Source organism: Marmota monax, unplaced genomic scaffold (assembly GCF_021218885.2).
Source record: "Marmota monax isolate L192 unplaced genomic scaffold, Marmota_monax_Labrador192_F-V1.1 WCK01_AAM20220418_F8-fsc00212, whole genome shotgun sequence".
Taxonomy (NCBI): Eukaryota; Metazoa; Chordata; class Mammalia; order Rodentia; family Sciuridae; genus Marmota; species Marmota monax.
In genome coordinates, this window is record NW_026692413.1 from 1,308,234 (window position 1) to 1,452,412 (window position 144,179).

At 34.2% G+C, this 144,179-nt stretch overlaps 1 pseudogene; it reads left to right on the top strand.

Moving 5' to 3' along the window:
* The first annotated feature begins 25,626 nt into the window (after positions 1-25,626).
* On the top strand, positions 25,627-116,933 carry LOC124091541 (ATM interactor-like; annotated as a pseudogene).
* The last annotated feature ends 27,246 nt before the right edge of the window (positions 116,934-144,179 follow it).

The window sequence follows — 144,179 nt, forward strand, 5'->3', positions numbered from 1 at the left end:
TAAATGTAAAACAAAAAAATTAAGAATAGTTTTAACATGGATTCAAAATGTATTTCTTCCTGAGTTCCATGTAAAATATATCAGCAAAGTAGAAGCCTATCTTAGTTTTATTTTTATTGCATTATAATAAGTCAGTTCTTCAGGAGAGTTAGAATCTTTAGAGAGTCAAACACAAAATCTTGAAAACTGTAATTTATTTTTATTTGCTTACAAATATCTAGAAATTTTTTTAAATAGAGAGAGATAGAGTTTTTTAATATTTATTTTTTAGTTTTTCAGTGGACACAACATCTTTGTTTGTATGTGGTGCTGATCCAGGCCGCACGCATGCCAAGTGAGCGTGCTACCACTTGAGCCACATCCCCAGCCCAAGAAAATTTTTAAATAACAGATTGTTTTTTTTTTTTTTTTTTGTACAGTTAAGGGTAGATATGTAGCCAACATTTAAAGCAAATATATTTTCACTCATTTTTCAAAATTGTGCTTATGCTGGTAAATAAAATATTTTCCTTGTCCTACTAAAGAACCAACATAACAAGTAAATACTTTGTTTCACACTTATTGCTTAGCAGTTTGCATTGATCTATGTTTTTGTTCCATGATAAAATTTGAAGCCATTGATAATTTTTTGACTAAGCTAATAGGATATTAAGATACATCAAAACAGATATTAAGTTTAATTTTATTTAAGCTGATTTCTTCCATACAGTAATAGAATAGGAAATAAACATTTATTTATTTATTTATTTATTTATTTTTTAAATTTTTTATTGTTGGCTGTTCAAAACATTACATAGTTCTTGATATATCATATTTCACAATTTGATTCAAGTGGGTTATGAGCTCCCATTTTTACCCCATTTACAATTTATCTTTTAATTTTAGGTGGGCACAATATCTTTATTTTTTGTTTTTATGTGGTGCTAAGGATTGAACCCAGTGCCTTATGCATGCTAGGCGAGCACTCTACCACTAAAAAACTTACTTTCTAGGATTTAATGTTTCCCAACTAAGATGGTTTTATAGATGTAAGCCATAGGGATAAGGTCATATAATGAAAATGACATTTGTTTGAAAGAGAGAGTGTTATAACATTGATTTTATTAGTCTCCATTTCTGTGAAGGTGAACACATTTATAGTCTGGTTAATTGTGTTATCATATTGGAAACTCTATACCCAAATGAACTTATTAAATTCATGTAAATAGCCTCAATCTTTGTCAATTAATTGTAACCAGAAACAATCAGAAAATATCATCATGATCATGGAAGAAACCAGTCCAAGAAGCCCAAATTTCCTAAAACATTCCTCTAAAATCCTTGTTCTGAAAATTTCTCTTGTTGGATCACGGATCTCGTATATCACTTTTATATCTTCTGATATTTTTTTCACCATGCAGTTTTTGTCAGTTCACTATAGCTATACATAATATTGGGATGCATTCTGATACAACTTTACAAACATGAAATATAAATTGCTCCAACTGAGTCTCTAGAACTTCCCCTTTCCCTCCCCTCTGCCCTCCTCCTTTGCCATTCTTCTACTCTATGGACCTTGCTTCTATTTATTTATAATTTTAAAAATATTAGTGCATTGTGGATATTGTGGATGAAATTGAAATTCATTATGGTATATTCATATATGTATCTAAGAATGGTTAGATTCATTCAACTGTTTCTACCTTTTCCATCCCACCTCCCCCCCTCCATACCATTTATCTCCTTGACTGATCTCTCTTCTATTTTCATGAGATTCCCCCAACATTTTCATCATTATTTTGGTCTAGCTTCCACATATGAGAGAAAGCATTTGACTAGACTTTTCTGGGTAAGGCTTTTATCACTTAGCATTATCTCCATTTTTATCTATTTACCTGCAAATGCCATACTGTCATTCTTCTTTAAGTCTCAGTAATACTCCATTGTGTATATATACCACATTTTCTTTATCCATTTTTCTGTTGAAGGGCATCTAGGTGGGTTTCTTAGCTTGGTTATTGAGAATTGTGCATCTATAAACATTGATGTGGATGCATCCTAATAGAATGCTGAGTTTATAATTTTGGATATATACTAAGGAGGGTGTGGGATAACTGGGTCATATGGGGATTCCACTCCTAATTTTTTCTCCACTTATTGCTTAGCAGTTTTCATTGAGATTGTAATGATTTGCACAGAGATTGTAATGATTCGCAATCACACAGTGTATTAATATACCTTTTTTCCTACATTCTCTCCAACATTTATTAACATTGTGTTTTCAATAATTGTCATGAAATCTTAATGTAGTTTTGATTTTTATTTCCCTGATTACTAGATATGTTATTTTTCATATATTTATTGGGAATTTTTATCTCATCTTTTGAGAAGTGTTCCTTTAGATCTTTTGCCCATTTATTAATTAGATTTTTATGTGTTAAGTTTTTTGAGTTCTTAGTATATTTTATACTAAGCCCATATATGTAGAGCAAGTAGCAAAGACTTTTCTCCCATATTGTAGGCTTTCTTTTCATGTTCTTGTTTCCTTTGCCATACAGAAGATTTTTAATTTGATGTTATTCTATTTATTGATTCTTGCTTTTATTTTTTGTGCATTTATGAGTCTTGATAAGGAAGCTGATGCCTGTGCCAATATGTTGTAGTGGTCATCTCATATTACTTTTTAGTAGTTATAGTGTTTCTGCTGTGTTTCCTAGGTCTTTGATCCACATTGAGTTGACTTGAGTAAGGCGAGAAATAGGAATCAAGTTTGATTCCTCAACATATAGATATACAGTTTTCCCAGCACAGTTTGTTAAAAAGTATATCTTTTCTCCAAGGTAAATTTATGGCAAATATGTTGAGTGTCAAATGTATCTTTGTTGATTTCTGTCTTTGTCTTCTATTCTATTATAGTCATATTTTTGTCTGTTTTGATTCCAGTACCATGCTGTTTCACTTATATACTTCTGCAGTGTAATTTGAGATCAGGTATTTTGATGTCTACTGTATCACTCTTCTTGTTCAGGATTGCTTTGGTTATTTCGGGTCTCTTATTTTTCCCAGTGAATGTCACTGGTATTTTGATAGGGATTTCATGGAATTTGTATAGCATTTTGTATAATATGGCCAATTTGACAATATTAATTCTGCCTATCCAAGAACAGACCAAGGAGTTATTTTGTCTCCTAAGGACTTCTTAAAATTTTTCTTCAGTATTTTTTTTTATCACCCAGGGATTGAACCCAGGGATGCTTAACCACTGAGCAACATCCTCAGCCCATTTTATATTTTGTTGTAAACAGGGTCTCACTAAGTTGCTTAGGGCCTCACTAAGTTGGTGAGGCTGGGACTTTGAACTTGTGATCCTCCTGCCTCAGCCTCACCAGTCACAGGTATTACAGATGTGTGCCACCATGCCTAGCTTTTTTTTCAGTATTCTACAGTTTTGAAGGTAGAAGTTTTTAACTTAAGTATTTTTGTGGCTATTGTGAATGGGATAGTTTGCTTAGTTTTTTTTTTTTTTCAGTAAATTCATTATTGCAGTAGAGGAAAGTGATTGATATATGTAGGTTGATCTTGTATCCTGCTAGTTTTAAAAATTTGTTTATCAGATATAGAAGTCTTTTAGTGAAGTTTTTCAAGTCTTCTAAATATAGGATTATGGCAACAGCAGGGAGAATTTGACTTCTTATCTTCTTGTTTGTATTTCCTCAATTTCTTTCTCTTGCCTAATTGTCTTAGCTAGAGTTTCAAGGACAATGTTGAATAAGAGTGGTGAGAGTGTACATTGTTATTATGTTCCTGTATTTAAAGGAAATTCATTTAGTTTTCTCTGTTTACTATGATGTTCTCCTTCAGTTTGTCTCTAATTTCTGTAGTTTTAACCATTAATGGATGCTGGACTTTATGAGATTTTTTTTCAACATCTATTGAAATAATCATGTGATTCTTGTCCTAATTTCTATTTATATGGTGAATTACATTTATTGTTTGCACATATTGGACCAACCTTTCATCAAGGGATGAAACCCACTTGATGATGGTGTACTAATTTCCTAATGTCTTTTTGATTTTGGTTTGCCATATTTTAGTAAAAACAAATTGTATCTATGTTCATCAGGGATATTGGTCTCAAGTTTTCTTTTCTTGATATGTCTTACTGTGCTTTTCAGCATGATAACTCTAGTTATCATGGTGGTGATAGATTTATATTATGAATTTCACAGTGTTCTCTCCTTTTGTCTTATTGGATGATTTGAGGATGATTGGCAGTAGTTCTTCTTTAGATGTCTGGTAGAACTTTACTGAGATACCATTTGACTTTGTTCTTATTGGAAGACTTTTGATAGTTGCTTCAATTTTATTACTTGATTTATTACTTGATTTATTACTTGATTTTATTACTTGATTTATTACTTGATATTATCATGTTGAAGTTCATACGGTTATGATTCAATTTGGGTAGGTCATGAGAATCTAGAAATGTGTTCACATATGAAGATTTCCTAACTTACTAGAGTTGAATTTTCAAAATACTATATAATGATCCTCTGGATTTTAATAGTGTTTGTGGTGGTATCTCCTTTTTCATCTCTAATTTTATAAAATTGGGTCTTCTCTTTATTCTAGTAAATTTGTCTAAATGTTTATTGACCTTCTTTATCTTTTCAAAGAATCAAATATTCCCTTGTTTTTTATTCTCAATTTTATTAATTTTGAGATGCAAACATTAGATTATTTATTTGATGTATTTCTACTTGTTTAATGTAAAAATTCAGTGCTGTAAACATTCCTCTTAGAACTGCCTTCAACTTTTCTTAGAGATTTTGATGTGTTTTATTCTATTCTCATTCTTTCTAAACATTGTTTTTATTTCTCCCCTAATTTCTTTTGTGATTCACTCCTCATTAAAAATATTACTTAATCACCAGTGTTAGAATGGTTTCTGCTTTTTATCTTATAGAATTCTAACTTTATTCCATCATGCTCTGATAGAATGCAGGGAATTCTCTTGGTTTTTTGTACTTGTAAAGATTTCTTTGTACCCATTTCAGAGAAAGTTCCATATGACACTGAGAAGAATGTGAATTCACTTGTTGATGGATAAACTATTATATAGATGCCTCTTAGGTTCATTTAATATTTATTTATATATATTTTTTACTTCTGCACAGTGTTTCCTTAGTTTGAGTCTAGATTTTCTATCTAATGGAGTGAGAGTTTTGTTGAAATCTCCAAATATTATTTTACTGTGTTTTATTTGATTTTTGTGAGCTTGCTGTGTGTGTGTGAAAGCATAATGGCTTGGTTCATAAATGTTAATCATTATATTTTCTTCTTGGAGGATTCCTTAACAGGTATGTAATAACCGTCTTTGTTTCTTCTGATTACTTTGGACTTGGTCTACATTGCCTGAAATAAAATTGCTCTTCATATACATTTGCATGATGTATCTTTTCCTGCCCTTTATCCTTCAGTGTGTGTGGATGTCTTTGAATGTCTCTTGTAAAGAACATATGTTTTGGGCATTGTTTTTAAATCCTGTTTGACATTCTATATCTTTAAATGGTAAAGTTTACACCAGTTACATTCAATGTTATTATCCACAGATATCTGATTTTTATTCCTTGCCATTTTATAAGTAATTGGACTTAATTCAGACTTGTTACTCTTTTAATTAATTATTCTTCTAGTTCAATTTATCTATATACTGTATTTCATTTTTATGTTTAATTGCTTCTACATAAAATATTTCATTGAATATGTTTTGTAGTGCAGGGTTAGTATTTATGAATGATTTTACTTTCTGTTTATAATGGAAGGGTTTTATTTCATCTTCAATTCTAAAGGATAGTTTTGCTGGATATAATCATCTTGGGTCGCACACATTTTTCTCTCAGGGACTTGTGTACATTATCCAAAACACATTATTTCAAATCCTAATAGCTTTTAAGATCTGTGTTCAGAAATCATTTAAAAATCCAAATTTTTCCTTAAAGAAATTTTTGTAGATGGACAAAATGCCTTTATTTAATTAATTTATTTATTTTTATGTGATGCTGAGGATCAAACACAGTGCCTCACACATACTAGGCTAGTGCTTCACCACTGAGACACAACCCCAGCACCCCTCCCCCCAAAATTGTTTTTTCTTCTGAGTATGACCTGCCAATTTTCTCTGTGGCTTTAAAAATCAATTCTTGTTCTGTATTTTAGGCATTTTTATTATAATGTGTCTTAGAGAGGATTTCTTTTTTTATGTTTCTTATTTGGAATTCTATATACTTCTTGTATTTGTATTTCTATCTTATAAGTAAACTTGGAAAAATTTCTAACTATATTTCATTGGATTTATCATACATTCCTTTAGATTTTATTTCAGAGTATTTTTCTACTCCAATGATTCTTAAATTTGATATATTGCTGTTATCCCAGATTTCTTAAATATTTTGGTCATGATAATGTAACATTTACTTAACTATTAATATTATTTTCAAGGTTATATATTTTGTCTTCAAGACTTAAGAAGCTATCTTCAAAATGATCTAACATATTGGTAATGGTTTTCATTGAAATTTGGATTTATTGAGTCTTTCATTTCTAGGGTTTTTTTAGAAACTGTATCTCTTTATTTAAATGATCTTTCACTTCCTGCAATTTCTCTCTATGCTCATTTCCTTATGCCTTTTAGGTAACTGAACATTTTAACTTTTTGACTATGAACTTTGCAAATTGTTTCTCCAACATTTCCTTCACCATGGTGTCAATGGGGTTCATTGTTGAATTATTGTGGACTCTTTGGTGTCATTTATTACCTTGTTTATTTATACTGCTTGTATATGTACCCATATATGGATATAATCTTTGCATCATCTTCTTTTTGATGATTATTTGTTTTCAAGAGACCACTTAGTATAAATACATACATATATACATGTATATTTATATGTACTTATACATTTATATATACATATATATAGTATATTGTGCATATGTATATGCATACACTATATACTATATCATTATATATATACACATTCACTCAGTGTGTATACGCTGCTGTTCCCACTCTGAGCACCACTTTGATTTAAGACACTGAATCTTATTTACTACAATCATTTCAGAGACAACATTTCAACCTTAGGAATAGCCAAACTCTTGTTTATTGTGTTGTCCACAGTTCCCGTAAATCATATATAAACTTGTAGTAAAGTTCTGGAATCAATTAAAAAAATTGGTTGTTAAATAGAGTGAACTTGTTATAACTTTGTATAAAGGCTGAGAAAGGGAGGAGAGAATATTTGGAGAAAGGAAGAACAGAAGAAAAAAGAAAGATTAGAAAAGATGAAAAAGAATGTTACACACCAAGGTGGATGGAAAGAAGATGGATGTGGGGAAATTAAAGGAAGTAGCAGGTAACCTAAAGGGTAAAAAAAGTGGTAAGAGAATGAAGTATACACTTAAGTTAGGAAAACAACAAAAAAGAATGATGCTTGTGCTGGGGCACAGGAGCCACTCTGCTAGTTTCAATGGACCTTTTATCAATATATATTCATTTATAGCCCAGAACTGAGTATAGATACTCAGAGAGTGAGGTCCTGTATCTGTTAGGTGTTTTTTATGGGTGTAGGAATTCAGGATGCAGGGTTCTGGGCAATTGCTCTGATTTCATGGTACACCATGCAACTCCTCCTCTTCATAGTGTCCTCTTCAAAGTGGAATGGAGGCTAGTGGCTGTCTACAAGTATAGAATCACTATTTGTATGTCCTCTGTGGATGGTATGTGGTGCAGAAGCATACCACCTGACCAGCACAGACCACCTGCACACTGTCTCTACTACAAGGAAAGAGACTCAGCTCATTTATGGAGTTCTAGTTTCCACTGCCCAAGATTATATATTGCAGGTGCAGCTCTCCTCCACTAACTGGAACAGAGAAAGTATCCTGACCATGTATAAGCTATAGCCACTTACAGCTGTAAAACGTGGGTATCATCAACCATTACTGCCTGTAACAGAGATTTCCTACCCAAATGTTTCAGAATTCTCATTTTTCATTAATTTGAATTGCAGGCAACCAATCTGAGTCTGACCAGGCTCCTGAAGACTCTGTGAAGCATGCTGGTTTAGGCTAGCACTTCTGGAATGTGTCCTGCTATTGGGTCTGCTCCACCACACTACCCTTGCTTGCGGTGAAGGGGAGGAAATTTCAGCAACTTTTTTCTAGTTGATGAAAGAACATCTATAAGTTCCTTCTAGACAGATTATTGAGACATCTCACTGCAAGGGTACTTCATTTAGTTGTATTTATTGCTATTCAAAGGTGAGGAGATGTTGTGTTCATTTAATTACTTCTAGGGTGGCTGACAAGTTATGGGCTCCACAAAATTACTTCCATTCATTACATGGCTCTCTGTCCACAATTTTGGTTCAAATGCTTACCTTCTTTAGTGACACCTCTGCTCTTATTGTGTTTTAATCTGACCTCTGAATCTAAACCAGCTGTTTCTGAGGAAGTGAGTGAGTATAGATTTGCAAAATAATTTTGGGGTTTTGTCTTTAATTGAATAGTGTCTGTGGTGATATTTCCATTTTCATCACAAATTTTAGTAATTTGTTGCCTCTCTGCTTTTTTTATTAGCTTGGCTAAGGGGTTATCAATTTAATTTATTTTTTTTCCAAAAAAATTATTTCATTGATTTTTTGAATAATCTTAATTTACTCAATATTTAGAATGTTTTTGAGTTAGTTATAATGTGCAATCAACTTTCTTCACATTATTATTTTTCCTGTATTCCATAGGTTTTTTTATGTTGAGATTAAATTTTCATTTATCTAAAAATATTAAATTTCCTTCACAATTTTCTCTTGATCTATTACTTGTTCCAGAGAGTTATTTGATTTCAATACATTTGTATGGTTTCTAAATATTTTCTTGTTTATTCCTATTTTTATTGCATTGTGGTCAGAAAATACAGTGATTAGAATTTTGAAAATATTTGTTGAGATTTGCTTTATGTCCTAGTACATCATCTGTTTTTAAGAATGTTTCATGTTCTGATAGAAAAATTAGTATTCAGCAACTTTTGAATGAAATGTTCTGTAGACTTATGCAATTTCCACGTACTCTAGGATGTAATTTAATTCAGGTATTTCTTTGTTGATTTTCTCTCAAGATGTTCTGTCCATTGTTGAGAGTGGGTTGCTGAAATATCCTATTTTTACTGCATTAAAATATATTTTTCTGCTTGGTTCTATTTATTCTATTAATATGTGTCTTACATATTAGATATATATTAGAGTGAATTTATTTTTTGTAGCAGGATTGAACCTAGGGGTGCTTAAACACTGAGTTTAATCCCCTTCCCTTCTTAAACATTTTTTTTTTTAATTTGAGACACGGTTTTGCAAAGTTGCATAGGACTTTGCTTAGTTGTTGAGACTGGACTTGGACTTGCCATATTCCTGCCTGGGCCTCCCTCCTATGGTCACTCTTATTACAGGCATGTGCCACTGTACCCACATTATATTTGACTGCTCAGATATTGGATGTATATTTTCAGTCCTTGAAGACATGATATATAATATGGCAACCACAGGAATAAGGAAAAGACAATAAGAGATCATGACCAGAACATTCAAGAAATATGGAATATGAAGATGCCAAATGTAAGTAAGTGAGTATCATTAATATTGAAGAAGGCACTAAGGAACAAACTAAGGGAATGAACAACATTTTAAGTAAAATAATTTCAGAAAAAATATCCAAACATGGGGAATGAGAAGCTATTTCAGATTGCAAAAATAAAAGATCAAAATAGGTTATCTCCAGGATACATTATGATTAGACTATCTAATAGAGAGGAAAAAACAATAAATTTTAAAAGCCTAAAGAAAATATTAGACAGGTCTCATTTAGAGTTAAGCCAATCAGAATTATGATTGAAGTCTGAGCACAGATTCTAAAAGTCATAAAGTCTTGGAATAAATTATTCCTGAGAGAAAATAATTTAAATCAAAGAATTCTATACACAGCAAACCTATTCTACAGTATTTAAGATAAAATGAAAATTTTCCAAGATAGGTGAAAACTAAGTCATGACTAAGAAGCCTATACTACAGCATATATATATATATATATATATATATATATATATATATATATATATATATATATATATACATATATTATAATCAGAAGAAATTAAAAATAAGTCTCAAATTCATTGAATGGATGAATACATCAGAAATGTAGCCAATAACTAAGAATCAGGACTGAATTAAATTTTATAAATAAATCAATAAGTCTATAATAATAATCATGTCTCTGTAATTATATTGTAAATGATATGAACATTCAATTAAAAGATGTACACTGCAAAGATAGATTAAAAAACAAGACATAAGTATGTGTTGTCTACAAGAAACTCACATTTCAAGTTATGATGTCCACAGGCTGAAGGTGAAAGTCTGGGAAAAGGTAAGCCATGCAAAAGCATACAAAATAAAAATATTAGTAGCTACTCTTACATACCACAAAGTAGACTTCAAGGTAAAATCAATCTGAAGAGTGTCAGAAGGTCATTTCAAAATAGCAAAGGGAAAAATTCAAAAGGAAGACATAATAATGGTAAATATTTTGCTCAAAACATTGAGACATCTAATTATGTTAAACAAAAAGATTCAGATAGTTCTAAAAATAATGACAATAGATAAGTTCAATACACCTTTTTCATAAATAGATAGGCCATTCAGATATAAAGTAACTCTGCAGACCTAAAAAATACTATCAAATGGACCTAATAGATATCTGGAGAATATTTCATCCATCAACCACCAAATTCACTTTTTTCTCAGATCCACTTGGAAACTTATCCAAAGTAAATTATATTTTCAGACCAAAAAATTTACAAAAGTATTAAAATTTATAAAAGTTGACATATCTCATTATAGCTTATCATATAATAATGGAATGAAATCAAATAACAATAGCAAAAAAGTAGCAAAAAAGACAAAAATCATTACAACATATGGAGAATTCATAATACATTTTTGAATAAAGAATGAATTATAAAAGAAATCAGGAGAGAAATGAAACTTTCCTCAGAAACAAATGAGAAGGGAAAGGAGAATATCAAAATCTCTTGGACATTGTGATGACATATCTAAGAAGAAATTTTATTACAATGAACACCTATATTTAAAAAACATAAAGATACCAAATAAAAAAATCTAATGTCACATCCTGAGGCTCTAGAAATGCAGGAGCAAACTAACACAAAAATTGTATTAGTTTAGATATTAAGTGTCCCCCAAAAGCTCGGTTGAAATAATGTAAGAAAGCTTCAAGGTGAAATAATTGGGTTAAAGGAGTTTTACCATAATAAGTGCATTAATCGCCTGATAACGATTAACTGGGTAATAATTGTAGGCAGGTAGGGTATGGTTAGAGGAATTAGGTTTTGTGGGTATGCCTTGGGATACATATTTTATCATTTGTGAGAGGGGAAGGTTTTTTTTTTCTTCTTTACAGCCATATCCCAAGCCACATTCTTCGGCACAGTCTTCTGTCATGATATTCTACTACACCTCAGACACACAGAAATAGACTCAGCTATCTATGGACTGAGACCTCTGAATCTCTAAGTCCCAAATAAACTTTTCCTCCTCCAAAATTGTTCTTGTCATGTCATGTGGTCATAGTGGTGATAAAGCTGACCAAAACAGAAATCATCAGAAGATAGGAAATAATTAAGATAAAGACTAAAATCAGTACCATGGCAAATTATAGAAAAAATCAATATAACAAAAATTATTTCTTTTAAAAAATAAAAAAGATTTATAAAACTGTAGCCAAACTAACCAAAAAAAGAGAAGATACAAATCAACAAAATAAGAGATGAAAAAGTAGATATTACTTTGGACATTTCTGAAGTTCAGGTGATCATTAAGAACTATTTCAAAAATTATATTCCATAAAGTGTAAAATCCAAAACTAGTCACAGGTTGTATCCCTGCAGAAAATATTGGAACCCCAGCCTCTTCTCTTTCCTTGCTCCATTTCCACAATGATGTGTGCAACTTTGATTCACTGTGTGCTCACAACCTTTATCTTTTGACTAGTTACAGGCAAAATGTGACTGGGTCTAGTTATCATAAAGTGAAACTTCAGAAACCATGTCCCAAATAATCTTTTACTCCCTTAAATTGATTTTTTTCTCAGATATTTTGTCACAGTGACAGAAAGCTGACTAAAACACTATGATTTATATTAGAAATAGAATTACACATAAACGTGGAAGAATGAGAACAGGAAACAAGATTAGCAGAAAAATATTTTTAACAGTGGATCAATAAATATCCTTCAGGAAAGATAGTAGAGAGAGCATCTAGGACCTCAGAAACCTTAAGGAGAAACAAAGTGCTTAGCTACCAGATTGATTCATCCAAGTCTGTATCAATTATTTCAAAAAACTAGAAGATAATAATTTGAATGTTAAAAGTAAAGTAACTAGGGGCTAAAGTTGTGGTTCAGTGGTAGAGTGCTTGCCTAGCTTGTGGAAGGCACTGGATTTGATTCTAAGCACCACACGAAAGAAAGAAAAGAAAGAAAGAAAGAAAGAAAGAAAGAAAGAAAGAAAGAAAGAAAGAAAGAAAGAAAGAAAGAAAGAAAGGAAGGAAGAAAATGCTGCGCCCCTCCCCTGACTCAGGCAATGGCAAGGCCCTACTGAGGTGGATGGCACAAGGCATCCATCCTCTGGAGGAGTGTAGTATGTTTCTGGGAATGGGCTGGTTTGTTTTTGTATGCCTTTAATAAGTATAGTTGCGACTTCTCATATGACCATTAAGTATGAAGGAAAAAACATGACTTTCCAAATTAATGCAACTACTTCTAAAGAATAGATCTGTTTGCTTTAAATGCAATGATTCAGCTGTGGAGTGTAAATTGATAATGTCTAATGAAAAACTCCCTGTATTCCTGTCAAGGAAGTTTTTGAGAAATTAAATTAAAATCTAGAGAAGAAAAATTAATGTTAAGAAGACAGATTAGTGCTTAGTACTGGGCAACTTGTTCTTGTTTCTGTGCACAATGGTTTGTGCTCTTACTCTTGTTTGATTAAAATTAATAACAAGTCAACCACTTGCCGTAACCATGGCACCAGTTCCAGTCAGTAAGTCAAGAAAGAATAGTCAAGGTATAGGCCAATAGTTTGGGACATTTCTAACTATTATTAAAAGTTAACTAAGCAGAAACAGCTCAAAGCAAAACGCGAACTGAAAGTACAAATGCTTGCTTATGCATAAGCCAAGATACATTCTTCTATTCTAATTGTAGCTTCGTAATATTTTGTTTCTTTGAATAATGATTCCTGTTTTGTAACCACAAAGTACTGTGAGCCTGCCAAAATGAAAAGTATATATGATCAGCTTCACAAGTAAAGATTGGGATCAACATCTTCACTTTGGTGTCTGTGTTGTTTCTCCACCCCTCTTTCGCCGACTCCTCACCATCCGTTCGTCTCCTGAGACTCCCTGTTGGAGCTGGTCTCCGACAAAGAAAGAAAGAAAGATATTGTGTCCATCTACAATGGAAAATATATAAAAAATAAAGTAGCTATGCAATTACAATATAATGCAGTAGAAGTATAAAAAACTTTCTGCAGGAGATAAAGATACAGATTTACTATGTCTGCTATAGGAGGCAGAGACCTTGCAGACTTAGCCCCACAAAATAAAGCATTTTCCATGATATATTTAACTCCCTTCCAGTGTCTCTTCTCTCCCTGTTTCTGTAGGCCTTGCCCTTCTTAGTGTTTATTTATTTATTTTAAGTTGTCGATGTTCCTTTATTATTTATTTATTTATATGTGGTGCTGAGGATCCAACTCAGTGCCTCACACATGCCAGGCAAGTGCTCTGCCACTAAGCCACAACCCCAGCCCCATCAGTATTTCTTTATATCTCTCTATCCGTATCTTTTTAAAAGCCCTTTTATTTGAATCACCATTATTCTCAGGTGCTCCTTGTTGTACATAAACTTCTTCAAATTTTTCTCCACTTTTCCCTGGGAGATTCCATCTTTGGAGGATGAGAATGATTCCGTCTCTTGGACACTTTTGTTTTTAGCTCAACTGCCTTAGGGTTCAATCAGATAATGTTTAAAATTTGTTTTGTTTTTGATAATTGGGAATAAAAATGAGAAAGGTGTGCTCTAGTGAGCAAATCTAAGGTAAGTTTTTAAAATCTAATACATTTGCATCATTGACTAAACTACTATTTGTTTATTTAAGACATAAACATAGCTTATAAAATCTTCTGACAACATGATGGAGTCTTAAAAGGAAAATGTAGTCCTCTTTTTCACATGTACTTTCATATAGTGAGATAATAAGTAGCAGTATTATTTACTAAGTAATATATTATAATTTTCTGGGACTGGCTTATGGAAAAATAAAACCCACCAGAGTAACTAAGGATTATGTTTTCTGATATGTAGTGAAAACAGTATTGATTAAGTATAAATATTTTTTTTCATTCCTGTGTGGATTTGAATCCTACCAGTATGACCTTGAGTAAATTTTTTAATCTTTAATTTTAACTTAGTCACATTAAATTATTTTAAAAATTAAAATGAATGATGTATAATAAATTATTATAATAATACCTGACCTAATAAACATCATCTATAAGATTTTTTCATTTTTATAGTCATATGAGGATTTGTAAGAGGTCTAGTTAATTCTTATATAATATTTTAAAAATTCTCATCTATTTACAAAAACAAACTTGTCTTTATCAAACTTAAGAAAAATAGGATTTTTCCTCATTATGGTCATGATAACTAAGGTAAAAAATAGCTCCCAAGAATATAATAAGATAAACTAATACAAAGAATTTTAGAACAAAAAATCTAAAAACAAAAATGTGTCACCCAGAAAAGCAAAAATATCTGAAAAATGTCAGGAATGGCTACAATAAAAGACTTTTTCCTACATGGAATTTCTTCATGAGCTAATAGCATAAAATATGTAAATAGTATAGAACTGTACATAACCAGCATCAGATTATGTACTTCAGACTTTTCAGTGCTTTTGAAGTTCTGAGAATGGAGAGTAGCAATGTTGCTGTTGGCAATAAAGTTTCCCGAGTAAACCGCAGTAGAGTTTACAATTGGAACCCTGACAATCTTGTTATTCGTTACTCACCCTTAAAACATGTATGAAAGTATGCACTGCATTGAAAATATTAAACTCCTGGGTCTTCTGTAACAAAGCACTAAAAACAAGGTACAAAGAAATATTCTGTCTAACACTTTGAGACACTAAAATTCTGAAATCACTGATTGGCAAGATTGTACTTCGTCTGCCAGAAGTTTTGGGGCATAGTAATAGATACTAGCCTCTAGATTTGTGCCGCTGATGTTTTTGATCCTAGGATATGGGACAAGTTAATGGCAAATGTGCAGCAAGCTGAAGTGAGACAGAGGTATACTTTATCACTACATTTTTTTTCCTATTATGACAGCCATTCAGCAAACTTTAGGTGGCCCTACAACAGACACTTGTCATATAATGATGGCCCTGAGGGAAGATGAGCCTATGAGAGACAGACAAGGGGAAAAATTGGGGGCAAAAATCTACTTCAAAGAAAGCAACTGCAACAGGCACAGGAAAGCAGGGGTGAAAATCTACTGCAAAGCAAGCAACCACAACAGGTGTAGGAAGGGAAACAGACAGGAAGCAGTACCACTAGCCTTCATGGTGCAGAAAGAGATGACCACAAATAGCTCAAGAGCACCTTCTACTGACAGGCAAAGATTACATCCTTCCCTGAGTCAATCGCACATGCCTCCTTATGAGAAAATGCTAACGCCAGCAAGGGACTATGGCAGCTTAGAAATTACCAAGCCGACAGAGAGGACCAAGCCATGGTCTTCCAGAAACCCATTCCTCTAGCCAGATATCTTTTTGAAGATGTATGTAAGATAATAGATGAAAAATGGGGTAAGGGAATACAAGCCTTCCCAGTCAACATGACCCCCACACCACAGCACCCTGCCACTTGGTATCCACACACATTGGGTACCCTGAAAGAGTAGAAGACAGTAAAATGGGCCCTGGGTGCTGCTCACAGAGCAAATGCTGAAATCATTTAGTCTTGAACTTAATTGCCCTCAAAACTGGAAAGATGTAGCCAGAGCAACTCTTGAGCCCTCAACATTTTTGAAGTGGAAGGCATTCTTCTATGATGAATGTGAACAGTAGGGGGACTATAACCACACCAGAAATGTTAACCTCCCAGCTGAATGCTTACAGGGAGAGGGAATCTACAGTTCCCATGTGATACAAGCTACAGGTCCACCAAATTATTTCAATCAGGTGCAGCTCTGTGCTCTAAGAGCCTGGAGGAAATTACCAGGTGGGGGAGGTACAGTTTCTATACAGGGCCTAAGTCAGAAAGCCACTGAAGACTTGCCACAGTTTTTTGAAAGAGTAAACAAGGTTGTAGAAGGGAAGGTAACTCACAAAAGAGCTAGAGTGGTCCTATCCAAAGAATTGATCTGAGATGGATAAAATAAGGAACATAGAACAGCATTTGTGCTGGTACACAATGGCACCCTTGATGACTGAATTTTGGCCACCCAGAATATAGGGACACAAGCAGTTCAAGCCTCTCTGCTGGCCTCAGCCATGACAGTTGCATAAAAGCAGAATTAAGGAGGTTTGCAAACAGCCAGTCAGAGACTGTAACAAATGTGCACCCTTTCTTGTCATTGGCCCTTTAGAATATGCTGGAGTGAATCCCTGAGAGTCAAAATCTAATGCTTTATGACAAATGGATGTCACTCATTATGCACAATTTGGAAATTTAAAATGTATCCATTGATATCTATTCAGGCTGCGTAATGGCCACAGCCTCCACAGAAGAAACCACAAAAAAGTCATCTCTCATCTACTTAAATGTTTTAGAGTCATAGATATTCCCATGTCTATTAAAACTGACAATGGACCAGCCTGTACTAGCAAGACATTTCCAGTGGTTTGCAATGATTGGCATATACAGCAGTTAACTGGGAACCCCTATAACTCTCAGGCTCAAGGCATCATAGAAAAAACACACAAGTAATTAAAGACTATGCTGCAAAAGAAAGGGGGGAACTATACCAAGTCCCCTCACAGTGCCTTGAACAACATCTTATTCTCTTTAAATTTTCTTTCAATTTTAACATTTTCTAAGGAAACAGCATCCCATAAGCATTGGGCCCCCCTCACGGGGCCCTCTCATCTACCTATGGTGTCATGGAAGGATCCCATAATAAATACATGGAATGGTCCAGGGCCACTGCTAACCATGGGTAGGAAGTTTACAGAGTTAACAGGAGCCTCAACCCATTTGGATGCCTGCCAGAAAGTCAAGTCCTGGATACCCAGAACCACAAACCAAGAAAATAAAGAAACTATCTCTGGAGGAAAAGTACTTCACAAAGGACTCAACAGCACAAATGGACCTCACATAAAGTAGCCTGGGGTTATATTAAAAGTTTTGTTGACCAAGCCACAAGATTGGCCCCTTCGCCTGATGGCAACTTCATCCCTGGGCCTATGGGTGGTCCTATTGTGTGCAGCGCTTGCTGCTAACAGTAAAGCCTCCCATCAGGTAAAGTAGGCCACCACTTTTAGCAGTGGTCAATTGGGAAGGAGCCTATCTAAGTTTTTTTCCAATAATTCCAACCTTATTGATACTGAGTTATTCATCCAGAAGGTGACTGTACCCTGGAATACCAGCATTTCCATTCCTACTCTGCTCATTTATTTCTCCATAGTAAATAATGAAACCTATAATCCCGATAGTCTCCTCTGTTTTTCTCTTGCCAATTAACTATTGTAGATAAATACAACTAGTCATGTGCTGGACTATCTCTCACTGACCTTAGAGTTATAGTTAATGCTACCTATAGCCATAGACTCCTCCATGGCAAATGCAAGAAACCCTTGCTATAAACATGCTCAGCAACAATTTTTGGGAAAATCCCCCTCAGATAATGATAGCATCCTATGAAATCAATGTGTGGTGGCCACACCTTATGTCCTTAATAAGAGAAATTTCTCCATAAAGAGCAATATCTATGCACCTGGTCAGGCACAGCTCCCTGGAATGTAACTGATGTGCTCCAAACCATATGGGCTACTACATATACATATGTGTTTGTGTGGGTTTGTGTGTGTGTGTGTGTAACCACAATACAGTAGCCAAAAATATTGTTGATATCATGAGCAATAGTTGTACAAATAAAAGTGTGAGCTAGTTTTTTAATGTATAAAAGTGAATTTTATGGGAGAGATATGCCAGTATTGCTAAAGTGAACATATTTTAACCATTTATATTTTATAATAAAGACATTTTAAGAATGAGAATGTGCTAATAAATCAAAAGGGCTTTTGATGAGTTAGTGGAATGTGATTGCAATATTTTATACAATTATATAATATTAATTGAAACAGGATTGCTGGTGTTTCCATTTTGCATCTGATCATAATATGTATATTTGGTTAATCTCATGATTTTGGAGCTTGACAGTATTAGCATTGCTTGGGATGCTCTCCAACTCCATGAGTACCAAGAAAGAAGGATAACCTTGAAAAATAAAACATCATTATTTTTACACTGGTTGGCCCAAGTGAATTTTCTATGGCTATAGCTTTGTAAGAGTTGATGACAGTATTCTTTGACAACCTGGGTGAACAAAGCTACACATATTGTTGCTCTGATCACAGGAAGAACAAAGGTTGATGGGGCTTGAGTAAACCATGTTTTCCTTCATGTACATAGTGTACTTGCATGTTCCTAGTATGAAGTAACTGTGAAATTCCATATTATAAATTATCCTAGGCCCAATTGATAGAAAAAGGTAATTTTATTACCAGTCCATCTTTGTTTGAATAAAAAATATGTACACAACTTGAGTGTTGCTTCAAGTAGTGACATTACTGATATGTTGTCCCTGAATCTGAAAATGGCATGGCAGATAGAACACATTATATTTTTTGAGTCTCTTCCTATTCCACTTGGGCAAAACTCAAAAGTCCAATAATACTGTCATTTTTACTCACCTTTAATCTCTTTTACTAGGTGAACCTCTCTGAAACTATATGAGGTACCTCCCCTCTTAATTAGTGTCTGGAACACAGTAACTTCAAAATTAATATGCTTGATTTAATATATTTTCTTTGTAGACAAAGTTATGCTTCTCAACATTTTACCTGATCTCTTGTTTCAACTAAGTTGAGCACTAATTTATAAATCATCATTACCTGAAATAAATGGAAGTAGATTGATTTACAAAACGCTTAATCCCTTTATTATTATTTGATTCTAGATCAAGAAACATTCTTGGAGAAAGAATTTTTGTTGTCATTCTTTTCCCCAATATTACAATCTCATATTCTTATTTATAAATCTTGTATCAATAAAACATTTTCCAAAGAACAAAGAAACCAGAGCATCATTTTGTTTGTTTAGGTGTGTTGTTTTAAGTACTGTCTTTGCCTAAAAGTTTTAGTGGAAGAAGAATGGGAAATAGCAGGGCATAAAAGCAAAATTATCACTGTTTAACCTTTTTACCTGATAAAAGGTGTCTTTAATAAATAGTTAAACTGAAGTATAAAAATGGCACTGCATAATGATATGGGATTCTATAGCATTAATTTTAACTAGTTTACATATATTTGTGGAATAACCAGGAGGGATTAGGGAGAAGGGAGGCAATAGATTCATGGTCCTTATTCTGTCAAACCTTATTCACCAGGTATGAATTTATAGTAGAGATTTGATATTGGTAGAAAGTTATCTTAAAATCAGAAGACTATTTGACATCTTGCCATCATCACCTTATAATTAGTGGACTTCGAACAAAGCTCTTAAAATTAGACATCTGTCCCTTTATTTGTTATATGGTGATTGTAATTTGTCCTGCTTTCTTCACCGTAATATTTTAAGGTTATTTAAATGAAAGAAATTGCTAAATGTTAAGTGTCATGAAATTAATGCAAGTAACATGCTATTTCAGCTCCTCTTATTTTATATATTTTTACACCAAATTTAAGTCTATTGATCTCTTGTAATGGAATTTATTACATACATTTATTGACACTTCATATAAATTCAAGACATTATTCTTTTCTTACAAAAGGACTACTGAATTTACAGAATGTTATCATATGATTGGTTTTTACATGTCTGTAAAAACAGTTACTTTTTTAGTAATCAAACTAGGAAAGGACATAATGGGAATAAAATATTTACCCATTTCCAAAACTGTCACTATATTTTCAAGAACAGATTGGAATGATTTATGTAGTTTCTACAACATATTTCACTTGAGATTAAGTGTTATGGTTTGAAACATATGTAATTTGAATATGGATGAAATTAGTCTCAGTATCCATGAATTTGTTAAACTCTTAGTTTCCATTAAGCTCTTTATTCTAGTTAGTATTTCTCTAAATTGAACAAGTCTTCCCTACAAGAAATGGTTATTTCTTAGCTATTGTGTGCTCACAAGTGTATGGAGTTTCAGGTAAAATTGAAATTAAATGTGACTTTGGTAATCTCTTATTCACCACTTATTACTATAGCCAGAGCTAGCATGTATCTAATTTCTGTTTATTTTCCGTTAACTACTTTCAGGAATTCTTCCAAAATTATTATTTTTTCACTATTAAAAAGAAACAGAGGGGGTGGGATTATGGCTCAGTGGTACAGCTCTCGCCTTGCACGTGCAAGGCCCTGGGTTCAATTCTCAGCACCACATATAAATAAATAAAATAAGTTATAAAAAATTAAAAGAAAAGAAACAGAGTTTATTTACTCTGTCAGTTTTAGTTCTACAGAAAAGTTTAGCGAAAAATCCAGAGTTTCCTTAGACCCTCTATCCCACACATAATTCCACTGTTATTAATACCTTGCATGAGTGTGGTATATATGTTGTAATTGTGAATCAATACTGATACTGTACATTATTATTATTTTTTTAATTTTTATTTATCTATTTTTATGTGGTGCTGAGGATTAAACCCAGGGCCTCGCACATGCTAGGCAAGTGCTCTACCACTGAGCCACAACCCCAGCCTGTATAATAATAACATTATTATTAACTGAAGTCCAGTATTTACATTAGGGTAGAGTCTTTGTGTTGTACATTCTATAGGTTTTGAAAAATGCATGATAAAATGAACCTATCATTATAATATAATATGGAATAGTTTCACTGCCCTAAAAAGTCAATGCTTCACCAATTTGTCCCTATATCCCTTCCCTTCACCAAACCCCAGGAAACCATTGATCTTGTACTCTTTCTCTTCTTTTGCCTTTTCCAAAGTGTCAGATATTTTGTATCATACAATGTATAAACCTTTCTCACCTTAGCATTTATTGTTTATTTAAACACACTTAGTCTTTTTGTCATAATGAGATTTGTATATGCATAGAGAAATTTATAGGACATATATTAATAAAGATTAAGTCTTCCAATGGGGCTTTGAGGGACTATCACTCAGGACACTTATTTATATAATGTTTGAAATCTTAATTGTTACTTCTTTTATGGCTGAAAAATAATATTGCCTAGTGCATTTTAAAATTCACTTCTTAAACAATTCAGAGAAAGAAGAAATCATGATTTTTCTTTTCTTCTTTTCACCTTTTGAACCCAGGTGTGTTCTATCACTGAGTTACAACACAGCCCCTTTTCTCTTTTACTTTGAGGCAGAATCTTGCTAATTTGCCCAGGCTGGCATCAAATTTTCAATCTTCCTTTCTTAAGCCTTCTGATTATCTGGGATTATAGGCATGCACTACTGTTCTTGGCAATATTGGTTTAATATGTAGTGTTATTGTAACTGATTGACAGGAAGTATGTAACCAAGGACAAAACATACAAATACAACTCCACCTATGTGTGTAGGTAACTTTGGACAGGAAAGTGACATTGAGAAAAGGCTGCTTATAGAGAAACAAAATAATGATATGATATAATGTGAGAAGCTGGAGATTCATGCAGGTAAATCTTCACTGAAAAAAGACAAATTAACTCCAAAAGCATAGACCTGGGACCAAATCGTTTAGTGATTTTTATTTGTTTGTTTTTGTTGTTTGTTTGTTGGTTTTAAGGTGGTACTATAGTTTGAACCTTGAATGTCTCCCACAGGTTCATAGGTTAAAGGTTTGGTACCTGTAGTCCTATTGGGAAGTGGTAAAATGTTTAAGAAGTGGGGCACAGAGGAAGAAAGTTAGGTCTTTGGGGGAGTGCTATTGAAGGAAATATTGGAAGCCCCATTATTTACTTCCTTTGCTTTCTGGCTACCGTGAGATGAGCAACTTCTCCACCTTGTGTTCCTTTCATTATATATTGTGCTACCACAGGCCCAAAGGTAGCAAGCCAAGCAACCATGACTGAAACCTCTAAAACTCTGGCACACAAAAAATGAACTTTTCCCATTTAAAAGTTGCGTATCTCAGGTATTTTGTCATACTAACATAAAACTAACACAGGTGGCTATGTAGAAAGCCATCAGAACTTCAATACCTGGTTTGTGTTGGAGTCACTTGCATTTCTTATTTTATCATTTATTTCTAGTTTTGTTCCATTATGACTTGACAGATGTCAGGGTAGTATTTCTATGTTTTTTTGTATCTGCCAAGAGTTGCTTTGTGGCACATCATATGGTCTATTTTAGAGAAGGATCCATGTGCTGCTGAGAAGAAAGGGCACTTATTCTTCGATGGATGAAATACTATATTTATGTCTATTAAGTCTAAATTATTGGTTACATTATTTTTTCTATTGTTTATTGTTTTTGTTTGGAAGATGTACTGAGTGTTGAGAAAGTTTTGTTAAAGTCACCCAATATTATTGTGTCATGACTATTTGATTCTTGAAATTGAAAAGGGTTTTTTTGATGTACATAGGTGCTCCATTGTTTGGGGCATAAATATTTATGACAGTTATGTCTTGTTGATGTATGATTCCCTTAAGCAGTATGAAATGTCCTTCTTTGTCCCTCTAATTTTGGCTTGAAGTCCACTTTATCTTATATTAAGATGGAAATCCCTGCTTGTTTATGCAGTTCATGTGAGTGATATGATTTCTGAGTCTTTTATTTTCAGCCTATGGATGTCTTTTCCTATGAGGTCTCTTGAAGGCAGCATATTGTTGAATCTTTTTTTAAAAAAAAAATCAATCTTCCAGTCTGTCTTTTGATTGATGAGTTTCAGCCATTAGCATTCAGGTTTATTATTGAGATATGATGAATATTCCTGGCCATTTTGGTTTATTTTTAGTTTTTAACTTGACTTAGTTTCTCCTCTAGTTAACTTTCCTTTAGTGTAGTTCCTCTTTTCTCTTTTTTTTCCATTCTTTCCTCATGGAATTTTTTTAGTTGCTGATGGATCATTTTATTACTTTATTTATTTATGTGTGGTATTGAGAATTAAACCTAGTTCCTCATACATGCCAGGCAAGTACTCTACCACTGAGTCACAACCTCAGTCCCCTCATGGAATATTTTGTTGAGAATGTTCTCTAGTGCAGACTTTCTAGTTGAAAATTCTTTTTTGTTAATAATGGAAGGATTTTACTTATTTTATATCTGAAGCTTAGTTTTGCTGGATATAAAATTCTTGGTTAGAGGCTGGGGCTGTAGCTCAGTGGTGGAGTGCTTTCCTAGCATGTGTGGGGGCACTTGTTAGATTCTCATCACCATATTAAAAATAAATAAGTAAAATAAAGTTATTATATCTACAAATAAAAAAAATATTTTAAAAAATTCTTAGTTAGCATTCATTTTCTTTCAGAGCTTGGCATATGTTATTACAGAATCCCCTTGCATTGAGTGTCTGGGTTGAGAAATTAGATGAGATCCAAATTGGCTTCCTCCTATATGTAATTTGATTTTTTCTCTTGCAGCCTTTAATTTTCTATCCTTATTCTTTATGATTTTCATTCTCATTATAATATTCCTTGGTGGGAGTCTTCTGTAATTTTGTACATTTCAGGTCCTGTAAGCCTCTTGTAGTTGACTTTCCATTTCATTCTTTAGATTTGGAATTTTTTTGATATTTTGTAATTGAAAAGATTGCACATTCATTTGGTGTATATCTCCATGCCTTCATCTATCCCAATAAATCAGAATTTTTCTTTTTATGCTATTCCATAATTCTTGGAAGTTCTGTTTAATGTTTCTTATAATCTTCTCTGTATGGTCAACTTCATTTTCAAGAGTATATATTTTGTCTTTATTGCCTGAGGTTCTGTCTTCCAAGTTATCTAGTCTATTTGTGATAGTACCCAATGTATTTTTAATTTAGCTTATTGTTTTCTTCATCTTGAGTATTTCAGCTTGATTTTTTTTATAATCTCTGCCTCTTTAATGAAGTGACTTTTCACTTCTTGTATTTTCTGATAGCATGCTTTGTTTTGAAGATCCGTCTATTTATGAACCTTTTAAACTCCTTCTCTGACATTCCTTCTACTGTGTTGTCTATTGATTCTATTGCTGGAACATCTTGATTTGTTTGAGGTCCTTTGTTCCCATGTTTTTTTCATGTTTTTTTTTTTCTGTGTCATCCCATCTAGTGGTGTGGATCTGAGGCTGTAAAATTTCTACCCTGAAGTCTTCTAGTGTCCCTGAAGGCTTCCAGTATCTCACCTTTAAGGGGGAGACAAATATTAACTGCACTCAATGCAAACACATAACTTCTATTAAGACATCTATAGTTCTGTTGCAATACACAGAAACTTTGTGTTCAATTATTGTCTACAATATAAACAGTGAGTTTTCTAAAAGGGTTTACCCTTTCAAATAATGGACAAATAGAGAAAATAAATAGTGTAGGATATAATGTTTATGAGAAAGAAGAAGGGAAGATAAAGGTAAAAATTTATAGTAAGAGCAAAGGAGAAATTATAGAAGTTGGCCATTACCATGAGATGAGTGAGAAAGAGAATCCAGGGAGACAGATAAGTGAGAGAAAAAAATATATATGTAGATTTTTTTTAAAAAAAGTAAAAATATAAGGATACACTACAAAACTATAGTATACTGTTCAGGCATCCCATTTCTCAATAAATTGATGCACGGATAATATTTGGATTCAATGTGGTAAAGATATGAGAGAGGGGAAAAAAGAAAATATCAATGGAAAATTTTTTCCTTTGGCTTTCAAAAAAATTTTTGCAGCTTCACTTCTCTACTGATAGGTAGATTTGTCTGATGTTTAATGATAGCTCCAGTACAGAGGGTGCCAGAGTGATTGGCTGGTGATCCCATAGCAAGATGCCCTTACCTCCTCTTCCCACCCATTGTGGTGGCCCCTTCCATCTCTTCACAATTCAGAACTCACAGAGCTGGAGAGAATCTGGTTCTCTCCAATTTCTCCAACATGTGCTCGCTCCACATAAATGCCCCCAATCTCTGGCTTTCCACAAGGATTACCAGGCCTGGATTGGCCCACATAGACCCAGCTGCAATATGACAAATTTAGGTTTCAGATTCTCCAGGCTCTGCCTTGCTGCAGTCACAAGATCTCAATGTTGTTTCACCTTGTAGAGAGAACACCAAAGACACACTCACACAAAGGATAGACCATGCAAAGAGACAGCCAGATGGTGGCCACTAGCACAACCAACAGGAAGATCTCTGGTGCTTCCAGACCTGCAGGTTCCCTGACAATAGATATCCAGGCACTGGCTAGTGTCCCCAGATTGAGGTAGCCCATCTCTGGGATGGAAAGGGTGTCTTCAGCAAACCTATAGTCCACTTGTCTCTATATTCCTAGACCCTGGTCTGTGTCCCTAGATGGCAGCAGCAGTTTGTAACCAAACCCAAACCAGCTGGTACCCTGACAATGACCTTCCTGGCAGCATCAAGTATTGGGCATTCCATGGGCAAACATGGGTGGTCTGAGCACATTTGGTGGTGATAAACAAGTTTTCATAATGTTGGCCTTTCAGGTCCTGGCCAGTGTCACCCAAGGGAGTGACTTGGGAAGCTGCCACCCAAGAATGATATGATGGAGGCCCCAGATTCCAAAGTTGGAGACGACTGTGGAGACTTCCACAGGCAGCTCAGTGAAGGAGAGCAGCTGCATTCATAGATGAGGAGCTTGCAGAGTGGGAGGTCTGCCCTGCATAGGAGTAGGCCGTTTCTTTTTCTTGTACAAGATTTTGTGTCAACCGAAAATCTAAGAAAATAATTGTGTTCATATGTATTTTTGTGAATCAAATAAAAATTTCCACAATTTTTATAAAGAAAATCATTTTTGACAGTTTATTAAGCTTTATCCTGTTTTAATAAAGACATTAGTATTATTATGATATGAAAAAGTTATAGTGAACTTTTTAGTGCAGTGCAAGTTTGGCTATCATACAAATTATCAATTTTTAATGTTCCAAAGAGAGCATCACATACTTTTGTCTCAATAGTTGGTTATATGTATTTTTATATTCATCTAAAATAAAAATTTTATTTCTCTATTTTATATCTACTGTCCTTTATAAACGTACGGAAATTTTACTGTTTTCCAGACTTCTGAATTAAGAAAAATAAATGCCTTTTTTCCTGGTATTTAAAACTTTTCTTTGTAATAAATAAACATCCATTAACTCCTTTAAATATTATCTCATGTGAGTGTATGTATATGCATATCTGAATGGGTGTGTGCTTGATTGTGAGTAAATAATAAAAGGTAATTTAATAGTGGCAGTTAATTTTAGTTAAAAGAATAAATCATAGATCTTACTTTATTTTAGGTAGATAGTGAGAATTCACAGGACAAAGCTTTATTTATTTTGTTGTCTATGAAAACTTTTGTGATAATAGCCCATATCTGCTGCCATTCTGTTTAAGATTCCAAAAGCATTTTAAAATGTAACTTCATTTTCTCCCCAGAACAAATTTTGATATTGTCTAACATAGTTTCCACACTACATGTTTTTTGCAAAGATTGAATAAACTAATTTGCAAGAAGTCTTTAAGTTCACTACATGCAAAGTAAGGGAGCACTAATCATATATTGATTTTTTTTAATTTTTTAAACATAGTTATTTCATTGCTAGCCATAAAGAATAATAATAAAGAGGAGACACAGACAAGGTGCAGAGGCAGGGAAGGTGACAAAGTGGCTCTTTATCCAAGAGGCACGTTTATGTATATTAATAGGCTACATTAGATCATTAATACCAATAACCACATTATTGTTTAAAGTATTAATGATGTTGCTTATTCTGCATTTACATTTCATAGTTAAAATATGCAATGTTAGGGATTTTGTGCAGTTCTCAAGAAGGTTTATTGTCTGGGGCTGGAGTTATGGCTCAGCGGTAGAGTGCTCCCCTAGCGTGCACAAGGCCCTGGGTTCAATCCTCAGCATCACATAAAAATAAATAAATAAAAACAAAGGTATTGTGTGCAACTGAAATAAATAAATGTTTTAAAAAATCTTAAAAAAAAAAGAACGTCCATTGTCTGAAGTTACCGTTAGGTGAGCAGCGCCAGGAGCACTGGAGCTTGACGAAACATTGTAGTTATCAAGCAAGCAAGTTCTTTTATTCCCAGGAGTTATGTGCCTAAGATTGCTGTCAAAGCTGATAAGACTCTAGCATGGAGGGCATTACCATAGCAACTGGGCATCTTATGCCTTTGCACGGAAACTTTCCCAGGCACCAAGCATGCCACAACCATGAAGTTATCAGGGACCCCAATACCAAACACAGAATCCCTACAGTTAGCATTACTCATAATATTTTCCATATTTTTGTATAATCAAGAGACTTTTAAAATTTTGTATGCAACCCAGATGTGATTTTTATTTTTTAAATTTTTTTATTATTAGTTTTTATTACCTTTTAATACATAGAAAACATGGGTGCAGGTGTGACTGTGACACAGACTTGGGGGAAGTGGGTGGAGTTGGAAGACATAGCTACCTGTCTATAGGTATGTGTCTGCATTTTAAATACCTCAGCAAGGAGAAAACTGAAACTTTTTTACGAATGAATTACTGAGTAGTAAGTGTAGGCAGGTAACTGTAGTAATTGAGGTAGTAAATGCAAGGGTAAAGGAAGTAGATTATTGGGGGTGTGCCTTGAGGGATTATATTTTGCCCCTGGATATTCTCCCTACCCCCAGCTGTTATGAGCTAAGTAGCATTCCACTGCCATGCTCTTCTCTTCACCCAAGGTGTTCTTCCTCACCTCAGGCCCAGCATAATGCAGTCTACTAAGCATGGACTGAACATTTGAAACTATAAACCTCAAAATCTTTTCCTCATCTAAGTTGTTCTTGTCAGGTCACATTTCCCTACTCCTTTTCCAATATAATTTAGTATAGTACTGTTAATGCTTTTTCCCCAATTATATATTATTGTTAAGTTGTAGAGACTATTATTAATAAGTTCTAAAATATGTTTTCATATATGGCTTATTCTTCACTTGCCACTATTACTGGTGATAATTAACTTTTCTCAAAATGGTGTTTAATGTTTTGGTTATATGATTGCATGGTTTGATGCTAACATATTCCCCAAGCTCAGAGCATTTTTGAAAGATATAAATGATTACTAAAAGGCCCTCAGAGAGTAACCAATGACAACAAATGCAAAACAACTGGAATTGGCAATATAAAATAATAAAATCTCTGGAATATGGAGAAGACACTTCTAAGAGCAAAGATTATAGCTAAGAAAGCACACATAAAAAAATCAGAAAGATCCCAAATAAATAATTTAATAATCATCTCAGAATTTGCAATATAAAACCTAAAATAAAAATGCTCAAATCATAGAAAAAAAGACATAAATAATAAAATAATCTGAAACACAAAATAAAAATAAAGAAAAAATGGATTAATTGAACAAAGATTAAGCTTTTTGAAATACTAAAACAGATTGATAAAGCCTTTGCATGACTAACCAAAATATACAAAAGACCTAAGATAATACAATTAGATATTAAAATGAGATATGAAAACAAATGAAACTGAAATTCCAAGGCTCATTTAGGCCTCTTTTGACAATCTATATTTATATAATTTCTCAACACCATAAACATGAATTAATTTTTAGACACAAACTGAACAAAGATATAAAAATCCTAAAGAGATGAATAACAAGCAATGAGACAGAAGAAGTAATAAATGCCTTCCAACAAAGAAAAACTGAGGCTGAGATGGATTCAAAATGAATTTCCCCAGAAGCTTAAAGAACTAATGTCAACATATTCAAATTACTCCAGGAAATACAAAAGTAATGAATAAATGCAAACACATCCTGTGAAGTCAGTATAAATCTGACACCAATATGAGAAAAATAATTTATTATTAATAAAATATTAGCAAATCATATTATACAACAGTTGAAATATTTATCATAATTAGGTTTATTTCATTCCAGGGATAAAAGGATGGTTCAACATATACAAATCAAAAAATGGTATATACCACACAAATAGAATAGAATGGTATATACCACACAATAGAATGGTATATACCACACAAATAGAATCAAGGACCAAAATTATAATAATCTCAACACAAAAAAATAATATGACAAAATTCAACAGCACTTCCTGACAAAAATCCTGAAGAAACTTGGGATAAGAGGGAACTTGCCTCATTATCATAAAGTATATATATAAGAAATCAAAAGCCAACATCATACCAAATGGGGAAAAACTGAAAACATTTCCTCTAAAATAATGAACAAGACAAGAATGTCTCCACTTAACAATTCTATTCAAAATAACTCTTGACATATTATCCAGAACAACTAGGCAAGATAAATAAATGAAAGAGATACAAATAGAAAAGTAAGAAATTGAATATTGCCTATTAGTAGATTATATGATACTATATGTAGAAAAACATAAAAAATCAGCAAAAGCTTTCTAACACAGATAAATAATTCAGCAAATTTGCAGGATACAAAATCAAAACCAAAAAATCAAGAGCTTTTCTAAACATTAACAATAAATTTCCTGAGAAATAAACCAGAAAAATTATCTTTTTAACGGTTTCTTGAAAATATATCAAGAATAAATGCAACTGAAGACATGAAAACCTTTAGAAGGGAAACAATGCTATAGAAAAAAATTGAAGAAGACTCTAGATGACGGAAAGATCTCCCATATTATTGAACAGAAAAAAAATATTTAATATGGCCATATTACCAAAAGGTATCTACAGATTGATTGCAATTCCCATCAAAATACTAATGATATTTGCTAAGGTTTTGATGTAGGAATGTACCCTGAAATGCTCATATGTTAGGCAATGCAGCATTGTTCTGAACTGAAAAGATTTGAATATGAGTACTGTTATCTCATCAGTGGTATACTCCTTTTGGTGGATCAATCATATGAATTAAGTATTGCTTGGTAAATCTAGAAATGTGTGTATAACTGAAGAATAAGTATATCACTGGGAGTATGCCACTGAAAACAATATTATGTCTCTGGCTGCTCACTCTCTCTTGAATTCCTGGCTGTTATGATCTTGGCAGCCTTCCCCTATCATGCTGAGTCAACATGGTGTTTCTGCTTTGGGGCTAGCGAAACACAGACTGAATTATTAAACCATAATCCAGAATTAATCTTTTCTTCTCCATTATTTTCAAGTATGTTTTTCATGGTGATGATAACCTGACTAACACAATATTCATAGCAGAACTAAAAATAGTGCAAACATTCAAGTGGAAGAACCAAAGACACAGAAGAGCTTATCAATTGTTTGTAAAAAGTGTAAATCTGGAAGCATCACAAGGCTCTAGTTTGAACTATACTACAAAATAATAGTAACAAAATTAAATTGGTACTGGCATTATATAGACACATATACCTATATATTATAATAAAATAATATTAAATATAATATAGTATAAGACACAGAGAAAAAACAAATACAGCTACAGTCATCTGATCCTTGACATATGTGTCAAAAAATTATTTTGGAGACTACACAGTATATTTTAAAACTGGTGATGGGAAATATGAATATTCATTTCTAAAAGATTGAAACTAAATTTCTATCTATCATCATGTACATCAGACAACTAAAAATGAATCAAAGACCTTTGAAATATGAGGAGAAACTTTGCAACTGCTAAGGGGACACATAGGATAAATGCTTTACCATATAAGCAGAGGCAAATACTTTCTCAATAAGACTCCTATAACTTGTAAAATAATAACAAGAATAAATAAATGGAATAGCATCAAACTGTAAAGTTTCTGCACAACAAGGAAAAAATTAAGTACATGAACAGAGATACTATAGAATTGGAGAAAAAAAAATTGTCAGCTACTCTTCTGACAAAAGACTAATTATATACTTAGAATATATAAAGAGCTCATCAAACTCAACATGAAAAAGATAATAATATGTATAATAAAGGACAAATGAACAAAACAGGCACTTCTCAAAATAATGACTACAACTGGTCAAAAACTAAAAAAGAAAAAAAAAACTTAAAAAGTTTCAGTATATGTAATCATCAAGGGAATACAAACAAAAATACACTGAGCCTAACTTCTGCAAGGCCCTATTTTTGATTACAAGTACTAGCGAAACAAAACAAGCAAAGAAAAAAAACCCAGGACTACACTGAAATCCAGATCACTCAATTCAGAATGTAAATAATAAAAAAAATACAAATAACAATAAATCATTGTGATGATATTGAGCAATATTCTTATCCAGTATTGGTGGAGATGTAAATCAATATACCCTCTAGGGAAAAATGGTATGGAGGGTCCCCAAAAAACTAAAAATGGGACTACCATATGAACCAGTGTTGGAAGCCATGTATAAATTATGGGTTTGTCTGAGCCAACATAAGGCAGGGAAGCTTCTTCCCTGGGAACTCCTGGGTGAAATTCTTCAGTTCGGGAAAGCCTAGATCATGCTGGCACACTGCCTTAGCTCACAGCCTTAGGATCAAACACACCCCACGTAGAGATGAGTGTAACCTGCCAAGCACCAAACAACCTGTTTAACCCCAAGAAATCTGCCACACTGAAATCTTTGATGTATAACCACTTAACTAAAAAATTGGGGCATTTTTCTGTTGTTCAGTTTCAGTTCCTATCAGGGCTGGAACACCCATTAGGCATCCCCCTTTATAAATCTTAACTTCTGTCTTTGTCTTTTATTCCTTATCGATTATTGATTATCTATAGACATTTTATTTTCCTAGGCAGCTCAAACTTCCAAGCAGGAATCTGCTGTACCAGGTTGCTGATAACCGCAGCATAATTGGTGCCTGGAACAGGAACTACTTGCAAGGCATCTGGTCCAGGAAGAGTACAGGTGAGCTTACACCCCCCACCCCCCACACTGCAAAGCCAGCACAAGCTACTAATTTAGAGAGAGTGGATAGGGGACAAGAGTGGAGCCGGTACAAGTGAATTTTTAGTGAGCCTGGTGTTAAAATGGGACAAACTCTAAAAAGAAAGAAATCTATGTAACTGTACTTAAGCCTGTGATCAAACAGAGTGGGAATTCAGTAAAGAGAGTGCAACTTGTACAGTTCTTAGATGTGGCAACAGAAATTTGCCCATGATTTCCAGAGGAAGGATCACTTAATTTGCATAGTTGGTAAAGACTAAGCAGAGTCTTGTATGCTGGCTGTAATTCAGCTGATATGTCCAGGTGCATGATTGACGATTCAGAAAGAATGTAGACTTTGATACAGACTTGTTTGGATCCAAATCAAGACAGTGAAGTATGTATGGTCCGCAGAAAATTTGATTGTTAGCTTTGGGAATGCTATCCTTCCTGACTCCCAAGGTTTGGTGGTGGAGCTTGGCCTGGAAGCAGAGCCAAAGCTGGCTAAGTTAGATGGAGGCACTCAGGACGCTGGGGAAAGGGAGCCTGAACAGGAATTCAGGGAAAACTGTAAACTAGAAGAATACACTAGCTAGTAGGCTTCACAATTTAAAGATGAATGCTTCCATCACAGCTCCTCGTGCTAAAAAAAGCAGCAAGGTTTCAGGCCTTGGGCAAGGCAAGTAGGAAGCAGTAGCAGAGACTGCTGAGGAAAAACATGGAATATTACCTGTCCCAAGGGAACATGGCTGTTCCCAGCTGGGTGATCCCCCTCCCAGGCAGAGCAGCACAGGGCCAGGCCAGCAGGATGAGAGACCAAAATAATACATGGATCAGTCGTGCCAACTGCACGGGTGATAAAAGAAACCACAAAGTTTCCGGACGCCCACAAGGTGCACTGATGGATGGAGGAACTACCCCAAGATCTAGCAGAGGAATATGCAGCCTGGCATGCCCCCAGGGTCCCCATAGGAACTTATTTTCCATGTAATCTTTTATAAGAAATCAAATCCACCTAGTAATAACAGAAAATTTTTGACTTTTCACCTGCTTTCCAGCTTTGAAATAATCTCTGAAATCCACAAAGTGTTAACAAAGAACTTTAAGGGTTTAGAGACTGTTTTTCCAACCCCTCCTCCGAAATTAAAATCTCAGCTGAATTTTTTTTTTCTTCCTTGATTTAAAAACCTTCTAGTAAATAGGTATCTTTACAGGCTGATTTCAAACCGACAACCTTTTGTATATGGTACAAAGTTGGTAAACACTACACTATGGCAGTTGTCTGCTTAAAACCGAATCCCTTTAACCCTGGCTTTAATTCACTGCATCATTAACAGGCTTCATCCAAATCCTGCAATTTAGGAACTTGCTCTGTATCTCTCTTTTTCTCTCAATAACAAAACTGTCTATAACCTAAACAAAATGAAAAATTCTAAAGTAAATAAAATATGTACTAATTATGTTTTTTAATGAATCATATTTTGTTTTTTAGCCATGATGCTAGGGGTAAATATTGCAATTATTTTTAGTGTTCTCATAATTGTTAGATTTCAAATCTGACTAATCCATCAAAGCAAGCTTGCCCTATAATTAAATCATAATGTAAAAGTCTGATTGGCTGTATATTAATTTCTAACAGGTCAAATCTAATAAAAGCTTAAACAAAAATCTGTAGCCTTATTCCCTACCTGTAAAGCTCCACTTTTTTTTTTAGAGAGAGAGAGAGAGAGAGAGAGAGAGAGAGAGAGAGAGAGAGAGAGAGAGAGAATTTTTTTAATATTTAGTTTTCGGTGAACACAACATCTTTATTTTATTTTTTATGTGGTGCTGAGGATCCAATGCAGTGCCCTGCTTATGCCAGGCGAGTGCACTACCGCTTGAACCACATCCCCAGCCCCTCCACTTTTTTTAAAAAAAACATTTATTTTTTAGTTGTGGGTGGACACAGTACCTTGATTTTATTTTTATGTGATGCTGAGGATTGAACCCAGTGCTTCATGCATGATAGGCAAGCACTCTACCTCTGAGCCACAACCCCAGCCAAACAGCTCCACTTTTAAAAGTTATAAATCTTTTATTCCTACTTTGAATTTTTATCTAAAGTGTTTTATTGTCATCTGTCTATATGTTATTCATTTGGCACCAAAACTGGCATATAGGTGAAAGAGCATTTGTTAATTAAAATTTTTAAAGAATGGATCCAAATACCTTTAATTCATGGGATTTTAAAAGGTTCAATATAAATGGGGTAAACAGATGAATGTAAAGATGTCTTTAAAATTATTAACTCAAGTTTTTTCAGCTGGTCAGATAATTAATAAAGTTGCTAATTCCTATAATATTTAAAAGTCATATCCATTTTCTTCTAACAATTTTCTTCAAGAAGGAAGAGATGATTAATACTGTTATCTACATTTGTTTGATGCCTTGGCTTTTACAGCTAAAAATAAGAAAGGTAAATTTAAGATAAATGGGATTGAGTATATAGGTCTTTGTTAGATATACTAATTGATTTACAATGTTAGAATGCTAGAATGTTGTCTATTGGATATGAAAACATCAAGCACTCTTAAATAAAATATATTTCAATACTAGATTTATTTGTAATTTGGTTACTATAACAAAGTCTGAAATTCCTTTTTCTCACTGAGAACCAGCTCACTGGGAGTTATGCTTCTGTCAGGTGTGATTTATATATAAGGCTCTAAGAAATTTTTCACCTGGTAAAGTAAAAAGCTATAAACGTTTAAGTAAATTAAAATAAGATTTATAAAAAAATAAATTTCAAAAACTTTACATGTAATTATATTGGTTATATATATAATTAACACAATCAGATAATCTTATTTAAGGCATTTTTACTCTTAAAAAAATAAAGAAAAGCTTAACTTTATGCTAAGTTTCTGATACGTGGTCTATTTACAAGTATAGATAATTTTTCCCTGACCCCTTTTATTTGAGCTTTCTAAGGATGAAAAGAGGAAAGAAATGCTTAAAATATTAATCCTTTCTCATTCCAATAAAATAATTTCTTATGTCATCAAGTTTTATTTTTTAGAAAACTAGTTTTAAATAAATTAAAACATATAAAATTTTGATTAAACTATATGTGTGTGTGTGTGTGTGTATACACATACATACATGTGTGTGTGTGTGTGTATGTGTGTTTTGGTAGTGAGGATTGTACTCAGGGACACTCAACTACTAAGCCACATCCCCAGTCCTATTTTATATTGTATTTAGAATCAGGGTCTCATTGAGTTGCTTAGCACCTCACTTTTGTTGGCTTTCAACCCACGATCTTCCTGTCTCAGCCTCCTGAGTTGCAGGGATTATAGTCATGCACCACTGGGCCCAGCAAAATCTATTTTAAAGTATCACGTTTCATTCCAGATTTCGAATTTTTCTTTAAAAAGTAAACTTGATTAATATAAAACATCAATGTAATTATAATACTGTTATTGATTTCTATATTAACTAAATAATTTTTTATTCCCTAAGCATCCAAATCTTTAATATAGAAGGTTTAAAATAACATTTTACTAAGATGATGCTCTCCAAACTAAAGTTTTCTACAACAATGTTCTCTTACAAACTTAATAACAAATTATTTGGAAATTTAATTATGTAATTCAATAATTTATAGTTAAATTAACATAAGTTATAAAATTTTGTTATAAGAAGAGAGACTACCTTTTTTAAAGATTAGCACTATGAGATATAAATAACTTTTGCCATTTTCCCTCAAGAGGGGGTTAAATCTCTCTTTACCTGTCTGTTTCATGTTTAAGATATAATGATTAATTATGTTAACTGATTTATATAAATTAAAAAATTATATATAAAAATTTAATAAAATAATATTCAAATGAGAAACTAAAATTAGTTTCAAAATTAAAAACCTTACCTAAGTTTTGCCAAGAGGCTACATCACATAAGACTCTGCCTTTCATCTCATTCCAGATTAAGATAACCATTCAAGTTCATTTAAAATTAAGTTCAGAATCCAAAATGATGGAATAAAGGAGGTCACATTCCTGGCTGCTCTATAGCATGAAACCAAGAAAGCAGATAGGCAGCTTGTCCACAAGTGTGTGTGAACAAAATAAAAGGGGGATACTTTACTGAAACCTAAAACTGGAAATTCAAAGCAGATCAGGGACACAGGAGGTTGGATGTAATAAAATAAGGAAAAACAAAACAAAACATCAGTGGCACAGCTCCTGCCACAGTTAAGCCAGAAGCTTCAACCAGAGCAATCCCTCCAATGAGCATAGTAGAGGGATAATGAAATTAAAGGATCCCACATTTTTGGGAGGCCCGAGGCATGTCTGGGTATGGACTATATGGAAACCAAGGACATTCATTGCCCAACAAACCTGAAGAACAATCTTCACAACATCTCTGTGTGGGGAGAGAAGCCACCATCTCTCCTGGTGGTGTATGGAGGACAAAGGAAGGAACCATTTTACAACCATGGCACCAGGGCTGGCAACAGGGAAGGAAGCTAATCTTGGCAAACCCAAGGTTGTTCTGAAATACAGGCCTAGTAAATACATGCTTTATGACATAGAGTGTGCTCACATGACCAGAAGAAAATCATACATGGAGAGAGGTTTTCACAGGGCACAACTGGTCATGGAAACCCACCCTTTCCTCTCAATTCTGACTGCTTGCAGGACTGGCTGGGAGACACACATCTGGCTGGGAACTTGGAAGTGCAGGAATGGAGAAACTGGAGACTGAACCCAAGACAAGAAAATGTGAGGTCTGCAGGTGACATAGGGGACTAAGAATTGGCTTCCCAACCACACAAGTGGAACCCAGGGGAGCTCTGGGTAAAGTCCTCCAGTGTGGACCAGCAAGTACTGGGCACTCAGATGTGTTGGTTTAAAATCTCCAGACCAATTGGCATTTAGCAGAGAACCTGGGGCCCACCTAAGCCTAAACTCCAGGAACTCCACCTATGGGATTACCTCTGTCACTCCAGCAATCCAGAGGGTGGAGCATCACACTCCAGAAGACACAACTTAAAATTTCTGAGAAGAGGGCTGGAGTTGTGGTTAAGCAGTAGTAGCGTGCTTGCCTAGCATGTGCAGGGTGCTGGGTTTGATCTTCAGCACCACAAAAAAAATAAAATAAAGGTATTGTGTTCAACTACAAGTAAAACAAAATATTTAAAAAAATTGCTGAGAAGAGAAGCAGAGACTATTTTGAACACCAAAGGAAAAAATTCTTTAATGTTTTATCAGTGTTTTTTACTCTTTTTCACTTTTTTAATTGTGACTTTAATTATTCATAGATATTTATACAGTTTCCTATTTTTTTTCTTCTAGCTTTTTGAAGCCAGTTATTTTACTCGGATTAGGTTTTTTTTTTTTTTTTGGGGGGGGTGAACTAGGATGTTTGATTAGTATATTTTAATTTTGTTTTTCATTAATTTATTTTTAATTTTATTTAAATTTTTGCTTTATATATATTTTCTCCTGTTTCTCTTGATTCTCTCTTTTCTTCTTCTAACAGCCAATCTCTATTGTTCTCTCTTTGGCTATTCCTTTAATCTTTTACTTCTGTGTTCTCATCTCCTCTCTGCTTATCATCACATCCTGTATCACTTCTGTTCTTTCCCTGCCCACAAATTGAAAATATAAACCCTTTTGCAAAGTTGCTGTTTTTATTATAGACATAACAGATCATATCTTTTCTGTTTATCCTAATAATTAACACTGTAGGCATCATAGTAGGAAATATTTGGTTTAATGGTGTAAATTGTATGCATTGGTTGTTGTTATTATTTGTTTCCCCCTAAACAGTGAAACGTTCAGGGACAGTATAAATCCACAGAGTAGAAACGCTACTGTATCAGATCCATACTGTTAGATGGTATACACACAAACAACATGAAAAAAAATTGCTCCAAGCAAACCAAGATTCTCAAATAACAGAATCCATTGGTACCATAGTAGAAGAAATGTCAGATAAGGAGTTTAGAATGTACATAATTAACCTGATCTGTGAAGTAAAAGATGATGTAAGAGAGCAAATACAGGGAGCAAAAGATCACTTCAATAAAAATATTAAATAGAAATGCTTGAAATGAAGGAAGAAATGAACCAAATTGAAAATTCAATAGAAACCATCACCAACAGAGTAGACTACTTGGAATACAGAACTTCAGGCAATAGAGACAAAATATATAATCTTGAAAATGGAGTTTGACCATGGAGAGATGTTAATAAACCATGAACAGAACTTTCAAGAATTATGGGATGACATGAAATGACCAAATTTGAGACTTATTGGTATAGATGATGGCATGGAGATACAAACCAAAGGAATACACAGTCTTTTCTAATTAAATAATGTGGGCAAAATTCCCAAAGCAAAAGAATGAAATTGAAAATCAAATACAGAGCTTACATTACAGGACCCCAAATATGCAAAATTACAACAGACTCACATCAAGGCACAATATAATGAAAATGCCTAGCATACAGGATAAGAATAAAATTTTAAGGGCAAGGAGAGAAAAATATCAGATTACGTATAGGGGAAACCAATTCAGAACTCAGTTGATTTCCCAACCCACAACCTCAAAGCCAAGAGGTCCTAGAATAACATATACGAAGCTCTGAAAGAAAATGGTTGCCAACCAATAATCCTATATCCAGCAAAATTGAGCTTTAGATTTGAAGATGAAATGAAAACCTTCCATGATAAGCAAAAGTTAAAAGAATTTGCAACCAGAAAGCCTGCACTTCAGAATATTCTCAACAAAATATTCCATGAAGATGAAATTTTAAAAAAGATAAGAACCAGTGAAGGGAGGAAATACACTAAAGGAATAATAAACTAAAGGACAAACTTAATAAAATTAAAAACAAGAAATAAACCAAATGACCAGGAATACAAATCATATCTCAATAATAATCTTTTTTTTTAAATTTTTTATTGTTGGTTGTTCAAAACATTACAAATTTCTTGACATATCATATTCCACACTTTGATTCAAGTAGGTTATGAACTCCCACCTTCACCCCATACACAGATTGCAGAATCACATCAGTTACACATCCATTGATTTACATAATGCCATACTAGTGTCTGTTGTGCTCCGCTGCCTTTCCCATCCTCCACCCTCCCCCCTCCCCACTTCTCCCCTCCCCTCCCCTCCTCTCTCTCTACCCCCTCCACTGTATAACCCTGAGGGTCTCCTTCCATTTCCATGCAATTTCCCTTCTCTCTCCCTTTCCCTCCCACCTCTCATCCCTGTTAAATGTTAATCTTCTTCTCCTGCTCTTCGTCCCTACTCTGATCTTAGTTACTCTCCTTATATCAAATAAGACATTTGGCATTTGTTTTTTAGGGATTGGCTAGCTTCACTTAGCATAATCTGCTCTAATGCCATCCATTTCCCTGCAAATTCTATGATTTTGTCATTTTTTAATGAAGAGTAATACTCCATTGTGTATAAATGCCACATTTTTTTTTTATCCATTCGTCTATTGAAGGGCGTCTAGGTTGGTTCCACAGTCTTGTTATTGTGAATTGTGCTGCTATGAACATCGATGTAGCAGTGTCCCTGTAGCATGCTCTTTTTAGGTCTTTAGGGAATAGACTAAGAAGGGGAATAGCTGGGTCAAATGGTGGCTCCATTCCCAGCTTTCCAAGAAATCTCCATACTGCTTTCCAAATTGGCTGCACCAATCTGCAGTCCCACCAGCAATGTACAAGTGTACCCTTTTCCCCACATCCTCGCCAGCACTTGTTGTTGTCTTGAAAATTAATGGCCTAAACTCATCAATCAAAAGACTTAGGCTGACACATTGGATTAAAAAAACAAGACCCAACAATGTGCTGTCTTCAAAAGACTCACCTTAGGGAAAGACATCCACAGATTGAAGGTGAAGTTATGGGAAAAACATCACTCACATGAATCACATAGACAAGCAGGGATTTATATCCTCTAAAATAGACCAAGTTATGTAAGGTTTATAGTTGTAATTATACAATTGAAATATTATTTTAATACATTTTTAGCATCTGTTGGTTTGTTTTAATTGCTCTCTTTCCATTGACATTTTTTCTTGATTAGACTTGTTAAATTTTTATCAGTTTTAGCAGTATTATTTCTTTTCTATTTCACATATTTCTGTTTCTAGTTATTTCTTCCTAATACCTAGTTTGAAAACAATTTGATTGTTATAAGTTTCATATCACTACTATTTTGTCCCAGAGATTCTGATATTTTAAGCATTCATTATTACTTAGTTCAATGCACTTTTTATTTACTTTTCTTGTCTTTTCTTTTTTTTTATGGTACTAGGAATTAAACTCAGGGGCACTGGACCACTGAGCCAAATCCCAGTCCTATTTTGTATTTTATTTGGAGACAGGGTCTCACTGAGTTAGTTAGTGCTTTACTTTCGCTGAGGCTGCCTTTGAACTCGCTATCCTCCTGTCTCAGCCTTATGAGCCATTGGGATTACAGGCACGCATCACTGCACCTGGTGTGCTTTCTTCTTCAATCTGTGAGATATTTATAAATGTGCCTTTAAATTTTAAAGTAGTTGAGACATGGGGGTGGGGTTCTATATACCTTAATGTGATTGATTTTTAATGTAATTAATTATGCAGGAAACACAGTCTTCATGATTTCATGTTTTTAAAATTTCTCAAAGCTTATTTTATGACAGAATATAACCAATCCTTACTAATTTTCTACTTCTCATTTTTGTGTATAGTTCTTTATAAATAAGTAGGTCAAGGTGGTTGATAATGTTGTTAAGCCTTCTATATCATTCATGACTCCTTTCAACAAAGTAAGGGAGCTTAAAATCTCCAAATATGATTGTAAATTTTTCTTTCTAATTTTTACTTCATATATTTGGAAATTTTGTTATTAAGTACATACATATTTAGGATTGTTATACTTTATTTTTTTTTAAATTGTTGATGGACATTTATTTTATTTAATTATGTGCAAGGCTGAGAATCAAACCCAGTGCTCTTCCACTGAGTCACAACCCCAGCCCTGTTATACTTTCTTGATTGTTACCTTATTATAGTTATTAGGTGTTTCCCTTTATCTCTGAAATACTTTTTCTTAAAATTTATTTTATATTAATAGCTCTAACTCAAATTTCTTAACCTTATTTTCCCCTTTTGCTTTAAACTTATTGGTGTATTGATATTTAAAGGGAGACATATGTATAAACATTTAGTTATTGCTTGCTTTTTACACATATTATACATTTATTTATAATAACTAGCTCATTTATATTTAATTTAATTATAATATTTTGTTTTAATTATGATTTAATTATCTTTAATTACAATATCTATTTCATTAAACTAATTATAGATATTGTTAAAAAATGCTTAACATGAAGGTCTGTGGAAAATTGGGTAAATGATAGGTTTGATTTTAATATTTTGAAAAAGAGGTTGAATAGTCTTGCTGTCAGACTCAGAAGTTTTATTGGAAAGCCTTTGTCACAATTGTTCATTATCTAATTTATCATATGGTACACAACAACAGAGTTATTTTATTTTATTGTCTGTCAACACTTTTTATTTTGCAAATTATATATATATATATATATATATATATATATATATATATATATATATATATATATATATCTCCCCACAGGCAATCTCTTAAATGTCCTATTATTATGGTATTAATGTAAAATTCTCTAACCACAAACAAACCTAGTTTTTTTCTTTTGTATGCTTATTTGCCATTTGATTATCCTCTTCAGTGAAATACTGTTGTGTATTTTATTAACTTTAATTGCATTATTTGCTCATTGTTAAGTTTTATAATCTTTGTATATTTTGTAAACAAGTATGCACATTGCAAATTTAAAAAAAGAGAGAGAAAAAATAAATGAAGGAAAATAGTGTGACTGCAAAAAATAGTTATGGTAAAAAATAGATTTTGTTATACAGATTTCAATATTCCTAAAATAAACAGAAAATATAATATATAAATAAGTAAATGTTTAAAATTATAAAAAAATTACTTAATTCATAGCTGTTATGAAAATTAAATGTTTTTACTCTTGTTAATTTTATATTGCATTTTCATTAGAAATCTTACAACAATTGTTTGTTGGTGCCTTACAAAAGTACCAATTCCAATATAACAAGTTAATTTACAATAATAAGATTATTACCTGTAGGAAAACTGAATTGTAAAACTGGCTTTCAATATTTATACTGACCCCATTTAATAATTTTGTTGCCCATCTCATTGCTAAAGATCAAATTAAATCATACATTTGGTAAAATCTAGGCCTTCTTTTATTGTGATGCTCTCTTCTGCTCAACAACATTGACTTTTATAATCTGCACATGCCTACCATATAATGTTTGCTAATTTTCTTGACCAAATAAAAATATTTATTGTCACTTCTTACTGTGTAAATACTTGGACAGTGCTAAACCATTCTCTACAATTTAAGGGTAATGATGTTCCAGCTTATGTCAAGTTTATTTTACAATTTTTAAAGAATAAAGTAGGGGGAAACAGAACCCCACATAACCCTATAAAATTATTTAAATTTTTAAAATTGTGATATTAAAATTTTACTGCTTCTAAATGACACATGGAACAATAGAATTAACCAGATTTAATAATAACATAGAGTACAGGCTATGCTTGTATATTTCCAGAAAACACAAACTGTCATTGTGGTGACAACTGAAGGAACTGTCACTTCAGGCTTAGCAGATAGTTCAACCAGCAGGAAAGTACTAAGACTCAAACCACAATGTTTGTGGCCATGGTGGCTTTGTTGAGCTGTCAGATAAGCGAAGTCCATGAAGAGACTTATTGGACCAATTTTCTAGATCCACCATTAGTACATCCAGCTATGTGGACTGGAGAATACATCCCAGTATTTACTACTGATTGTCTTATAATAGGAGACTTTATAGATAAACACATTACACCTATTTATGCCACTGGATTTAATTATACTGGCTACAGTGGGAAAGTACCTATATGCTCTTCCCCTGATGAATATGTTGGCTGTTTAAAGTAACTTTCTAGGAAAATATAGTATATGGAGGACCCAGAATAGCCAATCATACTGTCACTTGGGACTTAAGATTCTATGTCTAGGCAGTTATTGAAATGGGAGTTTCCCATAACAAGACAATCATTCACATGGGAACATCCACCAATATCTTACTGTCCCAATCATTTTGCAATAGAATTTGGCATCTTTTCTAAATGGATAAAATGTGCAAATGTATTGCCAGTACAACATAAAATCTGTAGAAGTGGTGGGTATGTTTTGGTTATACCTTCAAAAATTGATAATAGAAAGTTACATCAGGGTGCCACTTCCTCCAGAAGGTCCAGAGCCAGGAGGGCTTAGTGTGACAGCACTGCCACTAAATTTGTTTTGCTTTTTTTTTTGTTTTCTTAAAAAGAATCTGCAGGCAACCAAGTTTAATTTGAAATTTTAATATAGTAGAAGGTCTAAGAAGCTAGGAAAATAATTGAGTTACCTAGAACTATTATCAGAATACAAAAATGTATTTAGGTAAACAATCATTCTGATATTTTTAAAACTTCATGTGATTCAGACTACTCCCTACTGTTTGGGTATTAATTTGCACTACTAGTAAGTGGAAGGCCAGGTCAGAGCCCAGCAGACCGATTGATGTTACACTAGAAAAATCAGTAATTCACAAAGAAAAGGAGAAAACTATCATGTAAATTGTAAGAAATGCAATCTAACTAGGCTCATTTTCTCAATAATTTGGCTCAATACTTTCAAAACTCTGTACAATTAGGGGAATATTGATAAAAAAAGATGGAGACTAACTTAAATGCCTCAGAAGCTATTTTAATAACTATTGGCAATGAGTTTTCTACTCTCCAATTTAAACAAAGGCTTAAATTCCATGTTTTCTGTAAATATGTCTGTCATTTACTGCAGCCTAATATAATGTCTTCCAATGGTATTGGGGGAACACTTAGAGCTCATCTAATGGGCATTTGGCATGTAAACAATAATAGCTTGGATCTTATGGAGTTATATCATCACATCCAGGATATCCGGAAAAGCAGGGTCAATTTCAGGGGCCCTGCATCTCTAGGTGAACAAATACTTCATGAATTAAATGGCTTTAATCCTAGAAATACATTGAAACATTCTGTATGGTAAATTTTTGGAATGATATGTTTGCTACTACTTCTTTTTTGTATCATTATAATAGGTTGTCGGCCCCTTAGAACAAGGATCTAGGAACTCCAAGCAACTGCACACCACTTGCATTGAAAAAATAAAGAAAGGGGAAAATGTTGGAAGCAATGTATAAATTATGGGTTTGTTTGAACCAACATAAGGCAAGGAAGCTTCTTTTCTGAGAACTCCTGGGTGAAATTCCCCAGTTTGAGAAAGCCTGGATCATGCTGGCACACTGCCTTAGCTTACAGCCCTAGGATCAAACACAGATGGGTGTAACCTGCCAAACACAAAACAACCTGTTTACCTCAAGAAGTCTGCCACACTAAAACCTTTGATGTATCCCCCCTTAAATAAATGATTGGGGTGTTTTTCTGTTGTTTAATTCTAGTAACTATCAGGACTGGAAGACCCATCAGGCATCTAGTTTTTAAATTTAACTTCTTTGTTTTTTTATTTCTTACTGATTATTTTCATACTTTTTATTTTCCCAGGCAGCTAAAACCTCCAAGCAGTAATCTGCTCTACTGGGCTGTTGATAACCCAAGCAATCCAGCTATATTACTCTCCATACTTATCCAAAAGAAATAGCAGCAGCATAATTTAGAGGTACATGTTTATAGCAGCAAAATTCATGATAGCCAATTTATGGGCATAGCCTAGGTGTTTTTCAACAAATAAATTGCATAAAGAAAATGTAGTCCATATACACAACAAAGTTCTGTCAAGCCATAAATCAGAATAAAATGATGTCATTTGCAGAAAAAGTGACTCTACCTGGAAAGTACTATGTTAAGTAAAATAAGTAACATAATCCATATTCAGAAGAGCAAGTGCCACATGTATTAGAACTAGAGAAAAAAAGGGGGGCGGGGAAACTGTTGTCATTTGAAATAGAAGAAAGACCATTAAGGTAGAGAAATAGGTTTGAGGGAAGGAGGATTGGTGGTACTGAGTGGCAAGATTGAAACAATTATGTTATATGAATGTTTGAATAAAATGCAATGAAACCCACTAATCTGTATAATTAATATGCACCAATAAAATTTAAAAGAAGAAATATAAAATAGAATTATGATTGCAGTCTGACACATGTAGTTATTGGGGAAATACTGATCAAGGTTATGAAATTTCAGGTAGGAGGAATCTCAGATATATGGATGCCACCATACAACATGGTGGGATGATAAGAATAGAAGTTCAATGGATTAGACAAAGGGGAATGAAGGGAAAGGAATGGGAAAGCAATAGAAAAGACAGTAGAATGAATTAGATGTAACTTTCCTGTGTACAATATGAATACACTGCAGTGAATCTCCACAAGCCTGGAATCCTAATTAGAATAAGATATATTCCATGTTTATATACACATATAAAAATATATTATATAACTACAAAACATATAAAAATATTAAACAAGAACATTATTGTACATTGTGGTGACTGTAGTTTTAAAAACATGCTTTATGCTTGAAAATTACAGAGAGTATATTTTATTCTCACCTAAAATAAATGATAAGTATATGAGAAAATTCATACATTAATTAACTTTATTGTATTATTCCACAGTATTTACAGGTTTGCAATGATTTATGTTGCAAATATACACAGTTTTGTCAATTTATAAGTTAATTGACAGGAGAAAAATGCATAGTATTGTATTTAATTTCTATATAATATGTAATAACTTCTCAGTAGAAATATTATTCAATAAGAAAATGTTTAGTACCTTTCTTTAAAGATTTCCTTGCTACAGATGTATTTTCATGTTTGGATTTTTTGTAAAATTATTTATTAGCTGCTTTCAGTCATATGATCCATATTTAAATATATGCCAATTGGTTGATTAAATTATTTTTCCATTTTAAAAAGAATTATGCAATGATCATAGTTCTGTAACATTTTTGTGCTCTAAAATTTTATCAGGCTTTCCATATTCAGATAAATGTGTGTGTGTGTTTATGTGAGTATACTCATATATACACACACATATGTATAAACATGTATTATTTACCTATTTGCACATGTACACATACATGATCAGTATATGAGTTCATTTAATTGATTGTTTAGTTAGAACTTAGACTAACTCTAGAGTTTCCAACTTAATATTTACATCTCCACTGCTATATGGAATTTACTGTTCATTTTGTATTAAAAATAAAACAATATTTTAGTTTTCATCACATTGTTTAAATTATTTTATTATAGTTATTGAATTATGTGATGATATTTTCTAGCCTGTGTTGTATGGTATGTTCTTTCAGACATTAATTTAGTCAGGTATCAATTGGTTAATAGAGACTATAGACATTAAATGACAATTATTACTTTATATTGAAATTTTCTATCCCTGTAAAGTTTATATATTGAAGTCCTAAGCTGCAATATGTCTGTATTAAAAACAGAGCATCTGCACTGGGGTTGTGGCTCAGCGGTAGAGTGCTTGCCTAGCAAGTGCAAGGCCCTGGATTTGATCCTCAGTACAAAATAAAAATAAATAAATAAACTTAAGTTAAAAAGAAAACAAAACAGAACATCTAAGAAAATAATTAAAGTTAAATGAGTTATTAGGGTTGAGACCTAATTGTATAGGATTAATATAAGAGACAATGCAGTACTCTCTCACATTTTTTTCTCTTACCACTATATGAATGTGAATGCATTATAGAAAGGACATGTGAAATCATATTAAGGAGATAAGAAGAAAACCATTTTCAAGTGAAGAAAAGAACATTACTAGAAAATAAATCAGTAATAACAATGGTCTCATGCTTCAGAACTATGAGAAATAGATTTCTGCCATTAAAACTACCCAGTATATGGTCTCTGAAGATAACAGGTAGTAATGTATTAGTGAAAAGAAACATTAGAATACTTTAAAGCTCAATTTTTTTCCTGGCTCCACCCAGTGTTATGAATTAATTTGTAGGTTTAAAAAAATAAATTTTCTTTTTTTTTTCAAACTTAAAAATTAGGGTCTGAGGTCATGCCTCAGTGGTGAAGTGTTTCCCTAGTATGTGAGAGGGCCCAGGTTCAATTTTCAGCACTGCATATAAATAAATCAAATAAAGGTCCATTGACAACTAAAACATTTTTAAAAATCAATAGATATTATTATTTCCCCACATAACTAGTCCATGTAGAAAATGTAGTCAAACATAGTCCATATTTCTGCCTTAGAATACTTGTGATTCTTTAGTAGTTATAGCATCTTTGATATTCAAACATACATATATCAATCAATAGTGAAACATTAAAATATGTTATTTGTTCCCATGCTGATATATGTGTCTAAAAAATTGTGTTGATCTGTGCACTCTAGTCTGTTTCATTCCACTAATGGCATTCTATGGATATTCATCCCTGAAAAAAATGGTTATTTAGTTTAGTACTTTTGCATCCATTTTTAAATCTACAATGTTGTAGCCTTAGTATGGAAAAACCTGTGTGTTAAAGGCTTACTCCTCATCGTGGCACTATTGACAGGTTTTGAAAATATTATGATTAAGGGCATAGTGGAACACTTCTTGTCTGTGACATTATTGCATTAAAGTGAATGGCAGGATCCAATCACCTTCTTCTGCTGCTAGAGGTGACTGATTCTAGATTAAAATATCTAAAATCAAGTCAAGAATAACACTTTCCTTCTTTATAAATTAATTATCTTAGATATTTGTTATAGCAAGGGAAAGCTAGTAAAAACTTGTCACTGATAACAGAGCAGTTTTTCGTGTTACTATATATAAGAGATGATATGGAAAAGTCTTTAAAATTCATTTGCATGAATTTGGAAAGGACCACGGCATGGAAAAGTCTAGAATTCTGTAAGCATAACTTAATGAGCTATTGTTTTGGGGGCTTAGGATACAAGAATATTGATCGTAAGTAGAGAGAAAAGGCAATGCTGATTAGGTTTCAAATAGAATTGGGGACATCATTTCATGACATGAGACTGTGGCAGGCTGAATTTAAAGGTGAAAGTGTAAGAGATCTGTCTTGGCACCTGCCTGTAATCTCAGTGACTTGAGAGGCTAAGGCAGCAGGGTTGAAAGTTCAAGGTCAGCCTCAGTATCAGCATCATGGTGAGGCCCTAAGAAACTTAGAGAAACTGTCTCAAAATGAATGAATGAATGAATGGATGGATGAATGAATAAATAAGTAAATAGATAAGGAAGAAAGGCTCTGGGGTAGCTCAGTGGTAAAAGTGCCCATGGTTTCATTTTATAATACCAACCCCCCACCACCACCAAAAAAAAAAAAAAAAGAAGAAGAAGAAGAAGAAGAAGAAAAGGGGGTATAGACTACATCACTTGATGTAGGAAATTATATACCAGCATAGTAAGCATAGCACTCAGGAAGTGACATTGGGTGTTATGAGTTGCTTTTAGTCGAATTTATATTGAAAATCGGAAGCAAAGATAGTAGGGTGAAAGAATTTGGAAGATGTACAGTTTATCAAAGGAAGAAACAACTGTAAATGCACAGTGAAGGAAAGTACAAGTGCTAAAGAGATCAGCAGCATTATAAAGAAGCCACATGCTTTCCACTAGGATATGAGAAAAATGTTTCAAGGGAATCTCAAAAAATAGTAGAGGCATAGCCATGAGTGACTCAGAGATGTATAAATGCAAATTTCTTTTTATATTGTGTTAAATATATTTCATTTATTTTTATTGGTTCTTTTTAGTTATATATGACAGCAGAATCCATTTTGATATAATTTTACAAGCATAGAATATATCTTATTCTAATTAGAGTCCCATTCTTATGGATATATGTGGTTCTGGGATTCAGAACCACATATATCCATAAGAATGGGACTCTAACGTGTTGTTTTCATAAATGTACATAGGAAAAATGTCAAAATAATTCTATTGTCTTTTCTTTGCTTATCCTCTTCCTTCCCCACATTTTCCATTGTCTAATCTACTGCATATCTATTCTTCCCTCAATGCCACACCCCTTATCTTGGGTTAGCTTCTACCTATTAGAGAAAACATTCTATCTTTGTTTTGGGGGGACTGGATTACTTCACTTAGCATAATAGTCTCCAGATACATCCATTGGCTGTCAAATAATAATAAAATCATTTTTCTTTATGGTGAGTAATACTCCATGGTGGTTGGTTCCAAAGCTTAACTATTGTGAATTGATCTGGTATAAACATTGATGTGGCCATGTCACTATGGCATACAGATTTTAATTTCTTTTGAGTACATATTGAGGAGTGGGATAATGGAATCAAATTGTGGTTCCATTCCAAGTTTTCTGCTGCGGTATCTCCATACATTTTCCAGAGTAGATGCACCAATTTGTGGTCCCGCCAGGAATGTACAAGTGTGCCTTTTACTCCACATCCTTGCCAACATTTGTTGTTACTGGTATTCTTGATAATTCCTTTTCTGATTGGAGTGTGATGGACTCTCAGTATATAAATTTGCATTTCTCTAATTGCTAGGGATGTTGTAAAATTTATATATATATATATATTGGGTATTCATATGTCTTCTTAGGTGAATTGTCTGTTTAGATTCTTTGCCCATTTATTTATTGGTTTATTAGGTTTCCTTTTGGTATTGAGTTTTTTGAGTTCTTTATATTTCCTGGAGATTAATGCTCTATCTGAGGTGCTGGTGGTAAAGATTTTCTCCTATTTGGTAGGCTCGCTTTTCATGTTCTTGATTGTTTCCTTTGTTTTTGAAGAAGCCTTTTAGTTTGATGTCATCCCATTTGTTAATTATTCATTTTACTCCTAGTCCTTTATGGGTCTTATTTAAAAAGCCAGTTCCTGTGCCAATATATTGAGTAATGGGTCTACCTCATCTTCCAGTATAAGCAGGGTTTCTGGTCTAATACCTAGAGATAGTGATTAAATTTAATTCTTTTATATATGGATTTCCAGTTTTTCCAGCACCATTAGTTGAAAAGGGTATCTTTTCTCCAATATATGTTTTTGGCACACCCTTGTCTAGTTTGAAGGAGCTCCATTTTGCAGATTTGTCCCTATGCCTTCTATTCTGATCCATTGATTGGTTTTCTTGCCTATTTTGGTGCCAATATTATGCTGTTTTGTTGCTATAACTCTACAGTGTAATTTTAAATATGGTAACTGTGATGCCTCCTGCTTTATTTTATTTTTTTTAACTAAGGATTGCTATAGCTCTTCTGGTCCTCTTCTTTTTTCAGATGAATTTCATGAGTGCTTTTTCTCTTTCTATGAAAGACATAATTGGACTTTTGATGGGAATGCCATTGAATCTGTATAGGGCATTTTGTAGTATGACCATTCTGACAATAATAATTCTGCCTATCCAAGAACATATGAGGTCTTTCCATCTTCTAAGGTCTTCATCAATTTCTTTCTTTAGTGTTCTGTAATTTTTTTATGGTGAGGTCTTTCCCATCTTTTGTTAGATTGATTCCCAGGTATTAATTTGTGTGTGTGTGTGTGTGTGTGTGCGTGCATGTCTATCATGAATGGGATGGTTTTTCTAATTTCACTTTTAGCTGATTTGTTTTAGAGTATAGGAACACAATTTATTTATGAATGTTAATTTTGTTTCCTGCAAATTTGCTGAATTCACTATGAGTTCCATAAATTTTGTGGCAGAGTTTTTTTATGGGGGGGTCTTCTAAATATAGATTATGTCCTTGGTAAGCAGCTACTTTTAGCTCTTCGTTTTGTATTTGTATCGCTTTTATTTCATTATTTTGCCTAATTGCTCTGGCTAAAGATTAGAGGACTGTGTTGAATAGAGGTTGTGAAAGCAGGCATCCCTGTCTTGTTCCTGTTTTTAGAAGATGCTTTCAATTTCATTTAGAATGATATTGGCCTTGGGTTTGTCATATATAGCTTTTACAAGGATGAGGTTTTATCCTTTTATTCATATTTTTTCTAGTGATTTAATCATACATGAATGCTGTATTTTTTTTCAAAAAGGCAAAATTTCTACTTTAATTTCTCAAAGACAAAAAACATTTTCTGAAATTTTGCTTAGGCACCCCCAAATTTCTTCTGATTTGACTCTTTTTTTTCTTTAATTTTTGTTGTTGGTTGTTCAAAACATTACATAGTTCTTGACATATCATATTTCACACTTTGATTCAAGTGGGTTATGAACTCCCATTTTTACCCCGTATACAGATTGCAGCATCACATCGGTTACACATCCACTGTTTTACATATTGCTATACTAGTGTCTGTTGTATTCTGCTGCCTTTCCTATCCTCTATTATCCCCCCTCCCCTCCCCTCCCCTCCACTCTTCTCTCTCTATCCCATCTACTGTAATTCATTTCTCCCCCTTGTTTTTTTCCCCCTTTCCCCTCACTTCCTCTTGTATGTAATTTTGTATAACCATGAGGGTCTCCTTCCATTTCCATGCAATTTCCCTTCTCTTTCCTTTTCCCTCCCACCTCTCATCCCTGTTAAATGTTAATATTCTTCTCCTACTCTGATCTTAGTTACTCTCCTTATATCAAAGAAGACATTTGGCATTTGTTTTTTAGGGATTGGCTAGCTTCACTTAGCATAATCTGTTCTAATGCCATCCATTTCCCTGCAAATTCTATGATTTTGTCATTTTTTAATGCAGAGTAATACTCCATTGTGTATAAATGCCACATTTTTTTTTTATCCATTCGTCTATTGAAGGGCATCTAGGTTGGTTCCACAGTCTTGCTATTGTGAATTGTGCTGCTATGAACATCGATGTAGCAGTGTCCCTGTAGCATGCTCTTTTTAGGTCTTTAGGGAATAGACCGAGAAGGGGAATAGCTGGGTCAAATGGTGGTTCCATTCCCAGCTTTCCAAGAAATCTCCATACTGCTTTCCAAATTGGCTGCACCAATTTGCAGTCCCACCAGCAATGTACAAGTGTACCCTTTTCCCCACATCCTCGCCAGCACTTGTTGCTGTTTGACTTCATAATGGCTGCCAATCTTACTGGAGTGAGATGGTATCTTAGGGTGGTTTTGATTTGCATTTCTCTGACTGCTAGAGATGGTGAGCATTTTTTCATGTACTTATTGATTGATTGTATGTCCTCCTCTGAGAAGTGTCTGTTCAGGTCCTTGGCCCATTTGTTGATTGGGTTGTTTGTTTTCTTATTGTTTAATTTTTTGAGTTCTTTGTATACTCTGGATATTAGGGCTCTATCTGAAGTGTGAGGAGTAAAGATTTGTTCCCAGGAGGTAGGCTCCCTATTTACCTCTCTTATTGTTTCTTTTGCTGAGAAAACACTTTTTAGTATGAGTAAGTCCCATTTGTTGCTTCTAGTTATTAAGTCTTGTGCTATGGGTGTCCTATTGAGGAATTTGGAGCCCGACCCCACAGTATGTAGTTCGTAGCCAACTTTTTCTTGTACCAGACACCATGTCTCTAATTTGATATCAAGCTCCTTGATCCATTTTGAGTTAACTTTTGTGCATGGCGAGAGAAAGGGATTCAGTTTCATTTTGTTGCATATGGATTTCCAGTTTTCCTAGCATGATTTGTTGAAGATGCTATCCTTCCTCCATTTCATGCTTTTAGCCTCTTTATCAAATATAAGATAGTTGTAGTTTTGTGGATTGGTTTCTGTGTCCTCTGTTCTGTACCATTGATCCACCCACCTGTTTTGGTACCAGTACCATGCTGTTTTTGTTACTATTGCTCTGTAGTATAGTTTGAGGTCTGGTATCGCTATACCGCCTAATTCACACTTCCTGCTTAGAGTTGTTTTTGCTATTCTGGGTCTTTTATTTTTCCATATGAATTTCATAATTGCTTTATCTATTTCTACAAGAAATGCCATTGGGATTTTGATTGGCATTGCATTAAACCTATAGAGAACTTTTGGTCATATCGCCATTTTGATGATGTTAGTTCTTCCTATACATGAACAGGGTATATTTTTCCATCTTCTAAGATCTTCTATTTCTCTCTTTAGGGTTCTGTAGTTTTCATTGTATAAGTCTTTCACCTCTTTTGTTAGGTTGATTCCCAAGTATTTTATTTTTTTTTTGAGGATATTGTGAATGGAGTGGTTGTCCTCATTTCCATTTCAGAGGATTTGTCGCTGATATACAGGAATGCCTTTGATTTATGCGTGTTGATTTTATATCCTGCCACTTTGCTGAATTCATTTATTAGCTGTAATAGTTTCTTTGTAGAGCCTTTTGGGTCTGCTAGGTATAGAATCATGTCACCTTCAAATAGTGATAATTCAAGCTCTTCTTTTCCTATTTTTATGCCTTTAATTTCTTTCGTCTGTCTAATTGCTCTGGCCAGTGTTTCGAGAACTATGTTGAACAGAAGTGGTGAGAGAGGGCATCCCTGTCTTGTTCCAGATTTCAGAGGGAATGCCTTCAATTTTTCTCCATTCAGAATGATGCTAGCCTGAGGCTTAGCATAGATTGCTTTTAAAATATTGAGGTATGTTCCTGTTATCCCTAGTTTTTCTAGAGTTTTGAACATAAAGGGATGCTATACTTTGTCGAATGCTTTTTCTGCATCTATCGAGATGATCATTTGGTTCTTATTTTTAAGTCTATTGATGTGGTGAATAACATTTATTGATTTCCGTATATCGAACCAGCCTTGCATCCCAGGGATGAATCCTACTTGGTCATGGTGCACAATTTTTTTGATATGTTTTTGTATCCGATTCGCCAGAATTTTATTGAGGATTTTTGCATCTAGGTTCATTAGAGATATTGGTCTGTAGTTTTCTTTCTTTGAAGTGTCTTTGTCTGGTTTAGGAATCAGGGTGATGTTGGCCTTGTAGAATGAATTTGGAAGTTCTCCCTCTTTTTCTATTTCCTGAAATAGCTTGAAAAGTATTGGTATTAGTTCCTCTTTAAAGGTTTTGTAAAACTCTGCTGTATACCCATCCGGTTCTGGGCTTTTCTTAGTTGGTAGTCTTTTGATGGTTTCTTCTATTTCCTCAATTGATATTGGTCTGTTTAGGTTGTCTATATCTTCCTGACTCAATCTGGGCAGATCATATGACTTAAGAAATTTATCGATGCCTTCACTATCTTCTATTTTATTGGAGTATAAGGATTCAAAATAATTTCTGATTATCTTCTGTATTTCTGAAGTGTCTGTTGTGATATTGCCTTTTTCATCCCGTACACTAGTAATTTGAGTTCTCTCTCTTTTTTTCTTCGTTAGCATGGCTAAGGGTCTGTTGATTTTATTTATTTTTTCAGAGAACCAACTTTTCGTTTTATCAATTTTTTCAATTGTTTCTTTTGTTTTGATTTCATTAATTTCAGCTCTGATTTTAATTATTTCTTGCCTTTTACTTCTTTTGCTTTTGTTTTGCTCTTCTTTTTCTAGGATTTTGAGATGAAGTATGAGATCATTTATTTGTTGTTTTTTTCTTTTTTTAAGGAATGTACTCCAAGCAATGAATTTTCCTCTTAGAACTGCTTTCAATGTGTCCCATAGATTCTGATATGTTGTGTCTGTGTTTTCATTTATCTCTAAGAATTTTTTAATTTCCTCCTTGATGTCTTGTATAACCCATTGATCATTCAGTAACCTATTGTTCATTCTCCAAGTGATGCATGCTTTTTCCTTCCTTCTTTTATCGTTGATTTTCAGTTTCATTCCATTATGATCAGATAAGATGCATGGTATTATCTCTACTCCTTTATATTGTCTAAGAGTTGCCCTGTGACATAATATATGATCTATTTTTGAGAAGGATCCATGTGCTGCTGAGAAAAAAGTGTAACTGCTTGATGTTGGTAGTATTTTCTATATATGTCAATTAAGTCTAGGTTATTAATTGTGTTATTGAGTTCTATAGTTTTCTTATTCAACTTTTGTTTGGAAGATCTGTCCAGTGGCGAGAGAGGTGTGTTGAAGTCTCCCATGATTATTGTATGGTGGTCTATTAGACTCTTGAACTTGAGAAGAGTTTGTTTGATGAACATACCTGCACCATTGTTTAGGGCATATATATTTATGATTCTTATGTCTTGTTGGTGTATGGTTCCCTTGAGCAGTACATAGTGTCCTTCTTTATCCCTTTTGATTAACTTGGGCTTGAAATCTATTTTATTTGATATGAGTATGGACACTCCTGCTTGTTTCCAAAGTCCATATGAGTGATATGATTGTTCCCAACCTTTCACCTTCAGTCTATGTATGTCTTTTCCTATCAAATGCATCTCCTGTAGGCAGCATATTGTTGGGTCTTGTTTTGTGATCCATTCTACTAGCCTGTGTCTCTTAATTGGTGAGTTTAAGCCATTAACATTTAGGGTTATTATTGAGATATGGGTTGTTCTTCCAGCCATATTTGTTTATTTATGTTACTAAACATGGTTTGTTTTCCTCTTTGATTATTTCCCCCCCTTTACTGTACTATCTCCCACTGTTGGTTTTCATTGTTATTTTCCATTTCCTCTTCCTGTAATGTTTTGCTGAGGATTTTTTGGAGAGATGGTTTTCTAGCTGCAAATTCTTTTAACTTTTCTTTATCGTGGAAGGTTTTAATTTCATCTTCCATCCAGAAGCTTAATTTCACTGGATACACAATTCTTGGTTGGAACCCATTTTCTTTCAGTGTTTGAAATATGTTATTCCAGGATCTTCTAGCTTTCAGAGTCTGTGTTGAAAGATCAGCTGTTATCCTGATTGGTTTACCCCTAAATGTAATCTGCTTCCTTTCTCTTGTAGCTTTTAAAATTCTCTCCTTATTCTGTATGTTGGGCATCTTCATTAGAATGTGTCTAGGTGTGGATCTCTTATGATTTTGCACATTTGGCGTCCTGTAGGCTTCTAGGATTTGGGATTCTGTCTCATTCTTCAAGTCTGGGAAGTTTTCTCGTATTATTTCATTGAATAGATTGCTCATTCCTTTGGTTTGGACCTCTATACCTTCCTGTATCCCAATGACTCTTAAGTTTGGTCTCTTTATGTTATCCCATATTTCTTGGATGTTCTGCTCATGGTTCCTTAACAGTCTTGCTGATCTGTCTATGTTCTTTTCCAGTTGAAATACTTTGTCTTCATTGTCTGATGTTCTATCTTCTAAGTGTTCTACTCTGCTGGTAGTATTCTCAATTGAGTTTTTAAGTTGGTTTATTGCTTCCTGCATTTCTAGGATTTCTGTTCGTTTGTGTTTTATAACCTCTATCTCCCTGTATAGTTTCCCTGTATAGTTGATCTTTTGCTTCTTGGATTTGTTTATGTAATTCATTGTTGAAGTCATCTTTCATTGTCTGATTTTGCTGTCTAATGTCTTCCTTGAGACTCCAGATCATCTGAAGCATGTATATCCTGAATCCTTTATCTGATATTCCATCTGCTGCAGATATTACCTCTTCTAACATTGAGTTGACCTGCATTGCTTGTGGTCCTTTCTTTCCTTGTCTCTTCATACTGTTCGCATTTCTTTCTGCTTGGTGAAACTGTTGTGTTATTGAATTTTCCCCCTATATATTTATATTGCTCTTGTATCGTTGCAAAGTCTCCCTCGCAGGCGAGGGCGGCGGCTCTGCCCCTCTGCCCCTCCTCCAATGTGCCTACCAAGCCGGCAGGCCGCTAGGCCTGTTCTTGCTGGTCGGTAGCAGGTCCGCCTACCTTGCAGGCACGGGCGGCGGCTCTGCCCCTCCACAGTCCGCTGGGCCTGTTCTGTCTGTCGGTTGCAGGTCTGTCTACCTTGCAGATGCTGGTGGCGGCTCTGCCCCTCGCCCAACCGGGGCGATTTGTCTACCACGCTGGCGGCCCGCTGGGCCTGTTCTGCTGGTGGGTCGCAGGTCCGCCTACCTTGCAGGCGCGGTTGGCGGCTCTGAATGCTGTATTTTTTCAAATACTTTTTCTGCATCTATTGGGATAATCATGTGATGCTTGTCTTTAAGCCTATCAATATGGAGAATTACATATTTTGATATCAGTATGTTAAACCAACCTTGTATGTCTGTGATGAAACTTGCTTGGACACGGTGCACTATCTTTTAAATATGTTTTGTAATTGATACAGTAGTATTTTATTGAGATTTTTGCATCCATATTCATTAAGATATTGGTCTGACCTTTTTTCCTCTTTGATTTGTCTTTTTCTGGTTTTGGTATTAGGGTCATATTGATTTATATGAATGAGTTTGGAGGAGTTTAATTTGAACTCACAGTTTCAAAGGTTTAGTCCATGTTCAGCTAAGTTCATTGCTCTAGGTATGAGGTGAAACCAAGCATCATGACAAAAGAACATGATGGGGAAAAGCTGCTCACCTCATGATATACAGGAAGCAGAGAAAGCGGAGAAGTATCCACAGGGACAAGATATGTTACCCAAGAACTTACTCCATGGGACCATCTTCCTCTAGCTATTTTCTAGCTGTCTACAGTTGCCACCCAGTAATTTATTCAAACCATTAATCCATCAAATGGATAAACCCACTGTTTAGTTTATGGATCTAAAAATCTAATTATTTTGCCTTCTGCATTAACATAGATTTTGTGTGGTATGCCTCATATCCAAACCATGACAACATCTCTGTAAGTAGCTCCTGAAAGTGTGATGTTTTGAAAATGAAGCTAACGTGACAATGGAGACTCAAGAAATTCATGGATGCCAAAAATTTGTAATGCCTTTTTAGGGAAGCTATAAGCAGCATATAAAGCCAGCTTCAAAGCATGACCACGTGTATTGCAACCAGTAAAGCTGTGGGGTGTGGGGATGTAGCTACACAAACACTTGGGAGCCCACATGCTACCACAGTGTGCTCCAGATTCCAGAAATGGAACTAAGGAATCAACATATGCCCATCTATGTTTTGGTGTTTCTTTGTTCCATTCTTCCCTTGCTATTTTTCTATCCCTCCCCTTTTGAATAGATATTTTCACCCTGTGCTTGTTTCACCATTGTCTTTTGAAAGAATGCAACTTTCTTTTAGATTTTTAAGGAGTCTCACAGCTCAGTTTCTTTGAATCTCAGAAAAGACTGGACTTTGACTTTTGAGAAATTCTGAAACAGTTAAGACTTTGTCAATTTTTATTGTTGATGGACTAAATTCATTTTTCACTGGGAGATGGACAGTGTTACTACTATTCCACAAGCCTAAAAGCAATGAAACCAAATGATTCTAGACAAAATTTCTAAAACTATTGAACAATATAAATCCTTTTAAATGAACTTATTATCTCAAGTATTTGTTATTGTGAAGAGAAACTAACATTTATGCTGAAAACTTTGGATTTTGCTTCAGTAAGTGAGAAATTGATGCTTTTCTGAAAAATAATAAAAACATATTTCATATTCCAAAATACCTATTAATTTGGTTCTAGACCACATCTTTGATTATGGTAAGGTATATCATTTTGTGTTGATTTCTGCAAAAATTTATGTATGCTTGTTTTGTTTTATTGGGGATTTACATGATTATTTTTGACAGAAACAAATTCAAAAATTTCAATATTGCAAATTAAAGTGATTTAGGGGCAGTCCAGTTGATGTTCAAGTAAGTGAAAATTGATAGTCAGAATTTATTTTTACATGACCAGTATAAGTCCAAATTCACAAATTTAGAAGCCTTATGGGAAAAAGAGTTCCTGATATTGATTCTTTTATTCATTTTTTAAAAAAAATGTTTTTATTAGTTACACATGACAGTACAATGATCTTGAGATATCACACATTTGAATCAGATGCGATATAATTTCTCATTTTTCTGAGTGTTCAGGTTGCAGAATTATATTGGTCATGCAATCACGTATATACCCACAGCAATAATAATGTTTTTTTTATTCTGCTGTCTTTCCATTCCCCCCTTCTCCTCCCCTCCCCTCTCATCATTTCTGTCTACCCAATCTAATGTGACCCACTTTTTCTTTTTATTTTTCTCACAACATCATACCTGTATTCTGTACAACAAAGGGGGTCTCCTTCCCTCTTCCATGCAATTCCCATTTTCCTTTCCTTTCCCTCCCACTTCTCTTCTCTATCTAGAGATAATGTTCTTCTCATGCTCTTCCTCCCTACCCCATTTTGAGTCACCTCCCTTATATCAGAGAAGACATTCTGCATTTGTTTTTTAGGGATTGGCTAACTTCACTTAGCATAATCTGCTCTAATGCCATACATTTACCTGCAAATGCCATGATCTTGTTATGTTTTAGTGCTGAGTAATATGCCACTGTGTATAAATGCCACATTTTTTTTATCCATTCATCCATTGAAGGACATCTAGGTTGGCTCCACAGTCTAGCTATTGTGAATTGAGCTGCTATAAACATTGATGTGGCTGTGTCCCTGTAGTATGCCATTTTTAGGTCTTTTGAGTATAGTCCAAGAAGAGGAATAGCTGGGTCAAATGGTGGTTCCATTCCCAGTTTTCCAAAGAATCTCCATTCTGCTTTCCAAATTGGCTGCACCAATTTGCAGTCCCACCAGCAATGTATGAGTGTACCTTTTCCCCCACATCCTCGCCAGCACTTGTTATTGTTTGACTTCATAATGGCTGCCATTCTTACTGGAGTGAGATGGTATCTTAGAGTAGTTTTAATTTTTATTTCTCTGATTGCTAGCGATGGTAAGCATTTTCTTTCTACACATATGTCTACATGTGAAGTCCTGAATTTTTTATTTCACATTAAGCCTATGAGTATTCAAAGTTATCAAATTGGGGAAATTATTTAAAAATAAAAAAGGGGTAATAGGGATTAACTCAGCATTTAGGAATAGGAACATTAAATCCCCAAAGGGAGCTCTTAGTCATTGTCTACCTTTATTTACCTGCTTCTTTAAAGTACAATTTTTCTATCTTTTTAATCACTCCAACATGTCTGTTGGTCCCTGGGGAATATTGCCAAATAAAGGAAAATAAAGACATTGACTTTATAAAAATACACATCAATAGCTAAGGAGAGGGTGAACACTTTTTTTATTTTTAATTTTGCAGTTGCAGAAGATATATAACAGCTGTGTTTCTAATGGCAGAAAAAATAATGAGTCTTAGGTGCAGGCATGTGAGTTGTAGATGCATAATATCATTCAGACATTGTGTGTTTACAGTCCACTTCTAAGCGAAACTGCTATGTATTCTTTCCCTCAATGTCATTAATCACTTTTCAAGATGTATTTCTTTTCTTATTAATTTTTTATTTGTTTTAATTAGTTATACATAACAGTAGATAACATTTTTGCACTTTGATATACCATACATAGATGGGATACAATTTCTCATTTTTCTGAGTGTACATGTTGTAAAATCATATTGGTCATGCAGCACCTTTAGTTTTAGATTGTGCCTCTAAAGTCTCACCATGCAATAGTTCATTCTATTCAGAAACCTTAGCTATAAAATCATGAGTATGAAAGATTTTTTGTATTATCCGTATCCATCTTTTCTGTTGGTGTCTCATAATATATTGAAAACTACAGAAAATTAGTCACAAGATAAAGAAAAATGTAGCTTCTTCAGAAATTCCTGAAATAACTTACTCATTGAAAATTAGGTGAGCAGGTTACAAACAGGATTTTTAATCTGTCATATATAAATGGTGTTTTGTAGGTAGGCAGTTTGTTGTGATGCTATGATTGCTTTTCCCGTTAAATGGCTTTTCCATTTCTTAGTGAATTATGTACATGTTTTCTTAATTAAATATTACAGCAAAATTGAGATTTAAAATTACTGTTTCTTTAGTATATTGTTGTTATGAAGGTCAAATGTGAAAATCAACATAAAAATGCAAAGTAATTTTCTCAGCAGTAAGTAATCATTCATAATTTTTATTTTAATTATTGCCGGTATTATTGTCATGGTAAATATTGCTATCATGCCTAATAACACTAATCACTATTTTTATTAGTAATACAAATTGCATATCTAGTTGCATTCTTAGGTTGTCATGGATGTTTTTAAACTACACATGTTGAACGTTTTTAGCTTATTATTTTCAATATGCCGATCTTTTAGAACACTTTGTGAATATTCAAGCCAAGATAGAGTAATTTTCTAGAAGTTAAGCATTGAAATCGCACAGATATATGAAGAATAGAAATTAGAGATGGGTTGTGGCTCAGGGGTGAAGCACTTGCCTCACACATGTGAGGCACTATGTTCTATCCTCAGCATCACATAAAAATGAATGAATGAATCAATGAATAAAGGTATTGTGCCCATCTATAACTAAAAACATGAAAATTATTTGCTAAGAATATATTTTATGATTTTGTGCTATTACTTTATAATACAATTGGAATAAATCAATGAAAGCACATTAATGGACAACCAAGTGTGACATTACATTTTTAGACACAATACCTTCATTTATTTATTTACGTATTTTTATGTAGTGCTGAGAATCCAACCCAGTGCCTCACACATGTGAAGCAAGTGCTCTACCACTCAGCCACAAACCCAGCCCCATCATTATTTTTAACATAGTCTAGGATGATATATACACACATACACGTATATATCAAAGCAAAATAAGCCATATTAAACCTTGACACTCTATTATTAGTGAAGTTAATTGTAGCTGATTTCATATGCACAGAATACCTTAACACTTTAAAAAATACTTATATGTTCTACTATATGAGAAAATTATTAATTCAAGTAACTTTGTCCTCTAATCACTGACAATCTAATAACAACAAAAAAAACAGAAAAATAAATGATAATGCTGAAATAATCTAGAATGTGTCCAGTGCTATACTCAACATATATGAAAAAAAAAGCTTGTCAGAGGAAAGAGGAATTCTAACCATAAACATCTGACAAAGGTTTTTGGTGACTATAAGGTGAAGATTTAAAGTGGCTTTAATAAAATAAATAGAACCTTGAAATGGCAAGTAATTTGTGTCAATAATCACAAATTTATAAGGCTTTTTGTGTAGAGCAGTGATTTGAATCAAATAATGGCCTCCTCTGACTCTCTTCTGGCTATGTTTGTGCAAAGATACAGGAGGAGGTGCCCCAGTTGCTATGGTGACAGTGGCTTGTGAAGCCTCCATGCCAAAGTGCAGATCTGTTATCAGTCCAGTCCTTGAGTTCAGCACCAACTCCCAGGACTAGAGAATTCTGAGCAAAACTAGATGATCCTAATATGCCACCAGCAGTCCCTTGTCCTTCAGATTGCTTTGCTGAAACTTTTACACAATTAAACTTGGGATGATAAAATCTATATAATAACTTGGTGGGATGGCTCTAAGAAAATCAAGCCTCACCAGGACTTGGCTACCCACCTGGCCCCAGCTTTTTCTCCCTATGTGTGTCTGTTTGTCCTTTCCTTATCACCCATCACTCCTGTATGTCTGGTTTCTTAATTAATGGCCTTGGCTCTGAGAAAGATGAGAGGGTCACAGCAGCTTTTATTTGTTTTGTGAAAGTAGTTTCTTATGAAATGGTAAGGTGAAAATATCTTAGATGGTATAATGCTTATCATAACAGCTAATATTTTTTGACTCAGAAAACATGCATCTGCCAATAAAATAATCAGTGCAAGACAACCTTGAAAATGGCAAAATTTATGCATATCACAGAATATTCATTCATTTCATAATTCTAATATGAGTTTTCTTATAAAAAACAAAATATTGGTTATATTATTATACTTAATCATATTTTGCATCATTTTTCTTTTATGTTTTCAATGCATATTTTCCTCACATTTTAAAAGTGAGCTCCAATGCCTATAAAATTGGAGAAAATGTCAGAAAATGTGTGTTTTTTCATAATATTATACACACAGACTCTATAGTCTATTAGCCTTAAATGAATATCCATTACTTTTATTCCATGGAAAGAAGGAAGAAGAAAGTGATGAGTCCTGGAAATAAAAAAAATGGGACATTCATGTCAGAATATTAAAAATGCAACATATGATATAGACTCCAGAGTTTTTTGTATATGTAGAAAGATCATTCATGAATTTCTTAATTTAAAACACTTTAATATTTGAATTTTTAAATTTTAATTTATTTTGATTTATGCACATAATATTATTGTGGCATATTCACACATACATGTGATATAAATTAGATCAATTTCACTTGCCAATGTCTCTTCTTTTGCTCCCTTTCTCACTCCCCTTGAAGTACTTTCGCTGCCCTAATAGTCATTCTTCTGCTTTTATATGATTCTTTTCCCCACCTTTGGCTTCCATATATGACATAAAACATAAGTCATCTGATTTTCTGAGACTGCCATATTTTATTAGCAAGATGCCCTCCAGCTCCATTCATTTCCCTGGAAATAGCATATTTCGTTGTTCATGGACACACACACACACACGCACACACACACAAGAAAACCCTTCAGTTGTGTATATATGACCATTTTTCATCATCCGTGTGTTGATAGACAACTTGGTTGATTCCAAAACTTGGATATGGTAAATTGTGCTGCAATAAACATGGGCATGCTGTGCATGTATCTCTAATATTTGATATTTTTTATTTTGGGTGTGACTATTGAGGAGCAGTATGACTGAATCATATGGTAATTTCATTTGTTGCTTTTTCAGGAAATGTCATATAGATTTCCATCTTGATCATACTATTTTACATTTTCACAGTGTATAAGATTTTCTTCTTTCTTACATCCTCAGCAGCATTGTTGAATGTATACTTAATGATTGACATTCTGACCTGAGTAAAATAGAACCTTAATGTAGTTTCATTTTGCATTTCCCTGAAGACTAAAGATTTCGAAAATATTTACATATAATTGATGGTCATTTGTATTTCTCTCTCCCTCTCTCTTGTATCAGTGCAAGTTTAGATCATTTAATCACTTTTGGAAAGGGATGCTTTTTATTATATTGTTGATTTTTAATTTCTCTTTTGAATTTTCAGGATTAATAATTTCAAAGAGGAACTGGAAAATTTTTCTCCCATTTGGAGGCTCTGTATCCACACTGTTAATTGATTATTGTGGCTATGCAGTAACTTTTGAATTTGATGCCATCCAATTTATTATTTCTTAGTATTACTTCTTGAGATATTGGAGTTCTATTTAGGAAGTCATTGCCTGTTCCAATAAATTGGAGCGTTTCCCTTATGTTTCTTTGAGCTGTTGCAAAGTTTCTGACCTTATGCCTAGGTCTTGAAAACATTTGGAGGTGACTTCTGTTCAAGGTGATAGATAACAAATTAGTTTCATACTTCTACATATAGATAAACATTTTTACCCACACTATTTGTCAGATAGGTACCAACATATATATTTTGGTACCTTAGGTAAGGATCAGATGACTCTACTTCTCTGGGATTTCCCCTGTGACTTCTATTCTATTCTATTGGTCTATATATCTGTTTTTATCTCACTACCGTGATATTTTTATTATGATAACTATGTAGTATAATTTGAAATCAGGTATTGTGATGCTTCCAGCATTGCTCATTTTGATCAGGATTGCTTTGGCCCTTCTAGGTCTTTTAATATTCCATGTAAACTTTAGGACTGTTTTTCTAGTTCTGTAAAGAATGTCATTGGTATTTTGATAGGGATTTCACTGAATATTTAGTTCTCTTTTGTCAATATGGCCACTTTAACACTATTAATTTTAAATATTGGTGAATATGAGAAATGTTTCTATCTTAAATGTCTTCTTCAATTTTCTTTTTCAGCATTCTGTAAATTTTCTTGTAGACATCTTTTGCTTCTTTGATTCAATTTATTCTAGTATATTTTATTTTTGTTTTGTTTTGTTTGAGCTATTGTGAGTATAATTGTTTTCCTATTTTTTTTCAGGAGGTTCATTATTCGTGAATATAAAAGCCATTGATTTATGCATATTGATTTTTTCTGTTAATTTACTGAATTTGTTTACCAGATTTGGAAATCTTTTGATGGAGCCTTTTGGGTTTCCTAGTATAGGATCATATGTGTTAGTCAAATATTCACCATGGTGACTAAAACACCCAACAACAATCACTTAGAATAGGAAAAGTTTGTTTTGAACTCATGGTTTCAGAGGTCTCCATCTATGGTCACCTGAATTCCATCACTTTGGGCATGAGATGAGGCAGAGCATAATGGCAAGAGTGAAGAAACCACTAGGTTTATGGCATACAGGAAGTAAAGGAGGTAGGACAAAATAGAATCCCCATGGAAACAGTACCAATTAACCACTTCCTGCATCTGTGTCCCACCTGTCTATAGTTATCACCAAGTAATCTATTCAAATTATAAGCTCTTATAATGGATTAATCCTCTGATTAGTCTACAACTCTTATAATCTAATAATTTCACTTGTATATAATACTATGTTGACACATGAGCATTGAAGAGTATCTCATATCCAAACCACAATATTTTGCCTCTGGACACAAAAGCTTATGTCCACTTCACAGTGAGAAATGTATTCAGTCCATCTTCAAGCGCACCATAAATAGTTCCACCATCCCCAAATATCCAAGTCCAAAATCTTCTCTAAAACTCCCAGGCAAACTCTTCACTATAAACCTCTGTGAAAATAAAAAGCAAGTTACAGATACCTAATGTTCAAGAGCAAAGTAACTGCCCCGTTCCAAAAGGGAGCAAAAAAGTCATAGAAAGAAGAGGTGGGATGAAAAAAAATATTGAAACCCAGTTAGGCAGGAATTAGGTCCTGTAGTTCCATGTCTGGCATCTGGGGCACATAACAGTGAAATGTGAGCTGCCAAGGACTTGTGGAATTCTGTTCATTTGGCCTTCTTGGCTGCAGTCCAGTTAGTCTCTCTATTAGTGTGGCTCTGACCTCAGATGGCGGTGCAGATACTCCATGTTACTGGCATCTCTTAGTCCCTGGGGTCACCGTTAGAGAGCTTCAACTTCCATTTTACAGCTTCATAAGTTGTCATCTCATGAGAGGTCCACAGGGATATTGATCTGCCAAAATTGGGCCTCTCAAGCCTTCATTTGAAATCTCAGGGAAAGCCTCCATGACTCTTTAATTCTAGCACTCTGCATTTCTGTAGAACCAGCACCAGATGGATGATGCCAAAATCTGCTGCCAGTTTGGGAAGTAGCTGGGCCCTCTTGGACAATGGTTGCAGTGGATTCTGAATGACTGAATGGTGAAAAATATACCTGGACTAATGTGATCCTAAGAATCTTGTGAGAGCAGGATGCCCACATAATTTTTAAATAAATTTTAAGTTTTTCACCCTTGACCCTGTTATGGGTGTTGTATTGCTAATTTCAGAGATGCCCTCTGTTATGGTTTAGGTATGAGCTGTCTCCCAAAACTCATGTGTGAAAAAATTCAAGAAAGTTTGAAGGTGAAATGATTCGGTTTTGAGAGCCTAAACCTAATCAGTGAATTAATCCACTTCAATGAATTAACTGTGAAGTAACTGTCACAGCTAGGGTGTGTCTGAAGGAGGTAGGTCTCTGGGGGCATGTCCATGGGTATATATTTTGTCCCTAGTGAGGGGAACTTCCTGATAGCCATGTCCTAAGGTGCTTTTCTCCTTCATATGCTTTCTCCATGGTGTTCTGTCTCACCTGTGTCCAAAGCAATGGAGTCAGCTATCTATGGACTGAGACCTCTGAAGCCTGAGACATAAATGAAATTTTTCTCTTTTGTTGTTTTTGCTAGGTCTTTTTCTCACACTGGCAAACAAACAAACAAACAAATAAAAAACCCTGAGTATAGCACCCTCAAGGCTTCTTTTCCATTGTCTGTGCAATATACTTAGTTTCTCTATGCTGCTGGTAATCGCTTCAACAACCAAAACTTCTTGGCCCAATTTTAAATGTTTTTATCCTTTTGAGAACTATCCCTTTAGTTCTCATGTCTGTTTCTTTAGTTATTTGACTCTTTATTTTTTTTAGTTAAACAGTGTTAGGATTAATTTTGACATATTTAAAAAAGCATGGAATATAATTTGCTTTAATTCAGTTCCCAGGAGTTCTCCTTTTCCTCCCTTCCCCCCTCCCTTTTCCCTTCCCTCTACAGTACTTGTTTAGTCAGCTTTTTTGCTTCTGTAGCTAGAAGATCTGACCAGAACAATTTTAAAGGAGAAATGGTTTATTTGAGGCTGATGATTTCAGAATTCTTAGTTCATAGAGAGATGGCTGCATTCCTTGTGGCTCCAGGTGAGGCTGAACATCAAGGTGGGAGAGTGTGGCAGAGGAAAGCAGCTCACATCATGATCAGAAAACAGAGAGACAGGGTCTCCACTTGTTAGATATAAATATATACTCCACAGCCATGCCCCTAATTCCCACCTCCCACACCCTACCATTTCAGCTATCACTCACTCAGTGAATCCCAATTAATTCATTGATTGGGTTACATTGTGTATTTTTTTTTATTTATGACTATTGAATATTCTCGAATCTGTGTGATGAAACAGACTTATTCTTGGTATATGATATTTTCATGTGTTGCTGATTTCTGCTTACATGTATTTTAAGGATATTTGTATTTATGTTTATAAAGGACATTGGTATGTTATTTTCTTGGTGTGTCCTTGTTATTCAGTTTTAATGTTATTGTGATATTAGCTTCATAGAATGAGCTAGAAAATGTAACCTCCCTTTCTATTTCATAGAATGATTTCAGGAGCATTATTTTAGTTTTCATTTAATGCTCTGATATAATTCAGCTGTGAATTCATCTGGGCCTTTTCTTTGTTGGGTTTTTTTATTACATCTTCAAACTCATTCCTTATTATTAATGTGTTTATGTTTTTCTACCCTCTGGATTAAATTTTTGGTAGGACACATTTTTCCAGAAATTATCTATTACTTCAAGTTGTTACAATTTGTTGGAGTATAGGTTTTCAAGGTAATCAAAACAATCCTTCAGATTTTATTGGTATCTATTTTAATATTCTCCTTCCCTTCTCTAATTTTATTAATTTCTCTCTTTTAAATTATTGTTTTAAGGTGGTTATCAATTATGTTTATATTTTCAAAGAATTAACTTTTAATTTATTGACACTTTGTATTTTTCTATGCTATTTCATGAACTTCATCCCAGTATTTATTATTTTATTACTTTTACTAGTTTTGAACTTATTTTATTTTTATTTTTCTAAGACCTTGAGAGGATATATTAGTTTATTTATTTGAGAATCATCTTGTGTTTCTGTATAGGCACTCATAGATAAGAAGTGTCCTCTTAGAACTTTCTGTGTTATGTCTTGGTGTTTTATTCCACATTTTTATTATTGAGACAAAAAGATCAGAAGAGAACAACTTAGAGGAGAAATTATTATTTTGAATCATGGCTTCAGATGAAAGGGGATCAGTAAATAATAGGCAGTAAGCAGAGAGAGAGAGCTGCACTTACCAAGGACAAAATATATACCTCAAAGTCATTCCTCCAGTGACCTACTTTCTCCTCCAAACCCTTTCTACAGTTACCAGTTAACCCCCATCAGTGAATTAATCCACTCATTAGGTTAAAACTCTAATAATCTATCCGTTTCAGCTATAAACATATTTGCATTGTCTCACACATGAGTTGTTTTGGGAAAACTCACATTTAAACAATAAAACTCAAAGATTCCAATTGTTGTGCTTCCAGATTCCTTTGTTTTTAAAAAAATATTTATTTTTTAGTTTTAGGTGGACACAATATCTTTATTTTATCTTTATGTGGTGTTGAGGATCGAACCCAGTGCCCTGCACATGCCAGGCGAGTGAGCTACCACTTGAGCCACATCCCCAGCACTAGTTTCCTTTGTTTTAAGAATTCTTTTTTATTTCTATCCTGATTTTGATGACTATTTTAAAGTGTATACTATTTAATCTCTACAAATACATTTAATTTCTAATAGTTTGTATTTTTAATTTGTTTCAATTATTATTTAAGAAAATGCAAAATTATTTTAATTTTTCTATTTTAATTATTCTATTTTCTAATATCTATTTTCTATTTACTTTGTGGTATAATATATGTTCTATATTTGAGAAAATTCCTGGAGCAGCTGAAAACACAATTGTATTCATTTGCTTTTGGATGAAATAGTTCATAGATATTCTGTATACAGATATTTTGGAGATATATCTTTTAACTCTGTAATATCTTCATTGATTCCCTGTCTGGATGACCTATTGTGTACCTATTCATTAGAGTGGCATATTGAAATAACACTATTATTTCATTGCAACTATTTCTTCCTTTATGTTCAGCAATGTCTGTTTTATGAAATTAGATGAACCAATGTTTCGAGCTTAAATATCTACATTTGCTATAACTTCTTCTTTAACTTTTCTCTTTACCATTATACAGTGATATTTTTTTCTATTCTGACTAATTTTAGCTGAAGTGTACTTTGTCAGATATGAAAGTAACCATTCTTGCTTACTTTCAGATCTCATTTGCATGGAATATAATTTTCTATTCTTTCACTTTCAGTCTGAGAATGTTTTTGCCAGTGAAGCTATTTCTTACAGATAACTTAAAGTTAGATTTTTATGGGTATTTTTTTTTTCATCTAGTCTGCCAATCTATGTCTTTTAACTGGAGAATTAACACTTTTGCATTCAGTGTAATTACAGAAAGTTTTTATGGTTTGGATATGAGGTGTCTCCCAATAACCTCATGTAATACACAATGCAAGGAAGTTAAGAGGTTACATTATTAGGTTATCGAAGCTGCAACCTAATCAATGGATCGATTCATTGGCTAGATTATTAATTTGAATGGATCACTATGTGGCAACTCTGAGTAGATCAGGCATGAGTGGAAAAAGAATATAGGCATGCCTTTGGGAATTATATTTTATCCCTGCACCTCCTTTCTCACTCTGCTTCCCAGCTGCCATGAGCCAATCAGCATTCCTTCAACATTCAATTTCACCATGAAGTTCCCCTCACCTTCAGGCCAAAGTGATGGAGTTAGCTGACCATGGACTGAGACCTGTGAAACTGTGATTCCCAAATTATATTTGTTCCCATGAATTCCTGTTAAATAGTTTGGTCACAGTGAAAAAAATCTAGAATAAGATATATTATTTGCTGTCACTTTCAATGTGATTTATTTCTAACCATGCTCTTTTTGTTGTTCTTATCTTCCTGTGTGCATAAGATTCCCATATATATATATATATATATATATATATATATATATATATATATATACTAATCTAATGAACTCTTTTAGGTTATGTTTATCTTGGAAAATAGTTATTTCTTCTTTGTTTTCAAATGTAGCTTGTTGGATATATTATTGCAGGTTGGCAGTTATCTTTTTTTCAGGGCTCAAAATACACTATTCTAAGCCTACCTGAACTTTAAATATTTTTCTGAAAAATATGTTGTTATTCTGATTTGTTTTCCTTTATTAGTGACTTACCATTTCTCTCTTACAGATTTAGTTTTTTTTTTTTTTTTTTTTTTTGGTGAGGGGCTTGGCATTTTAACTATACTGTTTTGTGGAGAGGTACTTTTCTGTGTTTTCTAGTTGGGATTCTAAATGCATCCATTATTAAAATGTCAATTTTATTCCAAAGGTTTGGGAAACTATCTGCTGTTATATTACTGAAAATATTATTATGCTGTTAGACTGTATGTCTGGTATTTCCTCAATTCCTCTCTTCTAGTTTTTTCCTTGTATTACTCATTATTGAACCCATGGTCAATTTACAACTTAACTGAATCTGTAGCCCCTGTTTATTTTGATGCAGGGTTTTGCAAAGTTTCTAAGCCAGATCTTTACCTTTAAATACTCTTGCCTTCTCCTATTTAATTGCTGAGATTATAGGCATACTCTGTCTTGCAAGGCCTCGATTCTTACAAGTCTTAAACTAGGTCACCTAATGCTGTCCCAGGGTTCTTGTATATTGTGATCATGTTTTTTTAAAATTTTCCTTTAATGCATTAAAAATGTTCACATATTTATATCTTGTCTTAAAGCCTTAAAATTCTGTCTTCTGCTTGATCTAGTCTGTTGTAAAGACTTTCAACTACAATTTTGCATTTCATTAATTGTGTTTTTCATTTGTATTATTTCTATTTGCTTCTTTTTCAGAATCTCTTTCTCTTTATTGAAACTTTATTTTATATCCTACATTTTCTCCTTTTACTCATGACTTAAAAATTCTTTTAAGTTAAAAATTCTTTTAATTTGTTGACCATTTTAACAATCATCTTCTTAATTTAATTGCATTTCATCCACTTATGTGTCTTTGTGTTTAGTTATTGAAGGATTATGGATTTTGGAGCTCTGTTAGGACCTTCATTTCCTCGTTTTCTGTGTTTCTATATTAAGATTTTCACATGTGCAGGGATGGATATTTTTTCTTCTGGTATGTGAGTGTCTTTTAGTGAGTTGTTTTGTCTTAATGATGTGACTGGGACGGATGTTTATGGTCAGTATCAAAGCATATACTCAGTGTGTTCACAATACTATGATGAAATACCTTTAATAGAAGATAAAGATCAGTAATTTTGACCACTTGAGGATAAAATATATACTAATAAATCATACAAATTAAAAATATTCTGTATCAGTTCCAAAGTGGAAATGGAAAGTGATAACTTATAATAGACTGAAAAAATAGACATTAAAATTAAAATTAATATTCAACTATGTAGGAAATAAAAAATTTAAAAAGAAGAAATAAAGGAAAAGGCAGTGAAGAAAGAAGGGAAATAAAGATCAAAAAGAGAGAAGGAGAGAATATGGAAAAAAAGAAAAATGATAGAATGAAAATTCAAATAGCACATCACAATATTTACAGGGGGAGGATGGAAGACAGATGAATAAAAAGTGAAGACAGCAAGAACAGAAGGGAAGACTGTAAATATGAGACAGAAGAATGATATAGTGAATAACTAATTAACACATTATTACATTAAAATATATAAACTGGATTAAGATATAAGATATGTCAAGTAGTGGGGGTATCCTGTCAAACACAAGAAAATACTAGTGAAAATGAAAGAAAGAATAACATTTAAAATTCTAAAATTATTCCTTGACAAGGTATTAAGAAGGAGAGGTTTCTTCTGGGGACTTCCAGCTTTGGGTTCTACCAGGTATTTGGAGGCAGACTAAATGTCCAAGCCTTACATGTGTAACCTCTGAGTATCTCTAAGCCTTGAGGCAGTGACTGTATCAGCTCTCTTTGTGCTGATTTTTCAGAGCTCTGTATTTAGTTTTTCACGTGTCTAGCTCAGACTGCTTCACAACCTGCCTAGAACTCAGGTTCCTGCACATATCTACACTCATTTTGTTTAACTGTGGCTTGAACTTGGGTGGTTCTGGTGTTTCTGTGGCATTTTGGGATGCCTGAAAGCTGTCAGAAGGGACTGTGGGATCAGCCATAATTATTTGGAGCGCTATGATCAAATCTTTTCCTAGTATGGATGATGGCTTTGTGAATCCTATGGGAAAAGTGTCCCCAGGGTGATCAGCACAGACCTTTCCCCATCCTTATCTGGCATGACCCAATTGGCTCTGGTATTTCTGGGATGAACCCTGGCACTTGGTATTCATACAGATTAAACCATGCTGGACTGTGACCAGTTTATAAATGCCTGTGTTGTTTTAGACCACTGATTTCAAAGGACTTGTCATTAGCCCACCTCAATACAGAGCTCCCAACAGGTTTGTATGACAGTGTCACTGCTGAACCTGGAATTATTTTTGGTGCAAGTTTCTGACAACAATATGAAAAGATATGAAAAAATGTTCTTAGGTTTGGATACAAGAAAGGAAATTAAAATAAAAGAATGCATGGATTTCTAATCTACAGCTTAGACACAGCAGACAATGAAGTTAATTTTTATTAGTTCTTTATCTTTATACATGGCAATAAAATCTATTTTGATATATTAATACAACAAGGAATATGTCTTATTCTAATTAGGATCCCAGTCTTGTGGATATATATCATGTTTAGATTCGCTGTGGTGTATTCACATAGGAAAGTTAGGTTAGATTAATTCCATTGTCTTTCCTATTTCTATCTCCCTTCCCTTCAATTTGTTCCCCTTTATCTAATCCATTGAACTTCTATTTTTCCTCTGCCCAACCTTATTGTGTGTTGACATCCACATATTTGAGAGAACATTTGACTTTTGTTTTTTGGGGGATAGGCTCATTTTATTTACCATTAAAGGCATTTTTAAGGTAATTCCCCTTCCCAGATCCCACCAAATTCCCAGGGAAGTGCAGATAAATGTACATAAGCTCTTCTTCCATGCCTTCTCACTATGTAATATCTAAGTTTCCATTTTGATCAGGCTTCATATTTGCCTGGTAGTGGAGTCTTCATTTCTTGTAATCTTTATGATGCCTTCTTTCAGCTCTCTGGTAGAGGTCTTACCTTCCATGGATAAGTACTCCTGATATTCAAACACCTGTCATATAATTCTTAAAAAGTAGCACTATTTATGGGTTTTACCTAATTTTTGACTCTCTGAGTTGAATTACAATGCTGTTCACTGCTTCCCTAGCTAATGTGTAGTTGTTCACTGTACAACACCGGGATTAAATTTTGAGAAACAGCCAGTGTGTGCTGGATGCCATTAATTCTCTATTTTCTCCCAAATCCCAAGCAACGATTTTGAAGAGAACAGCACTCATGTGACTTTTTGCATGTGTGTGTGAATATTATAACCTTCTTTATGACACATCCACAGTTTTTTGGCTCACCCTTGCAGTGATGCATTGCAAATCTACACACAAGAAAAGACACTATGCATAGAAAGAATGAACACTGTTATAAGAAGACTTTGTTCATAGTTTTCCACATTATAAATTGTTTTCTCATCAGCTTTTCTCAACAGAAACACACAGAAAGTGACATGGACATAATTATTCAAGATAATATTTGGACATTTTTGCAATGCTGGAACTTATTTATGGATGCTTTGTAGTGAAATATGTAACTCTTAAGTGTATAGGACTTTCAGTGAATGAGTATTGCTTTTTATATAAAAGCAGTACAATTCATGAAATTCTGTTTCCTATTATTATTATTATACATGACGTTTTTTTTGTTGTTGTTGTTGTTTTTTTTTTTTTTTTGAGGAGTTACCAAAACGTTTGAACGTTTGATCTTTTTGTTTATTGTTGCCTTTTAGCTATTTAGGATGATGTTTGTCTTTCTATTGACCAGAAGAGGGCACTAGTGGTTCTTGAGTTGGGAGCTCCTGGGTGGAGTACTAAGGAAATTTTAGAGAGGCTTTTTTTTTTTTTTTTTTTTTTTTTTTTTAATTTACAATACTAAAGCTACTTTTTTTTTGGTGAAACTTACATTTATTACACATATGAATAGCTTAACAAGAGAACTTGGCAGGAACTAGGAATCCATTAACATATACTTTTGTGTGTCAAAGGAAGACTTTTTGCTTGAGTCATTAAGAGCTCAGTCATCTATGCATTTGCTAAAGTGGAAATCAAGTTAGATCTCTGGGACTCCCTGAGGTTGTGTCTTGTTTTAGAGGGACTGAGAAAAGTGACTAGGAAATCTTGCCTCAGCTTTCTTCAGTGGCAAGAGGTATCACAGTACTTTGGAAAGAAAATAAATTATAAGTTACTTAAGTATAATGCAGGGTCTGAATATTTAACTATGGTGATTTTTTAAAATCCATGATAATTTTGAGTTATTGGTCTGAGTTCAAATAACTACTTCTTAGACTCAACAGGACACTTACTGGTTGAGGAAATCTGGGATTCTGTTTAAATAAAGCAACCATTCTGTGTTTCAGATGTTCCATTTATTGCTCAGCATCATGCTTCTAAATGGGTGACAAAATTATAATGTGCTTTATTTGACTGCTGCTCTTAACCTAGTGTAAAATCTCTTCCATCTCAGTCAATACAGAATCATTAGGGTTAACCCAGGGTTTAGGTTTCATAGGTAAATGGGTAGATGCTATGATTTATGGGGCAAGAGAAAAGATTCTTAAACCCCAATTTTTCTCATTATTAGAATCACACCTTTGGATAATTCTTTCTGAAATTGTCCTGTTAAAATACAACTATTTGATTCAAGAGAAATATATTAACAGTGTATTTAACCACATGAGGTGCAAGATCCAGAATGACTGATCTGTAATATAGATAAGTTCCTATGAGGGCAAAGCAGAAGAGTATGAGTTTGGAGCACCAAATGCCACATAAAGACATATGGCCTTAGACACTGAATGGACTCACTGTAGCCTCCTCTAAGAGAAACACTTTTAATGTCTAGTAACAGCTCTGAGGTAGTTGTTAGAAGAAAGTTCAGGGAAAGCTTTGCTACTTCATAGTTTTCCATGTTTAACCAGCAATGACCACCTCTGTATTCCATCTCTTGGGAACTATGCTATGCAATTTTACATAAGTCACATTCACTTTATTTTCATTATGATATAAGCTTACAGTTGCAGTTATATTTTAACACTTTAACCTGTATTTTAGAAGTTTTTTGACTAAGTTGCATTTATCTGAAATATCATATACATATAACTTACCATTTTGTTTTTTTGTGATGTGAAAAGTAAACTATTTGTTTTCATTTATTCTGCTTATTCTAACTTATTTTTTTTTCAGTAACTACAGTCATTTATTTTTAAATAGGCTTGAGGTCATTTAACACAAACATAAATGATTTATTTTGGCATTAAAATTTTAAGATTATGACCAGCCTTTTAGGAAAAGCATCTTTCTTACACATTTTTATGGAGACACTTTAAAAATTATTAAGGCCAGGTACAATGGTGCATACCTGAAATCCTAGTGGCTCGGGAGGCTGAGGCAGGAGGATTGTGTTTTCAAAGTAAGCCTTAGCAATATTGAGGTGCTAGGCAGCTCAGTTAGACCCTGTATCTACATAAAAAATACAAAATACAAAATAGGGCTGGGACATGGCTCAGTGGTTGAATGCCACTGAGTTCAATCCACAGTAATATATATATTTCAGAACTTTTTTTTCTCTCCTATTCATCTCCAAACTTTAGATATGATAGAAATTAGTTGCTTGGCACTGATTATAATTATGGTGCATTTCTGAGGAAATGATACTTCAACTGCTCAATTCTAATTTTAACAAGGTTTTTAAATATTATTGAACTACAAATAAATCCCATAAAGCAATATGATGTAGATAGTGAATGACTTTATTAATCAAAGCATTATGCCTTGATATACCATTAGTTGTAATGTCACTATTTATTGTGAAATGCAAAATCACCTACCTCATTGGGATATGATAAGGTCACAAGAAGAATGGACATTCATGCACTGGCAATTTAAAAGGATTGTACATAAAAAGACATTTTTAAAGGCCTAAAACGATTGTCCATATGGCAAAGTTTACAAAAGTTTTCTTCTATCCTTATGAAAAAAAAAAAAAAACATGCAACACATTTATCTTGGGATCCACAATTTTAGGATGGACACCCTTGAGATTAGTTAGTAAGAATTTAGCATGGGATGCCTGTGCATTCTGCGAATATCATTCTTTCAATGTTTTGTTCAACAATATTGGAAAGTATTGCTATAGCAACAAAATAATTTTTGAGGACATGTATAACAAAGAAAAGACCACGGAAATTGGAAGAGAAGGAGCATTACATGTTTAAATAAGACTCATGTTTTTCTTTGTGAGGCCTAACCAGCAGAAAGAAACAAGAATAATGCATAAAGAATCACTAATAATAAATTCAAAAGTTGGCAATAAGTTTAATCAAAAAATAATCTACATTCTTTACATAGGAAAAGGTCCTTTTTATTATGAAAATTTGGGGTTCAGTCATCATTCAAAGGGAAACTTACCTAAGCCCAATAAGATGTATGTGTCTTACAGTGTCTGTTTTTCATATTGCTACAGTTTACTAAAACATTACTTGTACCAAGTAACTTATATATGAAGAAAAAATTATTATATTCCTTATACCACAGTGTCTGATGTGTTACTTTCAAAGATATTATGAATAAAAATATTTAAACACTATGTACATGATAATATTAAGTATGTTTTACCACACTAGGTCAGTTATCGATGACTGAATCACTTTAACAGAATGAATTCATGTGGAATATTTGATGGTATTACTGAGGACAGAACACTCTGATATATGTATTATTTGAGGATTTCCGAAAAAGAATTTAGTTTTACCAACTTTTTCATCTGATATTCTAGAGGAATAAACCTGTTTTACTTTTTTTTCCCTACTTTGCATTCACAGAAAGAGGAGAAAGACATTGTAAGGCTTTTGAAGTGCACATCAATGATGGAAGAAGTGATACATTAGTACCTTATTTCATAGACTTGATGTCAAACTGGTGATGATTTCATGTATAGCTCCATCAGAAATTATCACTATAACTTTAATCAAATCTGTTGATTTTGTCTTATTCTTATCGGTAGAACGAATAGTATTTGCCTCAATTATCATCATGATCTACCTCACCTTCATCAATATTTTTCTATATTAGAAAATATGGTGCTCTTAGAGACTCAAACAAACACACTCAGATTAAGCCAAACTCAGGATCAAACTCACTGATCATTAGTGTATATCGCAGTATGGATATGCGACCATGAATAAGACTTTGAGGGATTTAAAATGGCTATGGAATAAAATTTATTACTATTTCAATGTTTATGGAAAATATCCCCTCTCCAGTCACCCTTCAATTATTCAAGAGGTAAGATATAGATTGAAGAGCATAGAAATGGGTACCATCAAATCCTGGTTGTCAGAATTAAATTGTTACAGCATTTTTAGAAAGCAATTTGACAATACAAATCAGTGGTTTTAATCAATGAGCCAATAAGTTTCTAGGTACTTTTCTAGGACTGTATCTAAGAAAATTATCAAAAATAAGCAAAAAAAAGGGGTTTTTAACATAGAAAAAACAATATGTAAACAATCTAAATGTTTAGGAATATAAGAGTTGATTAAAATAAGAAATATTACTATAATAAAAACTGGCTATTAAAATTATGGAATTTAATATTTAGATATATAAAATATATTATCATATGAAAAATATATTACAGAATATATAATGTGATCTTGGTTTTAGAAACACAAAACAAGGCCACATGGATCTTTAATTGTTTTAAAATATACACACAGGAAATAAATCTTACTATATATCATAATAAATATAATATGTGCATACAATATGTACATACATATGTATACATATACACATTCATATACAAACTATGGGCTGGGTTTCAAAAGGATTCCAGGGATATTTTTTATTCACATTTACCTGTACTTGATATTTTCTACTCTTAAGTATACATTTCCTTAGTAATAAAAAAATCAACTTTAAATCATATGTACAACTTATAAAATCCACTGCATATAGTATAATGGTTTGCTCACAAGGAGCTTCTACTGTTTTCTACCTGTTTCTAAATACTACTATTTGAAAATTTGGATTGCAAGCTCTGAATGCTTTTTAAATTTTTTATTGATGCAATATAATTATAGATAATAGTGGGATTCATTATGGTGTTTTCATATATTTCATCAATCACTTATGTTCATAATTTCATCAACCTCATTCCCTACCACCTTTCCTTTTCCTCCCTTCCTCCCAATCCCTTACATATTTGCTCTACTATACTGTTCTATTATTATTATTATTATTATTTCAATTAATGAATTATTATTCTCTATAGAGAGTATATATATGTTTCATTGTGGTATATTCATGCATGGACACTTCCTAATTTCATGGATTTTGTTTTCCCTTGTTTCCCCATGCCCTACTCTCCTCTCTCTCAATTGTATTTCTTCTTCTGTGAAGAATTTGTTCAGTTCATTATCCCAATTATTGATTTGATTATTTGTGATTTTTTAATTTTTTTTTTAAGTTTTATATATATATCCTGGAGATTAATGCTCTGAGGTACATGTGGTAAAGATTTTCTCCCATTCTGTAGGCTCCTCTCTTCACTTTATTGATGGTTTCCTTTGCTAAGAAGAAGCGTTTTAGATTTAGTGAATGCCATTTATCGATTCTTGATTCCTGTGCTTCGGATTCTTGTTAAGGAAGTCAGCTGCTAAGCTGACATGGTAAAGAATTGGACATATTTTTTCTTCTAGTAGTCTCAGGGTCTCTGTTCTAGTACCTATGTCTTTGATCCATTTGAGTTGAGTTTCATTCAGGGTGAGAGATAGGGTTTTATATTTATTTTGGTACACATGATTTTCCAGTTGTTCCAGCACCATTTGTGGAAGAGGCTATCTTTTCTCCAATGCATGTTTTCCTTGCCTTTGTCTAGTATGAGATATCTGTATTTTTTGTGGGTTTGTCTCTGTGTCTTCTATTCTGTACCGTTGGTCTATATGTCTGGTTTTGTGCTAATACCATGCAGTTTTTTTTTTTTTTTCTATTTCTCTGTAGTATAATTCAAGGTCTGGTATTGTGATACATTTTGCTTCAATTTTCTTGTTGAGAATTGCTTTGGTTATTTTGGGTCTTTTATTTTTCCAAATGAATTTCATTATTGCTTTCTATAATTCTCTGAAGAATTTCATTGAAATTTTAATACGAATTGCTTAAATCTGTATAGTACTTTTGGTAGTATGGCCATTTTGACAAAATTAATTTTGCCTATCCAAAATCATGGGAGATTTTTGCATCTACTAAGGTCTTCTTCAATTTCTTTCTTCAGTGTTTTGTAGTTTCCATTGTAAAGGCTTTTCACCTCTTTTGGTAGCTTGATACCCAAGTTGTTTTTCTTTTTGTTTTTGAGACTATTTTGAATGAGGTAGTTTTCCTAATTTCTCTTTCAATGGATTAATCACTGATGTATAAGAAAATGTTTGATTTATGGGTGTTTATTTTATATTTTGCTACTTTGTGGCATGAATTTATTAGTTCTGGGAGTTTTATGGTGGAATTTTTTGAATTTTCTAAATTTAGAATCAAGTTGTCCACAAATAGTGTTAGCTTGAGTTATTCTTTTCCTATTCATATACCTTTAGTGTTGTTGTTGTTTTTGGTTTTATTTGTTTTACTTCTGTCTAATTGCTCTGGCTAAAGTTTCAAGCACAAGGTTGAATAGAAATGGTGCAAGAGGGCATACTTGTCTTGTTTTTTCTTGTTCCAGTTTAAATAGGGAATGGTTTCCATTTTTCTCAAGTTAGAATTATTTCAGTCTTTGGTTTGGCATAGATACCTTTTAAAATGTTGAGGTTTGTTCTACTATCCCTAGTTTTTCTAATGTTTTGAACATGAAGGAGATCCCTCTTTTGACAAATGCTTTTCTCTACATCTGTAGAATGACCATATGATTCTTGTATTTAGGTCTATTGATGTAATTAATTATGTTTATTGATTTCTGTATATTAAACCAAACTTGCATCCTTGTGATGAACCCCACTTGATCATGGTGCACTCTTTAATATGTTTTTATATGTGATTTGCCAGAATTTTATTGAGAATTTTGCATCTATGTTCAGAAATGATGGTCTGATATTTTCTTTCCTTGATGTGTCTTTAAGGGTCATGCTAGCCTCATAGAATGTGTCTGGAAGGGTTTCCTCCTTTTCTATAGCATGGAATAATTTGAAAAGTATTGGTGTTAATTCTTCTTTGAATGTCTTGTAAACTTGAGTTCAAATCCATCTGGTCCTGGGCTTCCTGTTATTGGTAGGATTTTCATGTTGTCTTCTATTTCATTGCTAGAAATTCATCTTTTAAAATTCTGTATATCCTTCTGATTCAGTTTGGGTAGACCATATGGATCTAGAAATTTGTTGATGTCTTTGATATCTTCTATTTTATTGGAGTATAAATTTTCAAAATAGTTTCTAATTATCTTCTCTATTTCAGTAGTGTCCATTGTGGTATTTCTTTCTTCATCATGGATGTTAGTAATTTGAGTTTTCTCTCTCCTTTTCTTTGTTAGCATGGCTAAGGGTTTATCAATTTTTTTTAATTTTTCAAAGAGCCAACTTTTTGTTTTGTCATTTTTTTAATTGCTGGTTTCAATTTCATTTATTTCAGCTCTGATTTTAATTATTTCCTATGTTGCACATATTTTGGTGTTGATGTGTTCTCCCCCTGCCCAGGGCTTTGAGAGGTAATGTTAGGTCATGTAGATACTGATTTTTTATTCTTTTAATGAATGAGCTCAATGCAGTGATTTTCTTCCTCTAAGCACTATCTTCATAGTGTCCCAGATATTTTGATATGTTGTATCGGTGACCTCATTTACCACTATGTATTTTTTATTTTTTAACTGATTTCTTCTGCTATGCATTTGTCATTCAATAGTGTATAATTTATTCTCAAGTTGTTAGATTAGCTTTTATTTATTATTTTATCATTGATTTCTAATTTTATTTCATTATGATCTGATATAATTTAAGGTATTATCTCATTTTTTTGTATTTGCTAAGAGTTGATTTGTAGTATAGTATATGGTCTATTTTAGAGAAGAATCCATGTGCTGTTAATAAGAAAGTGTATTCACATGTTGATGTATGAAATACTCCATATATGTCCATTAAATTTAAACTATTGATTGTATTATTTAGTTCTATACTTTCTTTGTTTAGTTTTTTTTCTGTTAAATATGTCTGGTAGTGAGAGAAGTATGGTGAAGTCACCCAGTATTATTGTGTTGTGGTCTATTTGATTTCTAAAATTGAGAAGGGTTTGTTTGATGAACATAGATGTTCCACTCTTTGGGTATAAAAATTTATAACTGATATATCTTGCTGCTATTTAATTCCCTTAAGCAATATAAATGTCATTTTTATCCCTTTTAACTTACTTTGGCCTGAAGTCTACTTTTTCTAATATGAGGATGGAAACCCCTCTCTTGTTTACACAATTAATGTGAGTGAAATGTTTATTCCCATCCATTCACCTTCAGTAGGTGGATGTCTTTGCCTATGAGGAGAGTCTCATGGGGACAGCTTATTGTTGTGTCTTGCTTTTTAATCCAATTTGCCATTCTATGTCTTTAGATTGATGAGTTTAGTCCATCAATATTTGAGGTTATTATTGAGATATGATTTCTATTTCCATTCATTTTGTTTTATTTCTGGTTTTTAATTTGACTTGGTTTCTCCTTTAATTGACTGTTCCTTTAGTGAAGTCCCTTCTTTCCCTTGTATTCATTTTTTTTTCTTATTTCTCCACATGGAATATTTTGCTGAGAATATTTTGTAGTGTAGGCTTTGTAGTTGTGAATTTGTATAACTTTTATTTATCATGGATGGTTTTTATTTCATCTTAAAATCTGAAGCTTAATTTTGCTGAATGTAACATTCTTAGTTGGCATTCATTTTCTTTCAGATCTTGATATATATTATTCCAGGACCTACTAGTTTTGAAGCTCTGGGTTAAAAAATCAGCTGAAGATGGAACTGTGACCACACACAGAACAGGCCCAGAGGCCTGCTGAGGGGCAGAGCCGCCCCCCCACCCCCCGCGCCTGCCAGGTAGGCGGAACTGAGACCACCAACGGAAAAGGCCCAGTGGCCCGCGGAGGGGCAGAGCTGCCAACCACTCCTGCAAGGTAGGCGGGCCTGCGACCTACTAGCAGAAGAGGAGCAGCGGCCTGCTGAGAGGCAGAGTCGCCCCCCCCCCGCGCCTGCAAGGTAGGCGGAACTGTGACCACCAACAGAACAAGCCAGACCTGCAACCGACAAACAGAACAGGCCCAGTGGCTTGCGGAAGGGTAGAGCCGCCCCCCCCCCCGCGCCTGCAAGGTAGGCGGACCTGCCACCCACCGGCAGAACAGCCCCAGAGGCCTGCAGAGGGGCAGTGCCGCTGCATGCGCCTGCAAAGTAAGCAGAACTTCGACCACCAACAGAACAAGCCTAGCGGCCCGCAGAGGGACAGAGCCGCCGCCTGCGCCTGCAAGGTAGGCGGACCTGCTGCTGACCGGCAGAACAGGCCCAGCGGCCTGCCGGCATGGTAGGCATATTGCCCCAATTGGAGGAGGGGCAGAGCCGCCGCCCGCGCCTGCGAGGGAGACTTTGCAAATATACAAGACCAATATAAATATATAGGGGGAAAATTAAATAGCACAAAGTTTCACCAAGCAGAAAGAAACGCGAACAGTATGAAGAGACAAGGAAAGAAAGGACCACAAGCAATGCAGGTCAACTCAACGTTAGAAGAGGTAATAGCTGCAGCAGATGGAATGTCAGATAAAGAATTCAGGATATACATGCTTCAGATGATCTGGAGTCTCAAGGAAGACATCAGACAGCAAAATCAGACAATGAAAGATGACTTCAACAATGAATTACATAAACAAATCCAAGAAGCAAAAGATCAACTATACAGGGAAACTATACAGGGAGATAGAGTTTATAAAACACAAACAAACAGAAATCCTAGAAATGCAGGAAGCAATAAACCAACTTAAAAACTCAATTGAGAATACTACCAGCAGAGTAGAACACTTAGAAGATAGAACATCAGACAATGAAGACAAAGTATTTCAACTGGAAAAGAACACAGACAGATCAGCAAGACTGTTAAGAAACCATGAGCAGAACTTCCAAGAAATATGGGATAACATAAAGAGACCAAACTTAAGAGTCATTGGGATACAGGAAGGTATAGAGGTCCAAATCAAAGGAATGAGCAATCTATTCAATGAAATAATACGAGAAAACTTCCCAGACTTGAAGAATGAGACAGAATCCCAAATCCTAGAAGCCTACAGGACGCCGAATGTGCAAAATCATAAGAGATCCACACCTAGACACATTCTAATGAAGATGCCCAACATACAGAATAAGGAGAGAATTTTAAAAGCTACAAGAGAAAGGAAGCAGATTACATTTAGGGGTAAACCAATCAGGATAACAGCTGATCTTTCAACACAGACTCTGAAAGCTAGAAGATCCTGGAATAACATATTTCAAACACTGAAAGAAAATGGGTTCCAACCAAGAATTGTGTATCCAGTGAAATTAAGCTTCAGGATGGAAGATGAAATTAAAATCTTCCACGATAAACAAAAATTTAAAGAATTTGCAGCTAGAAAACCATCTCTTCAAAACATCCTCGGCAAAATATTACAGGAAGAGGAAATGGAAAATAACAATGAAAACCAACAGTGGGAGGTAGGAAAATAAAGGGGAGGAAATAATCAAAGAGGAAAACAAACCATGTTTAGTAACATAAATAAACAAATATGGCTGGAAGAACAACCCATATCTCAATAATAACCCTAAATGTTAATGGCTTAAACTCACCAATTAAGAGACACAGGCAGTAGAATGGATCACAAAAGAAGACCCAACAATATGCTGCCTACAGGAGATGCATTTGATAGGAAAAGACATACATAGGCTGAAGGTGAAAGGTTGGGAAATATCATATCACTCATATGGACTTCGGAAACAAGCAGGCGTGTCCATACTCATATCCAATAAAATAGATTTCAAGCCCAAGTTAATTAAAAGGGATAAAGAGGGACACTACATACTGCTCAAGGGAACCATACACCAACAAGACATAACAATCATAAATATATATGCCCCTAACAATGGTGCAGCTATGTTCGTCAAACAAACTCTTCTCAAGTTCAAGAGTCTAATAGACCACCATACAATAATCATGGGAGACTTCAACACACCTCTCTCGCCACTGGACAGATCTTCCAAACAAAAGTTGAATAAGGAAACTATAGAACTCAATAACACAATTAATAACCTAGACTTAATTGACATATATAGAATATACCCCCCAACATCAAGCAGTTATACTTTTTTCTCAGCAGCACATGGATCCTTCTCAAAAATAGATCATATATTATGTCACAGGGCAACTCTTAGACAATATAAAGGAGTAGAGATAATACCATGTATCTTATCTGATCATAATGGAATGAAACTGAAAATCAACGATAAAAGAAGGAAGGAAAAAGCATACATCACTTGGAGAATGAACAATAGGTTACTGAATGATCAATGGGTTATAGAAGACATCAAGGAGGAAATTAAAAATTCTTAGAGATAAATGAAAACACAGACACAACATATCGGAATCTATGGGACACATTGAAAGCAGTTCTAAGAGGAAAATTCATTGCTTGGAGTTCATTCCTTAAAAAAAGAAAAAAAAAACAACAAATAAATGGTCTCATACTTCATCTCAAAATCCTAGAAAACGAAGAGCAAAACAACAGCAAAAGAAGTAGAAGGCAAGAAATAATGAAAATCAGAGCTGGAATTAATGAAACCGAAACAAAAGAAACAATTGAAAAAATTGACAAAACTAAAAGTTGGTTCTTTGAAAAAATAAACAAAATTGACAGACCCTTAGCCATGCTAGCAAAGAGAAGAAGAGAGAGAACTCAAGTTACTAGCATACGGGGTGAAAAAGGCAATATCACAACAGACACTTCAGAAATACAGAAGATAATCAAAAATTATTTTGAATCCTTATACTCCAATAAATTAGAAGATAGTGAAGGCATAGATAAATTTCTTAAGTCATGTGATCTGCCCAGATTGAGTCAGGAAGATATAGACAACCTAAACAGACCAATATCAATTGAGGAAATAGAAGAAACAATGAAAAGACAACCAACTAAGAAAAGCCCAGGACCGGATGGGTATACAGCAGAGTTTTACAAAACCTTTAAAGAGGTTTTTTCAAGCTACTTCAGGAAATAGAAAAAGAGGGAGAACTTCCAAATTCATTATACGAGGCCAACATCACCCTGATACCTAAACCAGACAAAGACATTTCAAAGAAAGAAAACTACAGACCAATATCTCTAATGAACCTAGATGCAAAAATCCTCAATAAAATTCTAGCGAATCGGATACAAAAACATATCAAAAAAATTGTGCACCATGATCAAGTAGGATTCATCCCTGGGATACAAGGCTGGTTCAACATAAGGAAATCAATAAATGTTATTCACCACATCAATAGACTTAAAAATAAGAACCATATGATCATCTTGATAGATGCGGAAAAAGCATTCGACAAAGTACAGCATCCCTTTATGTTCAAAACTCTAGAAAAACTAGGGATAACAGGAACATACCTCAATATTGTAAAAGCAATCTATGCTAAGCCTCAGGCTAGCATCATTCTGAATGGAGAAAAATTGAAGGCATTCCCTCTAAAATCTGGAACAAGACAGGGATGCCCTATCTCACCACTTCTGTTCAACATAGTTCTCGAAACACTGGCCAGAGCAATTAGACAGACGAAAGAAATTAAAGGCATAAAAATAGGAAAAGAAGAACTTAAATTATCACTATTTGCTGATGACATGATTCTATACCTAGCAGACCCAAAAGGGTCTACAAAGAAACTATTAGAGCTAATAAATGAATTCAGCAAAGTGGCAGGATATAAAATCAACACGCATAAATCAAAGGCATTCCTGAATATCAGCAACAAATCCTCTGAAATGGAAATGGGGACAACCACTCCATTCACAATATCCTCAAAAAAAATAAAATACTTGGGAATCAACCTAACAAAAGAGGTGAAAGACTTATACAATGAAAACTACAGAACCCTAAAGAGAGAAATAGAAGAAGATCTTAGAAGATGGAAAAATATACCCTGGTCATGGATAGGCAGAACTAACATCATCAAAATGGCAATATTACCAAAAGTTCTCTACAGGTTTAATGCAATGCCAATCAAAATCCCAATGGCATTTCTTGTAGAAATAGAGAAAGCAATCATGAAATTCATATGGAAAAATAAAAGACCCAGAATAGCAAAAACAATGCTAAGCAGGAAGTGTGAATCAGGCAGTATAGCGATTCCAGACTTCAAACTATACTACAGAGCAATAGTAACAAAAACAGCATGGTACTGGTACCAAAACAGGCGGGTGGACCAATGGTACAGAATAGAGGACACAGAAACCAATCCACAAAACTACAACTATCTCACTCCAGTAAGATTGGCAGCCATTATGAAGTCAAACAACAACAAGTGCTGGCGAGGATGTGGGGAAAAGGGTACACTTGTACATTGCTGGTGGGACTGCAAATTGGTGCAGCCAATTTGGAAAGCAGTATGGAGATTTCTTGGAAAGCTGGGAATGGAGCCACCATTTGACCCAGCTATTCCCATTCTCGGTCTATTCCCTAAAGACGTAAAAAGAGCATGCTACAGGGACACTGCTACATCAATGTTCATAGCAGCACAATTCACAATAGCAAGACTGTGGAACCAACCTAGATGCCCTTCAATGGATGAATGGATAAAAAAAAATGTGGCATTTATACACAATGGAGTATTACTCTGCATTAAAAAATGACAAAATCATAGAATTTGCAGGGAAATGGATGGCATTAGAGCAGATTATGCTACGTGAAGCTAGCCTATCCCTAAAAAACAAATGCCAAATGTCTTCTTTGATATAAGGAGAGTAACTAAGAACAGAGTAGGGTCGAAGAGCATGAGAAGAAGATTAACATTAAACAGGGATGAGAGGTGGGAGGGAAAGGGAGAGAGAAGGGAAATTTCATGGAAATGGAAGGAGACCCTCAGGGTTATACAAAAGTACATACAAGAGGAAGTGAGGGGAAAGGGAAAAATAATACAAGGGGGACAAATGAATGACAGTAGAGGGGGCAGAGAGAGAAGAGGGGAGGGGAGGGGAGGGGAGGGGGGATAGTAGAGGATAGGAAAGGCAGCAGAACACAACAGACACTAGTATGGCAATATGTAAATCAATGGATGTGTAACTGATGTGATTCTGCAATCTGTATATGGGGTAAAAATGGGAGCTCATAACCCACTTGAATCAAAGGGTGAAATATGATATATCAAGAACTATGTAATGTTTTGAATAACCAACAATAAAAAATTAAAAAAAAAATCAGCTGAGATTTGAATAGGTTTCACACTATATGTAATCAGATAATTTTCTCTCATAGCCTTTAAAATTCTATCCTTATTCTGAATGTTAGGCATTTTCATTATAATGTGCCTTGATTTATATCTGTTGTCATTTTGTACATTTTGGGTCCTGTAAACCTCTTACATTTGATTTTTTATTTAATTCATTAGGTTTGTGAAGTTTGTTGATATTATTTTATTGAAAAGATTGTGCATTCCTTTGATTTGTATCTCCACATCTTCTATCCTGATAAATCTTAAGTTTAGTATTTTCATGTTATTTCATAATACTTGGAACTTCTTTTCATGGTTCTTTACCACCTTCTCTGGGTGGTCAACTTTTTTTTCAAGATTATATACATTGTCTTCATTGCCTGAGGTTCTGTATTACAAGTGGTCTAGTCTATTTGTGAAACTTTCCATTGAATATTAAATTTGTTTTAATGATTCAATCATATTGTGAATTTGTGCTTGATTGCTTTTCAGAATTTCTATCTCTTTACTGAAGTGATCTTTTAAAAATGTATTTATTTATTGCAATTTGTTATATATGACAGCAGAATGCATTTCAATTCATAGTACACTTATAGAGCACAATTTTTCATGTCTCTGGTTGTACACAATGTAGAGTCACACCCTTTGTGTCCTCATACATGTACTTGGGGCAATGATGTTTATCTATACCATAGTTTTCCTACCCCTCTGCCCCCTCTCTTTCTGTCCCCTCCCATTTGCCCTATCTAAAGTTCCTCCATTACTCTCATGCTCCTCACCCATCCCCATTATGGATCAAATCCTCATATCAAAGAAAACATTTATCATTTGTTTTGGGAATTGGCTTACTTCCATTAACACAATTCTCCCTAACTCCATCTATTTACCTGCAAATGCCATTATTTTATTTGGTTTTAATGCTGAGTAATATCCAATTGTGTGTGTGTATATATGTATATGTATGTGTGTGTGTATATATGTATATGTATGTGTGTGTGTATATATATATATATATATATATATATATATATATATATATATATATATATGTATATATATCACAGTTTCTTTAAACATTCATCTACTGAAGGGAATCTAGGTTTGTTTCACAATTTAGATATTATGAATTGTGCCATTATATAAACATTGATGTGGCTGTGTCCCTGTATTATACTGTTTTTAAGGCCTTTGGGTATAAACTAAAGAGTGAGATAGCTGGGTAAAATGGTGGTTCCATTGCCAAGGAATCTCCATACTGCTTTCCATATTGGTTGCACCAATTTTTAGTCCCATCACCAATGTATTTGTGTGTTTTTCTCTCCACGTCCTCTCAAACATATAGTGTTGTTTGTATTCTTAATAGCCACCATTCTGACTGGAGTAAGATAAAATCTTAGAGTAGTTTTGATTTACATTTCTCTAATTGCTAGAGATGTTGAACTTTTATATATATATATATATATATATTTTTTGATTGATTGTATATAATCTTCTGAGAAATGTCTGTTCAGTTCCTTGGCTCATTTATTCATTAGATTGTTTGTTTTTCTGGTGTTAGGATTTTTGAGTTGTTTATATATCCTAGAGATTTATATGATGTGTGTGTGGCAAAATTTGGATCCCATTCTGTAGGCTCTCTATTCACCTCAGTGATTGTTTCTTTTGTTGAGAAGAAGCTTTCTACTTTGAATTCATTCCATTTATTGATTCTTGATTTTATTTCTTGCATTATAGAAGTGTTATTAAGGATGTTGTGTCCTAATCCAACCTAATGAAGATTTGGACTGACTTTTTCTTCTTTTAGGTGCGGGGTCTCTGCTTTACTTTCTTGGTCCTTGATCCAGTTTGAGTTGAAGGTTTAGCATAGTGAGAGATAGGGGCTTAATTTCATTTTGTTGCTTATGGATTTCCAGTTTTCCCAGCACCATTTGTTGAAGAGGCTATGCTTTTTCAAATATGTTTTTGGCACCTTTGTCTAATATGAGATAACTGTATTTGTGTGGGTTTGTCTCTGTGTCCTCTATTCTGTACCATTGGTCAACAAGTCTTCTTTTGTGTCAATACCATGCTTTTTTTTTTTTTTTTGGTTACTATTGCTCTGTAGTATCATTTAAGGTCTGATATAGTGATGCCACCTACTTCACTCTTCTCATTAAGGATTGTTTTGGCTATTATTGGTCTCTTATTTTTCCAGATTAATTTCATGACTACTTTTTCTATTTGTATGAGGAATGTCATTGGGACTTTGGTTGGAATTGCATTATATCTGTATGGTCATTTGACAATATTAATTCTGCCTATCTAATAACAAGGGAGATCTTTCCATCTTCTAAGATCTTTTCTTTCAGAGGATTTATTTTTTTTTATTCATTTATTTTTTTTAATTTTTTATTGTTGGTTGTTCAAAACATTACATAGTTCCTGATATATCATTTTTCACACTTTGATTCAAGCGGGTTATGAACTCCCATTTTTACCCCATATACAGATTGCAGAATCACATCAGTTACACATCCATTGATTTACATATTGCCATACTAGTGTCTGTTGTGTTCTGCTGCCTTTCCTATCCTCTACTATCCCCCCTCCCCTCCCCTCCCCTCTTCTCTCTCTGCCCCCTCTACTGTCATTCATTTGTCCCCCTTGTATTATTTTTCCCTTTCCCCTCACTTCCTCTTGTATGTACTTTTGTATAACCCTGAGGGTCTCCTTCCATTTCCATGGCATTTCCCTTCTCTCTCCCTTTCCCTCCCACCTCTCATCCCTGTTTAATGTTAATCTTCTTCTCATGCTCTTCGATCCTACTTTTCAGAGGATTTATGATATACAAAATGCATTTGATTTATGGATGTTAATTTTATATCCTGCTACTTTATTGTATTCATTTATTTGTTCTAGAAGTTATCTGGTAGAATTTTTTGGATCCTCTTGGTATACAATCATATCATAGGCACTAGTGATAACTTGAGTTCTTCTTTTCCTCTCCATATTTTGTTAATTTCCTTCATTATTTTCATTGCTCTGGCTAGAGTTTCAAGACCTATGTTAAATAGAATGATGAAAGAGGGCCTCTCTGTCTTGTTCCAGTTTTTAGAGGGAATGCTTTCAATTATTTTTCCCCATGTAGAATGATGTTGGCTTGGGGCTTAGCAGAGATAGCTTTTACAATGTTGACGTATGTTCCTGTTATCCCTAGTTTTTCTAGTGCATTAAACATGAAAGGGGTGCTGTATTTTGTCAAATTCCTTTTCTGCATCTATTGCGATGATCATATGATTCTTATATTTAAGTCTACTGATGTATTGATTTATATTTTTTGATTTCAGCATGTCGAATCAAACTTGCATCCCTGGGATAAACGCCCCTTGATTGTGGTGCACAATCTTTTTGATATGTTTTTGTATTTGATTTGTCAGAATTTTATTGACAAATTTTTCATTTATGTTTATTAGATATATTGTTCTGAACTTTCTTTCTTTGCTGTGTCTTTGCCTGGTTTTGGAATCAGGGTGTTTTTGGCCTCATAGAATGAGTTTGAAAATGTTCACTCTTTTTCTGTTTCATGAAATAATTTGCAGATTATTGGTATTAGTTCTTCTTTGAAGGTCTTGTAGAACTCAGCTGTGTAACCAACTGTTCCTGGGCTATTCTTTGTTGGTAGGCTTCTGGTGGCTTCTTCTATTTCATTGTTTGAAATTCATCTGTTTAACTTGCGTGTATCATCCAGATTCAGTTTGGACAAATCATATGACTCTCAAAATTTGCCAATGCTTTTGATATTTTCTATTCTATTGGAGTACAAGCTTTCAAAATAATTTCTAATTATCTTCTGTATTTCTGTAGTGTCCATCATGATATTTCCTTTTTCATCAATTGTGTTAGTAATTTGAGTTTTTTCTCTTCTTCTATTTTGTTAGCATGGCTAAGGGTTTATCAATTTATTCATTTTTCCAAAGAACCAAATTTTTTGTCAATTTTTTCAATTGTTTCAATTTTATTATTTTTAGTTCCAATTTTAATTATTTCCTGTCTTCTACTGCTTTTGGTGTTGATTTGTTCTTCTTTTTCTAAGGCTTTGACATGTAATATTAGGTAATGAATTCATTGACTTTTTCTTCTTTTAAAGAATGGACTCCATGCAATGAACTGTGGCAGAGATCTCAGTATGTGGTATCAGTGTTCTCAATTACCTTCAGGAATTTTTTAGTCTCCTCTTTAATGTCATTTCCAACACATTGTTCATTTAATGGAATATTATTTAATGCCCAGGTGTTAGAGGAACTTCTATTTTTTAATTTCATCATTGATTTCTGATTTTATTCTATTGGGATCTGATAGAATGCAGGGTAGTATCTCTCCTTTTTTTGTATTTACTAAAGTTGCTTTGTGACATAATATATGGTCTATTTTAGAGAATACATGTGCTGCTGAGAAGAAAGTGAATTTGTTCATTGATCAATAATATACTTTATATATGTGAATTAAATATAAATTATTGATTGTGTTATTGAGTTCTTTAATTAGTTTGTTTAGCTTTTGTTTGGAAGATCTATCCATTGGTGAAAGAAATGTGTTAAAGTCACACAGAATTATTGTGTTGTTGTCTATTTGACTCTAGAACTTGAAAAAAAAATTGTTTCATGAATGTCAATGCTCCATTGTTTGGGATATATATATATATATATATATATATATATATATATATATATATATATATATATATATATATATAATTTTTATGTCTTGTTGATGTATGGTTCCTTTGATCAGTATGAAAAGTCCTTCTTTGTCCCTTTTTATTACCTTTGGCTTGAAGTCTACTTTATTTAACATGGGGATGTAAACTTCTGCTTGTTTCCACAGTCTATGTGAGTGGTATGTTCTTTCCTAAACTTTAAATTTCAGTCTGTGAATGTCTTTTCCTATGAGATTAGTCTCTTGGAGGAAGAATATTTTGGGGTCTTTTTTAATCCAATCCGTCAGTCTATGTCTTTTGTTTGGTGAGTTTAGGCCATTAATATTTAGGGTTATTATTAAGATATTATTTGAATTTCCAGTCATATTTGTTTATTTTGGGTATTTAACTTGACTTAGTTTCTTCTTTGGTTAGTATTTCCCTTAGTGTAATATCCCCCTCTTTGCTGATTTTCATTGTTGCTTTTAGTTTTCTCCCCATGGAATATTTTGCTGAGGATGATCTTTAGTGCAGGCTTTCTAGTTATATATTCTTTTAACTATTGTTTATCAAGGAAGGTTTTTATTTCATCATCAAATCTAAAGCTTAATTTTGCTGAATATAAGATTCTTGGTCAGCATTAATATTCTTTCAGAGGTTGGTACATGTTTCTCCAGGATCTTCTAGCCTTCAGGTTCTGAGTTAAAAAATCTGCAGAGATCCTATTTGGTTTCCCCTTATATGTAATCTGATCCTTTCTGTTGTGGCTTCTAAAATTATCTCCTTATTCTGTATGCTAGACATTTTCATTATAATGTGCCTTGGTGTGGATCTGTTGCGATTTTATACATTTGGTGTCTGTAGGCATCTTGCATTTGATTTTCCAATTCATTCTTCATGTTTGGAAAATTTTCTGATATTATTTCATTTAATAGATTGTTCATTCATTTGCTTTGGAACTCTATTCCTTTCTCTCACAATAATTCTTAATTTTTGTCTTTTTATGTTATCCCATATTTCTTGAATGTGCTGCTCATGGTTTCTTACCATCTTCACTTTGTAGTAGAGATTCTTTTCAAGATTATATATTATGTCTTCATTTTCTGAGGCCCTGCCTTCCAAGTGATATAGTCTGTTGTGATGTTTTGAATTAAGCTTTTAATTTGGTTATTGTTTCTTTAATTTCAAGGATTTCTCTTTGTTTTTTTTCCCCCAGAACCTGTCTCTTAATTGAAGTAATCTTTTGCTTCCTGTATTTGCTTATTTAGCTTTTTATCAAAATTATCTTTTGCTGCCTGTATTTGCTCTCTTATATCATCCTTTAATTAATAGAACATTTTAATTAGGTACATCCTGAACTCCTTCTCTGTCATTTCTTCTGTTTTTCTGGCCATAGATTCTAATAACATGATATGTTAATTTGTTGGGGGAACTTTTTCATGCTGTTTATGTGTCTTTTATTCTAGCACTATGGATTCATTGTGTTACAGTTTTTACCCTATAGGCTTATAGTGTTCCTAGAGTCTTCCACCACCTCTTCTTTAAGAGAGAGAACAGTGTGAACTGATCCCAATACAAACAACATACAATCTTAAACCAATTATCTGCTATTAAGATGTTTATGGTTTTGTCACAATATACAGAAATCGTAAGCTCAATTATTATCTATGTTATAAACAATAGGTTTTCAAAAAAGTCTAGAGTTGGGAAAAGAACCAGAGGTGACGTGTAGGATGATACGTTGGGAGGGTAACAGTTGAGGATATAGAATTATTAGATTTTAGAAAGTGTGAAAAAGGAATCTAAAGAAGTTGGTTAGTGGCAGGAGAAGAGAGAGAAATGATTTTGGTGAGACAAGTAAGTAGGATGACAGTAGAGTACAGAAAACAAACATATATATTAAGAAGAGTAAATAATGTAAAAATAGGAAATAAAAAATATACAACACCACTGTAATATATTATTGAGACATCCCAGCCATCAGTAAACTAATTCATGAAAAGTACTTGGTTTCACAAATGTTGGGGATGTGTGATGGGAGAAGAGAGAGAAAAAAATCTTGAAGAAAAATACAAGGATTGTTTTTGTTGCAGATCAGTATCTTTCCAGCTTCCCTTTTTTATCCAGTAGATGAGGTTGTCTGTTGTGTGCTGGTATCTCCACCCTCAGGATGGTGAAAGTTATTAGGGTGGGAGGTTGGTCCAAGGATATTTGGGGGGGCCCACTCATGTGATATGGTCACCTGGTCTTATCTCCTTATATCTCCTGCAGACCTCACAATTTCTGGTCTTTGATTTAGTCTCTAAATTGTATCTCACTCACCCCCTCTCTTTCTAATTCCAAATCAGGAACCTTTATCTCTAGAGGTCTTGTGGGCTGCACTCTGGGAGCTGCACAACTGTTACAGAAAGCTGTTTTGTACTGGTCAGGTCAGGATGTGGTTTTATGACCCAGTTTTGTGAGTTAGAGACTGGCCATGTATCTGCATGCACTTTGACAGGTTAGCAACTGCTAGGGTGAGGGGGAGTTTGGGACTTTCAGTACCTTGATAATGCTTCTAAGTTCCAGCATGTGTTCCAAGCTGGGTGTTGCCCCAACCAAAGATGGCAAGGAAGGTGTCCCAAGATGAAGCCCTCTGCTTTCAGCGATGGGGTGTGGGTGGGTTGGGTGGGGCTGGTGGGGCCTGGCAGTGGCAGTGAGATGCATGCTCAGAGATGCAGCTCTGTGGTGTGCAATATTGTGTACAAAAAAAAAAAAAAATCAAAAGGAGACAGAGAAGCAAGCGAGGTGCAGGGGCAAAGTAAAAGTGGCTGCTCATCTGAACTTTCAGGTTTATTTATATCCATAGGTTACATTAGGTCATTAACATCATTAGTACATATTACTCATTGTATAAAGTTACTGTTATGTGGGCAGGTGTAGGCCCAGTGACACACTGGTGTTGTCTAAGAGAGTTCCTTTATTCCCAGGAGCTGAGTGTCTGAGATTAAGGTCAAGGCTGATAGCACAGAGCCTCCTCTCAAAGGACATTACCATAGCAGCTAGGCATTGAGTCATTTTACAAGTTCCAGAGAGAAACTATAGAATATTCCAAATGTGGATAACAGGGTGCCTATTACACTTCAGGAATTTTCTCACAAAAGGAACTCTGCCTTATACATACAATCCTTACAGTATTGTGGCTGGTGGCTCTCTTTAAACCCAGTGCAGTGTCTCCAGGTGCAGGATACCATGTGTAGTAGACTCTGGCAATGGTTGTAGTACCCCAAGATGGAGGTGACTGGAGGAGCCCCACATTGGTAGATGGAGGTCCACACAGGAGTGGAGGCCAGAGTTTCTGCATGTGGACAGCAGCTGGGTGTCCTGTGTGGGAGTGGTGTTTGGGATTCCTGCATTGGTGGGTGACCAGGAGTCCTATGTGGGAGCCAATGCTGGTGGTCTTACTTGGGCACCTGGATGACCTGTGTGGGTGAGTGACCAGGAGTCCTTTGCTGCCACTGAGGCCTGGATAACTATATGGCATAGTGGACATGTTTTCTGCATGGGAGCAGCTGTCGGGGATCCTCTCTTTACTCAGAGACAAACAATATTACCAATTCTTGAATCCCAGGTCCTGGAGTAACACAGAATACTGCCTCCCTCTAGCCGCCATCTTGGATCCCCTGAAGTGATCTTTTACCTGAAATTTATCTCTGATTTCATTCCTTATATCATATTGTATGACATGGATCATTTAAGCTATGTGCATTATACTCTCCTTCTTCAACATTTCTTCTAATGTGTTGTATTCTATTATTGGAGCATGTTGTTTTGTTTGGGTCCTTTGTTCCCTTGTTTTTCATATTATTTTTGTGTCTTCCTATTTAGCTGTGTGTATCTAAGGCAGTACAGTTTCTACCTGTAGACTTATGGTGTCCCTGAAGGTTTTCAGTACCTCACCTTTAAGGGGGAAATCAATATTAATACTATCCAATGCAAAAATATATATATACAGTTTTAAACCAAATAGCTCCTATTAATATGTGTACAATTTTGTCACAATACACAGAAATGACATGTTCAGTTATTGTCTCTGACATAAACAATAAGTTTGCAAAAAGGGTTTACAGTTTTAATTGGTGAACTGAGAGAACAAAATTGTTGTTTGATGTGATATTTATGAGGAAGGAGAATAGAAGATAAAAGTAAAAAGTATATAGGAAGAGGTTCTGAGGCTGTGGCTCAGCAGTAGCACACTTGCCTGGCATATGTGAGGCACTGGGTTCCATTCTCAGCACCATGTATAAATAAATAAAATAAAAGTCTATCAAACACTTAAACATTAAAAAAGAAAAAAAACTAAATTTATTTTAAAAGTTACAGGGAGAGTGAAGGAGGAATTAATAGAGGTTGGGTGTTAGCAAATTGAGAGAATCCAGGGAAACAAGTGAGAGAAAAAAATAATATATATATGAAGTTTTTAAAAAAAGTGAAAATAAAATAATACTCAACAAAACTGTAATATATTATTCAGACATCCCAGTCCTCAATAAACCAATACATGAAAAATATTTGGTTTAAAAATGTTAGAGATATAAAGGGAAAAAAAAGGATCTTGATGGAAAATTGAATAATTGTTTCCATTGGAATTCAAAAGTTTCTGAGCTTCCCTTATCAGCTGATAAGGTAGATGGGGTTGCTTGGAGTTTGATGGTAGCTCCACCTTCAGGATAGTGGGAAGATGAATTCTGGAGGTGGTACTACTGGAGGTGGGATTTAGGCTCTGGTATCTTTTCTGTGTGCCAATTAGTTTGGAGATTTTATGTCTGCACACCTCTTGGACACAGCAATGTTTAGTCCATGTTGGAAGACTGCACCCCAGGAATCTCTTTTGGGTTTTACTCATGTGGTGTAAGAACCTGTTTTTAGCCCCTTATGTCATCTGCAAACCCCACAATTCCTGGCCTCTAATTTAGTCTCCAAACTCAATCTCTTCCACACCTGTACTTTCAAATTTCTGGTCAGGCACTTCTCTCCCAGATGGTCCTGAGGGTTGGGCACCAGGACCTGTGTGCCAGTTGCGGAAAGCTGTTCTGTATTCAGCAGATCAAGATCAGGTGCTGAGTCCTGCAGCCCAGCCACATAGCTGCAAGCAATAGGCCAGGCAGGGGGCTAGGTAGGGGTTGGGAGACTGGGGATGGAGGAGCTGGATGGCTCTGTTGGGTGCCTGATTTAGTTAATCTTTTTGATACTGTGACTAAAGGATCTGACCAGAACAAATTTTAAGAAGGAAAAGTTTGTTGGTAGGTTTATTATTTCAGAGGTCTTAGTCCATAGAAGGCTGGTTCAATTCCTCAATGCATAAGGGGAGGCAGAAAATTATGGCAGGAGAGTGTAGCAGAAGGAAACAGCTCACATTGTGATCAGAAATGAGAGAGAGAGAGAGAGAGAGAGAGAGACTCCACTCTCCAGATACAAAATATATACCCCATAGCTATGGTACCAATTAACCACATTCTCCAGCCATATGCCACCTTACTTCAGTTACCACTCAGTTAATACCATCAGGGATCAATTCACTAATAAGTTTAAAGCTATAAATCAATCATTTTCCCTACAAACTTTTTGCATTATCTCATGGGTGAGCTTTTGGGGAAACATATCTAAACTATAACAGTGCTGGACTGGTGCTGACAGATGAGGGAGTTGGGTACCACGCTACTTCTTGAACCCAGCAAGTGCTAGCACAAGTGTGCTTTAAGAACCTGGTGGCTGCTGGATAGGCTGGTTGGGTGAGCTGAGAGTAAAATGCCCTCATCGCTTCCATTCTTCAACCTTCTGCCCCCCCCTATAGCCAGTCCCATAAGTCCTATGCTCTCTCCACCTTCTCTAACTTGTGTTCCCCTGGGCAATATGCTCTGTTTCTGACTTTCCTCTGGATTTCTAGGCTCAGAAAGGCCCATGAAGACCTAGCTGTAAACTCATTGATCTGGGTTTCAATTTCCATAGGCTCCACCACACTACAGTCCCAAGATGGCTCCTGCATCATCAGTGTCAATTTATAATGTCTGGTGGAGAATATATATATATATATATATATATATATATATATACACACACACACACACACACACACACACACACACACACACTATACATACACAATTAATGAGTCAAGCATTCTGTGGTTCAGCTAAGGAAGACTGCTCCTCCAGTCTCAAGATTTTTTACTCTAAGACAGAGTGTATTGCCATTATTTGAGTCCTGGGTAACCAAGCAAGGAGAAATGCTGCCTCACACTATTATGTAATCCTTATTTTTTTCTATCTAAGTTGTTTGAAATAGAATTACAGTAATTAGATACTTTAAAACAACTATGAGCATACTGTTTTGTTTTGTTTTTTAATCAATCATACCTTACAAAGAAAAGAGCTGGTTATATCAAATTTCTAGTGTCCTTTGAAACATCTGATTATCTGATCACCAGATAGTAAATTATTTTTGGCCCCAATTGGTTTTAAGTGAAACAAAATAATCACTGGCATCAGATTGACCATATGGAGATTGAACTGCTAATTTAGTGTAAATCACTAGAAAATGCATGATGCAACATCATAGGTACAATTTTTTGTCTTTGAAATCAGCATAAAAAGCACCAAATTTTATGGAATATAATTATAAATAATTATCTTTATAAATATCATATTCTACTAGAAGCCATGGCAGGTTTAGGTTATTGTTTTTTCCACAGAAGTCTGTTAAATTGAACTATGTGTAAGTTTCCTTTGGAAAAACCATTATAGAGCTAGATGCTGAGTTAAAGAAAGGTGGATAAATTTTTCTTTTATAGTTTTCATGCCATATGCTTCACAGTAAGAATTTAAAATGCAGCTTAGATTGCTCAAGATGGCTTTTTTATGCATTGTCATTATAATATTGCATAGTATCACTTCTTAAATATATTTTAGGAAAAATAATGAAAAAAACAATATTCATTTGATTTTTCCTGCAGTTTCTGAAATTACATGTACAAAATATAATAAAATAAAAATAGAATGAAACTATTGTGTTGCATGATTGAATTTTTATCACTAAGTTTGCTTATCACTACATTTTAAGTTTTTTCTAGAATTTCTTGCATGGTCAGGATTTCACTGATGAGTAAGTATAATGAAATATCAGGCCTGAGTGAAATGAATTATTTTAGGTTAGAATATTTCAATAAAATAAAGGTCTATCAACAACTAAAATAAATAAATAAATAAAAGTTTATGAAAGTCTTTATAAAACATTAGACTTTGGGAAATTACTATGGTTCTTTGTAAAACATCAAGATTTCTATAAGTTAATGCCAGAGATTCTGGTTGAATCTAAGAGAAATGCTGCCTTGCACTATTCTGCCATTCTTATTTTTTTTTTTGTTTAAGTTGTTTGGAATAGAATTACATGACTTAGATATTTTAAAACAGCTATGAGCATACTGAGTTTTCTTTTTTTTTTTTTAATCAATCATGCCTTACTAAGAAAATAGCTGGTTATCTCACCTTTCTAGTATCCTTTGAAACATCAGATTATCTGATCACCAGGTAATAAATTATTTTTGGCCCCAATTTGTATAAGTATAAAGTGAGATGTAGGAATTTATTTTTAATTGATACCCAGGTGATTATGATGCTGTTTGTATTCATCTTATATTTTGTGAAATATTACTCTATCCTTGAAAAATGAGATTAAATAATATGCAATCAAAATAAATGACTCAATTTTTTTAAGACATGTCTCACAACTAAAATAACTTGAAACACTATCACCTATTTAGCAGTAATTATCAAAGTCTAGAGTAGAAAACATCACATGGAGTGCTTGCATAAAATTGTGGTTTTTTTTTTTACTAAGAATTAATCTTATAATTACAATTTTTATTTTAAATGTTCATTTTCACCTCCATTTTTTAGATATTTTATGGTTCTTTCTGGAATTTAGTAGAAACAGAGGTTGTCTTAATAAACTATATTTTGTTGCAAATGGTAAGGGCCTTATTTAGAAACAGTATACTTTGCATTTTTTTGCTGAATGAGGAAGGAAAATGGGAGGAAGTGCAGGGGTGTAAAGTGAAACTTCTCACTATCAAACATTCCAGATGGGCAGATATTAGAGCCAAGAGGAAGGGAAATCATCAGAACAAATTAATTTTTAAGAACTCACCTTAAATTGATGTTTTAATGCATCCTAGGGTACAGCTATTAAATGTAATAGTTATTATTATTATATTCCTGTACCTGACAAAAATTTTCTTGCATTCTGCAAACTCTCTCTTCACACTCAAATCTTTCATTTGCTGTGCAGAAGCTTTTCAAATTAACATCATTCCACATATTAAATCTTGTTTCTATAACTTGAATTTTAGGGGCATTACAAAAGAAGTCTATGCATGCACATATATTTTGATGCATTTTCCTCTAGCAGTTGCACTGCTTCTGGACTAATTCTTAGGTATATGATCCGCTTAAAGTTGATTTTTTTTGTAGGTGAAAGACAGGGATATAGTTAAATTCCAGGTTTCCCAGCACCACATATTAATAAGAGTATCTTAGTTAGGCATGGTAGCACACACCTGTAATCCCAGTGGCTTTGAATCCTAATGCAGGAAGATTGTGAGTTCAAAGCCAGCCTCCACATTTTAGTGAGGCTCTGAGCAAATTACCAAGACCCTGTCTCTCAATAAAATATATTAAAAAAATGTCTGGGGATGTGACTTAGTGGTTAAGTGCTCCTGGGTTCAATTACAAAAAAGTATCTTTTCTCCAAAGTGTATTTTTGCATTTTTTTAAGTATGAGATTACTACGTATCTGTGGATTTACTCTGGGTCTACCTTTGTTCCTTTGTACTCCAATACAATTTAAAATCAGGTATCATGATGCTTCCAGCATATTAATGCTAAGGACTACTGTGGTTTTTATGGTTCTTTCATTCTTTTATTTGAATTTCTAAAATATTTTTTATTTGTAAATGGACACAATACTTTTATACCTTTATTTTACTTATTTATTCATATGTAGTGTTGAAGATAAAAGCCAGTGCCTCACACATGCTAGGCAAGCACTCTACAACTGAGCTAAAACTGCAGTCCCATTCCATTTGAATTTTATGATACTTTTTTATACTTATTTGAATAAAATCATTGGTATTTTCAGGGATCACATTGAATGTGATCACTTTCAGTAATATGGCCATTTTGATAATATTCACTCTGCCTTTTTAAAAACATGGGCTGTGTTGAAATCCTTTAAGATCTCCTATTTCTTTTTGCAATGGTCCACAATCTTATTTATTTATTAATTTACTTATGTAGTAATTTGTTTTTGTGGTACTGGTTATTAAACTCAGGATTTCACTCAAAAAATGCCAGACATGCACTCTAACACTGAGATATATAATATGTCCTAGAATTTTTTATTTTAAATGTTCATTTTCACCTCTATTTTTTAGATTTTACCCACGCAGTTTTAGGCTATAATGAATGAAGTTGTTTTCCAGATGGCTTCTCAGTGGGTTCATTATTGTAGTATATGAGTGGTATTGCTCTTTGTATGTTAATATTGAATCTTGCTACATTGCTGAAATTGTTTTCAGCTCTACAAGTCATCTGATGAATTTTTTGTCTTCTATTTATAGTATCATGCCCTCAACAAACAGAATTAATTTAACTTTTTTATTTTTTTTTATTTATATATGACAGAATTACAATTCTTATTACACATATAGAGCATAATTTTTCTTATCTCTGGATGTATACAAAGTATATTTGCAACAATTCATGTCTTTATACTTATACTTTGCATAATAATAATCCTCACATTCCACCATTATTTCTAACCCCATGCCCCCTTCCTTCCCTTCCAACCTCTCTGCCATATCTAGAGTTTGTCTATTTTTCCCATGCTCCCTCTCCCTATCCCACTATGAATCAGCCTCCTTACATCAAAGAAAACATTCGACATTTGATTTTATGGGATTGGCCAACTTCACTTGGTATTATCTTCTCTAACTCCATCCATTTACCTGCAAATGCCATGATTTTATTCTCTTTTATTGCTGAGTAATATTATATTGTGTATATATGCCCCATTTTTTAATCTATTTATCTACTGAGGGGCATCTAGATTGGTTCCACAGTTTAGCTATTGTGAATTGTGCTGCTATAAACACTGATATGGCTATGTCTCCGTAGTATGCTGTTTTTAAGTCCTTTGGGTATAGACTGAGAAAAGGGATAGCTGGGTCAAATGGTGGTTCCATTCCCAATTTTCCAAGCAATCTCTATACTGCTTTCCATATTGGCTGCACAAATTTGCAGTTCCACCAGCAATTTATGAGTGTGCCTTTTTTCACCACATCCTCTCCAACAATTATTGTTGTTTGTCTTCATAATAGCTGCCATTCTGACTGGAGTGAGATGAAATCTTAGAGTGGTTTTGATTTGCATTTCTCTAATTGCTAGTGATGATGAACATTTTTCATATATTTGTTGATTGATTGTATATCATCTTCTGAGAAGTGTCTGTTCAGTTTCTTGGCTCATTTATTGATTGGATTATTTCTTTTTATCGTGCTTAGTTTTTTGAGTTCTTTATAGACCCTAGAGTTTAGTGCTCTATCTGATGTGTGAGAGGTAAAGATTTGCTCCCAAGATGTAGGCTCTCTATTCACCTCACAGAAGGTTTCTATTGAGGAGAAGAAACATTTTAGTTTGAGTTCATCCCATTTATTGATTTTTTATTTTAATTCTTGTTCCACAGGAGTCTTATTAAGGAAGTTGGGGCCTAATCCCACATGATGAAGATTAGGGCCTATTTTTTCTTCTATTAGATGCAGGGTCTCTGGTTTAATTACTAGGTCCTTTATCCACTTTGAGTTGAGTTTTGATAATGGTGAGAGATAGGGGTTTAATTTCATTTTGCTGCATATAGATTTGCAGTTTTCCTAGCACCATTTGTTGAAGAGGCTATCTTTTCCCCAATGCATGTTCTTGGCACCTTTGTCTAATATAAGATAATTATAATTTTGTGGGTTAATCTCTGTGTCCACTCTTCTGTACCATTGTCTACCAGTTTTGGCGCCAATGCCATGCTGTTTTTGAGACTATTGTTCTGTGGTATAGGTTAAAGTCTGGTATAGTGATGCCACCTGATTCACTCTTCCTGCTAAGGATTGCTGTAGCTATTTTGGGTCTCTTATTTTTCCAGATGAATTTCATGATTGCTTTTTCTATTTCTATGAGGAATGTCATTGGAAGTTTGATGGGAATTGCATCATATCTATATAGTGCTTTTGGAAGTATGTTAATTTTGATAATATCAATTCTAGCTATCCAAGAGCAAGGTAGATCTTTCCATCTTCTAAGGTCTTCTTAGATTTTTTTCTTTAGGGTTCTGTAATTTTTGTTATATAGATCTTTCACATCTTTTGTGAAGTTGATTCCCAAGTATCTTTTTTTTTTTTTGAGGCTATTGAAAATGGAGTGGTTTTCCTCATTTCCTTTTCTGAGGATTTGTCACTGATATACAGAAATGCCTTCAAAATATGGGTGTCGATTTTATATCCTGCTACTTTGCTGAATTCATTTACTAGGTCTAGAAGTATTCTGGTGGAATTTTAGGGTCTTCTAGCTATAGAATCATAACATTAGTAAATAGTGCCAGTTTGAGCTCTTCTTTTCCTATGTATATCCCTTTAATTTCTTTCATGTGTCTAATTGCTCTGTCCAGTGTTTCAAAAACTATGTTAACTAGAAGTGGTGAAAGAGGGCATCCCTGTGTTTCTCCAGTTTTTAGAGGGAATGCCTTCAATTTTTTTTTTTTTTTAATTTAGAATGATATTGGCCTTGGGCTTAGCACAGATAGCCTTTATGATATTGAGATATGTTCCTTTTGCTGTAGGTAGATGTGGACCACAGGGCTTGACCTCCAGGGGTAGTCTGCTGGTTGGAAGAGGTGGTCCTATGCCAGAGGCTAGGCTCTGGTCGGTGTCTGCCCTGCCCCACTGGGAGAGGGGTAAACCGGGCCTACTGAGAGCATGGGTCTTGAGGGCTGGTGTGGGTGTTCTGGGCTTGATCTTGGCTCCCGCAGTAGTCTGCCAGTCTGAAAGGTTGGTCCTGCACCAGAGACTAGGCTCTGGTGGGTGTCTGCCCTGCAGAGAGAGGGGGTGGACCAAGCCTGCTGTGTGTGTGGGACCACATACAGGCTGGTGCGGGTGGATCTGGACCGCTGGGCTTGACCTCCCACCAGGCTCAAACTCCCCAGATAGTCTGCTGGTAAGAAGGGGAGGTCCTATGTCAGAGGCTAGGCTTTGGCGGGTGTCTGCCCCACTGGAGGAGGGGTGAACCCACTGTACTGAGAAGCATGGGTCCCGCCAGGGCTGGTGTGGGCATTCTGGGCACGATCTCATTCCTGCAGTAGTCTTAATTTTACTATTTTATTTGTACAAATTAATTTTCTTCTCTTGCCTGAGTTCTCTGATTAGAATTGCAACAACTAAACTTAATAAAAGTCATTAAAATAGACACCTCTGTCTTATTTCTGATTTTAGAGGAAAAACTTTCAGTTTTCCTCCATTCAGTATGATGATGATACTGAGATTACTATATATAGCCTTTATAATGTTAAGGTAACTTACTTTAATTTCTAGTTTCTTTTCTTTTTTTTCCCCAAGATTTGATGCTGGATATATTTGAATACTTTTCTGAATGCAATGAGATGATCTTGTGATTTTTGTCTTAAATTTCGTTTATTTGGTTAATTTCATTATTTAATTTACACATGTTGAACCAACATTTCTTACCTGGAATGCAAGCAAATTTACCATGGTGTACATTGGGTAATGTGTTTTTGAAAGCAGATTGTTAATATTTTATTAAGAATTCGTAAATCTATGTTCATTAGGAATATTGGTCTCTAGTTTTCTTTCCTTCGTATGTCATTTCTTATTTAGATATTAATGCTATACTGGCTTTGTAGAAGGAGTTTCAGACTGATCCCTCATTTAGTATTTCATGGAATAACTTGAGGAGTATTGACAATAGTTTCTCTTTAAAGGTCTGGTAATACTCAACTGATAATATATCTGATCCCAGACTTTTCTTTACTGGAAAACTTTTTATTACTGTTTCAATCTCATTAAATGTTATTTATCTATTTAGGTTTTCTATATCCTCTTGGTTTAATTTGAGCAGGTCAACTGTGAAAAAAATTGGTTAATATTTTCTATATTTTTCAAGTTATAGGAGTATGCTTTCAAAAATGGTATCTAATGATCCTCTGGATTTTAGAAATGGTTCTGTTGATATTTATCAGCTCTAATTCTTTTTCTGATTTATGCCTTCTCTCTCTCTCCCCCCTCACTCCCTCTTTCTCTCTCTTTGGTTAATTTAAATAAAATCTTAATAGTCTTGTTAATCTTTTTGAAGAATCAACTCTGTTACATTGATCCCTTGTATCATTTACTATATTTCATTAGTTTTGGCTTTGTTCTTAATTATCTCAGGTGTTTAAACTAATGTTGAAATTAAATCTTATCTACTCTTCAGAGTCTTCTAAGGGACCTAATCTCTTTTCTGTGTTTAAGGTTGGGCTTGGTTCGATTACCTATTGAAACAATAACAACTATAGCCTAGGTGGCTGTTTGGACTCTGACATTTAAAATGTAAGTATACTTAGTACTGGAAATAAAGGAAGGAGGAGGAGACAACATAAATCTCAAAAAAAAAGTGATGTCTGAAAAACAACAGTAAGCCCCAGGTATTCCAAATCTGCTCAATGACTCACATCAAGCTGTCGGTGGCCCCCTAGCTCCAAACACATTTGGTAGGGTGATTTAAACAACCATTGTGGGGATTACCAATTCTTTCTCAAGCCAGATATTTACAAGATTCCTTCATTACAAACAGCTTAGCCTTTCTGAGTTCATTATCTCCTCAAGTTTGCTGATCAGTGTCTGTTTTTCTCATGTTTGTTTGGAAAGTGCCTTTACTCTTCATGAAGAAGTGTTTCTCTCCCTCACTGCCAGATACAGAAGCTGGTTGTTGCCTTTATTAATTCATTTTCTTTTCTGAAAACCATTTTTTTGTTTTACCTTTCTTTACTAGCTTGTTGAATTGCCTCCTTGCTTTCCCCCCATTTCTCTAACTTAGTTTTCCACTGTAGAAGTGCTGATTTAATTTCTTCTTGCAAAGCTGCTGCAACCACTATGAATTTTTCTTAGATGCCATCTAGAAACCCATCCATATTCTTCTTTGACTTCTATGACATGATCATTTTCTCATTCTTTTTGCTAGTTGTACTTGTCCATGGTTCCCCATTTTCAATGTCATATCCTATTTCCTCATTACTAAAAGTAGTCCCCAAAGTTTCCACTGTTGATTATTCTTTCACTATATTTTTTGGCCTTTATGATATCCATAACTTAAAATGTCATTGATGTGGTTCAAAATATCAAATGATTTATCATCTGTCAAACAGATGATACAATGGACTCATATTCCAAAACAACAAAGCAAATCTACTATAATTGACTATATCTCAAAATCATCCTATTATAAAGTATCTCATTACCTGTCATGCTTCATTGCACACCCCTCTAAATGAAACAAACCTAAAACCTTTCTCACCAGTTATAATCTGAGATTTTCCTAATCTACCAAGTAAGATGTATGGAAGTAATTCTTGATATTTTCTCTCATTAAAATTATAACACAATTCTAAAGAATTTCTACCTCCTACATAACTTGGGAATCCAGTCCATTACTTCATCCTAATATAAATTGCTTACTCTCTCCTGTGAATGATCTATTTCACTGGCTCCCTTTTGGCACTTTGATTTATTTTCATAACTGTCATTCTTTAAAAATACCATTTATTTAAATACATCAACCCATTAAATATAAAGTATATAAATACTGATATATAACATAATACACAATACATACACAGCATCATGTTTTAATTATATGTACACACATACACACACAAACACACACACACACAAACATAGTGTAAATATTACTACAAGTAAGCAAATAATATATTCATTACCTTCCAGAGTTACCTTTTGGGGTGGTAGTTCAAGAGCACATAAATATATATCCATATAGCAAATGCTTAGTATACAACCCAATATTATAAATTTTAGTACTGCTATACATTAATATTCTAGAATTATTCATCCTATATAACTGCCAATTTGTACCCTTTAGTTTACATCTCTAATTTTTCTCCCCCTCTACACTTTTGGTAACCAATGTTCAACACATTTTTTTTATTCAACCTGATTTTAGATTTTACTTAAAAATAAAGTCATGCAGTATTTTTCTTGCTTTTCATAAAATATTTCACTGAACCCATTATCCTCTAGGTTCATGTTGAAAATGGCAGACTCTATTTTTAAAAATTTGGAAAATATTTCTTTGCACATACATGTGATACAGTATATATAAACACACATATATGAGTCAATATGTACCTCTATCTATATATCTATATATCTATATATCTATATATCTAGAGTTACATAGCTATAGATACATGCTGATATATATATATATATATATATATATATATACTTACATAGCTATAGATATATCTATATATGTGTGTTTATATATGTATGCACACACACATATATACACACTACATCTAATAATCTTAGTTATTGTAAATAATAATTTTAGATGGTCAGCAACTTACAATATTTCTAGTAATTTAATTGAATTTATCATGGTGAAAAATGGGTGCATACTCAATAGAAGCTATGCTTTGAATTTTTTTTTTCCTGGAATAGCAATATGTGGTATGATAGTATCCCCAATGTTGGCTAGTAGCACTAAGCCCCAGCTCTCAGTTGCTCACGTGTTTATAGGGGTAAACCACCAATACTCTTTAGTACACTGTGTCACTAAGCTATTATAATTAGCTATATGAAATTCATTTTTAACTTAGGTTATTTTCAACATGTGATGCTTTATTGAGTGTAACCTCATAATTTTAAGGAAAATTTTTATTAGCTATGTAAGCACAGATATCTTTATGAATTGCTGATTCCATCTTTGGGGAATTCATTGTGGATATTTATATAAGCATGTATCATAATTCAGTTCTCCCCATATTCCTCCCTTCCTTTGTTCCCTTTGGTCCCCTACCTCTCCTCTACTAATATCCTTTTATTTTCATGAGTTCTTATTTTAAAAAAAATATTTTAGTTGTAGATGGACAAAATACCTTTATTTTATCTATCTATCTATCTATCTATCTATCTATCTATCTATCTATCTGGTGCTGAGAATTAAACTCAGTGCCTCACACCTGCTAGGCAAGCGCTCTACTGCTGATCTACAACCTCAGCCCGAGATCTTATTGTTTATTCATTTTTTTCCTTATGACTTCCCCATATGAGGACAATATTTGTCTCTTGATTTTTTAAAAGACTTTTTTTATGATGGACACAACATCTTTACTTTATTTATTTGTTTTTATGTGGTGCTGAGGATTGAACCCAGTGCCTCACATGTGTGAGGCAAGCGCTCTACCACTGAGCTATAACCCCAGCCACTTGACTCTTGATTTTTTGATTCTGGCTTATTTCACTTAGACTGATGTTCTCCAGTCCCTTCCATTTTTCTGCAAATTATTTTATTTCTCTTCTATGTGACTGGGTAAAGATCCATTGTGTATGTATATGGAATTATCTCTATCTATTTATATGTTGAGAGATAACTAGCTTGGCTCAATATCTTGATTATTGTAAATTGCATTGCTATATACATTGAATGAATGTATCAATATGCTATTCTGATAAATACTAGGGAGTAGAATAGCTGGGTTATATGATGGTTATATTACTACTGTTTTGTAGGAGTGTCCATAATGATTTCCATGGTGATGTGTTAATTTGTAGTTGCCCCAGCAATATTTGTTCCTTTGTCCCCGCCTGCTTACCAACATGTATATTATTATTATTATTAGTCATTCTTACTGGGGTAAGGAAAAAAACCCTCAGTTTTAATTTGCAATACCCTGAATGCTAGGAATGTTGAACATTTGTCTATATGTTTGATATTCATTTGTATTTTTATTCTTAATTTTTTTGTGACATCCATAGTGTTTTCTTCAATGGTTGTAGCAGCTTGAATTCCTAAAAAGGTAAAAGAGTTCATATTTTTCTGCCCCTCTATTGCATTTGTTACCTATTGTAGTTTTGATAACAGTCACCATAGCAAGTATATGGTGATATCACATTGTGATTTTGACTTACATTTTCCTAAAGATTAATAATATTCAGCAACATTTCTTATACATTTTTCTTTTTTCATTGAGAAAATTTATTTAGATCATTTTACCATTTTAATCAAATTATTGTAATTATTTTTGATATTGATATCCATGATATATTATATTGCACTCCCTTAATAGTTATATGGTTTGCAAATATTTTATATCAATTCATATGATGACTTTATATTTTGTTGATTGTCTCCTTTGCTATGAAGAAACTTTTTAGTTAAATTTAATCTTACAAAAAAAGATTAGGGCTGGGGTTATGGTTCAGTGGTAGAGTGCTTGCCTCGAACATGTGAGGCACAGGGTTTAATCCTCAGCACCACATAAAAAATACATAAAAAGAATTGAAAAAAATTTAATCTTACATTTCAATTTTTGTTTTTGTCATCTGAGCTTTTGATGAGTTATCAAAACAAATTATTCTGAAGAACAATATCAAGGAGTTTTCCCCCTACATTTGTTTCTTGGGTATTTTTCATTGCAGGCCACACTTTTAAGTCATTAATTCTTGTTGATTTGATTGCTATGAATAATATCATTTCATTATTTGCATATGGACATTCAATTTTACCAAATTTATTTAAAAGCTTATCTTTGCTCCACTGTATCCTCTTGAATGTCTTGTCAAAAACTAATTGACTATGTATATTTATCTTTATTTCTGGACTCATTCTGTTCCATTGTTCTATGTTACTGTTTTTATGCCCATTATATACTATTTCAAATTCTATAACTGTGTAATGTAGTTTGAAACCAAATAATATAAAACCACCAGTTTCGTTTTACTTTGTTTAAATTCTTTTGTCTATTTATATTTTTTGTGATTCACTATAAATTTTAGAGTTTTTTTTTCTTTTTCTGTGAAAAATGCTATTGGAATTTTTGACAGAGATTGCACTGAATCTTCATTTGTGTACCTGTATGACTATGGGTAATATACTTCTAAACAATATTAATTATTTCTATACAAAAGCATGGATAATCATTACATTTATTTGCATCAGTTTGTTTATTCATTATTTTATAGCTTTCAGGGTAAAGATCTCTCACTTCTTTAATTAAATTTATTACAAGGATTTTAAGATTATTCTATTTTAAATAGTATTGCTTCTTTAATTATTTTTTTTAAGTTTTTTTTTAGTTGTACATGAACACAATACCTGTATTTTATTTTTATGTGGTGCTAAGGATCAAATCCAGTGCCTCATGTATGCCAGGTGAGCACTCTACCACTTATCCCCAGCCCAAGCCCAAATTCTTTTTTTTGGTGGTGGTGGGAGGTAGATAACTATTAGTGTTAATAAAACAACTGTATTTTTCTATATTCACTCTTGTATTCTGCCACTTTAGTGAATTTATTTATTATTATTAATATTGTCATTTGTGTAAATGTATGTGTATGTGTATACTCATGTGTGTGAAGTTTTTATCTTTTCATCTCACCCTGTATTTTCTAGGACATAAATATGACTGATTCTCTCCTACTTAAAAAATGTCTATGGTTATCTATGGTCTTAAAATGATACAATTATCCAGCCTCACCTTTTTTCTCTATTTCTGATATTTCGTATGCTCTGTATTTGGAGACTATTTTTTTTTTTATTTTCTTAAATGCAAGTAATGTTAACATATACTTATGTATACTGAAATAAACAGATCTGAAGTATATATTTTGATGAGTTTCTAAAAATATGTTACCATATGCATTGATTCTGATTTCTATTATTTATTTATTTATTTATTCTTGGGCTCTATGTGAATAAAGAGCAAGTCATTTTACATGAAACGGAAATGATAATGAATTCATCTATGAGTGCTTATAAGTATTCAACTACAAGTGCAATTGCATAAAGGAAGGATATGTTTAAGTTTTTAAGAAATTGTTATACTGTTTTCAAAATTGGTTGTGTAATTTTATATTCCCAACTGCAAACTCCAAATCCTAACCAAAATTAAGTACTGTCAGAACTTTTGATTTCTGCCATTATAAAGAGTGTATGATAATATCACATTATGATTTTAATTTGCATTTTTCTAGTGATTACTGAAGTTGAGCACCTTTTAATGAGCTTTGTGGTTATTCCTAAAATTCTTCTTTTAAATTATTTAAATCTCATACAAATTTTACTGGATTATTTGTCTTTGTACTAATGAATTTTAAGAGTATGTACATTTGATTAAATATCCTGAATTTATGCTTTAACAATTCTAGTTGCATACTTATGAATGGTTCAGAGGTAAATCTCTGTGTGTGTGTGTGTGTGTTATATCATATATATTACATATATATTTATATATATCATATAAAATATTCACTACAGTTTTATTTATATTATCTTGAACTGAAAAACTGAGAACAGAAGTAGTGTAGGATGTGACATTTTTGAGGAATAGGAGAGAAGATAGAAGTAAAAGAAAATTGTTATAGGAAGAGTGAAAAAGGAATTAAGAGAGGCTGATTGTTAGCAGGAGTAAAGAGATAATGAGTAACCAGGAAAACAGATAGGTGAGAGGAAAAATATATATCAAATAAGGAAAAAAAGGAAAAATAAAGAAAAAATTTTAAAAAGTATAAATAAAAGAATACATAACAAAACTATAATATAATATTCAGACATTCCAGTCCTCAGTAAACTCATGCATAAAATATACTTGGTTTCAAAAGTGGTAGAGGAGAGAGAGAGAGAGAGAGAGAGAGAGAGAGAGAGAGAGAGAGAGAGAGAGAAGGGGAAAGAGAGAGATAGAAAATACATATATCATATTATAAAATACAAAGGAGAGACACACTCCAATAAAATATTAGTGGGAGCCTTTATGTCCACATTCTCAGCCATGGAGATCATCCAGGAAATAAAACATCAACAAAAAATAACAGTTAAAATATGTTCTGGATCAAATGGACCTAACAGAAGTTTATATGAAATGCCCAATCCAACAGATGCAGAATACACATTATTCCCAATCATACACAGTATATTCTCCACAATAAACCATACAACAGGTAACAAAACAAGTCTTATCCCAGCATTGTTATATTATTTTTTGTTTGTAATTTTTGTTTGCTTGTTTTACTGGATATTAAAACCATAAATGCTTTACCACTGAGCTAAATTCCCAGTTCTTTCTATTTATTTATTTTTATTTTAAGGCAGAGTCTATCTAAGTTTCTGGGCCTGGACTGGAACTTGAAATCATTCTTTCTCATGTTCCCAAATTACTGGGAATCCAAGAGTGTCCCCCTGTGCCTGACATATAAATAGTCTCAAAAAATTAAATACTTAAAAAACATTGAGTATATTTTATAACCACACAATAAAAACTACAAATCAATATAAAAGAAAGTTGGAAAACATGGAAGTTAAACAACTTACCAATGAACAACAAATTGATCTAGGAAGGAATCCAGAAAGAAATTCTTAATGTTTCTGGAAACAACATATAAAATTCTATGAAATATGGCAAGAACAATATTAAGAGGGTCATTTATAGCAATATAGGCCCACATCAAAAAACAGAAAGATCTCAAATTATTAAATTCTGCTGCATCTTATGGAATCAAACAAGAACAAATAAACCCTACTTTATTAGAAGTAAATAAATACTAATGATCAGAGTAGAAATAAATAAAATGGACAATACAAGCTGAAAAATAAAGACCTATTTAAAAAATATTTAAAAATGGAAAAACCCATAGTTACATCTATCAGAAAAAAAAAAAAGAAAGGAGAGAAGACTCAAACAAGTGAATTCATAGATAAATAAGAAGGTATTATAACTGACATCACAGAAACATAAATATCATGAGATTATTATGTAAAATAAGGCCAACAGACTTGATAACCTTGACAAAATTACAAAATTCTCAGAAACATACACATTAGTCAAGACTGAATAATGAAGAAATAGAAAACATAAGCCAATTCATATGAAATAACTTGATTGAATCAATAATAAAAAGTCTCCTATTGAAGAAAAGCACAGGACCACATTACTTCATTGTTGATTGATATCAAATATTTAAATAAGAGTTAATAATTCTGTCTTCAATCATTTAAAAAAATAAAAGGGGAATGAGGTCTTGCAAACATATTCCATAAGGGTAGCATTACCCTCATCAAAACTAATTAAGGTCACAATAAATATGAAAACTATACAGCATGGTGGAGTGGGAGCAAAGATGGAATTGAGGAAGACTGAATTTTCAAGTTTTCTGCAATTCAGAGTTGAAGCAGCAGGAATACTACTTCTCAGTGAGGCAGATGACTGAGGAAATTTACCGAAATTCAATAATGGGTTGAAGGCCCAGAAAGATCCAGAAATTCTGGTGTTTTAAACCAAGGACAAAAGATTATCCATAAGCAGGGAGTCACAGCAGCCTTGGAGGCCATGGTGCTGAACCCACGGCTCTGTCGGAGAGCCCTCCTGTTGTCCTGGAGGCTCTGCAGGGAGCCTCAACAACCACTGCCCCCGACCCCTGATCCTGTTATGGGCAGCCTATCGCTGCCCCACAGCAGCATTTCATAAGCCCTAGGCCCAGGTGCCTCCTGCAAGGGAGAGCTGATTCCACTTTCCGTGATCCCTGTGTAGCTGCAGCAAGATCCTACCCAACAGCTGGTGCTCAATATGTACAAGGTCAAGATTGGAAAATCATACCAAAATTCTATTGTTGTCCAATTGAAGGGTGCCCTAGAGGTCTCGGAAGATCATTTTCTCATGTAAAAGAGCACTTTTTGAAAATGCATGCGGAGAAGCAGCATAAATGCAATGAGTGCAGCAGTGCCTATTGTACAAAGTGAAACTTGATAAGGCAAACAGAGGAATGTTGCAAGACATTCCAGTGCACATGCCACTGTCCCTACCCAGCAGAACAACATTACAATCTCACATTTGGTATCAGATCCCTGCATAACATAGAGATCCACCTATTAAAAGCAAATGGAAACTACCAACAAAACCAGAAGTTATCTATTAAGACCATTGAACCAGTGAGCACCCAACCAACCCCTCAATCAAATGCTCAAGAACTAGAAACTTCAGATATAAAATTAATAACCTCTTTTGAAGATTCATGCAGCTTCAATGCCATATAGCAGAGTGTCACAACACCTCTGAGATATCCTAAGAAATGGTTCTACCAAAGACCAAAGTGGCTCTGGTTAAACTTCCAGTCACAGATTTCTCTCCTGTGCCTGTCTTTTGCCTATCTCTGACTCTTTGCCTGAGCCTGTGGCAGTTCGGTTAGAATTAGGACTCCACTGCAGGTCCTTGGTACTTGGAGCCCATTACAGTAGGAACCCTAAGCCTTTGCCTAGAGTCAGAGGCTTCCTGTCTTAAAGAGAGCATACCTCTTTAAAAATTATAAATCCTGTTGTTGAGCCAGTTAGTACCAGCATTCAAATGAACTTTGTTAAAATCTGTATAATGTTTTATAAGAGAAGACATATCAAAAGAATGGTATTTCTTCAATCAATATACAGATGGATCTGTCCTATGCCTCACAAAACCTCATACCTTCTTGCCCGGTGGTTTGGCCTTGACTCCTCCATGTCATTTTGTTCTCAGACTTATCTGTCACTTGATTCTCAAGAATCCCTTTTCATTAGTATTTATACCCAGATGCTTCTGAACATTTCTCTGGTAACTTTATCTATAGCTGCTCAGAGTGATGTGTTTATGAACCCTTGTTGTCAGCCTGGTGGGATCTCCAGAGAAACCCAGACCAGTTGGATACAAAATCCTGCAGAAGGCCAAGTACAGAGGGGAAAAGCTAGAATGTACAGAAACATTTTTGATAGTGTACTTTCATCTTACAGTGTTCCTGCAGACAATTTTATAAGCAGCAGCTTAGTAGCAGAAGACAGTTACTCATGGTTTGTTAACTCAGAATGACCCTAAGACTTTAAATCAACATATTGAGAAATCTGCTCCAATTTGGGGCTTCAATGCACAGAATAGTGTGCTTCCTTCACAGAACATGACAGATAATCAGACCCAAGCCATAGATTTATTAAGTGATTTAGAAAACATCTTGTAAAGTAATCTGCCTCATCAGACATTGGATAATTGTGGTTTTTGGGCCTGACACTCAGCTGCCATCTGGCCAAATCCAGAATCCTGAAATAGATTTTGATATTGAAGAATTCTTCCCAGCTTCAAATATCCAGACTGAAACTGAACATAGTGAATTTAGCACTGGGAACACTGAGCCAGTCTTGGAATCACTGGACATCGAGATTCATACTCACTTCTTATTTTCAGACTCATCTGCCCAGCCCTATGGTTGCAGGGCAAATTCTCACTTCCTAGGCCTTGAGATATTTGACACACAAATGCAGACAGACTTAAACTTTTTAGACAATAGTGCTCATCTGCCCCTTGGCAGCATCCTGAAACACTCCAGCTTTTCCATGAGCAATAATTCACCTGACACAGAGACCCAGAATGAAGGACTCTCCTCTGCTCCAAACCTATCTGCTCTGGAGGTTCATTAAACAGTACAGAAACACAGAACAAGAGTTCAAGTTTTGAAACCCTGGATAGCTGGTTCTTCACCAGCAATAAAACTCAGACAGCAATGGATGGCTTTCTTCTGGCCAACTTCTCCTGGAACATGATGAAGTCTCTGTTCAGCTCTGCAGAAATTCAGATGTGTCCTGACCTGCACGCAGTCTCCAACTTCTAAACATAAAGTCCACATAGGATGGTGCTTACCATTTCCTTCCAGATGTAGAAAATTGTGAGAAGGGACAACAGTAGTAACTTTGTTGAATGTAGCTGATAATGCAATTACTTAGATTCTTTGTGTGTTCATTGCCTTTTGTACATATAAACATGAATTTGTATATAAATATAAAGTATAAGATGTTGATCCAAAAAAATAAATTGGGCGTGTGTAACAGTGGTCCACTTTATGCTTTGACTATAACACTTGCTGCTCTACCACTGCAACTTATTTTTTTAAAATGGACAAGTTTCTTTCTCTTACTCTCTCCCTGCTTCTCCCTAAACTCTCCCCCTCTCTAATCTTAGGGGAAATAGGATTATCTTTCTTCCTTATCCTAGACAGAGTTATCTGTCCCTGAGTACACACCCACTATAGAATTGATGGTACCAGAAGATCTCAGAACCAAATATCTCCCAAATTAACAAGTGAATTATAACTCCAGACAGAGAACACATGGAATGTAGCCTTTGAGTCACTCTTTGAAAGCCCTTATTCCTACTGATGGACAGTATCACAGCCTTTGGGATAGTAATCTCCTTTGTTTCTCCTTTGCTAGAAAAGCAATAAACCTTAATTTTTCCTTTTCTCAAAACCATGTCCTTGTTATTAGATTGGCATTAGGGACAAGGACTGAGCTTTTGGAGACAAATTTGGCACCTCAGATAGGACCAAGAGTGGCCCCCACTCCAGCTTTCTTGGGCTGGCCTGGCTTTCCAAGGAGCCCCACTTCCCACTTCTATGCTGAGAATTCATGGTGCTGGTGAACTTGTTGAGAGCCAACTGCAGGAGAGTTAGGGGAGCAGTGAATTTGCCTTGGGTGGCATCAGAGAAGCTATTTCTGTGAGTAAAGGGAGTAACTGAGTGACCATTCTAGCAGGTGCTAATACTCCTTTTGCTTTGGGGAATATAGACACCAAGTCAGTTGGGGTGGAAATACCAGGTCACGGAAGAGGGGAGTAACAAAAAAGAAAAGAGAGAAAAACACTGAAGACAGATATTTCTTGGAAGCACCTATAAAACCGAAAGGCAATCTAAATTTACACACAAGCTACTGTATGAAAAGTGCCCTATGTTTCTCAACTTGTGAACAGATAACTAAGGTAGGGAGACAACTTGTGGTGCTCCTTCATGAACATGCTGCTGCAGGAATTCTGGAGATCACAACAAATATTTGAAATTGCCTTACCAACACATATCTGTGGCCCATGGTGCTCCTACAGAAATGCAATTGAAATGGGAAAACAGATTTTATCCATTGTGATTCAGATCATAGATGTAAAGGAAAGCCTGAAAGGTGAGTGACTCATCTGAGACAATGATTCAACCAAGAGAGTTTTATTGGAGGGCTGCGGAGGGAGAGGCAGAGAGCAGAGAGAGGAGAGGAGGAGGGCAGAGAGAGAGAGAGAAGAAAACTTATGCTTACAAGCTTCGGCTTAAGAAGGGTTGCATAAGGAATGTGGTGGGTGCTGATTGGCAGGGTGTCTCAGGAACAGCAAGTGGACACTGTGTCTTGTGGGGATTGGTTGAGCAAACCTATGAATTTAGTGCTCTTGACATGGTGCTCTTTGGAGAGGAGGGGGAGGGGTAAGGGATTCCATGATGTTCTCCTGAGAATAGGGAGTCTCCCACACACCCAACATTCCTCCCTTCTTGTTTTTGTGTTGGAAGCAGGGCAATGAGATCCTCTGCCTACTTCTTGCTGGAGATCGAAGTGAGGAGTGTGAAGGAAGGGAGTGATGGTCAGGGTGCAGGGACAAGAGAAACATAGCTGTAAAGGCCAGGGCACTGAAGGTGTGAATTTCCTTGGGGCCAAAATCAATGAAAGTTCCTCGAAGCCATAGGTCATGGATAGTCTCCATCCAATTCTTGTCCCTGCAAATGGGGGGAGTCATCCAGCTGTCCTGTTAGAGGACCTCCTTGAACTCCATGATCCAGGTGCACCACATGATGAGCCTAAGAACACCAAAGATACCCGAAGGCAAGGAGAAGAAGAGGGAAGAGGAGACACCACATTAGCTTCTGGCTGGAGGCCCAGTGAGAGGGACTGGCTGAGAAAAGACTAGCGGTCAGGAGGAGGAATACAAGAGTGAATGGGTCTAGAAACCCTGGGTGACAGGCTAGTGAAGTTCCCGCAGTTCTGTTTACATTTTGTAGCTCCATATCCATGATGATGAAGTTCCCATCAGCTTTGGTGAGGTCTTCACGTAAGGGATAGGTGTCCTCCAAGGGAGCAAGTAGCTGGAAAACCATGAGGAGAAGCATCAACACCAGAAGCCCATTTCGGGTCCCTTGGGTCTCAAATAGTTAATTTGGTGTATACTTGATTCTCATAGCAAGGCTCATCTAGGAAGCTTTCTTGCATGAATTATAAGGGCACTTGCCATAAGTGTCAGGCCAGCATTTACAAGATTCCTCAGTTTGTTCTGCTATGAAGCACAGCAGGTGGAAAATTGGTCCCTCAGAGCTAATCTTGTGGTGGTATTGTAGTCCCAATTAGGGTCCTGAGCAGAAACTGCCTGGGGGCCTAGAGGGTGGGTCAGGGTGGTTTGATGGACCCCATCCGCACAATTATGGGCTGGTTCCCAGACCCACCTGCATTCCTTTGGGAGAAGGGTCTTGGCCAGGATCATGTAAATGTCATGAAAAGTGAGACTATAGGCTTGAAGTAAGTACTGAAACTCCATTATGGCAGAGTTGGTGGTGTAGGAACCCAAGCATTTTTCAATCTGTGAAAGGTCCACTATGGAGAAGGGCACATGGACCCTAAGGATTCCTACTGCCATAGCAACCTCTCTCAAAGGAGCCATAATTGAAATAGGGTGTGGCTTGACAGACTGTGTGCAGGAAAGGGTGACTGGAGGACTGAAAGTAGAAGTGGGGGCAGGGCCTGAAAAAGGAGGAGTCAGAGGGGTGGGGACTGGTGGAGGGGTGGGGACTTGCACAGAGAGGAGAGTTGGGGGAGGGTTTTGTGAGACTTGTGGCTCCTTGGCTGGATTGAAATCCATGGATGAGGAGGCAGAAAGAGAGGAGGCCAAGAGGACATGCTTTGGGTTGCAAGAGGTACAGAGAGAGACACATTCGAGAAAAGGAAGAAGAAAGCCTGAGTATATAAAATCTCTGACCATTTTTTCGATCCCACACAATAATTGTAGAGATCCCGCAAAATGGCAGCATCTAAGGACTCATAAGGGATACAATGGTTTTGGTTATCTAAGGGATAATTGGGCCAATCCTGAGTAGAGAATGTTTTCAGTTTCTTGGGATTGATCTCCGGGGTTAGGCTGAGGGTGTCCAAATTTTCGAGGAGGCATTTGAGAGGAGAGTCTGCAGGTAGAGAGAAGGCACCCCCCATGGGGCTAGGAAGGGTATGATATGTTGACTGGAGAGGCATCCCACCGGAGCCAAATATCAGAATGAGACCTCAAGGCAAGAATATGGTTGCCACTGAAAATCTTCTGGTGAGGTGCCTTCCTGGAGGGCCCTGGGAGTTATGGGTCACCTGGTGCCAGGTTTTCCAACCAAAAGGGAGAAAGAGAAGACCCACGCTGGAGGAGGGGAGGGTGTTTGTCAGTTCTCAAGCTGGCAGAAGTCTGTTGGAAGGGGAAGACTCCAAGAGAACCACTGTAACTGACCGTGAAGGTCTGGGTGGGGTGTATTCCTCCCTACGAGACACCACAGGGGCTGCCAGATGATCAAGGATCAACTTGATCAACAGCCAGTTCCTGTTACTGTGCCTCCGTGATTTAGGAGTCTGGAGAAGGGGACTCACCAATTTGTAGGCCAATGGTGGTTATGAAGTAGGTGATCGAGATGGGCACAGGTTGGTCTCTGTTCATGTGGTGATGCCCAATGGCATGGGGGTCCTGTTTAAAAGCAGGGGAGTCCCATCTGAGTCAGGGCACCAATGAAAGGCAAGTGACTCACCAGAGATGGACATTCAACCAAGAGATTTATTGGGTGGTTGCCGGAAGGAGAGGCAGAGAGCAGAGAGAGAAGAGGAGGAGGGCAGAAAGAGAGAGAGAAAGGGTAGAGAGAGGAGAGAAAGAAGAGGAAGAGGGCAGAGAGCAGAGAGTAGAGAAGAGAGCAGAGAGAGAAAAGAGAAGAAAGATAGTGTGTGCATACAAGTTTCGGCTTAAGAAGGGTTGCTTAGGGGATGTGGCAGGTGTGCTGATTGGCAGGGTGACTCAGGAACAGCTAGTGGACACTGTGTCCTGTGGGGATTGGTTGAGGGGGTACATGCAACCAATGTACGTGTGTTTGTAAAACAAACAAGCAGGCATGTTTATATCTGTAGACTCATCCTTGTTAGGTCATGGTTTTGGTTGGTGGAGTGGATGGTTTTGGCATGTCCCCTCCATTAAGGTGGTCAGTTAACATGACAAAGAGTAGAATTCTGGTGCAGTACCCAAGATCTAGATTCCCAGAACATGTTGGTATCTGCCCAGTCCTATGGCTGTGTTGATTGATTTAATCTCCATGGAATAAAATTCCTTAAAAATTTGGATTAGAGATGGACCTCCGCCACTGGAAGCTTCCATTTTGAATTTTGCATGAACTCTGCCCTAGGAGTTCATCAATATAGTCTGTGTAAACAAAATTTCAATAAACATTCTTCTCATTCTGTCTTTTATTGGTGAGCACGGAAATTAAGAGGCATTCCAAACAACTTTAGTCCCTGGCCACTCCAGCTGGCAATCTAGTTTACAACACAAAAGGAGGAAAGGTTTGATAACTCCATCCCATTCTACCTCTAAGGTGTGAATTCTCCAAGAAGAAATGGAAAGAAAGGCAGTCTGGTATAGGGTGTGAATATCCAGATTTCATCAGTTTCAACCTCCTCTGCAGGCGAAATTGTTTCATTTTTCAATGATTTTTTTTATTGTTATTGTGTTTGATGAGGGAAGTTTTTAAATAAAGCATTTATGTTTGTATATATATATACATATATATGTACTTTAGCATAAAAATTTTTATAAAGTGTTAAAGTAATTTACAAGAGTATAAGCTGTGGCTCAGTGGTAGAGCACTTGCCTAGCATGTGTGAAGAACTGGGTTTGATTCTCAGCACCACATATAAATAAATAAAACTAAAGGTTCACTGACAACTAAAAAGTATTTTTTTAAAAAATTGTATGCATATACTTTTTTTTCTTCTTTTACCATTTTTTATTATGCTATCATATATTTTTGTTTGTTTTTGACAGTGGCTTTTTTGTTACTGTTATTCCTTTTTATTCTCCCTCTAGATAGTCAAATTCTCTTGTTCTCTTTCTCTCTTGCTTATTTTTTAATTTTTTTTTTACTTTATTGTGACCTTCACTTTGTGTCTTCTCCTTTCTTTCTTTTCACCTTTTGAATATTAGAATATTTCCCAAGTCTTCTTTTCCCATTTCTTCTCACTTAGTAGTATATTACCATCTTTTAAACAGTTTAGATTATATAATATCTGTCCCCACCATTCATGTTTTCATAGTCTATAGTATTGATGGAATATTTAACATCTGATATTAACTTTAATTCTATTATTTATTTCACTGTTATTTGTCATTGTTCTAGTTAATTTCTGAGCCCTTTATTCTTAATTTTATGGTTATTAGTGCTGAAGATACCATAGTTGGCAATCAGTATTTATTTAATGCTGTGGATTTTATTTAACTCTACTGATTTTTTTTAACCCCTATGGGGTATATGGTGATACTTCAATTTTGTGTAATGGATGCTCTGCTGCTGAGCAATACCCTCAACCCAGTTAATAAAGGATTCACCTTGTTCCACATGAAACCTACCACTGCTCAAACTTCAACACAAAGAATAAGGTAGACAGCTACCTCAAACTAATGACCAGGCTTGAAGTAGAAACACCTATGGGGTTCTCATGAGGTTTGGGATCATTTAGTCACAAGGGATGGGTCATGATGAATTATTGGCAACAGATAATATCTTGAAGCAATAGTTTCCCCAGGGGTCTGGCAATCAGTCATGCTGGGGGAAGGTCTGGCATATTAGTCCCCAATTTTCCTATATTTACCTATATTGATAAGAATTCCTATTATCTCCATTTCTGTGACTTGTGGATTCTTTTTGATGTATATGTCTGATGTCCTTCCTATAAGTTATAGCCCTTTATTGTACTTTACCTACCCAACCGTTTGTGTCTAACTATCTAACTAATATTTTTTCCCCTCAAGAACTTGGGGCCCTAATAGCTTTAGGTTAATTTGACATGAATTCATTATGACTGCTTCCTGTTGAGAGAGGGTGAGGAGGGAAGGTAAATTTCTTTTTTTCTGTCAGGTGAGAGATGATAAATTAAGAGTTTTTAGCATTGGAGTAATCCAGAGGTCCATGTTAAATGTTAGGATAAACAAGGGATCTAAATCTAAGGGTGTATAGAGGCAGGGATAGGACAGGAATTCTTCTAAGATAACCATAATATAGACAGAAAAGCATTATTTTTTCACAATTAACACAAAGCAATTATCATGTTTTTTCATCAGCCAGTTTCTGAAAAACATGAAGACGATATCTTATTAAAGCTTAGTATGGGGTCCAATATGTCATTGATTTGTGAGTGAAAGTTATCTAGTATTTAGAAACATTAGCAGATTTGTCAGGAATATATACATAACATCCAGTTCTGTAATTTCAGAAGTGTTTCCTTGAGTTCATATCTACTGCCATCCAATTTCATAAAATATCTTTACTCATTAGTGTTACTTCTGTATTAAGAGATCTCTTTAGCTATGTTAGGTTATACTTTTCTGCTGGGTGATTAAAACCAAGATAGTGACCTCTAGTTTGCTCAAATACTTATCTCTTTTATTTTTATTTTTAACCTCAACAAAGATTCCTTGGGGATTTCTTTTGGGAAATTGTTAGAAGCCACATGGCTCCTTCAGTCTTCTCCTCTACCCACTCTACCATTTGCCAGGATGAGTCAGAGTTTTGCTAATTACTGGCAGCTTCCCTTGAAAGTGTTAGAGGCTTTTCCTCTTAATGGTCCTCCTTTTAGCAGAATATACACTGGTTGTAAACTCATGGTACCCCTGAGCAGGATTTGAGTGACTCACTGGAATTGATGGGTGTTTCTGGCTGACCTTGGAGGACAGAGAAGAAAATATTAGCTATTTATTTATTAGCCCTTGTATTTCCCTTGGTTTTGATCTCTAAGACTTAGTTGTCTTAGAGACAACACCAGGAAGGTCAGTTCCAGAAGTATCAAAGTGGTAGTAATAGTTTTCAATTTTAACATCTACAATTTTATGGTTACCCTTATATTTAATTGGGGTCAGTATCATATATTTTATGTCTTGTAAGTGAAGAATTATAGCATTACATTAACTTAGGCAATTTTGCTAGAAACTGGAATTTTGAAAAACACTAAGAGGAAACAGTTATAAAGTTTTACAAGAATAGTATAGAATTAAATTTAACTCAATAATATGTAGAAATATTTTAAAATTTTTAGTTTTTAAAACCCCAAAAGTATTTAAATGTCTTTTATTATAACTTTATATATATATATGTATATATAATGAATATAAATATAATATATACATATACATATATATTTATTTTATGATCACAGTAATCTATATAACAAAAATCTTTTCTAGAGAACAGAACTTTAAATTAGCTTAATTTTTAGCCTACATTTAACCTTCCTAACATGGAGTTGGGCACAAGGCTATTACCTGCTAGCCAGGGTGGTGACCTGAGCTGGGTTCACAAGAGCCTGTTACACCAATAACTTAAGAAAATGGCAAAAGAAGCATGCAACAAACAGAAATACCTTTTGCTTGCAGGAATCAGAGAGGGTTCTTGATCTTAAGGGTCCACTGGAAAGAAAGAGAGAACATGCCTGAGACCCTTTTTATTGAAGAGAAAGATACTAGAGAAAGTTCCACCCACAAGAGGCAAGGGATTGGGTTTCAGAGGGGTGTAGCCTAGTTGCATTTGGTGATGCCCACTCCCAGAGCTTCAGTTCCCTGCTGATGAGATGAGATCCACCTGTCCACAGTGGAAACCAGTCTCACACCTCCATTGCTAAATACTAAGCTCTGTCCCTTCTAAAATAGTATTTTCTCATGGAAGAATAGGAAAACAAAGTTCTGAGATACTGTTTTCTGAGCTTATTTAAGTGTCAGTAAACAAAACAGAATCATATATCAAACAAGAATCAAACATTAGGCTAAGGGATGATTTTGTTAATTTGTTTTTTTCCCGTGTTTTGTTTTGGTTTTTGATTTTTTTCTCTTCTTGTGAAAAAAATAACAAAAGTCTTTTTTTGTTTGTTTTGTTTTGTTTTTAGTGTTCTTTTCATTATTCTTGAAACAAATCAGGCTCTTATTATATTTTCAAATATACATTTAATGTTATCTTTGAGTAAAGAATAATATAATTTTTCATAAGTTTTACTGATAGCAGTTTATTTTTAACTAGTAAGTAAACATTAATTGACATAAATAAATTCCCACATAAATCATTTATTTTTTCTGTTTATTTTATTTATTTTTTTCTTTTTACTTAGTAGAGTATAATTTGACTTATTTATGCAAATATTTGGCACATCTTTTTCTAATTAGGAACTGAGTCTTGGGGTTCTACATGAAGTAGGAATTCACTGTGGTGTTTTCATATATGAAAATAGAAAATTCATAACAGAATCATTTCACGGTTTTTTCTATTATTGTCCCCCACCCTTCTCTTCATTCCCCTTTATCTAATCTACTGAACTTCTATTTTCACTTCCTCCCCTTGTTGTGTGCACATATCAGATAGAACATTCAATCTTTGTTTTTTTTCTTTTTTTGGGAGTGGGGGGATTGGCTTATTTCACTTAGCATAGTAGTTTTCAGATCCATCCAGTTTCTGGAGAATGTCATAAATTCATTCATTTTTATGAGTGCATAGTATTGCATTGTGTATATAGGGCACATTTTCTTTATCCATTCATCTGTTGTAGGGCATCTAGGCTGGATCCATAGCTTAGCTATTTTGAATTGTGCTGTTATGAACATTGATATGGTTTTGTTGGTGTAGTATACTTTTTAAATATCCTTTGGGTATGTACTGAGGAGTGGAATAAGTATGTCAAATGGTGGTTCTATTCCAAGTTTTCTGACAAAACTCTATGTTGTTTGCACGAATTACAGCTCTACCAGCAATATATGAGTGTACCATTTTCCCCACATCCTTGCCAATAGTTATTGTCATTAGTATTCTTGATTGTTGCCATTCTGACTGGAGATAGATGATATCTCAGTGTATGTAAGCCTGAAAAGATCAGCAGTGTCAATAATTTTAGTTTGGAGGTCACCAGCTTGATAAACTATTCTCCTAAGCTTTACATATTATATTTGTACTGATGGTTGAGTTTCCTGTTTTAAACCTATACAGCTTCAGTTTTATAAATTTTTATACACATTCATACAAAGCTTGGATAAACATATTTAATCATCATATGCATACCAATCTCTTGCTACACATATTTATTGTGTCAAATATAACATAATAATATATATTTCTTTACTTAAAAAGAATTATGAGGCAATCATTTAAAAGACTTTAAATTAGACATGTATTAAAAACTCTATATTTTAAAGAATTATTTTTATGTATTAAAAACATAACATACAAAAGAAATTATTTTAATAAATAAGACTAGAGTTTTAAGAACCCCATGTCATTTTAAACACATAGAATTGGATTTTTATATTATTCAAATATATTAAATTGTCACCAAAGTAAATCCCTCTTAAAAACTTGGATTGACTGTGTTAATTATAACCTTTTTAATCACTTATAAAATTTATTAATATTTTTATTTTATAAAACCTTTCTGACTTTTGCAGACCTGCTGTGACATGTTTATTTCCTTAGTTATTTCATGTCTTCTGTTTTTATTTTATCTTGGATTTTAGGACAAAACTTATTTTTTTTCTTATATACTATCCCATTTTTTTAAACTTTCTGTACAAAAATATGTCATATCCCTAATATTTTTATATCTATTTCTGACACTGTTTTTAAAATTTTTGAATTTAGATAAAGTACTCTTTTATTCTAATAAGATGAAAGACTAATTTTACAAAATTGTTTTAATCAAAACACAATTTAACAAATGGTGCTAGGAAAATGGAAATCCATATGCAGCAAAATGAAATTAAACCTCTATCTCTCACCCTGCAAAAAAAACTCAACTCAAAGTTGATCAATGATGTGGACACTAGCACAGAGAACCTGTGCCTTATAGAAGAAAAAGTAGCCCCAAATATTTACTATGTCAGCTTAGGAACTGACTTTCTTAAGAAGACTCCTAAAAATGCAGGAAGTAAAATCAAGAATCAATAAATGGGAAGGAATCAAACTAAAAAGCTTTTTCTCAGCAAGACAAACAATCAATAATGTGAAGAGAGAGCCTACAAAATGGAAGAAAAACTTTACCACATACACCTCAGATAAAGCATTAATCTCCAGGATATGTAAAGAACTCAAACAACTCAACAAGAAGAAACCCAAATAATGCAATCGATCAATGGGCTAAGGAAAAGAACAGGCACTTCACAGATGAAGAAATACAATTGATCAACAAAATGTTATACAAAAATACATATAAGAGGATGTGAGGGGAAGGGGGGAAAAAGAGAGAGAGAGAGAGAAATGAGTTATGGTTAATGGGGTAGAGAGAGGTGAGGGGAGGGGAGGGGAGGGGAGGGGAGGGGGGATAGGAAGGGGATAGGAAGGGCAGCAGAATACCATAGACACTAGTATGGCAGTATGTATAAACGTGGCTGTATAACCAATGTGATCCTGCAATCTGTACACGTGGGAATAATAAGAATTCATACCCCATTTTAATCAAATGTATGATATATGATATGTCAAGATCAATGTAATGTTTTGAGCAACTACTACATTTCTGATGTTTAAAAAAATGTTCAACATATCTAGCAATTAGAGAAACAAAAATTAAAACTATTCTAAGATTTCATCTCACTTCAATCAGAATGGTAATTTTCAAGAATACAAGCAATAATAAATGTTAGTGAGGATGTGGGGAAAAACGTTCACTTATATATTACTGGGGGCACTGAAAATTGATGCAACCACTCTTGAAAGCAGTATGGAGATTTCTCAGTAAACTTGGAATGTAACCACCATTTGACCAGTCCATCCCACTCCTCAGTTTATACCCAAAGTATTTAAAATCAGCATACTACAGTGATGCAGCCACATCAATGTTTATAGCAGCGCAATTCACATTAGCTAAACTATGGATCCAAACTAGGTGCCCTTGAACAGAAAAATGGATAAAGAAAATGTGGTATATATACACATTGGAGTATTACCTAGCCATAAAGAAGAAAGAAATTATGACATTTGCAGGTAAGTGGATGAAGCTGGAGAATACTATGCTATGCAAAATAAGCCAATTCCAAAAAATCAAAGGCTGAATATTTTCTCTTTTGTGTGAATGCTAATTCACAATTGGAGGGGGCTACTAGGGAAGAATAGAAGTACTTTGGATTAGACAGAGGGGAGTGAAGGGAGGGTAGGGGGTTTGGGGATAGGAAAGATAGAAGAATAAATCAGACATTATTACCCTATGTGTGTATATTATTACATGACCGTGTAGCACTACATCATGTACAACCAGAAGAATGAGAAATTGTATTCCATTTATGTATGATGTGTCAAAATGCATTCTACAGTCATGTATGACTAATTACAATAAATGAATAAAATTCTTCATTAAAAAAGAGTACTTGGGCTGGGGTTATAGCTCAGTGGTATAGCACTCACCTAGCATGTGTAAGACCCTGGGTTTGAGCCTCAGCACATCTTTCTTTTGGTTAACTTGGCTAAGATTTTATCAATTTTGGTGTGTTTTTTTTTTTTTTTTTGGTTTTGTTTTGTTTTGTTTTTGTATCAAATACCCACTCTTTACTTCATTGATTCTTTATTTTTATTATCAACTTCATTGATTTCAGTTCTGATTTTAATTACTCTCTTCTGCTGATTTTGGTGTTAGTTTGCTCTCTTTTTCCTAGAACCTTGAGGTATAATTTTAGATTATTCTTTGATATCTTTCTGATTTTTTTTTAATGTGTGAACTCATTGTTATAAACTTTCTCTTTGAACTATATTTACACTGTCCCGGGCTTGATATATCGTATCACTGTTCTCATTTTATGATAAGATTCTTTAAAATATCTCTCCTGATTTTGTTTGTTATCAATTAGTCACCTAAGTGTACTATTTAATATGCAGGTGTTTTTAAATCTTGTCATTAATTTCTAATTTATTTCCATTGTGATCTGATAGAATTCAAGGTATCAACTGCAGTTTTTTGTATTTGTTAATGTTTGGTTTCTAACTTAACATATGGTCTAGTTTAGAAAATATTACATGTGCTGCTGAGAAGAAAGTAAGTTAAAACACTGATGGATAAATTATTCTATAGATGTCTGTTAGATACATTTAATAATATTTTTGTAGTTCAGAAGTATCTTTACTTAGTTTTTGTCTGGTTTATCTACCTAGTGGTGAGAGAGATGTGTTAAAAATCATTGAATATTATTGTATTGTTGTCTATTTGATTCTTGATTTTGAAAAGGATTTGCTTTATGCATGTAGATACTCTATGGTTTGGAGCATTTTTTTTTTTGAAGTGGGTGGACAAAATGTCCCTTTTTATTTGTTTTTATGTGGTGCTGAGCATCAAACCCAGTGCCTCATGAGTTCTAGGTGAACACTACCACTAAGCCACAACTCCAACCCCTGGAGCATTAATATATACACTTTTTGTTTCTTATTGTTGTTTATTGATATAAACACTTTTTGTTTCTTATTGTTGGATAATTCCCTTAAGCAATATAAAGTGACCTTCTTCATCTCTTCAAATCAATTTTAGCTTGAAGTCAATATTTTTCTGATATGAAAGTAGTTATTTCTACTTATCTGGGCTACCATTATCATGATATATGTTTTTCTATCCTTCCACCTTTAGTCTGTGAATGTCTTTGTCTGTAAAGCTAGTCTCTTGTAAATAGCATATTGTTTTGTCCTGTTTTGCAATTTAATCAGACAACCTGTGTCTTTTGATTTAAAAGTTTAGATCATTTATACTCAATGTTATTATAGAGAGCTTTTTAAAAATTTCCTACCATTTTGATTTATTTATAAAGTTGAATTCAGATTGATTCTCACTTTATTCTTATGCTGGTTTTCAGTTTTGCTCTTCATTTCTTCATCAAATGTTCACTGAGTATGTTTTATAGTGTAGGTTTTGTTGTTATGAATTTTTTTCAGTTTCTGATTAGCATGAAATGTTTCATTTCATACTAAATTCTGAAGAACAATTTTGCTATGTAGAGTAGTTTTGTTTGGCATACATTTTGTTTCAGAGTTTAGTATACATTATTTCAAGTCCTCTAGAATTTTAGGGTCTGGACTGATGAACTGGTTGAAATTCACATTGGTTTACCTCTAAATGTGATATGCTGTGTTTTTCTTGTAGCATTTAAATTTTAATTCTTATTCTGTATATCAGGCATTTTCATTATTATTTTTCTCAGAGAATATGTATTCTGAGTCTATTTAAAGTTTTTTATGAATCTTTTATTTGAATTTACATGTCATTCCTAATATTTACAAATGTTCTAATATTATTTCAATGAAAAGGTTTTGAATCCCTTAATTTGTACTCCAGGACCTTCACCTACTCCAGTGATTTGTAAATTTAGTTTCTTTGTGTTGTCTCAAATTTCTTCAAGAGTTTGGTCATGGTCCCTTAACATATTTTCTTTACATATGTTGTTTGTTTATAAAGAAAAAAAAATATATGGGGAAAATATTATTGTATTGTTGTCTATTTGATTCTTGATTTTGAATATATATTTGTTTCTTATTGTTGCATGGTTCCCTTGAGCAATATGAAGTGACCTTCTTCATCTCTTCAAATTAATTTTAGCTTAAAATCAATATTTTTCTGATATGAAAGTAGTTACTTCTACTTATTTTGGCTCCCATTTTTATTGTATATCTTTTCCTATCCTTCCACCTTTAGTCTGCGAATGTCAAGATTATATATTTTGTCTTCAAAGCCTGAAAATCTGTCTTCAAAATAGTCTAACCTTTTGGTGAAATTTTCTATTAATTTTTTTTCTTTTAGAAAAATAATTGAACTCAGGGGTACTTAACCATTGAGCCACATCCCCAGCCTTTTTTTTTAATTTTATTTAGAGACAGGTTCCCACTGAGTTGCTTAGGGACTTGCTTAGTTGCTTAGGCTGGCTTTAAACTCATGTTCCTCCAGTCTCAGCCTCCCAAGCTGCAGGTATTACAGTTGTGCACAACTGTGCCACTGAAATTTTAATTTGGTTTTTTGAATCTTTCATTTTCCAGATTTTTTGTTTCTTTCCCTTTTAGGATCCCTACATTTTAATAAAGTAATTTTTTGCTTCTTGTAATTTTGTTTTAATTTTTATCATCTTCTTTTAGCTCACTAAACATTGTAACTTGAATTTTCTATTTTCTTTCTCAGAAATTTCCTTCACTATGATGTCAATGGAGTCAGTTATTGAAGTGTTATGGGCTGTATGAAGTGGTTTGTTTCCTTCCTTTTTCATATTGTTTGTATGTCTACCCATATATATTTAAAGGGCTATTGCCTCTTCTTTTATGCAAGGTATGATTTTCTGTACTTCTTTCTCTCAGAAACCCTGAGTTGGAACTACCAACCAAGTATTGATAGTTTAACTCAATGTGTGGCATTGGGTAATAGAAGTATTAGTACTGCTTTGAGAGAAGCCATTTAGCCCTATTTACTCCAGTCACTTCACAGTCAAGATGTGATGTTCAATCATATAAAAATTGAAAAATGTTAATATTGTTCTCAGCAGTTCTTATGATCTGTATACAAACTTTTAGTGAAGTTCTGGATTAGGTCAAAATTAATTATTACATAGAGGAAAAATTTGTACAACATTCTATGAAAGTGGTAGAGGAGAAAAGAGAAATGTTAGGTAAAAGAATGAGAAAAAAGGAGAGAAAATTTAGAAAAAAATGATACACAGCTAAGGTTAATGGAGGCAAAATGATGGGGATTTCAGGTAGTAGCATATAGTGTAATGGAGAATAGGGAGTAAGAGATGAAAGTATGAACCAGAGTTAAGAAAACAAAGACAGAATATTTTTCCAATTAATTCTTTTAAACCAGTAGACAAAATACATTCAAATGGGTTGACAGTGATACCATTGGTTATCAGTGATAATTTCTGCTCCCTCACATTTTGAAGTTTGAACATTAGAGAAGCATGCTGAGACAAGCATATAAAGCAGGGTTTATTTAAAAAGGGGTAACATAGACTTCTCACAAGAGGGAGAAGGGGTCCATAGCTGGTATTCTGGTATCCCAAGAAGCAAGGTGTTCTTTATTTATATGTCCTAGGTTTCCTTTGTTCTCCTGCTCTCTTCCCCTTCTCCTTTCTGAGTACTATGTGACTAGGCCCAGAAGATTCTCTGTGGGATTGCCAAAAGGTGACAAACAGATGGAGGGTGGGGTGAAGAGCTGGATGGAGAAGCCTGGGACACATTAATTAACAACTGAAAAGCTCCCTGTAGTGAGGGGAAATTCTTAGGACTTATTACCTTAGCAGCAGGATTGAGTAGGGGAAGGTTATCTTGATAAAAGTGGAGGAAGGGCTACGAAGAAATTAACATTTCAATTTCTCCTTACTCTGGGTCTACCCTTGCCTATCTGCCTGTCTAATTCTGGCTTCAAAGATACAAGGTTGGCTGTTATATAAAAGCTGTTGATCAAGATGTATGGTCAAAGTTGAGGTTACAGGTATGAATAATAAAAAGTACCAAGGAGAAGAATGTTCTTGTTGAATCTCAGATTAAATTTCATTTGTGTTTGGTATGTTTTGATGATGTTTTTTAATCCTTGGTTTTAGATCCCTCTAGAGGTGCTGGGACACAGAAGCTATTTTCCTAGTTGCTTTGGACTTCCCACCTGCCAGTACTGGTTTGTCAACTCAGGGCCTGGGGCTTATTATTTTCCAGGTGTAGGGTGTTTTTTTTTTTTTTCTATTTTGTGCTGATGATCAGGATATAGTGTTCTAGGCTATTGTTATTATTACTGTGGGTTATCTTGTACCCACTCTCCGATACAGGATACTTTTCAAGGTATTGTAAATTCTGATGGCTGTCTGCAAGCATCAGGCCTGTGATTATAAGTTCTCTGTGTGTGATCTGTGGTGCAGAATCATTCACTGGCTGACACAGCTCATTGGAGTATTGTCCATACTACAGAATAGAGTGACTCAGCTGGTTTTCCTGGGTTCTATCTTTTGCTGCCCAGGTTGGATACAGTGGGTGCTGTTTCCCTCTGCTGATTATGGATGAAACATTGAACAAACAGTATCTAAAGACTGGCCCATTGTGGTCTCTGGTCATGTTGTATGCTGTGGCTATCTGCTGCTTTGGACCCAGCCAACTTTCTTATTTGACTTACCTTCCATTAGTTGTGATCTCACTTTCCCATTAAGCTTTCTGGGACTCATGTATTTTCTAGGTATGGCCTTCTACTGGCTCATCCCATGTTCTGTGGACATTCCTGCTATGCTGCTGAATATCTATTCAGTTTTCCTCCTGAATGGGTCCCACCAGCAAATTTTGGCTGCAGTTTGGGGACAGACCTCTAGACTTCATAAGACTAAGGAAACTTTGCACTGCCTCAACTTAAATTTAGTAATTATCAGAAGCAACAGTCTTTGAGTTTTTTTCTTTCCTCTGCTTGAGGCACAAACTGACCTCCTGTTTGGATCAGAGCTCTTGTTTTCCCTCTCTACTAACATGCAGATCACCACTCTCTGTGCAGACTCCCAAAGGAAGTACTGGAGTGCCTGGATTGCTCCTTTCCTTCCTGGAGTCCTGTGCAAGAGAAAAAAAGGCTACTCCTATTTATTTTTTATGTAGAAAAAGCATATGAAAAAGTTTAAGACAGAATCATTTTTAAAACACTGGAGAAACTAGGGATAGAAAGAATGAGCCTCAGCATTGTAAAGACTATGCATGTCAAACCCAAAGTCCACATCATACTGAACACATAAAATTATATACAGTTATGAAAAATTGTGCTGTGAATGGATAATTATGAATGTAATGCATTCCACTATTGCATGTATATAAGAAATACTTTAAAATAATGGGAGTGAAAAAAAATTCCTCTAAAAACTAGAGCAACACCATTGCTACTCAACATAATCCTTGTAAGTCTAGCCAGAGAAATAAAGCAAGAGAAGGAAATTTAAAAAGTACAAATAGGAAAAGTTCTCAAATTATCTCTGTTTGCCATCACATGATCCAATATTTAGAAGACCAAAAAATTTCAACCAGAAGAATTCTAAACCTGATAAATAAATCTAATGAAGTAGCAGGATACAAGATCAATATATATAATCAATTGACTTTCTATCCTTCAATAACAAAGCTGCTGAAAAAAATAGGAAAACTATTCCATTCACAATAACCTCAAAATAAAATACAATACTTTGAAATTAATCTAATGATGGATGTCAAGTACCTCTACAATAAAAACTATACAACACTGAAGAGAAAATGTTAAGAAGATCTTAGAAGATGAAATGACATTCAATGTTCTTGGCTAAGCAAGAATAATATTACTAAAATTGCCATATCATAAAAGCACTATACAGATTCAATGCAATTCCCGTCAAATTGCCAGTGACATTCAGCACAGAACTGAAAGAATCCTCCATGCAAGACAACTCGCCGGGGAGTTGTCTTTACAATTTTATTTCAAAAGGCTGTGGGCTTATATAGATCTAAGGAGAGATGGCAGGGCTTAGATAAATGGCAGGCCACCCGTTTATTGGCAAGTTCTTCCAGATATCAGTTTTGGAGCCCAGGAATTAGTTGTTATTGGGGCTAAGGTTCCCTGCCAGCGAGATTTGAAATTGGCGCCAGGGGGAGAGTTCAACCTGCGGTAACTTTTTGAGCCAGTGGAAAAAAAAGGGGAAAGTAGGAAGAGAAGGTCGTTAGGCGCCATGTTGGGGTTTTTCTCTAGGGTGCAGCTGCCATTATACTTTTCCCAATGAGAACTAGAGAAAACAATTATAAAATCCATTTGGTGATATAAGAGATCTAGAATGGTCATAGCAATTATGAGCAAAAAGAGTGATGCTGGAGACACCTCAATACCAGACCTCAAAATATAATATAGGGTTTACTAACAAAATACCATGGTATTGGCACCAAAACTGACATTAAGAACAAAGGAATAGAATAGAAAACACAGAGATAAACCCCATTAATACTGTTATTTGATACAAGAAAAAGGTGCCAAGAATATTTGTTAGAGAAAAGTACCATTTTTTCACAATTGAATAAAGTTATTTTCCCTTTTTTCTCTATTAGAATCTAATTAAATAATTAAATTTAATTATTCTTATTGATTTAAAAAATAACAACAGAATGCATTACAATTCTTATTACACACATACAGCACAATTTTTCATATCTCTGGTTGTATATAAAGTATGTTGACATCAATTTGTGTTAGTGATGAGAAAACTAAGTCTATATGTAGAAAAATGAATCTTAGCCTCTACCAGTCACTATGAAAAAGAGTCAACTCAAAGTGGATCAAAGACCTAGGAATTAGGCCAGAAAATCTGTAACTAGTAAAGGAAATACAGGTCCAATATTTCAACCTGAGACAACTTTCTTAACAAGATTCCAAACCACAAGAAATAAAACCAAAAATCAATAAAGTAGAGAGTGTTGAAGTAAAAAGCTCTACACATCAAGGGAAACAAGATCATGAAGAGAGAGTCTCTAGAATGTGAGAAGATCTTTGCCACCTGATCTTAAAATATGACATTAATCTTCAGAATATTCAAGGAACTAAAAAAATTAACACCATAAAAACAAATATCTCAATTACTAAATGGGCAAGAGGACGATACAGGCACTTCTCAGAAGAAGAAACCAAATTGCCAACAAATTCATGAAAAATAGTTCAATATCTCTATTACTAAGGGAAATGCAAACAAAAAAAACTACATTGAGATTTTATCTGACTCTAGACAGAATGGCAAATATCAAGAAAACAGATAATTATAAGATTTGCTGAAGATGTGGGGAAAAAGGTGTCCTCATACATTGTTGGTGGGAGTGCAAATTAGTGCATCCTCTCTGGAAAGCATTATGAAGATTTTCCCCAAAATTAGAAATGGAACCACCATATTATCCAGCTATCCCACTCCTCATTATATATCCAAAAGTTCTAAAATGAGCATACTATATGGATAGAGCCACAACAATATTTATAGCTGCACAGTCTGCCATATTCAAGATATGAAACCAATCTAGATGAATGGATAAAAAATGTGCTACACAATAAATTATTACTCAGCCATAAATAAGATAAAATTATGCAAATTGCTTATAAATGGATAGAACTGGATACTATTATTCTAAGTAAAATATGCCAGACTCTGAAAGCCAAAAGTGAAATATTTTCTGACATATGAAAGCTAGTACAAAATAGGGTAGAGAAAAAGATGAAGGTGAAGAGTGTGTTTCTAGTAAAAAGAAAAAAGAAAGAAAGAAAGAAAAAAATACTGGTGTTCTAGATTAAGGGGATTGGTGATAGGGAGAAGAGGCAGGATAAGGGAAGGACAGAGGAGTGAATTAAACCTAAATTTTTTACGTACATGCATACATACTACAGTGAATCTTACCAATATTTATATTCACAAGACACTAACCAAAAAGAAAAACAATAAATCTAAAAGTAAATAGCAGTTGTTATGCTCGAATTCGGGACCCCCCCAAAAAAAGACCACCAGAGATCAAGATCGATGTAAGCAGTAAAGAGGTGTTTATTGCTAGCTAGTTTGGTCCTCTGCATGCACACACAGCAACTGGTGATGCTGAGAGGCCCCGAGCCCAGTGTTTGCAGCAGTTTTATACACTCTTTGGGGAAGGCAGGGACTTCACATACATCCTACCATCTCAGCAAATCATCACACACAGCAGGAAAATCATAAAACAACTCCAAAACATGATTAGCACATTCACTGGCGGGAACGAGTTGGGTAGGGGTGTTTGGTTATTACAAGAGGGGGATTCATTTGAACTGATTGGTTTAAGCCAAGAGGGGTGTACATGCTGAACTACATGGTTTCCCAACACTTTATCAACCACCATAAACTAGTGGGAGGGTCATCTGGCATCCCAGGTATTTCCCTGTCTCATGCTGATTCGTAGCTGCTGGGGTTTGCTATGGATCCCCACCTAGCCTGACTGAGTCAGGAACACCAGGTGCAGCAGATCTCTCCTGTTATTTGTAGATAAACAACTTAGCAGGGTGGGAATGTGCCTAGGAGTGCTCTGGGTCTTCATACATGTACTTTGGATAATGATGTCCATCACATTCCACTATCATTGCTAACCCCTTGCCCCCACACTTTCCCTTCCACGGTCTGCCCTATCTAGAGTTCCTCTATTCCTCCCATGCTCCACCTCCCTACCCCACTATAAGTCAGTCACCTTATATCAGAGAAAACATTCAGCATTTGTTTTTTGGTATTGCCTAACTTCACTTACATTATCTTCTATAACTCCATCCATTTACCTGAAAATGCCATGATTTTATTCTCTTTTATTGCTGAGTAATATTCCATTCTGTATAAATGTCACATTTTTAAAATCCATTTATCTACTTAAGGGCATCTAGTTTGGTTCCACAGTTTAGCTATTGTGAATTGTGTTGCTATAAACATTGATGTGGCTGTGGCCTTCTAGTATGCTGTTTTTAAGTCCTTTGGGTATAGACCGAGGAGACCTGGGTCAAATGGTGGTTCCATTCCCAGTTTTCCAAGGAATCTCCACACTGCTTTCCATATTAGCTACACCAATTTGCAGTCCCACCACCAATGTATGAGTATGCCTTTCCCCCCACATCCTTGCCAACACTTATTATTGTTTCTCTTCATAATAGCTGCCATTCTGACTGGAGTGAGATGATAGAGTAGTTTTGATTTGCATTTCTCTAATTGCTAGAGATGATGAACATTTTTTTTTCATATATTTGTTGATTGATTGTGTCTGTTCATGTCCTTGGCCCATTTATTGATTGGGTTACTCATTTTTTTGGTGCTTAGCTTTTTGAGTTCTTTGTATACCCTAAAGATTAGTGCTCTATCTGATGTGTGAGGGTTGCCAAGAAAACTAGAAATTCGTATGGAACAAAGCGAAATTAAACCCCTATCTCTCTCCATGCATAAAACTCAACTCAAAGTGGATCAAGGACCTAGGAATTAAACCAAAGACTCTGCATCTATTAGAAGAAAAAGTAGTTTTTAATCTTCTTTATGTGAAACTAGTTCCCAACTTTTTAATAGAAATCCAATAGCACAAGAATTAAAATCAAGAATCAATACATGGGAAGGTCTCAAACTAAAATGTTACTTCTCAGCAAAAGAAACAATCTGTGATCTTAATTGAAAAAAAATTAAAAATTATACAAATAAGAACAGAAACACAGCATACCAAAATCTTTTGGAGAGTAGAAAGGCAATTCTAAGAGTTAAGTTTAGCATTGATCACTTTTAAAAAAAGCAAAATTTTAAAATAAATAATCTAATGTTACATAGTATGGCCTTAGAAAATTTATACCAAAATAATTACAAAATCAGTAGAAGACAGGAAATAATTAAGATCAGAGCCCAAATTAATGAAGTTGAGAATAGAAAAGCAATAAAATCAATGCAACAAAGAGATTCTTTTAAAAGATAAACAAGATTGATAAACTCCTAACTAAAATAAGAGAGAATAGACCAGATTAATAAAGCTAGAGAGGAAAAAGAACATTTTAGTACAAATACTATGAAAACTACAAGACAATTAAAAACTACCCTGAAAATTTATATCCCAAATCTTGGAAAATTAGAAGATGAAAAATTTCAATCCTCCTATCAACTATTCAAATTGAACCATGAAAATACTTAAATAAACAGAATTGTTTTAGTCAGCTTTTCCCATTGCTGTGACTAAAAGACTGGAGCAGAACAATTTTAGAGGAAGAAAGTTTATTTAGGGGCTCACAACTTCAGAAGTTTGAGTCAATTGCTCTGGGCTGGAGTGGAGGCAGAACATCCTGGCTGAAGGGTGTGGCAGGGGAAACATGGCACCAGGAAGCAGAGGAGAGGGGAAGAAGAGGTAGCTCCTCTCACCACAGAAAAAATGTAAACCTCAAGTTCATAACCCCTCATAGTCCCACCTCCTCCAGCCCCACCCTACCTGCTCACAGTTACCACCCAGTTAATCTCTATCCAAAGATTAATGCACTGAATAGATTCATTTTCTAATAATCTGATCACTTCACCTCCAAACTTTCTTCTGTTGTCTCACACATGAGTTTGGGGGGACACCTTACATCTATAATATAACAAGACTAATATCAAGCAATGGGGTTAACATCACAATTAAGAATTTTCTAATAAAGAAAGTTTCATGACCTTTTGGATTCTGAGCTGGGTACCAGCAGACATGTAAAAAAAAAAAAAAATATATATATATATATATATATATATATATATATATATATATATATATATATCCTCCTAAAATTGTCCCTAACGCTAAAACTAGAAAAGGGAACTTCAAAGAAAGTAGAGAACAATAACCTTGATTAACATAGAAGCTAAATCTTTAATAAAATATTAGCAAACTACATTTAATTAACACATTAGAAAGACAGTACATCATTACTGTGTGGATTTTTTCCAGGGATGAAAAAGTTGGTTTAACATACACAAATTAATAAATACAGTTCACCACATAAATAAAATGAAAGGCAAGACTCAGTTGATCATCTAAATTGATATAGAAAAAGCCTTTGAAAAATCAAGCACCCATTTATGTTAATAATAATGGAGAAACTAAGGAAGGAAAGAACTTACTTCTACGTTATAAAGGCTATACACAAATAAAATTACAAAAATATACTGAATGGAGCAAAATTTAAAATACTTCTTACAAAATGAGATAAAGACAAGGATGTCCACTATACCCATTAATATTGAATATCCGTCAAATAAAAGTGAAATTAAAGAGATTAAAAATCGGAAAAGTATAATCAAATGATCTGCTAGCTGGTAACATGATCCTACAAATAGAGAACATAAAAAGCTCCACAAGAAGATTTATAGAGCTGATAAACAATTTTATCAAAGTAGGAGGATAGAAGATTAATATACCAAAATCAATAGCATTTCTATATTTCAAAAATAAATCTTCTGAGAAAGAAATCAGAAAAACTATCCAATTCACAAATTCTTTATTTAAATCTTTATTTCATTTTTATGTGGTGCTGAGGATCGAACCCAGTGCCTCACATGTGCTAGGCAAGCACTCTACCTCTGAGCCACAATCCCACTCCCCATTTCACAAATACTTAACGAAAAAAAAATAAATCTAACCAAAGAAATAAAGAATTTCTGCTAAGAAAACTATTCATCATTGAAAAAAGAATCAAAGAAGATGGAAGTAACTCCAATGTTCTTGAATAGGCAAAATCAATATTTTCAAACTGGCTTTACTAAAAAATTTGTTATACACATTCCATGCAACCCACAACAAAACACCAATGACATTCTTCACAAAAGTATAAAAAGTCTTAAAATTCATTTTGAAATATGAGTGTCCCAATATAGAATTTAAAATACTGATCAAGAAGAGCAATGCTGGAAGCATCACAATGCTTAATCTTAAATTACACTACAGATATATAGTAATAAAACAGCATGGTGTTGGCATTGAATAGACAAAAAGATCAAAGGAATAAAATAGAATGCACAGAAACAAACTCACATAGATAACAGTCATCTGACAGTTGACAAAGTTGTCATAATTATATTTTGCAAAAAAAGATAATATTTTTAATAAATGGTGCTGTGAAAATGGGATACCCATATATAGAATAATAGGATATAGGACTATATTTCTATTTTTAATATTTTATCCTGCACAAAATACAAATCATTGTGAATGAAAAACCAGGAAATTTAACCAAAAACTTTGTAACTGCTAGAATAAAACATAAGGTCAATACTCCATCATACTGGTATAGGCATTGGCTTTTTTAAGAAAAAAGCTTGAGAAATAATAGTGTAAATCAATGTATTGGATGACATAAAAATTTAAAAGATATTCTGAACAGCAAAGAAAACAATTGATTGTGAAGAGGGAGCTTAGTAAATGGGAGAAAATATTTGCCAAGGACTCTTCCAGATGATAATTCATATCCACCATATATAAAGAAATATAAAAAAATCAACCCCTCCAAAAATATCAAATCCAGTCAATAAATGTGCACATAATTTAAACATATATTTCTCAAAAATTTATGAATGGCCAACAAATATATGAAACATTCAACATCCCAAGAAACCAGGGAAATGAAAATCAAAACTGCATTCATATTTAATCTCCATTTCATCTCATTGCCATCTTAAGTTAAAATGGAAATCATCAAGAACACAAAAAATGGCAAGAATGTGGATAAAAATGTACAGGCATAATTTGTTGGTCAGACTACAAACAGCAATCTCTTTGCAAAGCAGTACAGAGATTTCACAAAAGATTAGGATTGGAAATATGATATGATACAACTCTTTCACTCCTAAGTATTTATCCCAAAGAACAAAATCAGTATACTATAAGAAAAATGTATATCAATTATAAGAGCAGTGTAATTCCCAATAGTCAAGTTAGGGAACCATTCTAGGTTTCCATCAGCAGACAAATGAATAAATAAAATGTTGTATGAGTTTCATAATGAGCACCAAGTCATCAAGAGAAATGAAATCATGGTTTTGCTGAACAATAGATGGAACTGGAGAATATCACACTAAGTAAAGAATGTCAGTCTCTGAAATTCAAGGGTCAAATGTTTTCTGTCATATGAAGAAGTTGGAGTAAAACAAGGAAAACAATTGTGGGGGTATTCCATGATAACAGAGGAAGAACAGTGGAGTAGAGTATTGTACAATGGCCAAGAAATGAAGGATAGAAAATGAAGGATCCAAAATTCTGCAGATTATGCTCTGTACATACATTAATAAAGTGCAGTGAATTTCATCTGTATGTAAATTTTATAAAACTAATTAAATAAATGATAAATGAATAAAAGGAAGAGCCATATTGTAGAGGAAGGGGAACTGGTAGAGATATGGAAATTAAAAGAGGAAGTACTGGGAAATGAAATGGACTAAATTATATTCCATGCACAAATGATTATGTAAAAACTAACCTCACTATTATGGATAAATATGATGCACTAATATAAGGATTAGAAATTTTCTTATAATCAAAACAGAATAGAAATACAATATACCAAAATATCTGGGACAGGGTAAGAGCAATTTTAATAGAAAAGTTTATAGTTATAAATGCACACATAAAAAATAATCCACTAATAAATGCCTAATGATACATCTCATGGTCTTAAGAAAACAATAACAAGCTATTAGCAAATTCAGTAGCAGAATATAAATGATAAGCGTCAGAACTAAAATCTCAGAGTGGCTTATTTTTTTTTCCATTTCCTTGATGATTAAACATGTTGGACACTTTTTCATAGATTGTCACCTGTATTTATGTCTTCTTTGGAGTAATGTCTGCTCAGACAGACAATGATAAACAGTTGTATCTATTATTTAATCTGTTTATTTTTCTGCTACTAATATAATTTTTAAAATAAATTTTGTATAATCAACTCATTATCATATATATGTATGTATGTATGTTTGTGTATATATATCTATCTATATCTATATCTATCTATATCTATATCTATCTATATCTATCTATATCTATATATATATATATATATATATATATATATATATATATATATATATATATATAATGTTTTTTTTAGTATTGGGGATTGAACTAAGGGGCACTTGACCACTGAGACACATCTCCAGTCCTATTTTGTATTTTATTTAGAGACAAGGTCTCACTGAGTTGCTTAGTGTCTCACTTTTGCTGAGGCTGATTTTGAATCTACAATTCTCCTGCTTCATCCTCCACTGGGATTACAGGTGTGTGCCACCACACCAGGCTTTTCCTATATATTTTTTGCAAATATTTTCTTAATTCATAAGTTGTTTTTACATTTTTATTGATTATTTTCATTCCAGTGCAGAGCCTTAAGAATAATGAGATTCTGACACTTGCTATTTCACCGATGAACCTGGATAACGTTATGCTAAGTAAAATAAGACAGTCACTGAAAGAAAATTATTTTATTTCCTTATAATCAAAATCTAAGAGAACAAAAAGAGAGAAATGTAAGTACAGAGTTACAGAATAAAATAGTGGTTTTTAGGGGTGGCAAGAAAGGGGAGGGAAATGAGGTTTATTTGAAACAATACAAAATAGAAGGGTGTAGGGTGAACAAGTTCAGAATGTGCAACCTAAGGACTATAGTTAATAAAATTGTATTACTGAAAAAATTTTGTTACATAAATAGATTTTATTTGATCTTGTATAAACAAAGAAGTGTGGAAACTGATGCATATGTTAACTCGATTCACTGTATTAAAAACCAGTCCTTCATGTACCCCATAATATTGTGTTTTAAGTCTCAAATAAACACAATAAAATTTATTTTACATATAAAATAAAATTATAAATAATTTTGAAGAAAATATAATAGAAGTCTATGTGATCTTTTGCTAGGCCAAGAGTTCTTATGAGGACTAAAATGTATTAAAAAAGAATAAAATTTAGACATCAATAAAATTAGAAATTTCTACTTTTTAGGAGACACTATCAAGAGAATAAAAACATAAGCCATTTAAAGGGATAAATATTTTTAAATAACATGTCTGATGAGTCACAATTCTTTAATCGATTATTTTCAGTTATATATAACATTAGAATACATTTTGACATAATCACAAAAGCGTGAATTATAATTTGTTCTAATTCAGTCCACAGCAATTCCCCTTCCTCCTTCCTCCTTACCCTTGCTTTCCTTCTTCTGCTTTACTTGTCTTTCTGCAATTTATTTATAGTTTTTTTTTTCATTTTTGTTTTGTGGATATATATGATATTGGTATTTACCGTGCTACATTCATAAATGTACCTATAAAA